Source organism: Alnus glutinosa, chromosome 6, assembly GCF_958979055.1.
Source record: "Alnus glutinosa chromosome 6, dhAlnGlut1.1, whole genome shotgun sequence".
NCBI lineage: Eukaryota > Viridiplantae > Streptophyta > Magnoliopsida > Fagales > Betulaceae > Alnus > Alnus glutinosa.
Window position 1 is genome coordinate 26,504,855 of NC_084891.1, and position 113,783 is coordinate 26,618,637.

General features: G+C 35.9%; 7 protein-coding genes, 1 non-coding gene and 1 pseudogene across 17 annotated transcripts; 6 read left to right on the forward strand and 3 right to left on the reverse strand.

Annotated features, from left to right (window-relative positions):
- The first annotated feature begins 1,557 nt into the window (after positions 1 to 1,557).
- LOC133871730 (protein disulfide-isomerase 5-2) lies at positions 1,558 to 11,325 on the forward strand. The gene is made up of 5 exons (XM_062309143.1): positions 1,558 to 1,912; positions 5,536 to 5,639; positions 5,935 to 6,305; positions 8,182 to 8,489; positions 10,795 to 11,325. The coding sequence occupies exons 1-5, from the start codon at positions 1,694 to 1,696 to the stop codon at positions 11,104 to 11,106; spliced, it is 1,314 nt and encodes a 437-aa protein (XP_062165127.1). The 5' UTR covers positions 1,558 to 1,693; the 3' UTR covers positions 11,107 to 11,325.
- A 1,208-nt stretch (positions 11,326 to 12,533) lies between these two features.
- On the reverse strand, positions 12,534 to 17,507 carry LOC133871729 (receptor homology region, transmembrane domain- and RING domain-containing protein 2-like). Its single transcript, XM_062309142.1, has 4 exons — positions 17,149 to 17,507; positions 16,187 to 16,417; positions 14,321 to 14,725; positions 12,534 to 13,506 (listed from the first exon to the last, which is right to left on the reverse strand). Exons 1-4 carry the CDS (start codon positions 17,270 to 17,272, stop codon positions 12,935 to 12,937), a joined length of 1,332 nt encoding a protein of 443 aa, XP_062165126.1. The 5' UTR covers positions 17,273 to 17,507; the 3' UTR covers positions 12,534 to 12,934.
- Positions 17,508 to 21,995: 4,488 nt separating this feature from the next.
- LOC133871670 (cytochrome P450-like) lies at positions 21,996 to 23,665 on the reverse strand (annotated as a pseudogene).
- A 1,766-nt stretch (positions 23,666 to 25,431) lies between these two features.
- LOC133870278 (uncharacterized) lies at positions 25,432 to 54,749 on the forward strand. 10 transcript variants are annotated; one of them, XR_009900680.1, is made up of 10 exons: positions 25,432 to 25,756; positions 26,011 to 26,262; positions 27,267 to 27,551; positions 28,704 to 28,787; positions 33,494 to 33,610; positions 33,700 to 33,858; positions 36,801 to 36,947; positions 37,103 to 37,219; positions 37,314 to 37,470; positions 40,927 to 41,177. XR_009900680.1 is itself a non-coding variant. In XM_062307367.1 (10 exons), coding segments are annotated over exons 1-10 (1,455 nt in total). In that variant the 5' UTR covers positions 25,432 to 25,546; the 3' UTR covers positions 54,740 to 54,749. The 10 variants fall into 10 exon arrangements, 1 of the variants encoding a protein (XP_062163351.1); XR_009900676.1 differs by having other exon boundaries at positions 40,947 to 41,177; XR_009900682.1 differs by having other exon boundaries at positions 37,314 to 37,466.
- On the reverse strand, positions 48,907 to 49,868 carry LOC133870809 (uncharacterized). The gene has a single exon (XM_062308035.1). The coding sequence runs from the start codon at positions 49,756 to 49,758 to the stop codon at positions 49,111 to 49,113; it is 648 nt and encodes a 215-aa protein (XP_062164019.1). The 5' UTR covers positions 49,759 to 49,868; the 3' UTR covers positions 48,907 to 49,110.
- A 12,183-nt stretch (positions 54,750 to 66,932) lies between the features above and the next one.
- LOC133870751 (ABC transporter G family member 25) lies at positions 66,933 to 76,293 on the forward strand. The gene is made up of 3 exons (XM_062307957.1): positions 66,933 to 67,164; positions 67,306 to 68,143; positions 74,851 to 76,293. The coding sequence occupies exons 1-3, from the start codon at positions 67,033 to 67,035 to the stop codon at positions 75,894 to 75,896; spliced, it is 2,016 nt and encodes a 671-aa protein (XP_062163941.1). The 5' UTR covers positions 66,933 to 67,032; the 3' UTR covers positions 75,897 to 76,293.
- A 142-nt stretch (positions 76,294 to 76,435) lies between these two features.
- Positions 76,436 to 78,999, forward strand: LOC133871671 (uncharacterized). Its single transcript, XM_062309097.1, has 5 exons — positions 76,436 to 76,537; positions 76,579 to 77,351; positions 77,502 to 77,649; positions 77,740 to 77,886; positions 78,055 to 78,999. Exons 1-5 carry the CDS (start codon positions 76,436 to 76,438, stop codon positions 78,997 to 78,999), a joined length of 2,115 nt encoding a protein of 704 aa, XP_062165081.1.
- Positions 79,000 to 82,756: 3,757 nt separating this feature from the next.
- LOC133870354 (exocyst complex component SEC5A-like) lies at positions 82,757 to 109,478 on the forward strand. Its single transcript, XM_062307452.1, has 21 exons — positions 82,757 to 83,390; positions 89,097 to 89,248; positions 89,694 to 89,788; positions 92,386 to 92,580; positions 92,779 to 92,906; positions 93,007 to 93,165; positions 94,065 to 94,169; positions 94,665 to 94,739; positions 95,081 to 95,218; positions 95,324 to 95,515; positions 100,404 to 100,547; positions 100,872 to 100,998; positions 101,077 to 101,287; positions 102,027 to 102,142; positions 102,231 to 102,465; positions 104,326 to 104,419; positions 106,066 to 106,143; positions 106,269 to 106,325; positions 106,456 to 106,605; positions 107,681 to 107,893; positions 109,001 to 109,478. Exons 1-21 carry the CDS (start codon positions 82,992 to 82,994, stop codon positions 109,232 to 109,234), a joined length of 3,297 nt encoding a protein of 1,098 aa, XP_062163436.1. The 5' UTR covers positions 82,757 to 82,991; the 3' UTR covers positions 109,235 to 109,478.
- LOC133872132 (small nucleolar RNA snoR80) lies at positions 94,303 to 94,406 on the forward strand. Its single transcript, XR_009900976.1, has one exon. It is a non-coding gene; the product is annotated as a small nucleolar RNA snoR80 (small nucleolar RNA).
- Positions 109,479 to 113,783: the final 4,305 nt, after the last annotated feature.

The window sequence follows — 113,783 nt, forward strand, 5'->3', positions numbered from 1 at the left end:
TCTTCTTTGTGGAATTTCCAAACGGAAGCCAATATACCACTAGAAGTTGAAGGTTTAGACTTCTCAACTCTTTGGACCTGCACCAACAACATGACCTCGCTGTCAAAATTAAATCACCAAGAATATTGTTAGAGCAAGTGATTCAAACCACCCATTTAGTGTCTTATTTGCTTGTATCTTACTCTTTGCCTAAGCTTGCTTTTCTGGATCTTCACAGTCTTTAGTTCCATAGGTCTGTTATCTAAATATTCCTTTTTCTGCTCATCAGTCAGGGAGTCCATGATTTGAACCTGTAAAAACAAAAGAGTACAGTATCATTTTTTTTTTTGTTTCCTTGGCAAATGACCAAAGAAACAAAAGAAAAAGAAAAAAGAAGAAGAAGAAGAAGAAGAAGAGGAGGACACCCTACAGGGGATTTAGATCATAAACACCACCCGGGTAAGAGGCGAAATGAGAATGCTTCCACTACAACCAGTAGAAACGGCCTATCTAACGAGGTTATGGCAGGCCAAAAGAGTGCAGTATGAATTAGATATCCATACAAATGTGTTTTACTCTTTGATATCAAGAAATTTTGCTTACAAATTTGAAATGGGCAAATCTATAAAACACAATGAGAACTGAAAGACACGCACCCATATTCCAAGATCTTCTACTTCTTTTCGCAGGACTTCTTCTTCCTTGTCTGCAAGGCTTTTCTTCTCCTGCCACGAAACAGCCTTAGGCTCTACTGCCACCTTCTTTTTCTGGCTCCCTTCCCTTATGGTAGACATTATATTCCTCTAAATCTCTAATCCAAGTATAATAGACAGAGTTTGACTGAAGTAAAGTAATGAAGTTAATCAAAATATGCAGAAAACAATGAGATATTTAAAAAGAAGTAGAATATATACTAGAATGTAACGGCTGGTCAAACACAACTCACGATAAACAAAATGGTGTTTCATGATTACAGCACTAGTACAAACGTTAAAGTGCAAACAACATATGCAAACTTACAAAGCAATTACATACATTTTGTAATCATACTCCTTCTGCTCCTTTTTGTTTGCTGAATATAACATGTTTAGTTTGACTACTTGGGTCATGAAACTTTTGATCAACAACAACACTGGATGAATGAGGAAAGCTAGCGCTAATCATATTTACGTATTTTTATGATCGGGAACTCTTTTAAAGAATGGCCACTTCGTGCACTCACCATTAAGGAGGTAGATATAGGCTTTACTTAGGAATGAGGATCCTTTTAAATTATATGTCCGAGTTTAAAAGAATTTAAACAGGTGATTGTGAAAAACTATTTATGGAACCCACTTGATCGAATAAGTGGATCGATAGCTTAATTTTTATTTAGTCAAGTGGGTCTTATAAATAATCTCTCATAATTACTTGACCGAATTCTCTTAAATTTGGACAAATAATTTAAAAGGATGTTAATCCTTTACCCAGAGGCGGCTTAGGCAGTTAGGCGGCACCTTTGACAAATTGTTTTTTATTTTTTACTTTTTCCCTTTAAATGGACAAGATATAGAAGAAATGTAAAGCCCACAGGTCCAACACATAGATTTGTGTAAATGCGGCCTGGCCCACGACAGTGTAACAGAGAAACAAGACTCGCAGCTGAACAGCAAAGCCAGAAAACGAACACAGAAACACCGACGGACTTTTCAGATCATCATCGTCGTAATATAAGATGAAGAATCGCGTTTTGACGATGCTATTGTGTTTGCTGGTGTCAATAGTATCATCATCATCATCATCTTCTGGTGGTGGTGAGCAATCGTTGACGGCGAATGGAAAGGTGTTGGAGCTGGACGAGTCGAACTTCGATTCGGCCATCTCTACCTTTGACTTCATACTCGTAGATTTCTACGCCCCATGGTGCGGCCACTGCAAGCGTCTCTCTCCCCAGGTCTCTCTCGCTCTCTCTACTGACTTCTTTCCCTTTTGAAAATATTGATTGGATTATGATATTTGCCTTCTTCTTTTTTTCTTTTCTTTTTTTCTTTTTCTTTTTTTTCGTTTTTTGTGTTTAATTCATCAATTCTAGATTTGTGGTCTTGTATTCACAATTCAATCTTTAGCATGTTTTGGGTCAAAGGAGAATGCCAGTCACGTACTTAAACTAAGCTTGGATTTTTGAGTTCCCACCCCAACTGATTTCATAAGGAGCCTTTTTTTAACATGGGTTTTCTCAGTTATTATGTAAATCGTCTAAACAAAGCGATCTAAAACTTTGAAAAGGGACATATCATTTGATCATGTCTCAAATTTAAGTTTTTCTTTCTAAAGGATCCAACTGTGATATAGTAGTCTGTGGCTTCTCTTCTTGATAGAGGTGAGTCATAGTTTGTTGTGAAGGGTATCCATTTTAATCTGTCCCTTTTCCAACTCTGTGAAGAATGAATTTGTAGTAGAGTGTGCATCCTGCCCTGTAATGAACACAATTTTTCTGATGTAATTTTATGGTAATTATGAAAATGATGTATGATGATTGGTTGGATTGAATGAGTGGTGAAGGAAATTTTAGGCGCTCGTTTGAAAGTCTATTCTGTTGTATTCATCTTTCGTTTTTAAAATTTTGAAAGCAGAAAAGGAAAAAGCTTTTGAAATTATGTTTGGATAGTTTGAAAAGCATAAAACAGAATTCGCAAAACACGTTTGGAAGATATAGAGAGGGTTATTTCGAGGACAACCTGGCCTCCAAGAAAACAAAACAACAAACTGGATCAAAGTTCTGGACATCCCCCACAATTCAACACGCTGGCCCTTTTATACTAATATGCTACAACCAGTCTAGCAACTAACATGGGTCACAAGCCATTATTCATCTAGGCCCAATTACAAAATGCACACCTACTAAAAGACCCATTACATACCCCACCCCTTCAGAGCACCTCGCCCACAAGATGCTGTTTGAATGTATCTGCTAAATAATCCCTCCAGCTCAACTCACAATTCCTTCTACATTCTTCATCAATAAATGAACTTCCCCATTTGCTTTACAATTGTATTCTACTTCTCACAAGTCACGTGTTACCACCTAGCATATGACTTCATTAAGTTGCTCTTTAGACTTCAGCACTTCCCATATAAAAGACTTCACAGATTCACGTTGGGAAATGGCTGTGGCATGTTGGGGATTATGGCCTAAATCCCAATGTATCATGAATGACATTCTAATTTGTAATGAATAAAGTTATTATTCACTAATCTATTTAATTGAGCATATAACATATGATCATTTTACATGCTTATTATGTTTTTTATATTGTGCATGTGAATGGTCCTTAGATTACATTGAATATGATCTATGGAGTGAGTTATGAGATTATCACACAAGGTCTTAGGCCATAAACCTTGTAGTCTTAAATCTTTTCTTGTTCGCAACGGTAATGGAATTGGGCATTCCATTTGCAAAGACTGTTACAGATCAATCATAATGACTTATCTTGATCGAGTGAAGATGCAGACTTCGGGTTCATGTGTAGGTGTAATGTACTGAACGAACCATGAGAGTTATTTTTTCTCAAAAATATTGTCAATAGGAATTATTGTAATTTCCGAAACTTCTTATAATATTGATTCTAAATTCTAAGAGAATTGTGAGCTCAGTCAAGTGAAGGTCACTTTGTTGCATTTATGAGTGAGACCTTACTGCAGTCAAAATTCTCGGTGCATTGGGTGATCACATGTAGCATTGTGAGAAAGCTTTTCTCAATAAAGAATCTAAGTCTTTTATTCAAAGGGTAAGAAATTTTCCCTTCGGATAAATTTTACGTATTGAATTATTCTCAGTTTCTGCCCAAGGTACCGATGCACATGGTGAAAAGGTTTTTACAAGTACGGAAATAATAAATAAAATCAGTGACTCAAGGATAAAGAGGTAGAGAATTAAAGTGATAGTGTCATTGGCTTTAATTCTGCTACGAAAGATTTCATGAAGGAATCAAAAGTCAATATTAAGAAAGTTTAAGGGATTAATTGATTTAATAAAAAATATAAGGTATAGTGTAATTGCAATTGTTTAGTGGAATCAATTGTAATTAAATAGGGACTTGTGATAGTCCGTCCTACTTGAAGCTAGTTTTTATTTTTCCCTTTGGGTCCCTCACCAAGTTAATGTAAATTAATCAGGTCAGGATTTTTATTTATTGGGTTGCTTGTTTTTATTTATTAAAACATGGACTAGAGAGAAATAGTGCATGAGGTGCATGTATGGGAGATTGGGTTTTTATCCCAAGCTCAGGACCACTGCAGGAGACGCATGGGCCAGGGATTAAATCCTTGGACCCATTCGTCACATCCAAAAGGAGTGGAGGCTAGTGTTTTCCTAGCCGTAGCCATCCACCCCTATGCTAGTCCCACATAGACTAGTTCTCTCATTTCTCTTAGTATTCCAAACCTATAAATAGATAAGTCTGTAGCTTTTGCAAAATACACCATTACTCCAGTTCTTCAGTATTTACTAAGAACTGAATATTCTCGAGTATTCTCAAAAATAAGTTTAAGTTTTGAAGAGCAAGATAAGAGTCCACACTCTTAGTTATTCTTAGTCATTGATGAGAAGATCTGATGGTTTCATAATCCCTGAGATTTCACGTGAGTTTCATTGGAGGAGCAAGAAGAAAAGTTTTACCCAATAGCCAATGAGTGGTTGAAATACGAAGTAAGAGTCCACACTCTTACCCTTTGTGATCTTCAGCTTCCACCTTGTCTTAAAGATCCACCAATCATGTACCCAAAACATATCCCTCATAGGCACCATTTTTTCTTTTCAGCATTTCATCATACATGTTCTCCACATCACGATAAGGCCCGTCACTGTTTTGGAAATTCTTCACGTAATCCACCTCCACTTTATTTATCGCATCCCTTACTTGATTAACGATGCCATAACACCCATCATCAGTTTTTTTTTATAAGTAATAAGTTGGTCTTATTAAAAGCGTAAGGCGCCCCTCAATACCCATCATCAGTATTCATGGATGGTACTGAGATTGCTATTCGGCTTATGTGTCCAAAAATATTCTCCGGAAGAGGTGCATCTGTCCTAGGGCATAGGTTTGTTGAAAGGTGTAGATCTTATCTGGGTCGGATTTCAATTGAGTATCTACATCATTGTAATTTTCCATCTCTTCAAATTGTTGCCTTTGCTCTAATTGTTCCTCAGGCACTTCAACAATTTTTTTGCTCTCAATCTCTAAAATCCCACTAGTATTGTGCAATTGACTCAAAATTTCATCTAATTGACTCTAAATCTTTCATGCTTGTTTCTGTAACATGATTGACTCAGAACAATTCTTTCTGGAGCATGAAACTTGTAAATTGCTTGTTGCATTTACTTTTGTGCCCTCTTTAATTTCATGTTTATTGGAGTGCTTAGTTTCATATCTTATAGCTTATTACAGTGCGAATAATGGGTTTCAAAATTCCTTTCAATACTTTGTTTCATTTAATTTTTTGGACCTTATGTTGGTTACAGTCCATATTTTTGAAGTTAGTACACTAAAAACTTTAATTCTTATATTGCAGTTAGACGAAGCTGCCTCGATACTTGCCAGCTTGAAAGAGCCCATAGTTATAGCGAAAGTAGATGCTGACAAATTTTCCAGTCTTGCTAGTAAATACGATATTGAGTATGCTTCCTGGGCTTTCATCTCCACCCCTATTGATGTTAATCACACTTGTCTATTTGTTTGATATCAGGGATTCATTTTGCGGTTGAATTAAGCTAGAATATTAGGGCATTGCTCCACGACACCATATTGATGCTTTCAGTATGGTAGTAGTCAGAATTCCTGCTCAGAATATGTTTCTCGATGTGTTTTTTTTTTTCAAAAATAAAAAATTGAAACGTTATTTCCAGAAAGCAAACCTTGCTAGTTAATGATACTAATGTAACCATGAACCATTAATTTTTCTGTGATGTAGTGCATTTCCTACCCTCAAGATCTTTTTGCATGGCATCCCTGTAGAATATAACGGACCAAGGAAAGCAGATTTACTTGTTCGTTATCTGAAAAAATTTGTTGCTCCTGATGTTTCGGTTCTTGATTCAGACTCTGCTATCAGCGACTTCATTGAGACAGCTGGCACTTACTTTCCTATATATATAGGCTTTGGCTTGAATGAGTCAATGATATCAAAGTTAGCCATAAAGTACAAGAAAAAGGCATGGTTTTCTGTGGCAAAAGATTTCTCTGAGGACATCATGGTGTTATATGATTTTGACAAGGTTCCTGCTTTGGTATCTCTTCATCCAAGCTACAATGAGCAGAGCATTTTTTATGGCCCCTTTGAAGGTCAGTTTTTACTCAGATTAGCTAGCCCATCTAACTGCTAAAATCATGTTAAATCTGTGTTGAAGTACCGTAAAATGACTGTCTAATTTGTAGAAGCCAAAGATAGTTTAAAAAAATTTTGTTTTCTTCATGCCCATGCATATGGACCCTGGTGCTTCTCAGAACTTTCTCCGCAGAATATGATATTTTAATGTTGTAACATCTGACATCTTATACAGATTTTTTATTTTTTTTATTTTTTTTTTTTTTTCTGTAAGAACTGGCTTTGTGTTTAGGCCCATTTGTTCCTGCTGAGGGTTATATCTGCAAAAAATAGCTGTGACCTGGTTAGGTAAGAATGTGTGATTGTGATTGTGTTGCCGTCTTGACTGTCCATGCTCAGCTAAGGGACATTAGTTCTCTGTATTCTGAGAAATGTCATCCTGAAGTTTAATGGTGAACGAGTACATTTCTGTTGGCCTCCAAAGTTTGTCCTTTGAATGTGAACCAAAATGAAACTCACTATTCTGTTCTCTCTCTCGCTCTGCTGAAGTATTTTGCACTAAGAATGTAAAATCAATATGCTGATTTTGTTCCATGGGAATTAACAAATGGGGGTTGCAAGCTGAGCTAAGTGTAATATAGCTCTTGTCTCCAAGGGGTAGCTCAATTGGCTATGGGCCATGCCTAATGAACCGGATGTCACTAGTTTGAATCCCTCCTCCCCCTCTTGTGTGGACATGTCAAAAAAAAAAAGTGTAATATAGCTCTTCAAAGTCCAATATTATTTAGTAAAGCAAAAACATATCATATGAAATTTTATTGCGATTTCGTAGACAAAAAGTTCGATTAATCGCAGAAAATGAATTGTTTGGGAATTGCGTTTTTAAAAAATTGCGATTTGAAAAATTAAAAAATCAGTTTTTTCAAACTGCAGTTAAGGGTTGCTTTTTTGAAAACGTGGAATTTTAAAGGCTAACTTATGATTTTAAATGTCAAATTGTGATTTTGCCAAACAATTAACTGTGTTTTTAAAAATCACTTTTTCAAATCGCAGTTTTTTAAATCTCAAATTCAAACGGACCCGAAACTAACTATGAACATTAATCTACTCAACCGAGCTACCTTGAACACCCATATGCTTAGCATAAACACTCTTTAGGTTTCTTACTATATATTTTGGAAACACCATATTCGTTCTGTCTTGTATGGAGCTCTTCTTCATTTCATTAAATTATGTCCCTTTCTTTGTATGGACAACAACTTTAGGTAAAATTTTGACACATGACAATCTGCGAAAGATGAATGTCGTGGTGATTGAGTGGTGTTGTATGTGTAAAAAGAGTTGAGAGTCAATTGAACATGTATTACTTCATTGCGAAGTTGCTCGCGATTTATGGAGTTACATTCTTACTTTATTTGGGGTAGAATGGGTTATGCCACGAATGGTACTGGAGTTGTTGACTAGTTGGGGAGCGCCGTGTGGGTATGGTCCAGATAAGGAAGTTTGGTGGTTAGTTCCGTTGTGTTTAATGTGGTTTATTTGGTGAGAACGGAATGCGCGACACTTTGAAGATGTAGAGACATCGATGATGGAGCTAAGGAAACATGTTCGTAACACATTATATATTTGGATAGCCTCTTATTATAGCTTGAATGTTTTTACGTATACAGAATTTTTAAGTTTATTTTATGTTCATTCCTATTAGGGGCACTCTTGTATACTTCATGTGTATTAGGGTTGTGCCCCTTGCGCTTTATTAATGAATTGACAATACTTATAAAAAAAAAAAAAAATTAATCCCTTAAGTGCCTCAACTTTCATTCATCATCAGCAGATTTGTTATTGGCCGTGTGAAGAAAAGGCTGTTTATACCTATCTGTTTTCAATATGCAGAGGAATTCTTGGAGGATTTTGTAAAACAAAGTTTGCTCCCTCTGGCCATGCCAATAAACAGTGACTCACTGAAGACATTGAAAGACGATGATAGGAAAATTGCCCTGACAATTGTGGAGGATGAGACAGATGAGAAATCAAAGAAAATTATCAAGTTATTGAAGGCTGCTGCGTCTGCAAATCGTGACCTAGTATTTGGTTATGTTGGTGTCAAACAATTTGAAGACTTTACTGACACATTTGGGGCTGACAAAAAGACAACACTGCCTAAAATGGTCGTTTGGGATGGAGATGATGAGTACTTTTCAGTAAGTTATATCTTTTCAGGAAAAAAAAAATTATCTTAGATTTTTATGCTAAATTTAGCTTTGCAGATGATATTTGGTTGCAGTTTTTTTAATAATAATTATTATTGCACATTATTTTGGGTGTGAGATGTATAACTTGACATAATTTTGAGAGAATGAATTGCTCATGGTAGGTGCAGCAGGACATTGTTTACTAGTATGCTTAACTCTTGATCCTGTACGTGCTTATATTTCTTGGACATGAGTAATAGGACTATATGTTGGGTTGTGTAGAAGATGACTTCAATTACTACCTAGTAAATTAGAAAGTGGTTCATTCTTCTATCTAGACTAGAGGTTTGGGGGTCCAAAAGCTTAAGACTTTCTTAATATATTGTACTTATTTTACTATTAACGTTAAATATTTCATGCTCATACAGTGAAATAATTTAAGCATGCAGGCCGTCTTAGTATGTATGTTAGTCCAAACATGCCGTGTTATCCATTCCTATGTTTATATCCTCTAATATTAACATTGTATCCGGTACTTATTCAAAACATTGAAGATGTGTAAGGATATCAGCTCCCTCTGAGAAATATTCGTACTACACAGGTTGTGAGGGATTAATCCTCGTTAGTTTCCCTGTTGTTTGGGTTCCATTAGGTGATATGATAAGGCAGAAATTTACCTGTTATTTGGCTTCCACTGGGTTATGAGTAAGACAGAATTAAGTTGTTAATGAAGTGAAATCAGAAGTTTATACAGCATGGCATAGCATACTCTTGGAATGGTATATCACTTTGCTTCATGTTGTGTGTTTGGTGAGAAAAAATAGCTAAACATTTGATGGTGTTGAGCTCCCTTGAAACAAGCTTAAACTTTTTTCTTTGGCTTTCAGATCTCTTAAATTTTAGATTTATTTCTATTTTTTTTCAAGGGTCCTTTGTATGTCTCCCATTTACTTAATTATTGTAAACCCTTTCTTCCTCTTAATAAAATTATTTTGTACCCAACATATCAATTAAATCCTTTCTGGGCTTGCAACCAGCTTATTAGGTTCCTTGTTGTAAGTTTTTGTTTTGCTTACTATGTCTTTTAAGTTATACAGATAGTGGCCCCTTGGTCAAAGGTCAAGAATGTGCAACAACTGAGAAGCCGTTCGATTTTACGAATAAGGTTTATTGCATCAAAACAAATTTAAACTGAATAGAGTGAAGCCTAATATAAATTGTTCAGCTCTTTATTTTTGTTCTTTTAAATTTTTCATTTTGTTCAGTTCTTTTACTTCCCGTCACCTCCTTCTCTTTACATGTAGCACTGTTGTACTCACTATTAAACTCCACCAATTCTTTATTTCCTTAACTATCGACCCTTGGTTTTAGAACCTTAAAACCTCTTCTACCTTGTTATGTTTCTTCAGGCACCCCAAACACTAAACCGGTTGCTTCCTAAAAATTTCCTACATGCTATGTGATAGAAGTTCTGAATATATTCACCAAATAAATCATAGATGAGGTCATCTACTGAGATTTTATTGTACCCTTGGTTTGAACAAATAGTAAGAAGAAACTTTCTCATTGGAAATGCCATTTAAACATGAAGGCTCCAACTTGAATGATATGTGACTTGTAAAAAAAAACAAAAACACCAGTTGAATGATATTTGAAAACATTATGGAGAGATAGAATGTTATATGTCGGATGTTTAATTTATAGGTTATCAGTTGGGCTTGTTGTATGGTATGGTTACTCCTATAGAGTCGGTTGTGTTTAATTCTACATTTTCACCTGCTCTTGTAGGTTGTAACTAAATTTCACTGGACGTATTAGCTTTGTGATGATGATACCATAGCCATAGGCATAGAATCATAGATAATTCTTTGCCTCTTGGGACATCCCTCAAAAAATCAGTAATATTTTTGTAATTTTCATGATACGTCGACAATAGAAGTGAAGTTTTTTGAGAGATCATTAAAACAGCTTATGTAAATATCATATTTCTGGTTCTTTTTTTTTTCTTGTTTTCTTTTTTTATAGATCATATTTCTGGTTCTTGACTCTTGGACAAAGTTTTTCTCTAAACTGGGTTTTTCTCCAACCCAGTCTATTTAACTTACATGTGTCCAAAATCATGCATTTAGATATGCAATGAGCTAAATATTTTCAATTTCCACACCGTATAATTTGTTATAACATCTACATTACATCATTTGGAATATTCTCAGCATCCTTGATAAAACTGTTTCTTACATGTTTCCGCTTGAAGGTTGCTCTATTGTCCTCTCATTGATGCTTTTGACACTAAACTATTCCATTGACTTGTTAGGTTATTGGATCCGACCGTATTGATGAGGAGGATCAGGCAACTCAAATCTCACGATTCCTTGAAGGATATAGGGAAGGAAGAACAACAAAGAATAGACTTGGCGGGCCATCCTTTATTGGCTTTATCAATTCATTAATTGGCATCAGAACTGTATTCATGATTGTTTTTGTGGTTTGTGTCGTGATGCTTATCCAAACCATCAATAAAGATGAGCCTCCGAGGGATGGTACTCAAGACCGGACCGATCGTGCTAGCAGTTCCGATTCTGAGGCTAAAAGTAAAGATTATAAATCTGGAGACAAGGAAGATTAAATTTGGGCATTTGGGGGGCTTCTAACTGAAAATCTAGTCGAGAATGTGCTTATAAACAAGTCAACAATGTGCACAAAGACATTAGAGTTGAGGGAGGTTATCTGTCACTTCCATCTTTTGTAGAGAATCTTATTTATGCTCAAACCTTTTTTAGTTCATTTTCAGACAACTTTTTATTAGCTAATTTATTCTATTAAACTTGCATATGTCATTAGATCAGGTAATTCTCATATGCATTTTTAATAGAGCATGAATCAGTTTAATAGATTGAGTTGGAAAAATTTATTCAACTAAAACGTTAGCCTTTCTCATATACTTCAATGATAGATGTCATTTTAATAAATTGAGCTGGAGAATTTCCTCTGGAAAAACTTTGTTATGTAATAAAAGAGCTCCAAATATAAGGTCTATAGACTAATTTCAAATTATCCTCTTAACATTGGAGTTTTGCAATGGTTGAAAAGAGACAATAGGATGGTTTGCAATACTGTACAATTATTATATTTTTCTATAATATATTGATAGGAGAGAATGCTTGAGCATATATTTTAGGTGACTTTTTCTCTAAAAAAAATAATAATAATAATTAGTTTTTATTTATTTATTTATTTTAGGAAAACTTCACTTACTTTACCCTGAATTAAAGACTCAGTTCACTCATCCAAATGCCACCTACTATGGATTGTAATAAGACAAAATAATGTCTGGATATGAATTTATCTTCAGCTTATCACATCTTTCTAATTTTTATTTTCTACCATTATTGCCTCTAGATCTTAATAAAGTAAGGCAACTTGTTATTTGTCCATTCTGTTTTCATGTTTTACTTGTTTTTCATTGGGAAGCAGGTCAAATTAGTCATCCAGATGTCAATATTACCTTCCATTGTGCATTAGTGCGTATAATCACATCTTATCCTGTCCTTCCAATTACTCAAAAGCCAGATATCTGAAGCCAACAACAAAATAAGCATTTCCCCCACTCTTGCCACATATATATCAGTACAACTTACGGAAATCCTTCGTCCAGATTTCAACCGACAAAAAAAAAAAAAAAAAAAAAAGAGATAATATCACAGTCCCACATCAACCAACTTGAGGAATCAATTCCCAATCAAATCTTAATGAAGATATTTGTGCGAAAGTTTGCTGACACACTTAATTGGACAGAATTCAAATTGGAGTCTTCAACTCAATCATAGATGATAGATCCTTCAATGTTTGGTTCAAAGGACTAAGGCCATGTGTCTCGCTCCTCTTCAAGCCAGTCAATTCAACATGACAGAAATCAGATTTGACAACAGCTCGCCAATGAACTCTTTAACGTTGGAACATCTCAAGAGTTTCAGCCCCATGACAACAAAAAGAGAGGAGAAACTAAATATCCAGAAAAGGGAAAGAAGTTGATTTTTGATAAAGAGCAAGTCATAAAGAAGCTGATTCATTTGCATATACCAAAACGAAAGAGCCTCTGTAACTGCAAGTTTCTGCACAGCCCCAACCATCTGTCTGGTTAGTGTGGTTTACTATACTCACCAACGAAGACAATCAAAACACCAATGTTAATGCAATCCAGTACAGCACAATACACTCAGGACTTAAGATATGACAATCTTATACTACAATGTACATGTGAGGTGGCAACAAGTAACACTCAGACAAGAAAACTGATGACTCGAGCAACCATGTCAAATAGAATCGTAGCATGATGCAGCAACTTTGTGGTGTAAGCCAGAGGTAAAAATCATCTCAGGTATGTTGGTTTGACTCCCTCTGATAAGCTCTTGGCAACATCTACCCAGCTTGTCAGTCACATGCTAAATTTTTACTCAGCAATCTGGAAGTGATTGGGCAGAAGCAAAGGGCGAAAAACTTGCAGCCGACTCGCTGCAATGCAGTGGGTGCTGCTGATGACCAGACGAACTCACAAAGCTAGGTGATGCGTAGCTTGTGCTTGGAATATATGGAGACATGTATCTTGAGTTAAGTGGAGATAAAGATGGGTAACCCAATGAATGGGGTGAAACCAAATGGGAAGCATGAGATCTTTGAGATGATGCATTCCTGAGATCTACTGAGCTTCGGCTTACACTTAGGGGAGGGGATTGGCGGTAGTAACTGAGGGACTGCTGAACATAAGGAGTGCTAGCAAAAGAGTGAATTCGAGAAACTGAAGGAGATCGTGATGATGCTGGTGCTATTTGTACAGCCGGTGATGATGCTAACGACGATCTCACAGATGACAACACAGAAGAAGCCACAGAGGCTGGACTGGATGAAAGCAACGGTGTTGATTCAGAAGCTGGTGGATCACCTGTGTTAGTTCTTGCATCGCGCTTGCAAACTGGACAGAAGGTTCTCCAAGAAGTAAGCCAAGAATCCACACAGAAAGCATGAAATTCTGTCAAATTCCCGCAAACTTCATAAATATATGTGCAAGGCAAATAATGTATGAGAATGTAATGAAATAAGATAAAATAAGCTGTAACAAAATAATCCTAGAAAATTTTATGCAACCAATATGAACTTGCTCCAATGACGGATACTGTACAACACAAAATAAGATACAGTTCCATCTATATGCAAAAATACTCCCACCTATTAATTTCTACCAAAGTACCTTCATCCAATACATAATTTTTGGCTGCGGGGATGAAATCTCTCACAATCAAGCACAGCAAACACTTTCATAAACCATCTACTCAGTAAACAAAAGACGCAAGGGTTATCTGGCCAAAATCATAGCTTATTTTGTCGACAATGAAAATAAAAAGTGCAATGACCCATGAAACATGCAAGTGTTGTAGCCACAGCTAATGATCCTCCTTCATGAAGCCATTAGGACTGAACACAACCTAAGCTTAGATTTCAGGGTCAGACCCAATAAGGAAAGAAATGAGAGGGATTCTAAATGAGACTTGCATGAAAAGAAAATTCTAGATGAAATAATTGATATTGTAGAACAAAAATTTTTTTCATAAAGCTGTATGATGCCATCCAATTTTAAGAGTCAGATTAGTACATTCTCCTCTAGATGTTTTTCTTTGATTACTTTATGTTAATGCTAGGTCACATACTAAAAGCTTGCAACTTTGTAGGTCTTCAAATCATGCTAATTTGAATATCTTCACCATTATCTGAAGTTAAAATCTCGAATACAGTTAATAGAGTAATTTTGCAAACACTACCATCTTTGCTATGGTAAGAATACTTACTATGACGACATGGTAGAATCCTGAGCTTCTCTCCAACACTATAGTCTTCAAGGCATATGGCACATGTTCTTGAAGTACAATTATCCTCTAAAACAGCAGTGAATATCAAACTTGGCATTGCTTTCACTAATCGATTGCTCATCCCATGGAATTCCCGGACACGAGAAGCTCGAGGTCGTTCACGTCTTACACGATGCCTGCGAACGAAGAAACAAGTAGCCAGCACAGCAGACATGGCAAGTAGGGAAATAAAAGAGATTGCCATGATAGACCATGCTGAGTTTTCAAAGCTTGGGATAATCCATAGCTCCATGTCCGATAAGCCTGTGTATTTTGTTAGCATTTCACCTGAAGCTTTAGAAACAAACACGGCATGTATTTTTATACCAGCTGAATTTCCTGCCACTGCATTGTGCCCATGAGTGTGAATTAGGGATTCTCGCAATAACAAAATATCTAGTTACTAATTAAAAGAAGGCATACAAAGAAAATCAATAAAAGAGAGTTCTTCTATTATAGAAACATGGAAGATAGACCATACAAACAAAACAATTAGAATTCCAGATATTACTTGAACACTGAATTTTTAAAAAAAAAATGGGTGTGTTGATATTATTTTTAATGGTGAATTACACTTGCCCCTCCTGTGGTAAATTCCATTTTCACTTTGCCACCTTTAGATCGGGAAAGTGTCACTTTGCCCCCTTGAGATTTGGCCCACTTACCTTTTGTCATCAAGTATCCACTTCACCTCAATATTCACTCTAGATTAAGCAGCGAAACGATATACAACAAACCTTAGGAGGACAAAGTGACACCAGGTAAAACCGTAAAAGAATAATCCCCCCTTTTAATCACCTACAGAAGGTCTTCATCGCTAAATGTAAAAGCATATGATTTAAATAAATTTCCCAACAACGTATTACACACTACAATTCCAATTCAATTCAATTCAATTTGTTCTGCATGCCTTTTATAAGGCAAGTTAAACAGATAAACAGATATTTACAGTAGCTTGCAGTCAATTATCCAATCTTTGTGGAAACGATTTAGCCTCTAGTGAGGTCACTTAGTAAGATATATTATAATTTCATTGTCATTAAGGATAGAGTATTCACTCAAGCAAGCATCCAGAAACTAACACCATATCAACTTTGTCATAGCATTCCTGTTAGTCCCTATTCAATGGCGAAGTGACTCCATAAAGCACTCAGGAATTCATACCATTCTAATTTGTTGCAAACCTACTTATCAAAGAAAAAAAAAGGTTTGTTTTCAAACCCACCAGTTGTTATCGTGGCTCGTGGGACTAAGAAAAATCAATCATCAAACCATATATTGATTTCCGGTGCCCAACACCCATAGGTTTGGATATCGGAAATTACCAACAACCAAGAGGGCCGGTGCCCAGCCCTATGCTATGGTTTTTTTCTTTTTCATTTTTTAATGCACTATGATCTTTAAGCTTCAAAGCTAAAGTCCCAGGGACAATAATATACATACAATTGTATATGCATATATTTGTAGGTAGTGATCATTTCATATATATATGTATGTAGTGAATCTATGAATCTATAAAACACCATCCACTGCAACTAACAACACGCATGACATATATGTGAAAATATGCAAGCACTCGCATACTTTCATATATGTCACACTGGTTAAGCTATAAAAACTCATCTTATATCCCAGAATAAAGTATGTAAGCACTCTCATACTTTCATATTTTTTTTTGATAAGTGCACTCTCATACTTTCATATGTATCATATTATGAGTGAAGATAAATTTAATTAACCAACAAACATGGCTATGACTGACTTAGGAAAATTTTGATTATAATTCATGCAGGAAAAGCTCATTACTTGCAACCAAGACACCATCATCTTCATTGTCATAGACAATTGCAGCTTTGAATCCCGCTTTCTGTGCTCTTCTAACTTTATCCTCAAAGCTACAGCCTCCTCTAATAATCAGAACAAATGGGGAACTAGCATTTGAAGCTTGTTCAGCTTTATTTGTCAATGTCGAGCATGCATCGAGAGGCTTTGCTAGGTATAATACCCCACATTCTCCTGAACCTTTAACCAGTGGAGCTGCAAAACAAGACATAACACGACGAGGAAAATGTATTAACATCACATATCACAGAACTACAGGTCATTACATGCAGCCTTACACATATGCACATGGAGTCACATACACACAACGAACTCCTTCAACAATCTAAACTTAACTTTTGCATATTCTCTTCCTAGAAAATGCTATATCTTCAAACAGAAATCTAAAATACATTAACTTAAATATCATGTAAACACACATGACTCTTTAGAATTAATGAAAAGTTAATGAAGTATAAATTTTGGAAAAGATTAATTCTTCAGAAGAATAGGAACAGAAAACAAACCAAAAAAAAACTAAAATTTATGGGCAATTGGGTAATGTGACATATGTACATGATTAAACACAATTTGCCATTCGACAGCAAAAGTAAATTCAAAATTTTCAGCTTTATTACAAGAACCAATAATCTAATCAAATTTTTCGATCTTTTCCAAAATTTGGGTTACGACTTTAACTGATGAAGTTGCTCTTGTCTGCCAAAAAAAAAAAATGCAGCTCAACTCAACTAAGCCAACAGATGAATCACCCAGCCTGAGTGAAAATTGCAAAATACCCAGGTCCCCATGAATCAGAATTTAAATACCCTTCTAACCAAAAACAATATATAAACACTCAAATACCAATTCCTCCACTTTTTCCCACATTTTCTCAGCATCCAAACATGAAATTTACACCCAAAAAAAAAGGGAGAGAGAAAACTAACCGAAATTAGCTTCGATATCGTCGAAAGAGAGAGTGACGTTTTTCCCCATGAGCACCACATTCGCCGCCGCCATATAACAACCAGCCAACAGAGAGAGCAACGAGAAAACTACAGCCGGACTCATAGCTTCCCCCAAAATAAAATTCTGAGATTTCCCACACAATCAATCAAAAAACCCTAATTCCTCAGAGGTACAAACAATAAAGAGAAGTGGTTAGGGTTTTGCAGAAATCATAATACAGGGAATGGATACATCCGCTTCCATTTGAGATACCGAATAATAAATCTGAATCTTCTCGTTAATTCTCTGATGCACTTAAAAATTGGGGGATTATTATATATTATTAGGTGAAAATATAGATAATATCAAAAAAAAAAATTGTAGTTTCTATTAATATCCTATTTTTGTTATTATCCTCAACGCCGATGGGCCTATATTACTCTATTATGTGAACATAACATGACAAGGTGGGCCTGGTCACTATTGGCTTCCAAGCTCCGTTGCTCACTCGCAAGTGGAAGTTAGCTTTAGGATTGAGATCGGTGCCGTGTATATATATATATATTATGTGCGATAGTTTTAATTTTGAAATAATTTCACTATTGGATATTGAGGTTAATCTAAATTATAAATCATTATATATGGTTCAAAAAATTTATGGAATGTCCTTGTGATAAATGTATTATAATTAAAAGTCAATCCCTGAACACGTTTTTTTATTAACCAAGTTAACAGATTTCGTTAGTCAACCACGTCACACCCAATAAAAAGTCAACACGAGTCCATTACAATAAAAAAATACATATAAAATCTAATAAAAATATAAATAAATAAAACAAAAATATTTAAAAAAATAATAATACTGAAGGGTGGCTGCCCACTGACAGCCACCCCCAGTGGCTAGGGGTGGCCATTTTGGGGTGGCCGCGTGCCACCCCTATTGGCTGGGGGTGGGGTGCCACCCCTTTAGTATTTTTTTTTTTAAAAAAAAATAATAATAATAATAAATTTTTTATTTTTTTTTATTGTAATTGACACGTGTCAGTATCCTATTGAATGTGATGTGGCTGACTAATGAAATATGTTAACTTGGTGGATGAAAAACATGTTCAGTGACTGATTTATAATTATAGTTTACCACGGTGATCATTCATGAACTTTTTGAACCACATGAAGTGATTTGTAATTTAAGCCAATCTTAAGGACCAATGGTGCAATTATCCCTTTAATTTTTGCCATTTATTTTATAAAGATGTTTGGTTTCATTACGTCTCTTGTCCATCTTTCGTATAAGAGACGTATAAATTTACTATTAAATCCATAAGACTATATGTGAGTTTCGCTGATTTAATGATAAATTTACAAAAAAATATATACAAAAAAATGACACTAAACACATCTCTTTATTTTAAATGATTGACACAAATTCTGTTGAGATATGTTAAACATTTATCTATTGCTTGACTTTTATTCATCTATTTTGTAAATTCATCATTAAATCTATCATATTCAATAGTGAATTTGTTCATTTCTTATATCGAGATGGACAAAAAATAGGCCAAACAAAAAAAAACAAAAAAAAAGAAGAAGAAGAAGAAAACTCAATGCTGTTAGTGTCATACTTAATGTTAAACAAAAGCTAAAACTTTATTTATTTTTAGCAACCACTGCCGCCTTCTCCAACTCCTTCGCTACTGTCGTTGTAGTATTGTCACTACTAGTGACACTACCCCTACCACCTTTACCAGCTTCATCGCTATTGTCACTATGACACCATAACACTATCCAACCATTGGTCGTAGTCGGCTACCCATTTGGTTATTTTGAGGTGGTTCAACCACGCTAGTGATCACAAATAGTAATTTGAAGTGGTCAAATTGAGTAGTTCAACTGCATAAAAACCCAAAATTAAAAAGAGGTGGGCGACCACCCCAATCGTGATGGTTGAGAGAGATTAATAGTGACGGTGAGGCTGATGAGAGTGACAATTGAACATAAAGAATAATATGACAAAATATGAGCCTCCCGTTTAAATTGAACGGCTCATATTAAAATTATTGTACAAGGTACTTAATACTCTAAGTATTGCACCCCATATCAATCTAGCCAATTTATTGTCTATGCATCTCCAATTTTCTACGTGCTGAAATTGCCATTCTTTTATTTTTATTTAGTTTTTTAATTCTTAATTTTTTAGCTTTTATTTTAGTTTTTTCTATTTATTTATTTTTAGCTTAGGGATAAATGAGATAAATGAGACATTTGCTCAAGAAAATAGGGGCCAAGGAATCAATTTAGTTATTCCCTAAACTCTTATCCATAACCAATTAATAGCGGGAGATATACTTCATAGAGAGGTAGGAGAATCGCTCGATCGAGAGGTACACATCATTCTTACCCAAACACCCAATAAGTTCCTTAAGCTCATCACATTCTTTAGTTCAATTATGACCTAAGCATAAGAGTGTCATTGTTGAAACACCAGCAATGACATTTTTTTACTTGATCTTCTTCATATTTTGCAGGCTCATTAGATTTGAGGCTCGGCATGCGATCAATTGGTTCTTCAGAGGTGCTTTTTGTTTTTAGTTTGAAAATATATTATAATGTAACATAAATATAAAAATTATTTTTGTAATTTTATTAGTGTTTTGTGTTGTTTAGTAATAATTTTGTTTTAAAAAATGAAAAACAAAAGACAAAAAAACAAATCACAAACATTTGTAATTTGCTTTCCAGTATATGCTAGTCATTGTCATCTTGCAGAAGAAAAATCAATCGAAGATCACTAACAAAAGTGAAGATTATTCTAATCACATCAAGAAGTACTAAAAATACGTAGAGTAAACATCATTGCTACGTGGCCACGCCTATTGAATAAATGGAGCCCCTTTATTGATTATTGGACCACATCTACAAAATTCTGAGTGGTGTCACGTGATACAGAAGAAACATATGTAATGATTTACAGAACTTCCATTATCCTTAAAAAATAATTAAATATAAATATAAATATAAGTATAAAATCTACTTCAAAACATTATACTTTTTATATCACATTAATAATTTGATAACAAATTTGTTTTTTTTTTTTCACATTTTCTATTATTTTTGAGAAAAATCATATTTAACCCTTAAATTTTTATCCGATTTAAATTTACTTATTGGGTTTTTAATTTTAAGAATATGATCATTAGGTTTTGCTTATATTTTAAATAGGCCACTCTATCATTTTTTTCATAAAAAACGAATGGTTTGTCACACGTCACGTGTGTCTCAATTGACACGCTAGTATTCATATCAACACTTAATAGCAATGTCATATCATTAAATGCCAAATAATCCATAAAAAAAAAAAATAAAAAAAAAATAAAAAAAAAAAAGAAGAAGAAGACCCCAACTCCAAAAACAAAAACCATATTATTTGTCATCTTAATCTTCTAGATTTATAATGTTAGAGGAAAAATCACTAACTATGATGCTGAGATAGACCCTGACGTGTCAAATGATACACACGTAACAAATAGACAATTGTTAACTTTGACGGTAAAGTGACAAAATAACTAATTTAAAACTTGAGTAAAACTTAAGAACATTATTCTTAAAATTGAAAACCCAATGACTAATTCAAATAACATGAAAACTTAGGGATTAAATATGATTTTTTTCCATTACTTTTTAACAGTTTTTTTTTTCACTTTTCTTAAAAGAAATAAAAATAAAAATATATTTTATATCACATCAATCATTTTGTATTACTATTTAAAAAAAAAAAAAAAAAAAAACCTTTACTAAAATGTTTATCAAACACAGCCACATCTCCAACACTAAGAAAAAGTTAAATCAAGGATTATGGCAATAACTGGGACGGCCATATTATATCCAATTCTCCATCTTAAAAAAGGTGAAAAAAAGTATCTTTGCCAAAAAAAAAAAAAACACAAAAGAGAAGAAGATAACTTCACAAAAAGTTACTATTATTCGCATTTTTTACTGAAGGATATCGAATTAGTAAAGCTCTCAAATTAGAGTATTAATTTATCAAAAACTATAACTTAGATATTTCGGAATTCGGTGTTAAATCCTGACAGAACCGACTTACGTGACTAGCACGTGATGATTTTAACCAGTTTTACCCGTTTTACCCAACCGAAACGAATAAAGTACACGTTATGCTACACTTCTCACGACCCTTCTTCCCTCCTTTCCCGTTTACTCTCTCTCTCTCTCTCACAGTTACACGAATAAAACGTAAACCACAAATAACCCAGCCACCCAGGTGAAAGGAACGAAACCCTGTGAAAAAAAAAAAAGGAAGCTCAGAAATTGGAAGAACGGCGAGAAAAGCACTGACAGTTGTGGAGGCACTAGATATTGTGGTGGCGTCTCTGAAGAGCTGCATAAAGGACATGCCATGCATGCGGCGAGTTTATCCCTCTCTACTTTCACAATCTGGCTTACCATCATCGTTACCTTCTTATTCCTCCTCGATCTTACACTGACACGCCCACACAAAATAAGCACAAGCGCATGCGCCTCCTTATTGACGTACCCACATGGTGCATGTCATCGATCAATACGTTTCTTCTTCGGACAAGAGGTTCACCATGCTATTTACTGAAGAACCTGTAGAAAACCACAACTCGACCAATGCAACATGAGAGGACCCTCCCTCGTGGGGGATCAAAACACACCTAAATCCATGGGGACAAACCTTGCAAGGACAAGGCATGCATTAATTGATGGGATAGTATGCCAAGAGAAGTGAGTAATTAAGGTCAAGAACCTGCCACTGAATCTTTCCAGTGCACTTGTGGAAGGCAAAGACAGATCGAGAACTTGTAGATTAATTAGTGGCATCCACACATCTTTTCGTCACCTTTAGGGGTAACCCACCCTTCATCCTCAAAGAGTCAAAGTCGAAGACAACAAGTGCTCTGGGCCCTTATCCTTATTCTCCAAGTCAATCTCAAATCTCTCCATCAGTGAAGCTGCAATCGACTTCATCTGAATATACGCCACGTCTTTCCCGATACAAATTCTCGGCCCGGCATGGAAAATCGGGAAACCGAAACGGGCTCTCTTGCCGACACACTCCATTTTACAACCATCTTTCTGGCAAAAACTCACAGCAATTCTTCCCCCAGATGTTCTCCAACCTCCCCGTGGCATACGTGTGGTACGTCACCAGCCAACCCTTCGCCACAAACGTTCCGTCCGGCATTATATCGTCTTCAGGCACGCTTTATTATCCACTGGTACCGGCAGGTACAACCTTAGCGCCTCTGAGATCGCCTCATGCAGATAATGCTTGTCTCGGAGCTCGTCAAAAGTAAACGCATCGCTGATATTTTTCCTATTACGGACTCGGATGTTTTCCAGCTCCTTCAATATGTTTGGCTTCACGTCCGGTTTCGACGATAAGATCCAAAAGAACCAGCTCAAAGCCGAAGAGGTCGTGTCCCGTCCCACAAGAATGAGCTTATATATCACGATATCTCGGAGCAGGGACGGAGGGAGGGGGTCGCTGGCAGTGGCCATGGCCCCCCTCCTCACAATTTTCTAAAAAAAAAAAAATTATTAGGTATAAATTTTATTTTTTTTTTCTAAAAATTTAAAAAATATAAGGTAAAAATAAAAATTTAGTTTATTTGGCTCCTATCAAAAAAAAATTTTGTCATCGACCCCTGCCCATAAGAACTTTCTGGCTCCATCCTGTCTCGTAGAAATTCGGGTGAGCTTTCTTCGTTTGCCATAAACCGGGGCAGCATGCAAGTCTTCTTCTTTTTCTTTTTCTGTCTTTTGTTCCCTTCCGTATAATCTCATCAGCGAATTCGTGGACGGTCTCGATTGCTTCTTTTAGTCTTCGCTCTGATCAACGTTCAGAAACCTTTTAACCTATAACAATATAAATAAAATAATTTTTTTAGTAAAGGGGCATAACGGGTATTGTTGCTTAGGTAAATCACGTGCGAAGATTTACTTATGTCAGGATTTAACACTGAATACTAACAGAATACCGTACCCTTAAGTAGTAGTTTTTAATAGATTGATACCCTGGTTCGAGAGTTTTACTAATTCGTTACCCTTCAGTAAAAAAACGCGAATAATTCGGTACCATTTTGTAAAGTTAAAAAAAAGAAAAAAAAAAAAAGAAAAAAAAAAAAAAGAAAAGAAAAAACCAAAAGAATTGAACCAAGAAAAATGCACCAATTAAAATACTCGGTGGTAGGGGTGTGCAGATTAACCGATTATCGCCTACCGAACCAGCATCGATCACCTACCGACTTAACCGACAAAATTCAATTCGGTAGTCGGAAGAGAATCTTTTTACCGAAAACTGGTCGGTTCGGTAGGCGGTCGGTTAAGCGGTTAACCGAATTACCGAACCAACAATTAGCCGACCAGTTAACCGAACCGCCTAACCGAAACAACGTCGTTTCAATTCTTCTTTTTTTTAAAAAATAATAATAATAAATATATTCATCACTTTCTCATTACCTAACCCCTCTCCATTCCATTTTATTTTTTGCTGAAATGAATTTTTTATGTAATTATGTTGTGTTTTCCACTTTTCCAGTTTTTTTTTTTCCCTGTTTTTATGTATTATTATTATTTTTATAAAAATTATGTAAAAATGACTCAAGGTATAAGAATATTCAATAATTTTCATTTTCATTTGAAATTTTGAATGGGCCATTGGCATTGGTTTGTGGTGGACCATGGACTAGTGGTGTGGTGGTGCTGGGCCTGCTAGACAGCTTGGGCTACTAGCAAATACTGACAAATAAAAGCCTTAAAATTATTTTCAAAATTATTTTGACCCATTAAAAAATGAGACCCAAATTAAGAAGGACCAAAAGGCCCATTTTAAAGCATAATATTGACCTAAACCGATTAACCGACCGCCTTAAAAGAAAACTTCGAAAATATTATTTGTCGGTTAAATGTCGGTGAATTAACCGACTTAGCCGATTTAACCGCCTACTGAACCGCTGCACACCCCTACTCGGTGGGGCTACTAGTAGGGTAACTACTATTATACTTTATTAGGACACTGATGTTGTATTATAAGTTTCTCATGCAAATCTTACTCTAAAAAGGTTAAGGGCATTAATAGATCATATAAAATTGACACTTTATGAAATATGTTACATCATATACTATATGTATAATGTATTTACTTATAAAAAAAAAAAATGTATAATGTATTTACATCCCTTGCTTTAATATTTCACCATCTATGAACACTAGCAGCAATTTCTCTTAAACTGTTATTCAATTTAAGGAACTAAACAACTTTTTATTTTCATATTTAAATGCACTTCACAGTAACTTTTTATATTATTTTCCTATACCATTTAAATATTATTTAAATTAAATGATTGAAAAAAAGGAAAAAAAGAAGAAAGAAATATGAAAGATAAAGTTTTCTATCATAAAATACTGTTAAGAGAATTACTTTTGCTTTCAAATATTTAGCGTACAATTTTTGGTTATCTTAATATTTTGTTAGTTTAAGGAACAACAAGATAATATGATTTCAGAGGTTTTTTAGAAGTTTCCTCTAGATTTAGGAAAGAAAATGAAATTTAGAGCAGTTGATGCTAGCATTTACCACCATCTAAGAGCATTTTCATCAGCATTCTTCATGTTAGCTAGTAAAGTTGGCTAAATTTTGAGAAGCTACTTGCTTTTTAAAATTTATATGAATAATGCTATTTTTTACACCAATTATACATATCAATGATATATTTTAAATAATTTCATATGCTAGCCACTTTAGAAAAAAGGAAAAGCTACTTAACAAGTCCATATGAAATGAGGGCGTTAAATGAATATTTAGAGCATTGCTCAATTTGTATATTAGCTATAAAATTTTTGGTGAATATCAAGTTATTATTCTCTTTTCTGAATTTTAAACAGTTTTTTTTAATTTTTATTTTTTAAAAAAAGTAGTGTAAAATGTTAATTCTGAAAAAAAACCTATAGAAAGAATTGCTTTTATTTTTTATTTTTTTTATACGAAGATAAGATTGTGCTTAATAAAGAATTTTGAGTAAAGAAAAAGAAAATTAATTGATGTAATATAAAAATGAAAATAGTTTTTAATTTTTTTAATAAAAAAGTAAATAAAATTATTTAATAATAATAATAATAAAAAAGTGTTTGACTTCTTTTTTTTTTTAAAAAAAAAAGAAAAAAGAAAAAGGTTAAAAAATTGTCTCCATAGGTCCATATAGCCGATAAATCTAGAATTTGACTTTTTCAGAATATAGCCGATAAATCCGATAAATTATGACAAAGGGTTGTCACCAATTTTTCTGAAAAAAATAGGAATCTGACACCGGTTAAGTGGTAAAGCAGAGACTTGGGAGCTCTGAGTTACGTCCAAATATGGAGGTTCAGGTGCCTGTAATCTTAGTAGATAGCAGCGAAGACGAAGGGGTTGCAACCAACGGGAAGAAGAGAAAGTACGAAGAGTACATACAGATCTCAGACCTGTCTGGTTTTGACAACCTCAGGGCTATGATGGAGGCTGAGGCTTTCATGAGGAGGAACAGAAGGGAGCGAAGGGAGAGAAAGAAAATGAAGAAGAAACAAACTGTATGTGGTTCTATCTCTATTTTTTTCTTTGATTTATTTTTGGTTATGTTTTGCTGTTGGGTTTTTGGGGAAGAGTAAGTGGAAAAAATGGTGAAAATGCTAGATGGTACATGGCGTGAGGATTTAGGTGACTTGCCTATCAGAAATTATAATCCATAGCCTAAAGATGTCTCCGCTAAATTCTTTTTTTCGATTTAAATTTTATCGAAAGGAATGCTCCGATTGTTTGAATTAGATTCTATGTCATTTTACAGGAAAAGAAAACAGAGAAAATAATAATGGTGAATAAAGAGAAACCTGTGATCTTGATAACGGACAGTGAAAGTGAAGATGCAAATAAATTGAAGAAGAGAAAATATGAAGATGAGTACAGAGTGATTGCAGATCTGACTGGTTTTGACAACCTCAGAGGTATGATGGAGGCTGAGGCTTTCAGGAGGAGGAAGACGAGGAAGAAAAAGAAAAAGAATGGAAAGGCTTTATCTTATGCTCAAGAGGAAGTATCTGTACGTGGGTCTCTCGCTGTTATATTTTTCCTTTTCTATTCTTTGTATTTGTTTGTGTGCTTCCTATGAAAGATAATTTTTGTTTCAGTTTTTGCACCTTCATGAGTCATGAGTCTCATGACTAATGTTGATACAATTGACTGCACCGCACTAATTTGGCCTAGGACACTTGCAAAGACAAACAAAATACAGGCACAGGTTACTGGGGTTGCAAGCAGTGGACACTCTGATGCCTAAATTAGTAGGGTAATGTAACACTCTGGTCCGATATTGAGAAGTCTGGTTCAGGGGAACAAAAAATGACAATATTGTGTCGTTGGGGGTAGGTCGTTACAAATGGTATTAGAGCCATTGTCCAGCCTGAAATAGGGAAGTGTGTACAAACTCATGAGTGTTGCCAACGGGCACTCGCTGAGACGTCAAGAATGAGGTGATTCCATGAGGGTCACCAGCGGGGACGCTGGGTCCCAAGAATGAGTGATTATAATGTCTCACATCGCCTGGGTATGAGAATGAAGATGTGCTTATATGTATATTCGCACATTTTTTGACACTACGCGTTTTAAAGTTGTGATGACTATGAACCTATCAGAACTCCGCAGTTAAGTGTCAAGCCTTAATCGGTGGTTCCCTTGGGTCGCCCCACTTGAGGCCTGACATCAATGGGTCCCTTAGCAACGGCCTCAAAATCTTGACCACGGTCCTTGGCTAGCGTTCCTCAGCCGGATGGATATTTTGAATTGACGTAATTTTTTTTTTTTTTTAAAAAAACAAGAAAAAAAGAAAGAAATGTCATACTGATGTTATGTTTCGATTTTAAATTCTGATTCAAGGCTTATAAGCATTGAACCACTAACTCCTTTCCTCCATTTTTTCAGTTGCACCAAAAGAAATATTGGTATTTATGAATCCACTTATACTCATTTGACTAGTATTCTTTGACAGTTTGACTCATTAGCTGCACGCAAGCAATCAGTGGCACTCATTTTCTTAGTCTTTTACAGGAAACCAATATGGCAGAAAGAGCAAAGGAAATAATATCGGGAACCATGGAGCAAGAAATAGAAAATCCTATGATTTTGACGGCAAGTAGTAAAGATGAAGATGCAAATAACATGAAAAAATTGGAAGATGAGCATAGAATCATTTCAGATCTGACTGGTTTTGACAACCTCAGAGCTATGTACGAGGCAGAGGCTCTCATGAGGAGGAAGAAGAGGAAGAGGAAGAGGAAGAGGTTGAGAAAAGGGAAACAAAAGATTGTATATCATGCTCGAAAGGAAGTGTCTGTACGTGGTTCTTTGACCATTTCATTTCATTTCTCTTTTTCATTTGCATCGATTTATTATCTTTTGTTCCTTTCTGCAGTTTGGTTTTTGAGAAACTGTGAGGGAAAAAATAGTAAATTCATTGAAGATAATATGATGGACTCAAATTTTGCATTTGATTTACTACCGTTCCCTGATGAGCACTTTTTCCTTAATTTTGTTTTTGTTTGCAGTTTTATAACCACTGTTTTTAGAATAATGGGAAATTTGAGGGTCCCTATTTGTTGGTGTTAAAATTTATTGTTTTCCAATACCTTTTCTATTAGTACCATAGCTTCAGATGTTGCAAATAAATAAGAGATGACTTGCTTTGTTAAGAGAAAGAAACTATCTGAATTAAAAAGAGTAATGATATGAGAATATGATCTGCCTCAAATAATTGTTTCAATTTGAGCTTGCATGTTTATGTTTGCATATTTATCAAACAAAAAAGTTTGTGGGTGTGCGTTTATCTATTTATGTACATGTGGTATGTTTACGTTTGTATAATGTATTATCGGAAGTTTTTGTTTCTTATAAAGAAACACCAAAATAAAAGCTGCGTTAAAACTAAGAGCAAAATCAGGTCAGCTATAAGAAACAAGAGGACTTGAGTACTGGAAATTATAATGTATAACTGGATGATAACTCTATTCGGCCTTCCTCCCTCTTCCTAAATAATTGATTGAACTCAATGACAACTATTTCTTTGTCCTTTTGTTCTTCTTAATGATCACATATTGATAAACTCTTCTTCTTCTTCTTCTTCCATTTTTTGATTTCATCAAGTGGAATTCATGGATTCTCTTTCAGAACTGTGTCCCGCATGCTGCACAATTCCTGAACATGTAACCCAACTTCAATTCCCAATGATTTATCCACATAACCTTTTTCTTCTTTTCTCTATTTTTTCATTCTTAACACCCCTTGGGAATTCACAGAGGCAGCACAAATTCAATCTAATTGTTGTTACCGGTTCCCTTGCTGTAGGTGAAGAGGAACCTGTGCTTGAACTTGATCAGTCTTACCTTAGAAACTGGTGGTGCATTGTTATTGCAGCGTTATAGTTTGATAATCACAAATCGTGTGCTTACACCCCCCCCCCCCCCCCTCCCCCCCATTCACTTGCTACAGGTTGATGCTACGAAAGATGAGGGGCAGTCAGCTAGAGTTCAAGCAGCAAAAACAACAGAAGGATTGGAAGCCGCGTCAGTTGAGGTAACTGAAAACATTGTGTCTTAAAAACTTTTTAGTTGAATGGATTGTTAAATCTTTAATCAGTATGAAGGGATGTATAATAACAGTTAGCTATTGGATGTATTGACTACTCGTACGTGTTCTTACTTTTTCAATAACATATTGCAGGTACTGGATACGATTTTTCATTCTTTCTATTAGTTTATCAACACCATATAATGGTTCCTGGGTATGGATTTCCATTTTTTTCAACCTTAATGAGGTTGCTGATTTTAATTTTCTGAAGAGGGGAAAGAATACGTGGTGTTGGGGGAGGAGATTGATCATCTCTAAGCACCGTGGATAGTAGAAATTAAAGATCTAAACTTCAACAGCATGGTGAAGAAGGTTAAAATTTCAAATAAAAAGGTAAAAAAACTAAGACTAGTGATAATATTTAGGGTTGGTTTGGTAAAGTTTTAAGAAGGGTTTTGGGTTTTGAAAAGAGTTTTGATAATGATGAAAAATTGGAAAGTGTTTTGGTGTGGGCCACATTTGAAAAGGTGTTGTATGTGGGGTCCTCAAAAGAAAATTCCACCATGGTGGCTACTACACAAATTTGGTGGCGGTCACCCCAGGCTTGCTAGACAATCGGTGGCCACCGTTAGGCTGCTAGACGATTTTGGCAGCTACTGCAAGGCTACCAGATGGTTCAGGCGGCGCCATCCACCATTTTTTTTTTATATGTAATAAACGTAGGCTCCACACATGAAAAAAATGAGTATGTGTTTAGTTATTTAATAAGTGTATTGTGTTTTATTCTTTCAAAAGCCTCTCTTTTTTTTTTTCTTTTTTAATATCAGAGTTTTATGGTTGTTTTGAAAAGTGTGTTAGTGGTGGGGGCTACATCTGAAAATCCACTTGGCTAACTGATTTTTAAGTAGTGTTTTCAGCGTTTGAAAAACCAAGAGTTTTCTAAAAGTTTACCAAACACACCCTTAGTATCTTGTGGGAGTTGATTTTCGTTTTTAATTCTCCTTTGTTAGAGAGATAATGCTATGCTATGTTGTACTCTTATAGAAGATAGCCTTGATGAGGCGCCCCTAGTGAGGTGTCCCTATCAGTTGTCTCTTTCTAGAATATTCTTTGTTATATTGTAATTGCTTCTCATATGTATATGGAATGGATAGAGTGAGGGCCAAGACAAAGAACAACTCTTTCTTTCCGTACATTCTCTTCTTACAGCACTTCCACACCAAAGATCAGAGTTGTGTAGTTTTTACCCTTCTATTTGTATTTTTCAGGATCTCCAGACGAAGTAGGTGATTGGTATGGGGCATGAAGTTGGAGGTCTCTACTATCTGGATTTTGCTCTGATCTTTCCTCCACAGGCACTTCAATCTTCACTATCTCCTTTCCAGTGGCATTGTCGGCTTGGTCACCCGTCTCTGTCCACTTTGAATGTTTAAGTCGGGAGTCGTGGTCATATATCTCCATGGACAAAGATTTCATCCAAACTAGGTTGGAAGAACTTCTTTTAACCTAATATTTTTTTTTTTTTATAAGTAATAAATTTTATAAAAAAAAAGCGTAAAGGCGCCCCTAAGTGCACAGGTAGTATACAAGGGAGCAACCAAACCAGCCTAGAAAGAAAAAGACCTAACAAACCCGCGAGACCCTAAAAACCCATAAACCCCAAAACTTAAAAGATCTAAGACCCATGAGAGGTAGTCAACACTACATCATGTGAGCCTTGTTTTTTTGACGCCGGGATGTTGCATAATCATCGCCATAATTAATGGAGCTTTTCAGATTCAACACTTCCCTCCTACCTTTAGTCTTTTGGCACGCAACCATTGATTCCTGATGAAACTCATCTTCGCTTAAGCTGGCATCCACCTTTAACCTAATCTATAAAAATGACATGTGTTCATTTTTTTAATAGCATGTGAGATGCATATAGTTTTTAATAAAATATTCCAACTTTATCCCTGTTATTAAAAAAACGTGTTTTTCACATGCTCAAGGGACACATGTCAATTTTATAGACTGGGTTAGAGGAAGTTTGGAGGAAAACTTTGTCCTATCTTCGTTGTGTTGTGAAGCATGTTAGTTTAGTAAACATTGTCTTCTGTCTTCTCCGTCTAGCTTTGTTGGTTGGGTTTCTAACCCATTTGAGTTAGTACACTCAAATGTATGAGGTCTTTTTAGTGTTGTGTCAACTAAATTTCAATACTTTGTTATCTTTGTTGATGACTACTACCAGCTGACTTTGTTATTTTTAATGAAAGTCGTCATGAGAAATGTCTATTTTTCAGCTTTTTCTGCAAATAAATCACAACTCAAGTTGGCTAGAAAATTCGAATCTAAAGAGTATGTCTCATTCCTTTGCTTCTTATTTATCTAACAAAGGCATTGTACACAAGACCACTGGTCCTCACCCACCATAACAGAATGGTGTTGTTGAGCGCAAAAATTGATACCTCATACCCATACGTTTTTGGAGTGATGAAGTACTAACTGCACGCTAACTCATCAATAGGATGCAATGTCTCCTCGCTCCATCTTATTTCCTCCTTCTCCAGTCTTCCATTTGCCTCCCAGATTTTTTGGATGGATTTGTTATGTTCATAATCTTGGATCGGGTTTTGACAAAACTTGATCCTCTCTACACTAGTGTCTTTCTTGGTTATTCACGTACTCGTAAAGGATATCTATGTCTCTCCAGTCTTGTAGCGTTATTTTACAAGTGCTGATGTTACTTTTTGTTGAGTCTCAATCATATTTCTCTGTAGCTAGTTCTCCCAAGGCATATCAATTTGAGTCTCCTGCATCTTCCATCCTTTTTCCGACTCTGACTTGCTTACCTTCCTCACTTTTTCCTGTATCTTCCCCCAAGCTGTTGCCTTTGAAGGCTCCAGCACCGTTACAAGTATATACCGGACGTCCACGACCGACAGCTCCAGTGCCCCCTCTGTCATCCTCAGTCTGTTGATCCTCCATCATCTACCAACTCAGATTCATTTTCCATTGCTCTCCGAAAAGGTACACCTTCCTGTCTTACTAAGCATCCCATTAGTAACTTTGTTTCTTGTCAATCGTTGTCACCTTCTCTTTTTTGTTTTATTTTCACACTTTCAAGTGTTTCCATCTCTAAAACTATTCAAGGTGCACTCTCTGACCTGGGTTGGAGGCAAGCCATGGAGTAGCAGATGGTTGCTTTACATCAGAATGGGACTAGGGATCTTGTTCCCTTGCCACCTGAGAAATATACTGTTGGTTGTAAATGGGTGTATATTGTTAAGTTCCATCTTGATGGTTCTGTTGACCACCTCAAGTCTCGATTGGTTGCAAAGGGCTGTACCAGACTTATGGTTTTGACTATGATGAGACATTCTCTCCTATGGCCAATATATCTTTTGTTCGAGTCTTGATATCACTTGCGGCCAATCTTGATTGGCCTCTATATCAATTGAATGTCATTTGTTGCTCAGGGGGAGTATTGGGGCAATGTCTGCAAGTTGAAAAAAGCACTATACGGTCTCAAGCAGTCACCAAGAGCGTGTTTTGGAAAGTTTTATGAAGTTGTCATGGATTTCGATCTCCGTTGCTGTCAAACGGATCATTCTGTTTTCCACTTTACACACTGATGCTGGATACATTCTAGTTGTTGATGTGGATGAGATTGTGATGATTGGAGATGATTCTGGAGGCATCATTAGATTGAAACAATTCTTATAGCAGCACTTCCACCCCAAAGATCTCAGCAAACTTTGATACTTCTTGGAAATTGAAGTTGCAAGATCTAAGCTAGGCATCGATTTATCTCAAAGGAAGTATGTACTTGATATTCTCGAGGAGATTGGATTGTTGGCTTCTCGTCGTGTTGACACTCCTATCCAAATCATAAATTAAGAGATGGAGACCTATTTTCAGATCCTAGCCGATACTGTCGAGTGGTTGGGAAGCTCAATTATCTCATCACATGGCTGGATATCTCATATGCAATTAGTGTGGTGAGTTAGTTCTTAGAACCCCCGAGACACATTGGGATGCTGCTATTTGTATTGTTCGGTACCTGATGAGAGCTTCAGGTCCAGACATATTGTTTAGAAATAATGGTCATCTCAGGGTAGAAGGCTTCATTGATACAGATTGGGTAAGATCACCTTTAGATAGAAGGTTCACCCCGGGGTATTGCACCTTTTTGGGAGGAAATCTCGCAACATGGAAATGTAAGAAGCAAAATGTAGTTGCCCAGTTGAGTACAGAAGCATAATACAAAGCAATGGCTGATACTGCTAGTGAGCTAACTTGGTTACAACACTTTAGGAGTTAGACTTCCCAGCACCTACTCCTATCCCACTATCTTGTGATAACCAAGCCACTTTACACATTCTTCCGATCCTGTGTTCCATAAAGAGCCAAACACATTGAAGTAGACTGTCATATCGTACGAGACCAGATACTAAGCGGGACATAGCTACACCATGTGTGAAATCTGAAGACCAACTTGCTGATGTCTTTACAGAATTACAAAATTTTAATTGCAAGTATTACTAAAACATGTTATCAGAAATCTTACGTGTAAGTTCATGGAATCTTATGTGATGTTTTCCAATAATTGCTAAGCTCTTCTTTTCAAACTTTGATTCAGTTGTGTCAAGTTGATAAATGCCTCTATTTGGAAAAGAAATTACGAAGTTGAGTCTTCTAGAATGATCTGTTTCACAGTTTTCTGATTTTAGGTTGATATGGCAAGGGGAGAGAAGCAACCTTTAACAAATAAAGTTATAGAAAGTGCATTGTTATTGAAAAAAAAAATGGTTGGGAGAAATTACAAGATGGTGTCGCAAAGGCTTCTTGTGAGTTGAAATGTCAATACCTTATTTCCAATTGAAAAATGTTATTTGCAATCATAAACTCATTTTTTCCCGATTATATCATTTTCTAGCAGAGATCCAGATACTTTGATCCTCCAGATGGCAGCTGGGACATTGGTGGCAATTGTGGAGATGAATGTCATACAATAGTAAACTATAAAGTGCAGAAGCAAAAGAGGCCATGCTTCATATGTGCAAGTTTTGATCATACTTGGAAATCTTGCAAACAGGTGACATATACTATTTTGAAAGTTGAAGTTTTACTTTACAAAACCTTCGTAACTGATTAACGTGTTAGAGAACCATCAAGTCCTAAAAGCTTACGCTGTTTGAAAATGGACCTTGAACTGAGTGCATGTCTTTTAACCCTGTGGACAGCGATCCTCGTATACTCTGTTGGCGAGCCATTGGTCCCAATTGTTTTAAACTTTTTGGAAGTTGGCCAACAGTATGGAGTATCTCTATCATGTATATTACAGTCTTCTCATTTTCAAATCATGTATATTACAGTCTTCTCATTTTCTTTCTTTTGTCTGCATCTTTCTAATCAAATGCAGTTCAACATTGAGAAAAAGTATGGCAAAAATGAGTTTTTCTTCGTATGTACTAAATCTGTAATTTGATTCTAGACATTAGGATCTAGTATAAATGTGGTGAATGATAGCACATCTCAAATTGGACATTGTTAAATCACCACTTATACCAAAAGTTTAAGCTAATAGAAAATTGTGAATTAAATTATTAAATTGATATTTAAGACTCCTAACCAGTAAAACCCAATGCATGAAATATTTATTGAATTGGGGGGTAAACTGTAGAGTCAGAATTTGAACTCAGGATTTTTGTTCTCACACCATGTTAAATAGCCACTTAACTCAAGTTTAAGCGGCTTGTAAATGGTGAATTTAATCATTTAATTAATATTCTAACAGACATCAAATGACTATTTTTATTCATCCATTAGCTAATTGTATTGTTTAATAACGACTATATTGTTTGAGTCAATTAGAAAATGAGTAATTCTAATGTGTAGTTTCCAAGAAGCCTCCCCGGCTCTTAGTAAGTTGTTCTCTGCTACTGTCCAAAGGGGCTTCCTATCAGGTTTTTCTGTGGGTTCTGGCAGCAGTGAAGTGATTAACATTTCTCATCTATTGTTCGCAGACGATACTTTAGTCTTTTGCGGGGCTAATTCTGATCATCTTCATTATCTACGTTTGTTACTTCTATCCTTTGAAGCTTTTTCAGGTTTAAAGATTAATTTGGCTAAGTCTGTTATGGTTCCTGTGGGTTATGTGGATAATATGGGCGATTTGGCTTACATCTTAGGCTGTGGAGTTTCCTCTCTTCCTATAAAGTACCTTGGTCTTCCGTTGGGGGCCCCTTTTAAGGCTAAGTCCTGTTGGGATGAGGTAGTAGGTAAGATTGAGAGGCGGTTGGCTAGTTGGAAGCGGTTGTATCTGTCGAAGGGTGGTAGGGTTACTCTTATAAAGAGTACTCTCTCCAATCTTCCTACGTACTTCCTCTCCCTTTTCCTTATTCCCTCCAGTGTCGCTAGTCGTATAGAGAAGTTGCATCGAGATTTCTTGTGGGATGGCATAGGCGAAGAATTCAAATATCACTTGGTTAGTTGGTCCAAGGTTTGTTCTCCTATCTCTGAAGGTGGTTTGGGCATCCGGAACTTGAGGATTTTCAATAAGGCGCTCTTAGGGAAGTGGTTGTGGCGTTATGCTTATGAGAGAGAGGCTTTGTGGAAATCTGTTGTGGATGCAAAGTATGGTTCTACTTGGGCTGGTTAGTGTTCCTTAGACCCCCCTGGGTCTCACGGAGTGGGGATTTGGAAGAACATTAGGAAGGGGTGGAGCTTGTTTTGTAGCTATATCAGATTTATCTTGGGAAATGGGTCTAGGATCCGTTTTTGGGATGATGTGTGGTGTGGGGAGACGTCCCTCAAGGAAGCTTTTCCAGTTTTGTATGACATAGCTTGTGTCAAGGATGCTCTCGTGGCAGACCAGTTGGTAGTGGTTAGCGGGTCCTATCAGTGGGACGTCAGATTTTTTCGAGCAGTCCACGACTGGGAGGTGGACGTCATGGCTTCCTTCTTCTCTTTACTGTACTCCTCCAGAGTTGTTCATGATGGGGGAGACCGGCTCTGGTGGTCTCTTTCTCACAAAGGGTCTTTTGATGTTAGTTCTTTCTATAAGGTTCTTGGTTGCAAAGATGCAATCCTTTTTTCCTGGAAAAGCAATTGGCGGACCAAGGCTCCTTTGAAAGTGGCCTTCTTCGCTTGGACGGCAGCGCTTGGGAAAATCCTTACCTTGGACAATCTTAGAAAGAAGCGTGTCATTGTGATTGATAGATGTTGCATGTGCAAAATGAACGGGGAGACTGTGGATCACCTTCTTCTTCATTGCGAAGTTGCACGCGCTCTTTGGTATGCCATCCTTAGTCGCTTCAGTCTGTCTTGGGTGATGCCTCTTCGGGTGATAGACTTATTCGCCTGCTGGTGGACGGGTGGACGCTCTCGGAGTGCGGTCGTGTGGAAAATGGTTCCTTGTTGCCTTATGTGGTGCTTGTGGAGGGAACGCAACAATAGACAGTTTGAGGACAAAGAAAGAACCATAGAGGAGCTCATTTCCTTTTTTCTTCATTCTTTGTACTCTTGGACGGCTGTGTATCTCGCACCTCTAGTGATTAGCTATAACGATTTCCTTGTTTTGTTTTCTTCTTCTTCTTAATTGCCTTTCTTGTATACCCCATGTGTACTTGATTGCGCTTTGCGTTTTTTAATAAAACCTCTCTTACTTATCAAAAAAAAAAGTTTCCAAGAAGCCTCCCTAAATTTTAGGCTTCATATAGATACAGCTATAACAAGGTAATTGTCTCTTTGATAATCTCAAATTCACTTGCTCTAGGTCTTGATCTCTAAGATTGCCAAAGTTTATTTAAAAAATCCACTAGTTGCTTTCTGAAAAATAGAGATAAGAATCCATCATAGAATATGTCAATTTTTACAAAATTTCAGCAAATTAGTGCCATTTATGCTATTGTTAATATATTTTCGAAACATTCCTTAATGAATGTTGATTATATGGTAGCGTTGGGCTGCAATGTTATAAATATTGCTTGGATTTGGTTTGCTGAATACTAAAGTGCATCCTTGACTTCCCATCAGCGCCTGGATTCCTTTGTTTGGAAAGGAAAAGGCCACTCTGCAAAAGGTTGTCTGGACAATCAAAGTTCTAATATTTGTCTAAGATGCGGGGGTTCAGGGCATAGCATGTTTTCATGTAGGAATGCGTATTCCCCAGATGATCTCAAGGTCTGTAGGGTGATCCAAATGCAACTTTCTGTGTTCTTTTTCTTTCCACTTAACCTTTTCTCCTTTTCCTGTTTATAATGTTGTATACTGGAAAGGTTCTTTTAGACTGATTCTTGAATCATGTTTTCTGGCTATTATTCTTTTTTCGTGGGCAGAACATACAATGTTATGTGTGCAACAGTTTTGGTCATCTCTGCTGTGTGGACTTTCTGGGTATGCATCCAAGACAACTTTCTTGTTACACCTGTGGCCAGTCTGGCCATCCTGGATCTGTAAGTCATAACCGATGATAGAGATTTTATATCTTAAAGCATAATTCTTGTAAATAGAGCAAGTTCAGAATCTTATCAAGGTTCATCAATCAAGGAATGCACAAAGTTCCGTGGAGAAAACAATCACTCAAAATCTGCAGCATTATGCTACCAGGGTGGAGAGGAGGTCATTTTGTAGTAAGGACGCACAAATGATGTTAAAGTCCATTTCAACTGATACCCACTTGTTGAAGTTATTTGAGTTCTTGTAGGTATCTCTCTCTCTCTCTCTCTCACACACACACACACACACACACACACACACACATGAGCAAACATACCCGCACACACACACTCACACTCACACATACTGCCTCGAGCAACGGTAAGTTTGGACACAACAAATCTGAAGTTTTGTTTAAAGATATTTGAAGTTGCATTGAAGTGAATATATATTGAAGTTGTGTGGGGTGTTGTGTAGTCATTTTGATTGGCGAAGTTATGTTGAAAGTTTAAAGAAAAAGGAAGAAAGGTTGAAAGTAGGGTTTTAAATAAAAAAGAGATTTTTGACATGATAAGCCGATGTTTAGGAACATTCATTCAGTTTATTAGGGTTGCATGGGATAGAAACAAAGATTGGTGGTGAGAAAAATGAAATTTGGATGAAGTTTTGATACGTTCAGAATTTTAGGGCTTATGTGGCAGTACCGAATCCCCAAGATTGTAGTGAATAAGGAGTAGAGACTCCAAATATTATTTCCCTAAGTGTTTTAGCTAATAATGAATGTATTTTTTATTAGTTTATTTTTTTCTTAGTTTATTTTCTTGCATTATGTTATGACGGCTAGACCTAATGGTTATGTCTTATGACCTAGTCGTCTTCTATATAAGTGTAACCTTAATCAATAAAATAACATGCTGAATATTATGAAAACCTATAACCTTTGTTGGTATTTTTGAGGTCACGGTTCCCTCGAAGTAGCCATTGGAGATCACGGCTCTCTTAAAGTAGCCCATATCTTTTTTCTTTGTTCTTTTTATTATTTGATTACATCAAGTGGTATCAGAGCGAAGGTTGATTGTTTTTTACAACAATCTCCGATCCACACCATCACCGTGTCTTCCCGATTTTTCCAAAATGAAGAAGAACGAGGAAGGTGGGAAAGCCTGTGGTCAAAATTCCTCGCATGGAAAGATGAACCGAGCAAACGGATGGAGGAGATCAAGAAAAGAATTGAAAGCTTTTCTCCACCACGTACCTCTTCAACAAGCCAATCATTGCCCATAATAGGAGAGTCCAACGTAGGTTCTGCTGGTATGAATTTTATGCCCCATATAATCAATGTCGAGGCTACCGAGGACGTCACGATGCCGCCTGATTTTTCTGGGGATATTTCAAGCCCGGATGGTCGTGTTGTCAAGGAAGGAGTTGCTGGAATTCTTGTTGCAGCTAATCCAATGTAGTTTGGCGTCAACAACAGGGTTCTACCTAGCAACCAGCTTGAGCCGAAACCGAAGAAGCTGAAGAATGGGTCCGGTAGGCCAAGGGAGTTCCTGTCTCTCTATCCAGAAGGAGCTAAAAATATCAAGGGGGTGCTGCAATAGATTGTGAAGAAGAAAGAAGAAGAGAGGAAGCAAGGGTTGGAAGAGCATGGAGTAATTTTTACAAAACCAGAATTCTTCCTTGGGGATAAGGAAGATGTTAGGGGAGAGGGATGATACGTTCAAAATTTTAGGGCTTACATGACAGTACCGAATCCCCAAGACAGAAGTGAATAAGGAGTAGAATCTCCATATATTATTTCCCTAAGTGTTTTAGTTAATAAGGAATGTATTTTCCATTAGTTTATTTCCTCCTTAGTTTATATTCCTGCATTATGTTATGACGGCTAAACCTAATAGTTATGTCTTATGACCTAACTGTCTTCTATATAAGTGTAACCCTAATTAATAAAATAGCATGCTGAATATTATGAAAACCTAGAACCTTTGGTGGTATCTTGGAGGTCACAGTTCCCTCGAAATAACCATTGGAGATCACAACTCTCTCGAAGTAGCCCATATCCTTTTTCTTTGTTCTTTTTATTATTTGATTGCATCAAGTTTTTTTTTTTTATAAGTAAGAATTCATTAAAAAGCGCAGAGGGGCGCAACCCTAGTACACAGAAAGTATACAGAAGTGCCCCTAAACAGAGGAAAGGAAAGAACAAGAAAGTAAAAAGTCAGAGAACAACAAACTACCCGGGCTATGCGCCGACACCCAAAGATATAACAAATTAAGCACCTTTCTACAAATAGCCCCAACTGAAAACTTCACATCCTCAAAAAGCCTAGAATTTCTTTCATGCCACAAGCCCAACAAAACACACAAAAGAACCTGCTTCCAAATACGAAAAACAGGACCACGACCCAGCAAAGTGCCCCAACCCCTCAATAAATCCACGACACTACTAGGCATAACCCACTCTACCCCAAACAAGCTATAAAAAAAACTCCAAACAACCCGTGTCACATCACAATGAAGAAGAAGGTGATAAACGGACTCTCCATACTTTTTACACATAACACACCACTCAACCACCACTTACGACGAAGTAGTTCTGGCAGAGTGATCTCGTTCGAAGAAATCACTATCATTGCAACGAGATCAAGGCAGAACGTAAGATTACGGTTGTCTGGACCTCTTTTGAACAAACTATACCTGGTTCGAATGAGGTGCTCGAGAACAAAATATATGGAGTTTTTCGAAAGGGATAAAAATTATGGGTGTTCCGGGGGACCACCACGGCTATAATGCAAGCAAGCGTGAACATGTGCGGGAAGATTTTACCCGGAATTTAAGTGAAAGTTGTAAGTATAAACTTACTTATTGACTCTTACAAATTGTTTTACATGTCATGATATTATGTACTGATATATGCTTGTTTCATCGTAATAATGAGCCTTGTGAATTAAATTATGTTCGTATATGTCGATATATATTACAGTAAGATTTACATTATTTGAATGAAAATGGATGTTAAAAGGAATAATGAATTTTGAAAGAAAACGGTTTGGAAGGAAAAGTATTAATTTTTTATAAAAATTAAAAGAAAGGTTTTGAGAAGATGTTTTAACATGACCCCAAGGCATTGAGCGGGGGATTAAACAGTCAAGAACCTAATGGTCAAGTGAGGGGATACGCTAGACAAACCCATTGGCTAAGTAAGGGTAATACACTTAACGAACCCAGCAGATAAGTAGTGGTGATATTCTTAACAACCCAGTGCTGGGAGGGGGCAATACGACCAGTAAACTCATTGATTAAGCGGGGGCGATATGCTTAACAAACCCAACAGTTAAGTGGGGGCGATTCGCTTAACGACTCAATAGATAAATCGAGGCAATACACTTAACAAGTCAATGAATGAAATGAGTAAAGGCTTATGTTTTGTGAATATGATATGTACTTTAGCATGTTGTAATTTAACTACTATTTTCCATAATCATATGCTAGCAACTTTATTTATCTATATTACTATATGTATGGAATTCTATAAAATAAAATGTTAAGGAAATTTGTAGTTTAGATTCGATAATGAAAAGTTTCTCCCTAAGTTAAATGATTCCATCCACATTCGAATCTCTTCTCCATGCTATGCTTGCTTGAACTCCCAGACCTAATGTGAATGAATAGGAAGTCAATTATCATTTTTCTCTTCTTTCCGGTTTGGCTGCATTCTCACAAGTGACTTTGGGTATTTTGAAGAATGAAGAATACATAATTTGCACTCCCAAGAAGTGTGTGAAACTGGATCATTCTAGAGGAGCTCGGGATGGAGATCAGTTGGATGTAAGAATAATGTATTTTATTATTACTATTATTATTTTCTTTTAAATACGTGATACTTTCTTATGTACACATTGTAATATGTACTCAATGTTGTGGATTTGTATTTTATTTCTTGTTTAAATGGAGTAATTCTCAGCGTTGCATAAATCTAGTTTATCTCTTAATTATTCTAAATATATGAGAAGCTTATCTAGTTACTTATTAGAGCATTTCCAGCAATACTAGCTATTTTAGCTATATATATATTAGCTACTAAACTCTAAAAGATTATCTATTCTACTCTATACTTTATTTAAATATTATTTTTCAATGTTTTAAGAATAAAGATAAAAGTAAAGATATAGAAAGCACGAAACCCGATAACTCTTTCTCCAACAAAAGAAACAATATTTTAGTGTGGTAACTGTAGCAAAAAATGTATTCTATCTCCTCGGAGCTTAATAAGCTGAAGATGAAAATTGGGTGATTTATTGACTAAAAATACTTATTATGACTCTATGAGGGGATGGGGTTTACCTGATCTGTTGAAGATGCTTTAAAGATGTTTTGGGTCTATTAGTTATTGTTACCTGGCAATGTAGTCATCTCTTATCATTATCGTGGAGTCAGTTCTTTAAGTAGAGGCAACGAATCTATGAGCATTCATTGAGTAATTTGATCAAACAGCTTGTGTGTGGTGAACTCTTACCCACCCAAAATGGAGTATTGTTTCATTCAAATTCATTTTTCAGTTTACAATTCCATTGTTGCAAACTCATTTCTAGTCACAACCCAATCACAGTAGCTTATCAATATAGCTTATGAAAATCTAAAATAATAATAAAAATAAATGCCTCCCCCAGCTCTACGTGACGAGCTATGCTCATAAAGAGGGAGCGATTTATAATTCAGGCCAATTACAGTGACTAATAGTGTAATTTTTCCTTATTAAAATTCAAGTAGCTTTTTTATGAAGTTTGATAATATATTTTTGGTCATGCTTCTTATTTTTACCTAACATATTTTCAACAATAGCTTTTAGGGTGACCTAGTCTGCTGAGTACGATAACTTGTTAGAAGAACAATATTGGTATTATGCTAAAGCAAATAGAATAACAATATTTTTATCCGATAGTCAAAATATGAAACTACCAAGAAAGAAACCATGTTCACTTTAATCTTCTAGCCTCTAGGAACAAGTAAACAACAATTTCACTAGTCAGTCAAAAGATTTTGCATTGGAGGTGGTGTTATTTTTTAAAAATGAATACACTGTCAACGTAGAAAGAGACTTCAATTATAAGGTACAGTAATTTGGTATAAATATAGGGAAAGGACATAAGAGCTGAATCTATGGAAGACCTGCAGAGATGTTAAATATTAAAGTAAATTTGTCCAAGTCAATTTTTTTTTTTTTTTTTTTGGTACAATAAATTAAGCGTACATGAAATTTCAATAACAAATAAGTAAAAATTTCACTACCCAAGGACGGTGGTGAAGTGGCATTCGGGCTGACTCTTAACAGTGTGGTGGGTGGAAGGTCCCTGATTGAATTTCAAAATTAGAAGCGCTTAGGATTATTTTCACACAACCGGCTTGGGTGTCGTTAGTGTTCTCGGTGGGGTTGGGTTAGGCTATGGCTTAACCAGTTTGAGGGAGTGCTTGCGGTTCTCTTTCGCCTAGGCCCCTCCTGTCATTGATTCTCAACCGACAAATACTTTTAGAATGACGCTCTAAAAGAATAAGGAAATTTTTTTAAAACCGAGCCTGCCCCGCCCCGCCCCCTGGTTCTGTCAATGCCTACCTACAGTCAAACGAATTTGAAGAGGTATCATAACAACTAATACTTGAGGTTGAAGGAATTTGTGGCAATAAAAATTCCGGTGCCTACCTGGTTGCTGGCTTCCGAAAGAGACATTTTCGTAGGTGGTGGATCGGCCTTGTCAATTTTGCATTAAATAATTTTCAATAAATCTTTTTGATATAGCCATTTTCAGTAATCAATGTTCGATGGCTTAGAATCCAAGGAAAGACCAAACAAAAATTAATTTGTGTGACACAACTCATAACCAATACATTTATTGTTTTTAGTTATAATAAAAGCGACATAAACGGTGATAATAATTGGCTTGCATGAATTTTTCACGACGATAGAAAATGGGCAACTAGGAAAAGACAGATCTATCATTCCATTTATTGGTTGTTTATTGGACCGTTTATGTTAAATTATCATTTATTCTAAAAGTTTAAGTTGATATAAAAGAATGAATTTTGTTGGTACAGTTTCTGGTATGTTGTGAATTGCACGTGAGACTATCGAAAATGTCTCACTAAGATGCTTAAATTAGCATGCATTAAATAATCAGTCTGTCGTTTATACCTGGGGTATAAGCATATTTATAGGCAAAGAGGTGGAGTCAAACCTGAATTAAGTTTATCTGTTCTGGGAATTCTAAATAGGAGTTGGATTGTTGACCAGATTCTTTAAAAAGTTATTATTGGACTCGGATTATGACTACTAGCCCAATTCAACTTGGAGTAGGATTATTCCCAACAAATTTAATCATTTAATTTATACTCTAACTAACTGTTTATACACTTATAAAACTGTTTACGTTATAATAATTAATGAACAAAATTTTACATTAGATTGGGTATGAAGAAATTCTTCTAATTTAGTCTATTAAACTGATATTTATTTAAAATGTATATAATTATCATATGCATTTTTTAATAGGACTAAAAGAGCATGTCAATTTAATAGGTTGAATTGGATGAATTTTTTTCAACCCAATTTGTTTTGCTGGACAAGCAGGCACTTGATTTTTTACTCTTGAGAGGTGATTTTTCAAGAAGTATGAAAAACAAATAAAAATATTCTTTAGAAAGAGGAGGGGGCACACTGTTATCCATCGGTGAATGGAAGATGAAAAAGAAAGAAAAAAGTAAGAGAGAGAGAGAGAGAGAGAGAGAGAGAGAGAGAGAGAGAGAGAGAGAGAGAGAGAGAGAGAGAGAGAGAGAGAAGAAGAAGAAGAAGAAGAAGATTTTCTGTGTCTATAAAGTCAAGTCACTCTCACAAACAGATTAACATTTTGAATAATCTAACAGCTTCAAGCGTTCAATGGTAAATATATGATTTTAACCATTTAATCTGCTAATTAAGTTTTCTCATGCTAAGATTATCTGTTAAGTCAATAGTCTTGACTTAAAAGACAGTGATTAATCAGTAATCTAAGCATGAGATAACTTTGCAGATTAAGCCAAATCACACACTTATTAACACAAATTACCAAATCTTATCGGCTTAACAAAGTTTGAACGCTACCTCCATAATTAACGTCTCGTTTTAATTAAATATTCAACGAGTTTGACCTTACTTATTAAAAAAAGAATTTGAACCCAGAAATGAATAGAGATCTAACAATTCAAAGCCAAATAACAATAATAGTAATAATTATATTGATGTTTCTTTTGAACCCCGCCGCGAATGCATGCACAAGATCCAACTATTGAACATATGACAGTGAGGAAGTGTGTAAAAGAAGTGTCGAGTCCTGATAACTCTCTCTCTCTCTCTCTCTCTCTCTCTCTCTATATATATATATATATATATATATATATAAAGATGGTCTCTTCCACACTAAGCAACCGGCATGGATGGTACAGGGTTATCATACCATGAGGCCCTATATGTTCTCTCTTTTCCAAGTATATATATTTCTTGTAAGATCTGTCGGCAACGGTGCGTGTTTACAGTCATGATGGAAGTGATGATGGTAATCACATAGAATTAATATTGGAAGTTGCAAGTGGGGGATACACAAATCATAATATTTTCTTTCTATCTGAGATGAAGCATTAATTAGTAATTGAGTAACTAACTAATATATATATATATATTACTATAGTTGATCGAGAGCGTGCTAATTGGCATTGTCACGTTAACGTAATAGAATAGTCTGGAATAGAGATGCAATAAAATTGTAATATATAGCATTTCTCTTTATACGTGTACATATGAGAGAGAAACTATGATAGGATGATGTTTCATTCTTCTTATATAATGGACTTTTACCTTCTTCTTTTTTCTTTTTTTTTCTTTTTATCTATATAGATGAAATTGAATGATAACTTACACTAATCTCCTTCAAACTTACACTTAAATTACAAATGTCACCCCAGGTTTTTTAGAAAGTTACAATTGACCCTCAAAATTACTCGATCCTTTGATCACTTAGCTCCATCTAATAGGATTTTTTGTTAAATCCAATGAATTCTTTTAAAAATGACAATAATACCCTTGCATCATATAAAAAAAAAAAAAAAAAACCGTCGAAGAGATCCATGGCCATATAAGTTTTTTAAGGTATAATGAACATTTTCCATTGGATTTAACATATTTTGCCAAAGAGTGATGCGAGTAACGTTAGAAATTACATGTTTATCTTACAACTATCTCACAAGGTTAATGTGACTGTCTCAATCAATCTTTAAATTACTCTTTATTAAATTGTGTGTTATCTCAAAGGCTTAAATCGATAGAAAAATAACAAATTTAATCATTAAATTAATACTTTAATATAATACTCTCCATCACATGTGTGACCAGACAACACATGAACTATATATTTTAATTAAAAAAATGTGATAAATTATGGAGATAAGATCATTTGACCTGATCATGACCTCGATTATGTTACTATGTTAAATTACAAAGCTTAATTATATATAAGGTCATGAGTTACGTAAGGTGGAGTCATTAAATTAATAGGTTAACATAATTTAGTGTAGAATTAAGTAAATTAAATATTTATTGTTTTGGCCTTACGAAGAAAATAGATGAAGGAGAGGGAAAGTAGCGCGGCTCATAAAAATAATGAACAGCTTACAGCTAGACACTAGCCAGCATATAATTTGAAGGATCGCAGTATGATTTTGCCCACCCTACCCAATTAGCGACACCCCTTGGCTTTTGCACTCCGCCCAACCATTATGATTTATGGACCACTTTTGACCTTTTTTTTTTAATTCACTTTAAATTGTGGGTTATGATACTAAAGAGATGCCACTCAAGCTGATAATGTAGATAAATAAGAAGAAAATAAATAATAAAAAGTGAAAACTTAACATATTCCTCAATTTTATTTTATTTTTTATTTTTTATTATTATTTTTTATTTTTTTATGTAAGTACGAATTTCATTCAACAGGAAGGGTTACAAACATTAAAATAGTGGGGTGGGTTCCCCAACAATAAATCCAAATCTGAAAAAGTAGTGCCAAAATGATAGGTAAAATGGTAACCAATGAGAGAATGGTGAGTTTTCAGTTCTAAAGGAACTAAAAATGTTCCGGTCCTATTTACCTTGAACAAAGCCAAGGCTTGGTCCGCACAAGGCGAATTAGAAACCAAATCAGTGAAGAACAGGGACATGACCCGTGCAGAGGCCTTCAACCCAGTCCAAAACAATCCCTTCGAGAGGGCTGGGGGGGCACTGATCTGGAGATGACATAGAACTGGCACCACAAATATCAGAATAAAATATCCAATGAATGGGTCTCCAAGAGAGACCAGAACCCAGGAAAGAAAAATACAGGGAATGAAAAATACAAAGCAGAAACTAATCACAAAGCATCGGATTAAGTAATTTTTAATTGAGACAATATCTTTCCAAACTATTAAGTAAGCTGTCAAAGTCTACGGGGCAAAAAAAAAAGAAGAGAAGAAGACAAAAATGACTTTATAAATTTTTTAATAAGACAAAAATATCTATAATTTCAAAAAAAGAAAAAAATAATAATTTAATTTTAAAAAAAAACGAATTTTTTTAATAGTTTTTAAAAAACGAAAAAAGAAATTAATTTCTTTGAAAAAAAAACAAAAATTTAAATTTAAATTAAAAGAAGAAGGAAAGAAAAACAAAAAACTTTTAAAATTTTCTTTTAAATTTAAAATTTTTAAATTTGTCCACTGTATTTCTTTTTCATTTTTTTAAGGTTTTATTTTTTTAAAAAAATTATTATTTTATTTTGTTTTATTAAATGTATTTTCGTCATTGGGGAACATTGACAATTTTTGGTACGTAGTTTGGAGGCGATATTATCCAAATTGAAAGTTTGTGCTGACATTATCAATTAGGTGGTAGTTTGAGAAGATGTGTGGACTTCACTAAAAAAAAAAAAAAAAAGCTGAAAATGTCAAAATAATATGAAAAAAAGAACAAAAGAAAAGTAGCTTGGTCAAGCATTGAGTTGTTCTATTTGTGGACCTCTTGTTAATGATAGCACTCCCACTAGCTACCATAAAATTGACGATAACAAAATGCTCACCATAGCTTTCATCATATGATTCATATATATATATATATATATAAACAAAACAAAATGAAAAGAGAAAGAGCAACCCTTTCACAAAGAAAGAGACCTTAAAAACATATATCCATGGGATCTTCAAGAAAATACGCATGGACCGACCGTCCAAAGAGACGCAGAAATTTCGGAATATTAATTTAAGGACGCGACCAACCGACGAACTAATTATTATTTTGGTAACCAGGCAAAAAAAATAAAAATTAATAAATTATAATTGGTGGCCACCATCATTACGACACAACGTTGTCTAATTCAATTATGACGATAGTTGGATGCTTTTTACCACTTAAATTGTGGACATCCTTTTCTCTAGAGAGTACTTTTTAAAAGAATCTTCTCCTGATCAATAACAAGTCAAAATAAAAATTTGATCATCATATCATATCATATATATATATATATATATATATATATATATTAAAGAACTATAAAATTCAATTATATTTATTGGGTATAAATATACATATAGGTAGCTAGCAGCACCATCCCTTCCTCAAAAGCAAGTCACAATCCTCGCATTTAAGGCCAATTGTTGAGTACGAGCCACCCCAAATTAAAATGAAGTGCCCTACGGCACAAGGGTCAACAGTTTAATTTGATAAATAAAAATAGGGACTTTAATTATTCAATTAATATTATAACGTTCCTCCTTATATATGGGTTCCACTTCTTCTTAATAAGTGAGACCCAACACGTGAAATATTTAACTAAAATTGAGAGTAAACTATAAAGTCAGAGCTCGAATTCAAAACTACTATATATGCTCTCATATGATCGATGTTAAATCACAATTTATCTTAAAATTTTAATTTGATAAATACGACTTTAATTATTTAACTAATATCATAAAGCTTCTCCTCCCGTGTTGGGTCAAGTACTTCTCCTTAATAAGTGAGATCCAACACGTAGAATATTTAACTAAAATAAATGATAAACTGTAGAATAAGAGTTCAAACTCAAGACCGCTTAGCTCTTATACCATGTTAATCCACCCTTTCTTAGGATAAAAATGTGTTACAACTACAACTTTAGAACTAACTAGATTTATAGTTCAAGTAAAACAAGTGAGAAAGCAAATGGTAGCTCAACAACCTCTAAGCCCATTTCAATGCACACGGATGCAGTGTGTCATCATTGGATAAAATAACCCTAATATATAAGGGGGGGGGGGGGGGGGGGGGGTGTACTATATATATATATATATATATATATATATATATATATATATATATATATATATATATATATATATATATATATATATATATATATATATATATCATGCAAAAGAAATCGATGCAATAGAAAAAGTCAGATCAATGCTCTAGCTGTCTTGTCCAATGTGGTCCTATAGCAGCTTCTTCTTTACCCCACATGGGTTTGAGTAAATTTCAATCCTGTTATCGCATACCATCACATGAAATACAGCAAACCTCATGTATATTATATAAGATTTGGTAAATCGATGATACATGAATACGAAAATAAGACAAAACAATGCAAAAATCATTCACTAAAAGCGAAGCTGCAGGCAAAGAGGAGTAGTGCTTCCAAGTTATAATAATAACATGATCGAGATATACATTAACTTATGGATTTTAGGGACATGCTTGTCCTCACCTCACTTCCGTGCCATTTGAGGAAGAAAATTAAAAACAGTAACTTTTTTATAACAACAAGAACACAAACCCGGCAGAAGATCATTGAAAAGATAAACAAGTAGTACTACTTCAGCGGGAACGGTGACGGTGAATCAGATCATAGGAAGCTCCGTTTGACTTTGGAAGATAGATTATTGACTCTGAGACTGCGCAAGTTCTCTTGCAAGAAGTATAGAGATTGACAAAACCAAAGCGATCGCTTAAGCTCCTAGACACCTTTGCGCCATTCCAAAGGCTACTGTTTGACATCTCTTCGTGATGATCATCATCCTTGGAGCACTCGACCATTGCGGCAAAGAACGGATCCCTTTGAAAAGTCTGCAGATGAGTAGTGTTGCTCTTTCTCCGATCCCCCATATTTTCCGAGTTGAATTTCTTTGAGGTTGAAGCTGCGCGCGCGGTCAGCGGCGGCAATGGAAGGAGCTTTGATGAGGAATATTCCTTCTTCTTGGGTACTTGTAATTTCTTGGGAATTCCTGGTAATTGCTCCCAAGAAAACGGAACGGCGCTGGAATATCTAAGGGGAGTGGCAGGGCTGAGTGGGGAATCATCAGGACAATAAGACGACCCAAGTGAAGAAGAACACGGTGAAAGTGATGACGACGAGGAAAAGGACGGCGTCCGGCGAGACGACAGGTATTTTGTTGCCGGGACTATGGTGTCCCATTCTTTAGAGACAACCTGCGCACGGCTTCTGAGAGTTGCTGAGGAATCCATTACTTTCTAGCTATAGCTAGGAAGGCAGAGGATTTTCCCTTTGTTTTTTTCCCTCATCTTCTTTGCCTCTATAAATAATAGAGAGATGTTGGTGTTACTCGTGCTCATTGTTTTTGGACATTGGAAGTAAAATAAAAAAGAATATAATTAACTATATACGAAACGACCCCATTATCCATTCAATTGATGATAACTATAAAGGGTAGGAAGAGACAAGGACTGGGGACAGAATGGGAAATGGCACATGTTTAATTAGGGTACGATCGTAATTGAGTGCTCTGGGGACATTACATGGAGCTTGGCCGGGTATGGGAGAGAAAAATTCGGTTCAAAATTTATCAGATATTTATTGATTGAAAGAGAAAAGAGATACTTTTATATATATATATATATATAAAGAAAGAAAGAAAGAAAAAGAAAAAGAAAAAGTCCATGGTTTTTCCCTGGGGACCCAGATGGTGAAATTAGGGCAGAAGCCATGGTCATGGAAAAATCAAACTGAGTTGTAACGTAGATCTTAAAAATTCTTTCAAGCATGTATGTCTTTGAAGTACAGGGTAGGTGTGAATTTATGTTCGTATGGATGCATCATGTTCCCTTTATGATCGGAACTCTAGAAGTGCATCGTCACCGCACCAGTTCGGCCATCCAATTTTGTAGGTTAAAAGTGTGTTTTTAAATAAAATTGTAGAAAATGCCTTATTTAGAGAGTGTATTTTTAAGAAGGGGCAGTCAAATCGCATAAAATAGATGAGTTTATAAAAGTCAAACTAAGATTTTATCAAATATTTTTACTATTTTTTAAAAAAATCGTATTTTCAAATCATCCGTGCGTTTTATAATCGCAAAACCAAATGGATGTGTAGATTATATTGTAAGAATTTTTTGATTCTTTATTTCTACATGTTAGAGTATACATCTATGTACGTGTGAGCGTAAAATGATCGAGTGTCACACTGAGAATACGGCTTGAGATTTTGAGTTAGTGATGCTCTAGCATGTTATATCATGGTCTCATAGAAAGAATCCCCAAAATGTCAATCGCTGTGTACATTTCATCGGCATTATTATTATTATTAATTTTTGAAATTAATCAAATTTTCATTTATTAGTCAAGAAAATATAGCAGATTACTTAAACAAAACAACATTACAAATGCACTTTGAAATTTCTTCCAGCCAAATCTCATATATAACTTATTCAGTACTGCGATCTGATTTAAGCTCCTGAATTTCATTGGCATTAATTATTTGACATGGCAAGAAATTAATACTAATTATCAAGAATCTAATTATCTTGGGTATTAATTAGTTGTTTTCACAAGCAAGTACTTAATTTGTTGTTATTGCATATTAATTTGTTGTTTTCGTAGAAAAAAAGGCTATACTGGCAAAGTCGGTGCAACAAATGTAAGATAAAAATTGTAGACACTTCGTACGGATGAGAGCGGCATGCAAGAAGGGGAAAAGAATTTTGTGTGTCTTTCTACCTTCCAGGAAAGCAATGGGCAAACCTCTTAAAAAATTCTTTTGAAATTAACTTTTTAATCCTTTTTATTTATTTATTTTTATTTTTTAAAAAAAAAAAAAAAAAAATTGTCTCTCTAAAACCTAAATTTCTAGTTCCGTCCCCTCGCTAGTGCAATATTCTCTCACCTGGACCTCTAATGGCTAGCATAGCTTTCCAAGCTAACTATGTGGTACTCGATGTTATAATATTACCAATTTCTTCTTCTTCTCTTTTTTATTTTTTTTAATTTTTTTTAGTTTTATAGATATATTACTAATAATTTCTTTGGGTTGTGAGGCAGGAGGTTGTGGTTGGCAAGATTCCATTTTTAGGATATGAATTATATATGTAACTGCACCAGGTTGAAAATAAGCTTTAATAAAGTTTTCTTCTTAATTTAATTAGAGAAATTAATATATTTTTTAAGCACATAGAAAATATTTTTTTTTTTTTAATAATATCAACAAAAAGTAATATATATATATATATATATATATATATATATATATATATATATTCCCGTTGTTCTTTAATTTATTCATTAGGTTAAGCAGCTGCCAGCTGGCTTGAGTCAGAGAGTCAAAGCTAGTTGACCAATAATTCCTTATTCTACGGGTTTGGTGAAGCCATGAAGGCAAGTTTTAGCATTAACTATTATATTGCTTCAAGTTCGTCAATTAAGCATATGATCAATGGATTCGGATTTGATGGGTTTTTTTATTAATGGAAAAATTATTCTCCTTTTTCTCCCTTTCTCCTTAATTTCCTTTTTTTTTTTTTTTTTTTTTTAATATTGTAAGAAAAGCATAATATTAATGGTTTTGCTGGGAAAGGGAGGCTTCACGTCTCCCTCTCCCGGTGGTAGTGTCTACTAACCTCCTGGTTTTACTAGTGGAGGTTAGTTTTTTGTTTCCCCCGGTTGATCCGGTGGGGGTTGATGTTCACCTAACCCTTTGGGCTATGGTGGTTTTCTTTCTTTCGCTTAGGCAGAAGGTTCAACTCTAGATGCTCAGGTTGGGGGAGTGGCCGGTTTTTTCCGTGTTGTCGTCGGTGTCTTTTTTGGCCCATTTTTCATTGTTTTTGTTTCAGATTTTTGACGCCAAATCTACGCACGTCCGCCGACTTCTGCTAGACACGCGCCGCCGTCTCCGGCGAAACTCGGCTGTGTCTCCTCTGCCAGCACTGTGTTGGATTTTTGCTTGTGCATTCTGTTATGGTTTCCCTTTGTAATTTTTAGATATTATGAGGACTGTTTGTTGGCTTGGATGCTAGATCTGTTTTTTAACAGGGGCTTAAAGTCTGTTCTTTGTAATGTTTATTTATTATTTGGGTAGCTGCTGTTGTTGTATATTCTTGATCTTTGTCACAGTCTACCTTTGGTGGCTGCTTTAAGTCAGGTTTTTCTTGACTTAGTAGGTGGAATTTCTTTATTTCTAGTCACAAATGGCCTACAGGCAGTGATTTTGCCTTCGGGCATGTATGAGTTTCTCTTATATTTATATTGGCCTTTTGGTCAAGTGTAATCCCATGTTGGGCTCATATTCAGTAATGAAGTTTTCTATTTCATTAAAAAAAAACATGTAGTAATTTTTTTGCAAACTTCTTTCGACTCAATTTTCAACAGCTTTTCTGTGCATCGAGTCTTTCAAATTGGATTATTGCAATTGTGCCAAAGCACTCACCAAAAAGAAAGAAAAGTCGTTGGACCTTGCCCTAATGAGAAAACTGAAATGGTGTTGTTCCATCATTGATTAATCTCTTTATATAGCGAGCTCAAAAATGTCTATAATTTTACGATTATGTTTAAATAACGTGATATCATGTATATGGTTAAATGAAATAAAATAAAATTTGAACCGTAAAATTATTTTTTTTCATTTTACTTGAAGTAGAGAGAATTGTATTCCTAGCTACTAGCTTGATTTATGTGAGTTTATTAATTATCTTGTGCTTGATAAACTCCACTTCCACAAAAGGATAGTTGTATATATATGAAAGGATTATGATACATACTATACTTTCATTCCACCTCCATTCTTCTGAGTTGATATGGCAGTGTTCATCGGCCCTTAAATTTTTTTTATATTTTATTTTAACAATGGTTAATTCAAGAACTGATGCCTAATGTTACATCGGCCCAATGAAATAGGCGTACATAATATGTAGCATTAGTTTATATGAAATGATTTTTTATCTCGATCCTTTGAAAATGAGTTAGAAATTACATTTTAATCTCACAATTATCTTAAAATGCTGACATGACAATTTTAATCAATTCCTAAATCAATCATTATTAAAATAAATAAATAAAATTAGTGAACATTGTAAAATAATTATAAAATAAAAATAACATTCCTCAAAACTTCATTTTCAACTCATTAAAAGCTCCCCCTCTCAAATTTTCCTATTTTTGAGGTCAATGGATAAGTCCGCATTGAAATACAGGAAGCTTATGCGCTGGCAAAGATAACCGTGGCAAAAAGCAGCCCTCATACTTCACCGCCACCAACCAACCGTTCCATTCTAAAATAAAATCATCTTCCTTTAAATAAAAATAAAATAAAATCATCTTAATTTTCTGCGAGTTCATGGCGCAACTGCTACGGAGGTTGAAAAAAAATTAAAAAATGTCACTAAATATCTTGCACTTTGACTCTTTGAGTGCCCTAAATAAATAAATAAATAATGCAGTATTAATTCGACCGTATTCCAAACACTTTAATTAAATAATATTGATGATATTTTCTTAACGACAAATTGACTGAGTTGTGTAGTTTTACTGAGTCTTCTATATGTAGAAATTAGTTTTACTGATACTAAATTCAACATTTTTTTTTTATCATATGAGATTGAGCTTTATAAACAATTTTAATAAATTACGTATTGATTAATTATTTTAGAATTACAACAAAAATTAAAGTGATTGATGTTTTTCGTAGATTGTTATAGTGTAAACTTTTTAAAATGTTTTTCCTACAGCCAGCGGAGGAAATCTTCCAAAGATGTGACGATGAGGAGTTTGAATTATTTGCGGTGATAGCCAAGAAGATACGGTTTTAGAGAAACACAGTGGTCAGTGGTCCACGGAGGGGAGTTCCTCCACCCTGCCACTCTCATGAGGGGAGCAATTGAATCTGTCGAGGAATATAAAATGGCTAATTTGACAGAATTGGGTCAGGTAAAAGAGGCGCTCGATGGGTTAATTGAGATTCTGCCATGGACGCAGCCAATGGGCGTATGGGCCTCAAGTGTGCGGGATTATAAGGGGCAAGTGATTGCCACTAGAAATCTGACAAAAATGGAAAATCTAGAAAATCGGCTACAGTAGATGCCTTGACAGCATCCCAAGTAACTGTGTCTAGTAAAGACTTGGGTTTTCAACACATAAGTTTAGAAGAAGCCGCGCTTCAAGTGGTAATTGTTCGGAATTTTACACGATGTAGTGTCTATAGATATGAACATGCAGCTAGTGGAAGACGCACCGACGACGACTAATACTTCATCGTCTAGTTGCCAAATTGTACACTCACCGGGAGGCAAATTCTGCGACACATGGCTTAGCTAAGGCCATAGTTAAACAAGTCATAAATGAAATTTGACTAGAAAAAATTTTAAACTGCATTTACGATATAGTTTTGTTAGAACAGTCTACTCTATTTTCTTGACCAATGAATGAATAAAACTTTAATTTTATAGGTTTAACAATGACTTTAAATTATAATGGTATATTTTTCACATTTTACACAACTACTAATGGTGCACGTGTTTCATACGTGGAGGTTTTTTTTTTTTTTTTTTTTTTTGGTAGTAATTGATCTATATTAATATATATAGGTTATAGATAGTTTAATAATTCAATTAAATATTAATTTATTTTAGTAAACCTTCCAACAACTAGCTAGTTTTTGTTTTAATATTTTTGACACTTTACACAACTAGTAATGCTGCACATGTTTCACATCTGGAGCTTCATATATATATATATATATATATATATATATATATATATATATATAACTTTCCACATTTTAATCCATTTTTCTCAAATGTGAACTCACATTTCTTAATCGACCTCAAGGTATATTTTACGAATATTATGTTTATTAAATTTATTTCATTAAAACCTTACGATAAAGTACTCCTATCTATCTATTTTGGAAATAGATAAATTAAAGACCAATATTTCACAGTGAAGTTTCAATTTTTTTCACTTAAGGTCTAAAACATACCATATTAGTATTAATTACAATTATTTCTCTTCAAACAATGAATTTTATAGAATGAGATTTTAAATTATGTGACGCTTTATGCAGCCAAAGGTTAATTTCTGAAAATTAAATATTCACCTAAATTAGTGATCCATCCATTTCAAAACAGAGATAGTAATTAACATTTATTTATTTTTAATTAAAGGGATCATAAGCGGTTCAAGTAACCTAATCTTGTTGGTTCTTGTCATAAATTATTATAATTTTTAAATTGATTTTCTAGAATGACCTCATTCTCTTTTTAAGTTACAATGAGACACTAATTTAAAGATTTGATGCTTTTGAAGTCATCAATTAAGGATATTTTGATCTATTAATTTTTATATTTTGAGGAGTTCATGCTGGAATATATATATATAATTAAGTCATTGTAATGTCTCTATTTGGTTTTGAAACGCCAGAAAATTAAATCTATTTTTTTATATAAAAGAATAAAAAAATTGAAAACGCGTTTGACATGACATTTTTTAAACAATAAATTGAAAATGATTAATTTTTCGGGTTTCTATAATCAATTAATGCCAAAATTTAATTTTCTGCATTTCCATATATAATTGATTGCTCATTTAATTAGCATGAAAATGACTTGAAAATAGAGGAATTCTCAGCCACGAGAATTGTTTTCAAGATATTAGGATCCCTTAAATTCTCTAATCCTTTCATCGTCAGAACCAATTTTCAGAGATTAATTAATACCCTATATCATTATTCCAAGACCAAACATGCCGTAAGCATGAATTGCTTAAGGTAATGTTGACCTCTATGATAGCAATTGTAATTCATTTCAAACCTCATAATTACCTGAAAACCATTTAATTACCTCATACAAAGCTGAAGTTTTCCTATTTTAATTTTTCGGCCTGATTGCTCGATTTATTAAGAGTATGTTAGAGGGTACAAATTATGGTATTTATAATTTATTTTTTATTTTAATTAAATATTTTATACGTTAAACTTTTTGTTATATAAAAAGAAAAAAAAAGAAGTGATAATTTAACCTTAAGTAAAATTATGGATGGTACCAAAATTTGGTCAAACTCGAAATAAATTCGCAGTGTAGAATGTACGAATCTTGGCATAAAATGTTTATTAAAGAAAAATTGGATTTTAATATATCCAATGAGCAATTGATTTTTTTTTTTTTTATTAGAAACGAGCACATTTTATAAATAAACCCGTTAAGTACAACACTCAACAGAAATAATATCCAAAATACAAGAGAGTTTTCTCTAAAAAACATTGCTCATTGCTAAGATATAATGCTTCCCTAACGAGCTGGTGAGCTGCATTATTTAAATTATAACTAATGTGATTAGGTTATCCAAAATCTTTTGAATGTCCTCAATGAGATGTCCATACGTTCTCAAATTCCGTATATCCTTTTTAAACGCCTGCACTATTTGAAGAGCATCACCTTTTAAGACCACCCAATAAAAACCTAATTCACTGCTAAATTTGGTTGCTCTTAGTGCCGTCGTGGCTTCTGTAACATTAGGAACAATTATGTATTCTTTTGGTTCAGATAACGTAGGCAGTACATGAACAATTGATTTTTAATAGATTGTCTTAATCATCATAATATTTTCACTGCCCAAGTTTTTTTTTTTTTTTTTTTTAAAAAAGTTGGGTCAAAATAAATATTTTTAATTTTGTCTGTTAAATTGATATATATTTAAAATGCATGTAATTCTCATGTAAATTTTTAGTAGAGCATGTAATTTTTACATATATAAGTATTTTAAACACATGTCAAATTAATATGAATGACATTTCTCCACCCAATATTTAAATAAATAAATAAAACTCTATCCTTTCATGGGGGGTGCAAACGTAATTGCCACTGACTAAAATTTGCGATAAGAATAATTAATTTAACCTCCTAATTTTCCCAGAGATATTGTAATTGGTAAGGTCGAAACCCAAGATCCAAACCCTCAAACCCGAAAATAGAATCGGGTTGGAAATTGAATTTATGTTAAAAAAAAAAAAAGATGGATACTTTGAAATTTAACCAAATTACCCTTTGTAACCCTGTATTTTCCGTGAAGAAAATACACGTGCTCGTGATCGAAGGTTGTTTTTTACCCGCATCTCGCATGTGAGGTTGGGTCCCACCGCCTTACGTGTCATGAATCTTGTCTAATATGTCTCGATCTACACATTACATCCTTGGTTTCTGTGTCTGCTAGTTTCCCGTCTGGTTTGAATGATTAATTGACCCAAAGAATCTATCCATGTAATAGAATGTCACATGGACACTTTTTATATTATTTATTTTAAATAAAATTTTACTACAATATTTTTTTAATTTTTTAAACTTTTGGGTCAATTTTATCTTTATATTATACCGATAAATTTTTTTTTAAAATTGAGTTCGAAAAAAATTATTTCAATTCGATCATTTAATCGATATACTCTATTAAAAATATATGTAAGAATTAAGAATTAAGAATTAAAACTACATACAAAAATTATATATCCTAAAGACCCATGTCAGTTTAATATATTAAATTAAGTTTCTGATGAAAAAAAATTAAAAGTAATAATAGTGGATCTTAATTTCTTAATTTATGAAATGATTATTTTTTTGCCGATGACGCTATGGGAGAGTCACCAAAATTGGAGTAAGGGTAACATCTAATGAGTCACGGAGTCACGTGCGAGGTATAACCCAGTGGGCTTTAAATTTAATTGGGTGGAAGATTGATTTGGAGGGGCCTTTTTGCTTTTTAATCTTCTTTTGTGCCCGTGACTTCCATTCTTTGTGCTCGTGATTTTATGTCCTCTGATTCTACTTAGTTGCGTCTGAGATCGTAATTTTATAAAGAGTGCAATTTTAAACTAAATTGCTTAAAATAAGTTGTTTGAAAATTGTGTATTTAAAAAATTATGATTTGAAATAGTAGATATAGGATGGCCACCCCCAAGCCACCCCTTGCCTGCCAGTTTTTTTTTTTTTTAAAATAAATTTATTTATTTATTAATAAATTTATATTTTTTTATGAAAATGGACACGTGTCGCCAATAAGATGATGACACGTGGCACTGACGTGTAGGCTAACAGATTTCGTCAAAATGATGGACAGAAAATCGACCCAGGAAGTAAAACGTAATTATTGCATATCACATGGACCTCCCATGCACTTTTTAAACCATAGGGAGTGAAAAATATTTATGGCATACCACAGGGACCAACGATGCAATTATCCCTAAATTGAATTAATAAGTCAATTTTTTTGCTTAATTATTTCACCAATTATAAATAGTCATGTCAATTTGTCAAAGACTTGTGGTAAAACTTTCTAGAAATCAACAATTTGGACAACAAATAGCTAGAGATCTCAAAACCGAGTTAAGTTGGGCCATGCCTAGCCCCCGAAATTAAAAGAATGTAAGCCCGTAGCTTAACCCAAAAAAAAAGTTACATGTCTGGGCCTGTGGCCCAACAAAACTTATTGTGTTATATGGGGTGTCGCCCAAGTTTGGGTCAGCCCAATTTACTGACTTTATAAATGTACACGTAGCGTTGGTGAAGATGGCACTAGCTTAACCTAAGTCTCCCAACAAAAAAAAAAAGGTTTGAGTGCTTAGAAAATAAAAATAAATTCACATTTGTGATAAACTTAAATATATGATGCATATAAAACATGGGAGGTTTGAGTAATTTTTTTAAAAAAAACAAGGTCCAATATTTTGGATAAATTCTAGAATAGGGAGCAAATTACAAATTTCAAATTATAAAAAAAACCTAATAGACCTAACTCTCCTCAATGACAATCTTTTTCTTTTCTTTTTTTTTTTTTAAAAAAAAAAATCGTTCCCTAAATAATAATCACTACAAAAAATTCACTATTTCTGGACGGTTTGGTAAAAAATCGTCTGGAATAAAGTCCAGACAGTTTATTCTAAACGATTTAAAATTGTCCATAATTTTTCATCGAAAATTCGAATTCTTGACGGTTTGGGTCAAACCGTCCGAAATTCTAGACAATTTTTTACCAAACTGTCCAGAATTATTATTATTATTATTTTTATGATTTATTTCTCTTCTTTTTCTATTTCGATTTATTACTTTTTTTGTATATATATTAATTTTCATTTTCCTTTTGATTTTCCGTATATTATTTTCATTTTTCACCTCATACGGCATCGTTAAATCGTTAAATTTAGGGTTCCCGGAGTTTCAGTTATGGAGTCCACAAGATCGGGCTTGGCTGGGTCGACAACAGAGAGGACGGCGTCAACGGCTAGCAAAGCGAGGAGAGTGGAGTATTGATTGACAACTTTGCACTGCCCACCCCGGAACCACCACGGCACCGCCCACACCGGACCACACCACCACCTCCAGCATGTTCGAATCCAACCACCACCTCTGAAAAACCACACCAAAACTGCCAGGCCGAACCGGTGGTTAAGCAGATCTATAAAATAATAATAAAAATAAAACATGAGCAAATATGGAGGAATGCACCGAACGGACCTCCTCGTCTTCGTCTCTCTTGGTGGTTGTAGTGGACACGCTCTCGCTCAAGCTGTAGACCTCTGAGAGCTCGGAGACGTCGTTGTTGGTGGCAACATTGATGGGCGAGTGAAACTTGTTGGCCTTCAAAACCCCCAAATGTTCTTGTTGGCCTTCAAAACCAACAAATGAACGTCTACTTGCTTTTAAAAAACAAAAAACAAATGAACGTTTACCTCTCATTAGGGGTGTAAACGAGCTGAGCTACTCGTGAGCTTACTCGGGATCGGCTCGAATAAACTCGACTCGTGCTCGAATCGATTATTAAATGAGCTATTCGTGAACACAAAAATCAAACTCGATTATTAAACAATACAAACTCGTATAAACTCAGCTCGACTCGATTAAAGCTCGTAAACCCGCTCGTATAAGGATCGACTCGTATATATATATATATATATATATGTTAAAAATAAGTTTAATTTGTTAATATATAACTTATTTGTACAATATACTATATATAAGCATGAATTAAGTAACAAATAAAAATGGTCAATAAATATTAATTGGTTATAATTATTTGGTTGTATCAATATGTATATAAAATAGTAAAAATGAATAATATTAATACTTAATTGTTAATCATATAATTATATGATATAATGACAATTCAGATACTTAATCATATGATTCATATTATATTATTTATGTAATATAATATCACTATATGATCATAAAATAATATAACATTGTGGCATATAACATGTAATTATTGATTCACTATATTCAATTTTAATAACTTCTAAGTATTATTATTAGATACTTATGAATCATTACATCACCGTTATCACGTGATTCAAAATCTAAGATCATATGAGCATACAAATAAAATGATTAAGTATTTAGATACTTAGATACACTGATTAAGTATGATGTAGGATTTTAAATATCTAATAATTATTAATAATACTTAGAGTTTTAGATACAATGGTTAGGTATATAGATTATATACATAAGTATGAATTCATATTAATTATACGAATTATAATGACATTTTTTAAACTTAATCATATTATTCATATATAATGACAATGTAATTCATATAATCCCAAAAATTAAGTTATTAGGATTGGTCGATTGGTTCAATTGGAATTACTAATGTGTTAATTATGATAATAATTTAGGTGTTATCATTATAATTTAGATTATATGATTTAACATTGTGCATTTGTGCTACATAACCATTAGATATGAATCATATGATCTAAGAATTATCATTAGACTTTAAAAAAAGAAGAAGGTATTATTATCATTAGATATATAGAACCATATGAAAATATAATAATTATAATTATTAATGTTTTAACTTAATATTTATCGACTATTGTTACATTTTTTTTTATTTATAATTAACGAACATAAATTTCATACAAACCAGTAGGTAGGAAATTTAATACAACTCACATATAAGATTGACATGTGTCCCTTAACATGTGAGAATCACATGTTGTTTTAATAACAAGTACTTCTTATAAGAATTCATTGTCCCATATGACCTGACACATAAGACAACTTATTAGACTCGATCTTAATGTGGTTAATAAATCCTCATTTATTAATTGTTGGTTAATGGTTAATTAATACACCTTAATAAAGTGTTGGTTAATTAACTATAAGAAGTTAATGTTTTTTTATTAATTACTTATAACTTTGATGGAAAGTAGAATTAATGGTAATAAAAGAACAAATGTTAAACTCGTATAAACTCGGCTCGACTCGACTTGAGCTTAATGTTACCGCTCGAACTCGACTCGAGCTCGTGATGAATGAGCTCGAGATCGGCTCGGGCTCGTGATGAATGAGCTCGAACTCGTAATGAATGAGCTCGGGCTCGGTTCTGGCTCGCTCGAGCTCGGCTCATTTACACCCCTACCTCTCATATTCCTTTTTATTTATTTTGGCTCTCTTTTTTGGCTATCAAAAGAAACGGATAGTTGTGATTTTGGTTGGGAAAAAAATCGGATGAATGTGGTGAAATATGAGGGCATCATGTGGATTGATGACATGGCGTAGGAAAAAAGAATTTCCAACCAGTTTCTTTTGAAACTGTCTAGAACTGAAATTTTAACCGTTCATAAAATTCTAGACGGTTTTAACTAAACCGTTTGGAAATAACATTTACATACGATTTTGGAAAAAATCGTCTAGAAATGAAAATTTCCAAACGATTTAGTTAAAACCGTCTATAATTTTATTGACAGTTTAATCAAACCGTCCATAATAAATTTTTTACAGACGATTTCGAAAAAACCGTTTGCCAATTTTGTTTTCTAGACTGTTTTATAAACCGTATAGAAAAAAATCGTCCATAAATGCCATTTTTTTTTTGAGTGAATCCAAAAAGTAATACTAGCCCTAGGGCTAACAATTTTTTACACGACCCGTGAACCGAACACGAAGTTAAAGGGTTAGGGTTAAGCTTAAAAGGGTTGACCCTTTAAACCCGTTTAATAAAAGGGTCGTTACAGGGTCAACCTGCTTGACCCGTAGGTCGACCCGTATACTTAAACATTTTTTTTTTAACATTAAAAATTTAATTTAAACAATCATATTACTTCTATCTTTCTCTCACTGTATAAAGAGTAAAGACTAAACTAAAAAAAATCTCATAAAAAACAAAACTAGTCTTTTTCTTTTATTGAGTTAAAACTTTAACAAAAAAGGCAAAGACTAAAAAAAATTAGCGGAGTTTTTCTTTTTCTTTCAAGTTTTCGAACTTTGAAGTTGAACCAAAACAAGTAAATAATAAAACAACTCAATATTTTATACTTCAACTGTGAAATAATATGGTTATTCAAACAATATGATTTTTTTTTTAGTTTAAATTTGTGTTTTTATTTTTATTTTTATAGATTTTATTAATAAACGGGTCAAACGGTTCGGGTCGGGTCAACCCGTTATTTAGCTGGGTCGTGTTAGGGTTTAAGAATTTGATCATTTTATCTAAACGGGTCATGTCAGGATTGACCTTTAACGTGTTCTTGGGTCAAACGGGTCGTGTCAACCCGTTTTGACACCTTAACTAGACCTATAAATAGTCAATAATTTTTTTATAACTTTTTTTTTGAGAAATATTTTTTATAACTTGTTTACATATGCATGTTAGCATGTGATAGGAGACAGAGCAACCCGTCGAAGGTCCCATGTAAGATATTTTGCACCACATAGAGCCCATAAGCCATCCAAAGGTCCACGTAAGCTATTTCTAAGGCATCTAGAACCTCCATGTAACCTTCATACTTTTCCCCATTCAAAGTGACCTTTAGCCAACCCTCCCCAAATTAACCCGAAGGGTCCAAGTTCTATACATACTCATGGGAGATTCTATATGAGTGTTACATGGATAAAAAATTAAGCAATAAAATTTGATAAATAAATTTAATTATTTAGTGATTGATTTGATAAATACTACTTACATTACTACGTCAGTTTATAATAGATTCGTAATAAAAATTGTTGTACGTACCCATAGCAATGTTCTAAAAAATATATGGTCATTTTGGGAAAGCGAGTGGAATTTCCTTGCTGATTGTGTAAGTCTGACAAATTTTTATACGACTAGCTAATCCCGATACGAATTCAACATGAAATTAACTAGGTTAGGTTAAGAGATCTAACCTCTTTAATTAAACGAGTTGGGTTAGAGTTGACCTATATAGTATTATACTAATACCTTGATATGACTCAAACCCAACATTTTGAATTGACATTTTTTTACACAATCTGTAAACTCGACACTAACCGAACACAAAATTAGCAGATTAGATTTAGGGGTTTGGCCCGTTTTACCAAATGGGTAAGTCGGGTTAAAATTGAGTTTTATAGTCTTATATCCATACCTTCATACGATTAAAACTCAGCATGCAATCATGAATTGACACACAGGTGACTCCTGTATTTTTTTGTTTGTTTGTTAAACAAAATGTTGAAATAACCTGATGAAAACTAATTATTACTAAAAGAAAAATGAATAACCACTCATCATTTGACGCAAATTTCTTCATGAGACTCATAATTATCTACCGAAAAAAAATGAAAGACAATTTATCTGTGCTGATCAGAAAAGTTGCACATCATATGTGAACTTTTTGAAAAAAAAAGAAAAAAGTGTCCCCTCGTGATTGATCATTTTCAGACGCAGATTTCAAGTAGTCCGGCCACGGGAAAGAAAACACGTACATCCTTTTGAACAGTGTAGAGATCATGAAGTCACGAAGATAAGGCTTGTATGATAGAATACAGAACAGCATAGTGCTGTTATTGTTTACGCGTTTTTTTTTTTTCAGTTGTTTATATTTTTTTATCATCAATCAATATTAAAACATTCATATTTTTTTATTTTTTATATTATATCAATAATTTTTTATTACTATTCAAATAAAAAATTCACTATAATATAAAATTTTTTCACTTTTTTATACAAATTCTTTTTATTTTATATTACATTATCACTTTTTACTAATTTTAAAATTAATAATTCACTACTCTGTTCTGTACATGTCTTTGCCAAACAAGTCCATAGACTTGCAAAAGGTTGAAGGAAGGATCGGGAGGACAGGAAGGACTAGAATAGAAGATGCCAGCTGAGGAACTTTTCCTTTTTTTAATCATCGATCTTTTTCTACCCTTGTTATGTGTCCTTCTCTAGCTTATTCTTCTTTTCTATATATTTAATTTCTTTCTGTTTCCTTTTTATATATCTATTTTTGAGATTCAAGGCGGGTTTTTCGGCTCTGTTTTCTTTTGTCCTTCATATATTCCTAATCATACAAATTAATCATGCAAATCACAATTAATTTGCATGCACAAGTGAAAATGTAGTGAAAATGGCTTTCATGGGTGACCCACTTCAAAAATCCAAAAGTTGTAGTGGATTACGTGGTCGAATGGGAAGCTGACATGACTCCACTAAAACACCGTCCCAGTACTTCCTGCAGCCACGCGCCCACAAGCGCGAACGTCGAAAACTCTTTCGAATAATTCCGATAAAGAAAGCTAGATACTAGATAGCAAAGCGAAGTGGGAAGAGATTCGATGGAGGTCTAAATTGGGGAAAATGAGTGGGCAGCACGTGCCACTGGCTAAGGTCATTGACACGCGTCTCGGCCTAGCTTGACCACCACAGTAGGCCGGACCCACACCCACTAAAACAGAGCAACTCTAGATTGAGGGAACGCACACTTTCTTTGTCCACGACAGCCCAATCAGTGAAGCGAAAAACAGTAAAAGCTCCCCTTGTTGACAATTAGAGCAGTAGTTGAGCTTAAGTTCTTCGAATTTCAATAGCTTTACGTCACAGTCTGTAAGAAAAGCTTGTCCTGCTACCGGAGCTCGGGGATCATAGACGTAGAAATGCTAAGCGTGAGGTGTCACTTCTGGAGGTAAAGCTGGAAAGGAGAAATCCCACTTAATTGCTGCTGCTCATGAATAGACCATATGCATGATCATCTACGATTCTAACTGTTATCACCAATTCCCTAAGTGCATGAGTTGGAAACGGCTCGAATAACGTACACATAAATTTGAACAATTTAAAAGAGAATTTAAATTGAAAAACTTACCTATCCGGACAATATATAGCTGGTCTCATCCGTTGGGAACAAGCAATTAAACTGCACACAAAAGACAAGCTCAACATTGATTCTTTCTGGTCTCAAACTTCTATGGTGTTCTTCTTTGAATACAAAAGTTTGGAGGACATATATATATATGAGAATATATTAATGGGATTTGTCCTAGCTAGCTAGCTAGTATTTTGTCCCTGGACTCAAAGTAAAAGTGGTTGAGCAAGACTGATGAAATGAATCCGACTAGATAAATAACAGGCCTAGCTAGGACATGCACCTACTTTAGGTCACACATGTTTATTCTATTCCTTGATTCTGATCACTTAAAAAGAGCCTAAGGTCTAAGCAGACATCAATTATACAAATTGAGTTTCAAATTCTATCTTTCTACTGCTCAAATAGAAGAGTACGTAGTACGTACGTACGTGTTACTATAGTATTGTTAATTTGTAACTTTCACCATAAATTTGTTTTTATAAATTGGTCCAACAGCTTGTAATTAGTAGAATGATTAAGAATTTTAACTTATTAATTTAATTAATTAGTAACAAGTTTTTAGTTATTTCACTAATTACAAATTACGATATTAGTTGTATAAAGATTAGAAAAATACTATATATTATATTCATATCTAACTTTTTATCTTATCTTATGGGCTCTTGTAAATTTTTATTTTTTATTTTTTTTGTTGAAAAAACAAGGATCGACTTATTCAAGACTGATATATGCCAATATATATATATATATATGAGGTAAGAGAGTAGTGTAAAGTAAAAGCCGTATTTTTCTTCTGGATATCGATCGTAACATTCTGACATGATTTCTTGCGAATCTAACGCTGTATTTAAGATACTGATCAATGTTAGGCATGAACTGCAGTAATTGCTACACACTTTGCCCACTCTCATCCCAAAGTCATCTCCCTCGATCATCCCGATTAAAGTTTTTCCTCTCTCTCTCTCTCTCTCTCTTCTCTCTTACTTTCTCCTTTGAAATGAGCTTTTTGAGTTATGAAACAGTAATGGCTCTCGGCCTCTGCCCTCTTTCTTTCCTCTCACTCACTCACTCTCTATCTCAGTCAAAAACTTTTTCTCGCTCTTAATCGAGAAAGAGAGAGAATCAGAAGAAAAAAAAAAAAAAAAAGAAGATATTAATTAGAAGCACTTTCTATGACCAACCTTTACTAGTTGCCAAATCGCACACGGAGCTGCCACGTTGCAACTTTGCTGTTGGCGTTTCACTTTGACGTGGCACGCACCGGGACCTTAAACCAAAATAAATAGGGTTCGTGTTCAAGCATCCCGCTCTCTCTTCATCAATCCCTCTTTTCCCCAATAACTCTCTCTCTCTCTCTCTGCCTTTCCCACTTTTTTTCTTTTAGGTAAGAGAAGAAATTAAGCAAAAGAAAATAATGCAAGGGTTTGGCGGTGTACAAACTCCCAATAGAGAGTCATCGGACGGCCCAGGTTTTCCGAAAGATGGACCTCGAGATACACGTGACTTGCCATCTTTATTGTCTTCTTGCTATCCTATTACTCTCAAGGTATGAGAGAGAGTGGGAGTCTTTTTCTAGCGCTTTCATGACGCAGTACTTAAGACATATTATGGTACTTACATAAAAAAAAAAAAAGACATATTATGATAATATTGATGTTTTTAAGATTTCTTTTGACATTTCATGCAGTTCGTGGACGTGAGTTACCGAGTGAAGATTGAGAACAAGCAGAAGCGCGGTATCAGCCGCATGTTTTGTCACGGGCCCACAAAAACCGATCAGAGATCAACGGCCACGATCGAAGAACGAACAATCATGAGTGGGATCACAGGCATGGTTTCCCCAGGCGAAATCATGGCCATCCTAGGCCCGTCAGGGAGCGGGAAATCCACGCTCCTCAATGCTCTTGCGGGGAGACTCCACGGACACGGCTTGACCGGAAAAATCGTCGCCAACGACCGTAAGCTCAGCAAAAGCGTGCTGAGACGCACGGGGTTCGTGACCCAGGACGATATTCTCTACCCCCACCTCACAGTCCGCGAAACCCTAGTTTTCTGCTCCCTCCTTCGCCTGCCCCAAACGATATCCAAAAAGGAGAAAATCTCAGTCGCCGAGTCGGTGATCTCCGAGCTGGGTCTGGTGAAATGCCAGAACACAATCATAGGGAACAGCTTCATACGTGGGATATCTGGCGGGGAGAGAAAGAGAGTGAGCATAGCTAACGAGATGCTGATTAATCCTAGTTTGCTGATACTGGACGAGCCCACGTCGGGATTGGACTCCACCGGGGCGCACCGGTTGGTTGCCACGTTGGGGTCGCTGGCTCAGAAGGGAAAGACCATAGTGACTTCCATGCACCAGCCGTCCAGCCGAGTTTACCAGATGTTCCACTCCGTGTTGGTTCTGTCGGAGGGGAGGTGCTTCTACTTTGGGAAAGGGAGTGAGGCTGTCGGCTACTTTGAGTCGGTTGGGTTCTCGCCGTCTTTCTCCATGAATCCTGCGGACTTCCTGCTTGATCTCGCCAACGGTACGTAAGCTTTTGCTAGCTTTTTGTTTTATTTTTTCGTTTTTTTATTTTTCTGTTCATTTTGTGGGGCTTGTTGAGTAGACTCGGATGACTAGGATTTGCTGTCAATAATTATTTACAGCAGAAAAAGAAGAAGAAGTACGTACACAACTCTTTTGGTCGAAAATGTCTTCCTTTTAGCAACTTTTCTGCTCCGTTTGGTTCTTTAATCTAGAGCATTTTCTAATATCATTGTCCTCTTAAATTTCAAGGGTCTAGTTATAATTCGGCCAGCATGTCAGAGAGTCAGGAGGTTCATGGCCAAGGACCTATTAATTTCAAAAGAAATAGATAGTTTATGCGTCTAACAATACATAATTTTATATTATTTAATACTTTTAAAAATCGTGTCTATATAAATCGCCATCTCATTTTGGAAGGGAGGATCTTATTTTCTACTTCTCCATGTATGCTCATTGTTTTGGTTATTAATATGAAAAATCTTACACGAATGAGTATTCATTTTAATTTTAATTGATGCGACATTTAAAAATACTATAAATTTTTATTTTTTTTCTAACTCGAGAATGGGTTAGATTTCTCCATTAATATTACTGACCAGCTTGGTCCATATAGAAACCAAGTTAGTGTCGAACCGATGACGCATTGATTATCGATCCTCTGTCACAACATTAGCTGTAGGGGTTGGATATTAATGTTGGTGTCTTGTAGAGTGTGTGAGCCAGGCGACATGCATGTTTTTAATCCTCTAATATTAATCCTCCCTTTTTTTTCATTAAAAATAAATAAATTAAATTCTCTCGCACCTTTTCAGTACTACTACAGCATCCCCCCAAAAGAAGCCATGCCACTTAATTATTAGAAAAAAAAAATAAAAAGCCATGCCCAATCGAGTGGTGTTTGGGTGGCAAATGACGATGGCCCCCCTGCAGCTGGTGGTGTTGGTGGCGGTGGTGGAGTGTTCAATAAATTAGTAGTTAATTATTTTATTATATTCTTCCAGTAGGTAGAAAGGCCGATATATAGAATCACGACACGTACTGTGTTCTGCTTTAATTCCCTATTATTGAGAGATCTTTTTGGTGGGAAAATAGTTTTCTGATGCACTCCACCACGTGTCCTTTTTTCCCGAGTTTGACTGTCTCTTCCCCTTCACAACTTCTTTTTTCCTCTTTTAGCTAGCCAACTCGATTTGACTCCTTATGCTCCAATCCTTTTTCCTCGCTCTTTTCAGCTTTTATAAGGGATTAATCCCACAAGATTCGTTAGCGCATAAGTGCTATTCTCATACGGAAATTTCTTCCAATTAAATTTATATATGTCGAGAATATATATGATTTTCATATATCTTTTTAATTTATATGTGGGCAAGTAAGAATTACATATTAATTTAATTAGTAAAAATTCCTCCAAATTAATTAATTTAGAGAAAAATTTTATCCAAGCTAGCCCATGCAGTGCACCGGTGCCTCCTTCAAGAGAGACCAGGTGATTGTGGAAGTTTCCAATTTTGCTCGTGTACGTGATCTCTACTTTCTCGATGTTGATTGGTTGGATGCAGCTTTAAGTTCCGTCAATTGATTCGTTTCGTGGCAGTACTGATCAAACAATTCTATTCTTATTCTTCTTTCTTCTTTCTTTCTTTTTTCTTTCTTTTTTTTTTTCTCTTTTTAATTAATTTATTTATTTATAAAAAAGTTAAACTTTCATTAAAACATAAAGAGAGGGACATAAACCACCATAAAGATATATAAATTTTACCACCATAAAGGTGTGCACCCAATTTGATCCAAACAGAATTCAGGTAAATATAAACAGATTGCTTCACATAAAACATAGCCAACCAAAATGATGCTTCTGGGCTAACTTATAACTTTGCTTAATCTAGGAGTTGGTCACATAGTCTGGGCTAAAAGCACTGATCAGGTTAATAACTACAAAGCAACCTGTCAATTGAAAGACAAACGAAACAAAACAGGAAAACCCACACAGAAACTACCATCCGGAAAAACCACAGCCGGTGACGGCGCGTGTGCCCAAAACAGCCCCACAACAGACTTTCACCAACATCCTTTGATCGCCACTAGCCACAGCCTAAAAGAACGGAGCGTGATCATCCACGTGCAGTCCCAGGTGAAAACCACCCAGGCGTGTGGTCACCACGCGCCAAACACCGCACCTCAATGCCGCCGTAGCAAGCAGATCCCGAACCAGAAGACAGCGGCAAACACAGCTGGAAGTCGCATGTCAAGCAGAAGACAGTGGAAAAGCGCAGATCGGGCCTTCGAAAAATGTGGAAAAAGAAGAACATGACCAAACTCCACCATCGACACGCCGGGATGGCCCTTCTCCTTCAGGCACCTCACTAGTAAGCTTTCCTGCCAAAACAAAGAACAAGAAAACAACATAACCCAAACGGACTATGAGAAACAAACACCCACAACCGGATCTAATCGGAGGGACAAAAACTCCATAACCCTAACGGTTGGGAGCCTCAAACCTCCACAAGAGAAACCTTAGGGAGGAACAAAAACGCCTTAGCCCCAAGAGACTAAGGGAAAAAGCAGAGCCGAGGAAGGGAGGCTTGAAAACCTCCCCTCCTCGACACAGATCAGTCGCTTGGGAGGCTCCCTAGGAAAGAAGAAGAAAGTTCGAGAGAAGAGAATGGGTTATTTCCTCTTGGGCCAAAATGTGAGTATGATAATCTCCTCTTCTTATTCTCTAAGAATAGGTAACAAAATTTGAAAATTGAGTAACAAAAATTGAAAATTAATATTAATTGTTTACTGATTGACTTATAAATATAATACATTGATAATCTTAACTAGCAGCACTCTTATTAAATAACTAGCCTTATGAAAGGTCTGAGTTTTGAATTTATTTTTGTTACACATATTTTCTACACATTTTCATATAATTAAATTTAAAATTGAGAGATATAAATATCATTCCTCAATGGAGAGAAGCTTTGAGAATCGTGACTTTTAGTGCCTATACTGTTTTTATCCTACTAGAGATATTTATCATTTATGGAAGAAGTATGGCCCCCAACATACCCTAATTAAGTAGCGAGATTTATTAGGATATTATATTGGAGATAGTGGACCCTAGATTCATGTTCTCTTTAACTTCTTTCCCGATTAGAATATAAACGATTGTACGAATGGTCTTTGGAGTTTGGACCGTCCAAATAAGGATTTACTTTAATTATGATATTAGATACCCTAGGGAATTAATTGATTCGTTGAACGGAATTAGTTGACTAAAGTTAAATAGGGTTATTGTGGCTGCCACGTCATTTTAACCATTTCTCATAATGGCATCAATATTGCATCCGCTATGAATGTAATTACGAGAATTGCTAGGGTTCTTTTTTGTGTTTTTTTGAAATTTTTTTATAATAACGTAACACCTTATTTTTAATTAAAAAAATTACAATTTGATTTATCTTTTATATTTTTATTAAAAAATAAAAGTGCGATATTGACTTAAAAGAACACTAAAAGGAGTTCTAACAATCTCTACTACCACAACTCCATCTATATATATTTATTGGCCATAGTAATTTACATCATATATATATATATATATATATATATATATATATATATATACCTTATTCTATATTTTCTTTTAAGTTATTTAACAAAATCTTTGAGTCCCTTAGGTAATACATAACAACTTGTGGTACAAGTTTTATTGAGTATTTAAAATGAAATGATTTAATCCATTAGCCCCAGCAACAACCTACCTGGTCTGACAAATGGGGTCACATCATTTGTTAGGTGATAAACCATGGGCTAGCTCGGAACCAAGTCAGTTGGTAGTATAAAATTGCATGAAAACTTTATTAGTTTGGAGAGTTGAATTCTAATTATTTTTTATTTGTTTTTACTTTTTTAAAAAATAAATTATATTTTATTCAATATTTTTTTAAATTTTATTTTATAAAGTTATACTTCAAAATTTATGCAATAAATTAAAATTGAATTCTAATTTTAAAAAATTTAACACCCAAACGGACTACGTGTCAAGTTGAGTCTTGGGCACAAATTAATGTCTCCATACATTTGAAGTTGGTGACATTTTTGAATGTCTCGGTGGGTATGTCACTAACCAGCCTTGGAATTAAATAATGCAATACGACTGTACAAGTGCTCTTTGACTATGAGTTCCTTGAATAATGCATGCACAAACTTTGGGGCTTTGTCTCTTAGCCTTCCCTTTAATCTATTCTTGGACACAATGATTAGTTAAGGAAATGTTGAAGGTGGAGCATTGCTCTGTGTCCCACGATAACCGGTGCCACGACCATGATTCTATGGATTTAAATTCTTAGCAATTTACCGTTCAGATTGCTAGCAATTATCCAGACGTGAGAGATCATTTCTAGAAGGCTTACCTACCCTTACTTACCCAGAAAATGGGCAAAATCTCTATCATAGCTCCACAAGGGTTTTCTTTTCCTTTAATTTAGGGGTTAGATCTAGCTGTTTGGATTAGAATACTGATTCAATCACAATAGATCTAATTTCAATTGAAACTAAACCGTAATAAAAATATTTTATCATTTGGAAAGGAAGTTCTTTGATATATTAATTGAAAGTCATTAGCAGTATCTATAATATCTAGGATTCTAGCTACTATAACCCCATTTATGGTTGGGATCAAATGAGGCCTTAGATTTCTATTTGCAGGGGGGGAGCACTCAACTATATATCACATCCAAGTTATTACTTTTGGTCATGCCATTAGAAAACACTTTCAGCTAGACAAAACATACTAGTGGATTATGAGTATCGTCTCTTAATTTGTCTCATTGATAATCAGCTAATTAATTGACCCCATTATGGTGGATGATGAGGATTGCACTAATGGAAACCCTAGCTAGATCGATCTCTTTCAATTTCTTTTGCTCTTATTGGCTTTGACCACTGATTTTTTTGGCATTTCTTTGATCACTGATATCAGTGACAACTCTATGAAAAGATAAGTGGCCAACACTCTAAAACTACTCTTTGTAAAAAGTGGGAAAAAAGAAAAAGAAAAAATTAGTGATGATCATGTTATGGGGTAGAGTCAAGATTTTCTCCTTGCAATGAAAAAAGAAACCAAGATTGGTCTCATTTTCAAAGCTAAGCCTATATAGCTAGCCTAGGATGTCGGATGTCCCCATCTTCCTTCCCCATTACATACACCTAACACCTGTCAAACGTACACTTGGCAATTCAATTCGTTCTCTTAAAACTTATCTGAGTACTTCAGTGATCTCGCAAGTTCGATCTGATCATTAATTCAACTTTTTCTTTTCTAGCGTCCGCTTTTCATTCCATCAACTTTTTCTAAGTCTTATTAATGTACAGCATGATATGTTGAAGAGCAACACGTGTTGGATGGCTTGATCCCCTCTCCCCTTTCCCCCTGTAAATAAAAAAAAAAAAAAACACGTGTTGGATGGCTTTGAATTTAACTCTGATCTGCCCATTCTTCTTCCCAATTATATATATGAAATCCCAAAAAAGTTTGAATTAAATTGAAAAAGCAAAGTTTTATACAATAAAGATGGGAAGTGGTCGCCCTACCAGCGCACCGGCCACCAACTTTTGAGTGGAATCCCACCTTACCACTCACACTAGGTCCACCTTTATTTGTAACTTTGGTATATACAAATAATTTGCTTGTACGTGTCATTAGGTGGATTAAACTAATCAAATAATATGTCTTTATTTATCATTTACTTTTATTTTTTAATTTTTTTAATTTAGCTTATTAAATTGACATTTGTTTAATTCAACCTATTAAACTGATATATGCTTTAAACGGTTTGTGAAAATCTTATGTTTCAGTGGCCTTCTCGTACATCGATATATTGCTTTTAGCAGCAGAGTAATCCCTCTCAACAAAGTCTTGTCCTATCTAATTATCTTATCTTTATCTAACTTTGAAAACAGCCAGGTTCACTCGAAAAGACAACAACAACAACAAAAAAATAATAACAACACACATACGACCCACAAGAGTAATCTATTATTTTTGCTGATCATTTTTCTAAAGTGCCCTCTTCTTTTAATGTTGCTTTACTTTTAACTTACATATAAGTCAAAATTTCATATATATATTCTATACTCATAAACATTTAACTCTAGTTTGGATGCGTGTCATTCAATTATTTAACGTACATTTTAACACTAGTACTCAAATTATTGATACATGGATATATTCAAATTATTCTTCAGCAAGTGACTCATTAAATATTTAAAAAATAATAATTATTAAATCAATGTATTTTTGTAATTTTATAAACATCTTAGGGGTATAATAAATATTTTACTCGTCAACCGTTTGATTTAACGTTGAATTTGAATGTGAGGATTGACATGCATTGTAAGAAATTTAAAGATAGTACTGATTTTAAATTGACACTTTTTAAAATTTAAGAGTATGATTTCAAGAGTAATGAAAGATTGGTAAGTGAAATTTTCTCTAATTAAAATAATAAGTGAATTATAAAGATTGATTGGAACTCAAGGTCAATTATTCTACAAATTTAACTAAATTTAATCATTTATTAATTAATAATTTAACCTTCCTAATTGTCTATAATTCATAACTATTTGCTCCATACTTGTAAGGCATTTTGAATTTTATCAAAGGGATATTAGTCATCAATCTGTGATTGAAACCTTTTCTCTTCATTTGTGCCGCAGGTGTTTGCCAGGTGGATGGTACTGTAAGTGAAAGAGATAAGCCAAATATCAAGCACATCATGTTTTCCTCGTACAACACCTTGTTGGCTCCGAAGGTAAAAGCTGCCTGCATGGACAGTACTAGTGCAACCATCAATCCAACAAAAGGGACGAATAATATTGTTATTGGAAGCCATTCTTCAAGAGAGCACAGATTTTATTCATGCAGCAATATAATCTCCTTTTCCGCATGGTTCAACCAGTTCAGAATACTCCTCCAAAGAAGCCTCAAGGAACGGAAACACGAATCGTTCAACACGCTTAGGGTCTTCCAGGTGATCACCGCCGCAATATTGGCCGGTTTGATGTGGTGGCACTCGGATTTTCTAGACATTCAAGATCGTCTAGGCCTCCTCTTCTTCATTTCCATCTTCTGGGGAGTCTTCCCGTCGTTTAACTCTGTCTTCGCCTTCCCTCAAGAACGTGCCATCTTTATGAAGGAACGGGCTTCCGGTATGTACACTCTTTCTTCATACTTCATGGCTCGAATCGTCGGAGATTTGCCGATGGAGCTCATTCTCCCCACCATTTTTCTCACTGTCACTTACTGGATGGCCGGACTAAAACCCACGTTGGATGCTTTTCTCCTGACTCTGCTGCTTCTGCTCGGCTATGTCCTCGTGTCTCAGGGTCTCGGCCTTTTTCTAGGCGCCGCTATCATGGATGCCAAACAGGCTTCTACAGTCGTAACCGTCACAATGCTGGCGTTTGTATTAACCGGAGGATTTTACGTTCACAAGGTGCCATCTTGCATGGCTTGGATCAAATATATTTCCACCACCTTTTACAGTTACAGGCTCCTCATCAACGTGCAATATGGAGAAGGGAAGAAACTTTCGTCCTTGTTGGGTTGCGATAGATCATCATCATCATCAGCTGCCTGCAAGTTTATTGAAGAAGACATCGGAAGGCAAATCAGCCCTGTGGTGAGCGTTGGCGTCTTGTTCTTGATGTTTGTGGGGTATAGGTTATTGGCTTACATTGCTTTGAGGCGCATCAAAGCTTGAATTCGATCTAGCTGTCTTACGATATAGGTGTACGTTCGATCTCCTCGTAATTGTAATTCTTCAAATAACTGGAGCGCACAGGAGGATGGATATATATGCACAAGCCAATTATATCTAGATCCTGGCCGCTTATGATCGATCTCTTTCTCTTTTTTCACTAGCTAGGGCGTAGCCACTACTAATTCAATTGACGCCAATTGTAATATTGTACCATTAATGATCAGTTTGCATAAGTAAATTAAGTGTAAAGAATGATGAGCTCAACCAAGACTCGCTAGTTTGTTAAAAGAGCGTGGTTATGTTACTACAATCGCGCCGGTCACTAAAATATGTATTATCATGCACAATTCACATAATATTGTCTCGTTAACAAATTGATTTGGCAGATTGCATGATATTTATCATGTTGATCAACACTTTATCTCATTTACAAATTCACTTGGTAGTTTGCATGGCATTTATTACGTTAATTGCTAGAGTCCTTGTTGAGGTGAATGTAGATGATGAATTTCCTAAATAAATAGATGTTCTTGGGATTGATGGTAATATACTTAAAATTTGTGTGGAATGCCCCTGGCTACCAATTAGATGCAAGACGTGTTGGTTGTTTGGTCATGCTACTCATACATGTACCAAGCCTGGTAAACCTGTGTGGATACATAAGAAAAAAGATTTTGTGCAGCAAGGTACTAAGGTTGAGCCTGACAAGGTTAAAGAAAAAGCTATTGGGGTTGACAAGTCAGATCCTTCGTGTCCTGATCAGTGGACAGTGGTGAAGTTTATAAAGACCCCAAAGCCTCGGTCTATATCGTCAGACAATAGCCGACATTGGTCCAACTCTTTTCATCTTCTAGCTAGGGTGGATGGTCAGGTGTTTGATGATGCTCAAATTAGGAAGTCTAACCTGGCTTTACAGCAGGAATTGGATGCTATGGAGACTCCTGTGCATGAGGACAGAGGAAAGGGTAAATTGGTGGATATGGATGTGGATGTGGATGTGGATGTGGATGCGGATGCGGGGGGGGGGGTTATCTCCACATTCATGAACCTCTTAGTCTGGAATGTGAAGGGTTTGAACCATCTCTCCAAGCAAAAAGAGGTTCAAAGAATTGTAAGGGAGAAGAAGATAAAACTCATCTGCATTATTGAGACTAGAGTAAAGTATAATAAGGCTGATGTGTTCATGGAATCTCTTTTTCCTAATTGGGGTTTTTGTTCCAATTATGAGCAACATTATTTGGGCCGGATTTGGGTTTGTTGGGATAAGCTAGATTTTGATGTCTGTACCTTTGACAAGACCGATCAGTGTATTAGTTGTTGTGTGCACTATCTGAAAGATGGGTCTCGGTGGTTCCAGTCTTTTGTCTATGGGGCTAACAAACCTCTTGATAGAAGGCCTTTATGGAAACACTTGTCTACCATCAAGAATAGGGTGTTTCCTAATCCCTGGACGCTGTGTGGCGACTTCAATGTTGTGAGACATTTGGAAGAGAAATGGGTTTGGATAGCCTTAATTCTTATGATCTGGAATTTGAGGAATGTCTAAATGATTTGGATGTGGTGGATTTAAAATTTAGTGGTTGTTTTTACACCTGGAATACACAGGAGTGAAGGATCTAGTTTTGTGGCAAGGAAGCTAGATCGTGTTATGGTAAATGAGGAATGGATGGGTAGATTTGGGGGTACCATGGTTGATTTTGCATCTGCTGGTATCTCATATCACTCTCATGCCTTTATTACTATGGGTAGTATGGTGAGTTATGGCCCTAAACCTTTCAAATTTTGTAATTTTTGGTTGGAGCATGTTGATTATTCGGATTGGCTAGCCAACTGTTGGGCTTAGGAGATTCATGGAGTGCCTATGTATAGGCTTTGCAGGAAGTTGAAAGCTTTTAAAGCCGTGTTGAAGGCTCAGACTCCCAAATGTTTTGGTAATCTTGGGAACAAAGTTTTACAAGCTCGTGAGTCCCTTGACATGGCTAAAAAGGCTGTGCTTGATTCTAGGGGTAGAGCTAATTGTTTGTAGAAGGAAAGGGAATGCCTTCATGCTTACCTGTCTATCATGAAAGCTGAAGAAGCTCTTTTAAAGCATAAAACTCACAATCAGTGGTTGCAGCTTGGAGACTAAAATAATTAATGCTTTCACTGTCTCCTTAAGGGCAGACAGGCTAGAAATTTCATTTCCTACTTGTATGATGAGGATGGTCAACGGGTGGAAGATATTGCTAAGGTGAAGGCGATAGCTGTGGATTTTTACAAGAAACTGTTAGGTACTAAGAGTACTCATTTTTCTACTGCCTGTGCTGATAGGGCTAAGCAGTTGATTTCTCCTATTGTGCCGGCTGAGAAAGCTTCTACGTTGGGTAGAGATGTCACGGCAGAGGAGATAAAAAATACTATATTTAGCATGAAAGATAATAAGGCCCCAGGCCCGGATGGCTTCATAGTGAAATTTTATAAGTCTTCTTGGCACATTGTGGGTGAAGATGTGGTTGCTGCCATTCAGAATTTTTTTAGTACTGGCCTTCTTCTCAAAGAGGTTAATGCCACAATCTTAACCTTGGTTCCTAAGAAGGTCAATGCTTCGGTAATGGGGGATTTTAGACCTATTGCATGTTGCAATGTCCTTTACAAATGTATAACCAATATTCTCTCTAACAGGATGCTGCCATTTCTGGATCCTTTGATAAGTAGATCTCAATCTGCTTTCATCCCAGGAAGAAGCATATCTGAGAATGTTCTTTTGGCTCAAGAATTGGTTCGAAACTATCATCGACCTGGGGGTAATCCTCGATGCACAATAAAGGTAGACCTCATGAAGGTGTATGACTTTGTGGATTGGGATTTTTTGGTGCATTGTCTTTCCTGTTTTGGGTTCCCTGCTCTTTTCACCAAATGGATCAAGGTGTGCATTACTTCTCCAAGGTTTTCTATTTCTATTAATGGGACTTTGGTGGGGTATTTTAGAGGTGAAAAAGGTTTAAGACAGGGTGACCATTTATCCCCTTATTTGTTTGTCCTAGCCATGGAGGTTTTCTCTAGATTGATGCAAGAGTATACTAGAGAGGGGTGTTTAAATATCATCCTAGATGCTCCAGGATGAATATCACTCACCTCTGCTTTGCAGATGATTTGTTGTTGTTTTCTGAGGCCAGCTTATCTTCCATCTCAGTCATTAAGGCAGCTTTATTGGAATTTGAGGGTTTGTCAGGTTTAAGAGCCAATCCTTCTAAGAGCTCATTTTTCTGCTCTTAAGTCTCAGATAGGCTGAAGGCTTCCTTATGCGGAAGGGGAAGTTGCATGTTCGATGCCTGGGGGTCCCTCTCATTTCTTCAAAATTGTCTGCTGGGGATTGCAGAGTCTTGGTAGAAAAATTGCAGGTCGCAATAATTCTTGGTCCTCCAAAAAGCTGCCTTTTGCAGGAAGGTTACAACTCCTTTCTTCTATACTCTATAGCATCCAGGTTTATTGGTCCAGTATCTTCATTCTTCCTAAGAGCATTCTTAAAGATATTAGTCAGAATTTTAGCCGTTCCCTTTGTAATGGTAGTGATGTAATACTGCCAAGGCAAAAATTTATTGGAATGATATTTGTTTCCCTAAAAAGGAATGGGGTTTGGGGCTAAAAGATGTTGAGATTTGGAATATCTCTTCTATGATGAGGCACATTTGGAGTATATTTAATAAATCTGGATCCATGTGGGTTGCTTGGGTTCATGAGTACCTGCTAAAAGGTAGAAGCTTTTGGAATGTGACCATCCCTAATAACAGCTCTTGGTGTTTGAGGAAGTTACTAAAAATCAGGAGCTTAGCTCGGGGTTTTCTTAGATTTGATGTTATGAATGGTTCCAATATTCACTTATGGGTAGATAATTCGCACCCCTTTGGAGCTCTCTTTGACAGATTTGGCTTTAGAGTTATATATGACTCCAATAGTAGACTGGATGCTAAGCTAGATATTGCCCTTAAACAGGGTAATTGGTGTTAGAGCCCAGCGTGTTATGAAGATCTTGTAGCCATTCAAAGTAGATTGATGGATGTGTCGATTGGTGGAATTGACAAACCTGTTTGGAGTCTTGCCAAGTTTGGTGTGTTCACTTGTGCATAAACTTGGAATCACCTAAGGAAGAAAAAGGAGGCTGTGAGGTGGTGGCCGTTGGTTTGGCATTCTTTTGCTATTCTCAAACAAGCTTTTATCCTATGATTAGCTCTTCTCAATAGGCTAACTACTGGGGACTGGTTGCTTGCTTGGGGTTTTAAAGGGGATGTTAATTGTGGTTTCTGCAAGTCTGGTGTTGAGAGTCGAAACCACATTTTCTTTTCTTGTGGTTTTAGCTCCTGAGTTTGGAAAACTTGTTTACAGCAATGTGACTTGCTGAATTGTTATACAAGTTAGAGTGAAGTGATTGATGAAGGATGTAGAACCTGGAATAGTAAGAGTTTGATGAGGACAATTTGTAGACTTATCTTGAGCTCTGCTGTGTATTGGATATGGCGAGCCCGAAATTAGTTAAAAGTTGGTAGACAACCTCTCACTGAAGAGCAGGTTTTGAAGCAAATTTTTGGGAAGTTCGGTGTCGAGTTTATGGAAAAGGCAAATTTCCAAAAACTATGGAGAATATTATTCTTTGTCACAAATGGAACATTGATACTTTTATTTTGAGTTAGTTGTTCCATTGTGGGTAGGGTTGTTTTTTTGTTTTTTTTTTTGGTGTTTGTGGTTTAGTTCCATGAGTGTAGCATGGATATTCCTATAGGTTTTCTAGTAGTTCTGCTTTCTATTGTTTGGGTTGTACGCCTTTTGTTGTACAGTTGATTTGTTTTGTCAATATATAGTTTTACTCATTCTTTAAAAAAAAAAAAAAAAATATAAACTGCCACACAACGTACAATTTAGGCCGAACACTTATTTTCATGAAGTGTAAAAATGTAAAGTGTGTTTTCACACATTTTTTCTTCTCCAAAGAGCATAGGGGAACCGGATTCTCTCTCCGTTCATTTGAACCGAAGAGGAGCTAGCTCATTAAAAAATGAGACAAAATGTCATTTTATTTTATTTTTTTTACCACTCCTTAAAGAATCGGCTCTTTTTAAAGAATTCAGTTTTCAGAAATGAGTACTAAAGAGTGTTTCTTTAATGGGCTAAATAACAGCAATTAGAAGTAAGGGTATGGGCTCATATGTTATGTGCATGGTCACACATTATATAAGCCCGTCCCAGTGTCCCACTAAGAACTAACCAATAGCCAAAACAAGCCCGTATTAGCACAGTCCACACAATCAATTACGTTTCTACTTATTTTGTAGGTATTCGTTGAATAGTAAGAGATCTAATTAAGCCGAGTTTTAAGATTTTAAGACTGGTTCGTTTATGAGTCAAGTTCAAACTGATTGAATCGAGCTATAAAGTGTGTGTTCAACTTTGACTCGTTTAAAACTTGAGCGAGCTTGAGCTCAAGCTTGAGATTATTGAGAATGCCATTCAAGCCGAGTAGAGTTATTCGACAAGCTTGACTCAACTAGAGCTCGAGTTAGGCTATTAAATTTTTTAATGTGTGATCAAACCGGAGTTCAAGCCCGAGTTTATGAACAACCTCTATACATTTATTAATAACATAAATATATAATATGTAACTATATAAGACATATTATAAAATATAGTACATAATTATAGTATACAAGCAACAAAATAACAATATGTTATTATACATAACCATAGAGTATAAACTATGGTGTATATATATATATATTGTGAGCAAGTAGTAAATCTAATATATTCTATATAACTAAGTAACTATAATATAAATATGATATATAATTATTGTTAATCATGTCAGATGTGATATATAACACATTAACTATTAATAACTTAATATGTTAGTTTAACATACTAAATACTATTATCAAAGTATTATAATTAATGTGTAATACTATATTTATTTAGCTAGTATACTATATGCTTATTTAGTGTGTATGTTATATATATAAAAAAATTACCTATAGACTATAGTTAACTACTCTGTATATATAATATACATATAAATATTGAGTAACATATAGTTAATCATATTTACTTAGTATATGTTAATTAACCAGATAATATATTAGTTTATGAACTAACTAGTCAGTATGTTGTCATCAAGGGATAGCTCAATCAGTTGGGGAGTGGGGACCACGCCTCATAAAGCGGAGGTCACTAGTTCGAATTCCCTTTCCCCCTCTTGTGTGGACATGTAAAAATAAAAATAAGAAATAGTTAGTATGTTAACTAATACACACACATATAAATATTAAGTAACATATATTACTTAATTACTAATATATATATTTAAATTTATTTAACTCATTTTTAGTATAATATATATATATAACGAGTCAGACTAACGAGCTAGGCGAACAATCCAATCGAGCTTTAAATGAGCTGAGTTTGCGAGCCTCTATCGAACTTTGTCAAGTGAGTCGGATATATATTACTTATTGATCAAGCAGGTTTCTATAGTAACGAGCGAATTTATACAATTTTGAACTCGAGTTCAGATCAGGCTAAACTAAGTAAGTATTGAACGAATTGTCGAATAGACTAATTTATTTACATCCCTATTAAATAGTCATGGCCGTTCGATGGGCTGCATTACCATAGTATTTTCAATTTTTCTTAAATCCTGATTAATCGCTAGTCTTATCTTTCTTCGTAGACAAGACATTGGTAAAATTGTTATAAAAAACAAATGAGAATCGATGACATCTATATGCTTATATGCGCGTTATTAATTCAAAAATTTAAAGATCCCGATTAATCACCAGCAATATCTTTCCTTGGGGCCAATGGTAAATTGATATGCGTGTAAGTTGTGTAACCTCAAAACAAAACGTCCTCCCACCACCAAATTTGCTTTCTCACAGAACCGGCGCGTGCCGCTTCCGTGCGACTTTTCTCTCCCGGCCTGTTCACGAACACGTTGTGTGGAAATTGGAATGGTATAATGTGTATTAATTCAAAATTTCAAACGTCATTATCAGATCTATAATCCATGAGAGGCTGAGATAAACCCTTCCAAGAACACAAAAGGAAATCAAATTTAGCAGAGAAAAGAAAATGTCAAGCGACAGCGAGGACCTGGACGAGGACGAGCTTCTCCAAATGGCTCTCAAGGAACAAGCGGATCGAGATCTCAATTACAGGAGGCCTCCTGCGTCCAACAATTCGAGGAAGCCAGTGGCGAACTACGTGCAGCCTCCTGCGCCGCCGAAGAAGTCCACGCCTCCGCCCAATTCTTCGAATCCTAGGGCTGTGGCGGCGGGGAGGAGAGTGGTGGAGGAGGACGATGACTCGGAGGTGGAGTTGCTCAGCATTTCCAGCGGCGACGACGACTCCACCACCAAAGATGATCGTCCGCTTCACCGAGCTGGTGGCTCCAGTGCTCGAGCCAGGGAGGATGATGCCGCTTGGGACGGCGACGAACCTGCTCTCTGGAAACACGTCGACGACGCCGAGGTTGGTCAAGAATGAGATTTCAATTCCGATCTCAGAATTTTCTTTTATTTATGCCTAATTGATTCTGATAATGTTGCTGTTTAAGAATGATGCCTTCTTGCTTAGTTGGAAGATTCTAGTGGTATTCGCTATTGCAATTGTTTACTTGAAGCAGAGAACTTAGATGAACTGATTGTGGTTTAGATTAGTTCATGAAGCTGAAAATTGACTCGGAAAATTATTTTTGTTCTTAACTAGTATGAGCCTCTGTGGATTTCTGTTCCATGCTAAATGAGAATGCATTGTTCCACTGAGTTTCTTTCCTTTCCTTTTACTCTCTCTTTCTGGTACTTGTTTTTACGATTGCGGTATTTTGAACATAAATTTAGACTTGAGTTATAATCACCAGTTGAAGCATTTAGAATTTAAGGTTGAACTGGATTATAAGTTGTCATCTACACTGAAGCATCTGTGTGAATTGGTGCAAAACCTTCAAGGCACTGAGTGATTTTACTATTATTTATCTATTTATTGCGTTCATATGCGTTTTTAACAGTGGAGCCTGTGATCTCATTTCTAGAAGAATGAACTGGTGCTGGAATTGATTGAGTTTGCAGAAAGACCCTGTTCAGTGTCCGCAAATCCAAAGCAACCTCTTATATAGTCTCATTTGAAATAGATTAAATCGTTGATCATTCATAGTTAGATCATTTGGCACTTGACTTACTTTGGACATCTGAGGTGCACTTGAGGCATTCTTATAACCTCATCAAACTTAGGTGATGTGGAATAAACTGACATATTAGGTTTCTTGATAAGTGCTTGAAGGCTACTTGAATGTAAGGAAACGATTGAATCTTATAGAAATTTGATGGCTGTTTGGTGTTCAAACAGTGAATTGAAGGAGAAAAAGAAAAGAAACAGCCTAGGCAATCACTCCAAGGTTTCCTAATCAATCTCACACCCTCAAAGTTTTAAGAAAGCTTCTGTTTTTTTTTTTGTTAATAAGTAATAATTTTATTAGAAGCGCAGATGGCGCATATCAAGTACACATGAAGTATACAAGAAAGACACTTAGCTAGGTAGAAGAAGAAGAACAGAAGTCCACAATAGTTCTTGTTTTTCTAATTTCCTTTATGATATTTATCAAGAAAATTAGAAAAACAAGAACTATTGTGAGTAACCATCCAAACACAAAGAGACTTGAACATGATAGGTTTCAACTCTAACACCATTTTCTCACAATATTTGAAATTTCAAGCATTGCTTTTTCTCCAATACACCACATTTTTTTTATAAGTAATTTACTCTCATTGAAAAGCGCAGAGGGGCACTACCTTGGTACACAAGAAGTATATAAGAAAAACCTCTATTCAGTAGAAAAAGAAGAACAAAGGTCCAAAAAACTAGAAAAACTAGAGAAAAAAGTAAACAATGATGAGTTGCTATCAATATGAAAAGGGAGTTGCAGAAAATGTTTTTCAGCTCTACCAATGAATACTCTATTTTCTAAGTTCCGTGCATTCTGCTCTCTCCAAATACACCACATTAAACATTAAGGAGCCAACCTCCACACTTCTAAAATGTCACGACGTCCCACTTGAACTCCCTAACTCATCAACAACACTCACATTTCTAGGCATAACCCAAACAACACTAAACAAACTAAAAAGAGAGCTTAACTCTCTTGCTACTTCACATTGAAGAAGAAAATGATTAATAAATTCTCCAAATACACCACATTAAGTACAAGGGAACCATCCTCAAACTTCTATATTCCGGTTGTAACCAAACCAACCTCTCCAACTAGCCAACAACTCTACTACCTGCTAGGGCATGACTCTCTATGACACCCCTGTCCCACATTGAAAAGATGAGTAGCCCCATATAAAGTGTGTAGTCTATAAAGATAGTCACGAGTTTTAAGTCCCATATTGCTTAGTTGGTATGTGAAACTGGGCTTTATAAGGGATTTTAAGGAAACTCTAAATTGACTAGTCCTTTTAGGGTGATAGTTGTAACGACCCACCCCAAACGACACAATATTGTCCGCTTTTGGCTCTCCCAAATCATATTTTCCAGGAGGTCACTCATCCTGGTACTACTCTCACAGAAGCACGCTTAACTGCGGAGTTTTGATAGGTTAATAGCCATTACGGCTTTAAAACGCGTTGTGTCAAGAATGGTGCATTTATATATATATAAGCACATTCCCATTCTCATTTCATTCTCATTCTCAGGCGATGTGGGACGTCACAATCACCCCCTCTTGGGATCCAGCGTCCCCGCTGGCGACCCTTATGGGATCACTACATTCTTGGTGTTCCAGTAAGTGCTCGCTGGTGACCCTCATGGGCTTGTGCACGTTCTCCCTATCTCAGGCTGAGCAATGGCTCTGATACTATTTGTAACGACCCACCCCAAACGACACAATATTGTCTGCTTTTGGCTCCCCCAAACCAGACTTCTCAGGAGGTCACCCATCCTGGTACTACTGTCGCAAAAGCAAGCTTAACTGCGGAGTTCTGATAAGTTCATGGTCATTACAACTTTAAAATACGTTGTGTCAAGAAGGGTGCGTTTATACATATAAGCACATCTCCATTCCTAGGCGATGTGGGACGTTACAATAGTGCAGATGTAGCTAGCGCTTTTTCTCGGATTGTTACATTCTACCCTCTTCCCCTCTCTAAAAATAAGGAAAATAAAACCTACAACTATCTAGCAACTTTTGCAACATCCCGGTCTCATATTGAAAAGATGAGTAGCCCACATATAATGAGTAGTTTATAAAGACACTCATGGGTGCTAGGTCCCACATTTTTTACTTGGTGAAACTGAGCTTTATAAGTGATTCTAGGAAAGCTCTATATAGACTACTCATTTTGGGGAGATAACGCAAATATGGCTAGCGCTTTCCCTAGGTCGTTACCAATGGTATCAAAACCACCTAGTAACGTCATGTGATACTGGAGCATATATTACGTGGCCTTGACGAAGACATCAAGGGTTTAATGGGGGAGATTGTAACACCCGAGTCCCATCTTGAGAAGATGAGTAGACCACATGGAGTGAGTAGTTTATAAAAATACTCATGAGTGCTAAGTTTCATATTGCTTGCTTACTTACTAGGTGAAATTGAGCTTTATAAATGATTATAGGGATGCTCCAAATTGACTAGTTCTTTTGGGGCGATAGCGCAGATGTGGCTAACACTTTCCTTGGGTCATTACAACTTTGCAATGGAGTAGAAGATGATCAGTGGATTCCTTGCTTTTCTTCCACATGCAACACCAATCCATTACTATGACGTGCCTTTTTCTCATGTTATCTAAGGTCAAAATCTTCCCTAATGCTACCATCCAAACAATGAACGCCACTCCAGAGAGAGCCTTATATATTAGGTGAAACTGGGCTTTATAAGTGATTCTAGGGAAGTTCCAAATTGACTAGTTCTTTTGGGGTGATAAAGCAGATGTGGCTAGTGCTTTCTTTGATTCGTTACAACTTTGCAATGGGGTAGAAGATGATCGATAGATTACCCGCTCTTCTTGCACATCCAACACCAATCCATCATTATGACACGCCTTTTTCTCATGTTATCCAAGGTCAAAATCTTCCCTAATGCTACTGTCCAAACAAAGAACGCCACTTTAGAGGGAGCCTTATTTATCCATATGCTCTTCCAAGGAATGGGAGAGCCAGCGTGATGGCTAAACGCATGATAAAAAGATTTGACTACAAACGTCCGCCTTTTGGAGGGGATTCAACAAATTTTATCCTTGCCACCTCTTCGCAATCTAAGAGATAACAACAATTTTAAAAAAAGATGAGACCACTTCCACATCTTAATTGTGCAAAAATCTAATAAAGCTAATATTTCACTATAAGGTGTCATTAGAAAACTGCAGAATATCTGCCATCAAGGTCTCTTTAGAGTGAGTAATGTTAAACAACACTGGGAAAGTTGCCTTCAATGTCTGATTACCACACCACACATCATGCCAAAATCTGACTTTATCCCTATCTCCCACCTCAAATCTCACAAATCTAAAGAACATCCCACACCCCCTCCTAATGTGTTTCCACACCCCAACCCCGTAGGACCCAAAAATCTCATTGAAGCACCATCCTACCCACATGCTACCATATTTAACTTTCACCACCGATCTCCACAAAGCTTCCATCTCTGTCGCATAATGTCAAGTCTTTCTTCTATTCCTTGGCTTGCTTTGAAGGTACTCGCTTCCCTTGGAAGATTGCCTGGCGGACTCAAGCTCCTTCAAGGGCGGCCTTTTTTACGTAGTCAGCAGCTCTTAGAAAGATCCTCATCTTGGACAATCTCAGGAAGCGCTACATTATCGTGATAAACAGATGTTGCATGTGTAAGAAGACTGAGGAGTTTGTGGGCCATCTTCTTCTACATTGCGATGTGGCTTCTACTTTGTGGAATAATCTTTTCAGCCGCTTTGGAATGTCTTGGGTTATGCCTTGAGGAGTTTTTGATCTGCTTGCTTGCTGGTGGTCTTCGGGTAGGCTGGGTAGTGCTACGGTGTGGAAAATGACCCCTACTTGTCTCTTTTGATGCTTATGGAGAGAAAGAAATAATCGGAGCTTTGAGGATTTGTAGAAGACCTCGGAGGAGATTTTATCATTCTTTTACCACACTTTGTATATTTGGACTACGGCTTACGTGTCCCCTTTTTCATTTAGCTTTAATGATTTTCTAGCTCGTTTATCTAGTTAGGCGTTTCCTTTTTATATTCACAGTGTATTAAGGGGCGCCTTACACTTTTAATGAGATTGGTTTATTACTTATAAAAAGAAAAACAAAAGCAAGTTTCTAAAGACTAAGACATCTTAGCTGGTTTCTCAGTGGCATAGCACCATCCTTAACTGATGGAATTTTATTAAACTTAATCTCAGAATTTCTACATGAAAACCTTTATATAGGCTATTCCCAATCCTTTTCCTAAGACTCCTAAATAACCAAGAAAGGTAATTTAAAGAAGAACTAAAATCAAGTACGAAACTACTAAAAAAAAAATAGAAAATAAGTTTAAAACATAAAATAAGACTTGTGAGCCTTTGGTACAGCCAATTCCTGCAATTCTGAAAATTACCAGATCACCCATGATGTAATAAAACTTAAGAAAACTTAACTGAGCCAACAGCTTCCTGACACAAACAAACATAAATCTAAGATTAAAACCATAGACTAAGACTTCGTAGCATTCCAACTAGGCCACACAGAAAATAAAGATCAAAATTTCAAATATTTGGTTTTTAAGTTCGCTCTCCTGTGAGCTTCTTGTAGCCTGCATCACCTGTCCAGGAAAAGAGACCAAATCAGAGGGCAAATGTTAGGGTATTTCTCTTTTTGTTTGTTTGTTTGTTAAATATATGGATACTTCTTATCAAAAAATATATGGATACTTTGAACCTTATTGTTAATGTTCCTTCGTCTTTTTATTTCTGTTCCTGTAACAACCCCCCCCCCCCCCCCCCCCCAAAAAAAAAAAATCGATATCCAATAGCCGCTCAGTGGTATATATGGATCCTGAATTGAAGGCCTGAAATTCAGAAGTTTTTGGCATCCTTATATGAATGCCTTCCAAAGTACAACATAGTGTGCATTAGGATGATAGCTTTCTCTTTTAATTTTTTTGGGGGAAAAGTATTTATGAACCATTAATTTGATATCATATTGTCGTGCTTCTCTGGCAGCTTAATCGTAGGATTCGTGAAATGCGGGAGACAAGAACAGCACCTGTGGCTCAAAAATTTGAGCGAAAACCATCAGTAATAGGAAGAAAGGGGCTTAGCAGTTTACAGTCATTCCCTCGTGGCATGGAATGTGTTGATCCACTAGGGTTGGGGTAAAAATCTTCTGTGTAATACTTGTCTTGGATTACACGCATTTTTTCTTCTGGCCATCATGATTAATCTGTTAACTTTTTACTTGCCATTGTTTACCATGTTATCTCTGTTTCTAGTGCTTTCTCCCTTACATATCTTGCACATGACGGTTCTCTCCTTAATATATCAAGGCTCTGCTAGCTGCTTTACGTATGTTCAGCTAGCTGGATTTGCATTGATGTTTAAAGGAATTTGAACATCTTACTTAATTGTTGAAATCGCTTATTGTTGATTTTCCATTTTATGGCAGGACAGCCTACTTCGTACTGTTAGCTATTAACAAATTTGAATCTAATGGAATCACTGGCCCAATATTTTCCTTATAGTAGACTGAATTCAGTAGTTCTAAAGTTGTTCATCTCCTATTACTACTTCCACTAACTTGAGTTTGTTCTGTTCATACAGAATAATAGACAACAAATCATTAAGGCTTATCACTGACACGTCAGAAAGCTCTCCATCCAAGTTGGACAGAGATCCTTTGGATAGTAGCCTTCGTGGTACTACATTTTCCTTCCTTATTCCCATATTTGATGCATAATATGGAACTTTATACTATTTGCAGTCGAGGACGAGTACTGCACTTTTGTTTTCTTTTGCTTTTGGTTTCCTATTATGTTATCGTGGTCTGTAACTGAACTTCTACTCCCAACTAGCATATATGTTATTAAACAGTTTCATAAGCTGGATTTTTTTTAGTCGATTTTCAATATGCTCAAGACTGAAATGTTCATTGGCAGCGTATAGTTTGCATCTTCACATTTTGCTGCGTGATTATGAAAGTTTTGACAGATAGTGTAGTGCCTTCATTTCACATATAATTGCAGTCTAACTATTCAATTTCCTGGCATTTTGTTACCTTGAAAATTTTTGCCTTCTATGGAACTTAATTTTGGAGGCAAATTTTGGAAAAATGTAAAATTACGTGGAAGGGTTGGAAAATTGACAATTTAAGGGCCTAAAATTGTTAGTAAGAGCATATGGCACACATAAAGCTACATATACAAACCACAAGAGAAGCCCAATGAACGAGTACAAAAAGTTTGAGAACTGTGCAGAGTTGGCCAAGTTCATTGGTTGGAGGTACAAAACTACCTTGCATGCTGATTTTCAGCATAATCCTGGCCGAAAAGATTTTCAGCATATTACAGTCTTTCCTCTCTCTCTCTCTCTCTCTCTCTCAAAGTTTCTCTTCTTTTTAGTTTCATTTATTCTCCTATGCACTAATAAATTTGAAAATATTGGAATATGTGTTGTACAAAATTGTCTTATGTGCATATACATAAGTGAAGATCCGTGAAAGAGGTGTTGTGCTATGATATCTAAGAAAAACAATCTCTCTCCCTAGTGGCGGCACATGCAGGCGCGTCCTGCCATTTCTCGTCACTAGTGTTCTGGTTCTCTTGGTTCTTTAGCTTTACTGGATTTGGGCGGTCTCATGGTTATCTGGGATGATGTTCTTGACGTTGTCTGAGGTGCTTGCTGCTAGTTTTGTGTGTAAGAGTGAGTAGTTGTTAGCTTCTCCGGCGAAGGAGTTTGTGTTGCCTTTTCTTTTTTGGTGTGCTGCGATGGGTCTATCCAAATGGTTTTTCGTAGAATCAAAATCTTTCGAGTTTGCATTGGAAGGAGTCCCTGTGTTACATCTTTATGAAGGAACAGGGGTTTTATGTGTTCTGTTTCTATGGGTAAAGCTACGATTCTTTGGTTGTTGGCTGTCATGGAGGAGGTGACTGTTCAGAGATCTGCAAACAGAAGTGGCTGTTTTCTGGTCATTAGTGAATATGGCAGAGGAGGGCGGTGCAGCTCCATCGTTATTCCAGAGGGCCGAGAAAGGAAAGGTTGCTATGGCTGGGTGATCGAACTGCAAAACATTGCAGATTCCTTCGGTGTTTCAGACGGTGATGGACGAAGGGGAGGAACGGGTGGGTCTCCTCAGCCTTTGTTTGGCGATTGCCATGGTATTCCTCGTTCAGGGAGAACTTTTCATGGGTTTGCTTCAACAAAGATGGAGGCTCATTTCCGGTGTCCAGGAAGCCAGAGGCCATGCAATGCTATAAGAAGGCGCTGGTTGGTCGTACAAGAATCCATGCGCCCAACAATGACAAGGCAGGAATTTTGGTTCCTACAACCAGCTGTATGGGGGTATGAGTGAGAACAGTGCCAAATTTTGCACTGATGACGGCTGTCAGGAAGGATGCATGGCAGAAGGGGAGAGAAGGCTCCTTGGTTTTTGTCAAGACTTGAAATGCCAGCTGGAGCGTATGAGAGAGGAACTGGACCGTTTGATTAAAAAGCTGGATGTGGGCCTGTATCACTCTAGGATGGAAGTAGCACGGAGGTGGGCCTGGGCCACACTGGGTCTGGTCCTTTTAGTGAGCCTGTGTCAGAATGTGGCCCAATCCTGTGCACAGTGTCAGTAGATCCAAAACCCGTTATAATGGCGGGCCAATCAAAAGGGTTGAATTTTTTAAACCAGGCCCAACCGAAAGCCAAATCCATCTGGAGGATGAAAACGTGGGCTGGGTCGTTGCCATTCCGATTTTGGTTTCGAGTATAAGTGTGAACTCTCCTTCAAGTTTTCCCTCTATTCGGCTATCTGTTTGTCATGAACTATGATATACGAGTTGAAATGGTCTCAAAACTGCCACCAGTTCTTTACCAAAAGAGTGGGTGGCAGTTTTGAGGATCCACTTTCCATGTTAGCTGACAGAATTGATTACATAAGCATATTCTTTAGATGTGGAAGGATCACAATTCCCTGGAAAGTAGTTGGATATGTTCAAATGGTAGGTTTACTTGGCAGTTGATGGTGAACAGATTAGATTTCTCCCACAGGGATCTTTAGTTACAAATCTTTTATGTTATATTACTCTTTAATAGTTATACATGGTGTAGTGTGATTAATATTCTGTTGTTATAGTATATTGTAATGTACACTTCTATTAAGAGGAAAATGGTGGTTTTTATTTTCCCCTTTTTAGTTTTGGATTGACTTGGGAAGTTTTATATAGATGAATCACATAAATTAGATTAATAAATTTACCCTTCTGTCTATGTTCATTATGGTTGACATCATCTTTCATGTAAATTTTTGCAGAGAAGTTGATTTATTTCTCTGAAAAATTTGACGCAAAGCTGTTTCTATCCCGAATACACCAAGACACAAGTGCAGCAGATATGGAGGCTGGTGCTCTTGCTTTGAAGACTGATCTCAAAGGAAGGACTCAACAGAGAAAACAATTGGTTAAAGACAATTTTGATTGCTTTGTTTCTTGCAAAACCACAATTGATGGTATGCATCCATCACATGTCACATGGTTTTCATGCGTTAATTTTTAAGTTGACAGCAAACTCCTCAGACTCTTGTTGTGTGTGTGTGCACATGCACACCTGCATATATAAATGGGCGTGTAAAGCTTAAAATCCTAATTTTGGTGATAAATTGGATTGTTTCTTGATTTTGATGTGGAAAATTCTTATTCTTTACCAGATATTGAGTCAAAGTTGAAACGGATTGAAGAAGACCCTGAAGGTTCAGGGACTTCTCATTTGTTTAATTGCATCCAAGGAGTAAGTTTGCAGGCTAATCGTGCCTTTCAGCCTCTATTTGAGAGACAGGTTTGTAACATTTAAATTTGATTTGATCCGAAAGTTTAGTCCTGCTGATGCAACAATGATCACATATGTTGCATCTTTTTTTTGAATGGCTCTACTGTAGGCCCAAGCCGAGAAGATCAGGTCTGTCCAAGGAATGCTACAGAGGTTTCGAACATTATTCAACTTGCCAAGTACAATTCGTGGGAGCATTAGTAAGGGTGAATATGACTTGGCAGTTAGGGAATACAAGAAGGCGAAGTCGATTGCTTTACCGTCTCATGTATGCTAAAATTTGTATTTTTCTAGCAAGTTTGTTGTTAAGGCGGAAAAATTTCCGAGCTCTTTTTTTAAGCATTAGTTAATCCGTTGGTTGAAATTCAATCATATGTTTGTAAATTCTACTTTTTGTTTTATCATTTGTTATCCTTTTTCTTTTTTCAAAGTCTTTATCAATGTACACATGTTTCTCAAAATATATTCTCATGAAAAAACTAGATACTTGACTGGTTTTGTACAGCATGATTTCGTGATTCTGACAATTGTATACAAGTTTTAAGTTAGATGTTGTATCCCTTGATATGTGCTAAAATGAAGGCCTGAGTTTCCATTTTCTAGCTAACCAATAAGATGAGTCCATTCAAGTATGGTCATTCGTTTTTTTGGGCCCCCGGTCCACCCAATAGTTTCTCTTTCTATATCATCAATTGAATTATTGTTCGAAGTCAAGAATTCTCATCAATCCAACCATACTTATTTTTCCTATTTGTGATCAACGAATAGATCTCTTTACTTGTATGACTTAGATGGCTCATATTTCTTAGAAAGATTATTCGATTGTTAATCATATTTTGTGTTTCTAATTTTGAATGTTCTGAATGGTAGCATCTATGTTATAAAATGCGAAAATGTTGGCTGTTTCTTTTTTCCTATATTTTTAACTATTATGTAAGGCACCTCGTCTTAGATCATACTTTATAGGTTGTGTTATGGTTCTATTTCATTATTTAGTATCATTGTCTCAATATCTACTTTGGATGTAGCTGATTTCATCTTAGCAATTATTTCGGACAAAACAAACTTCATCAAATATTTGCATTCCCCTAATCTATAAAACCAATTGCTTGACAGTTTTCTTTTCCTACGGAAGTAAATATACTTATGGTTATAAGTCACTTTCAGGTGGGAATACTAAAACGCGTTCTTGAAGAGGTTGAGAAAGTGATGCATGAGTTCAAAAGCATGCTTTACAAGTCTATGGAAGATCCACAAATAGACCTCACAAATGTAAGCTTGTTTGGTCTCTTTTTAGTATTTTTTGACTATGTGCTGGTCATGCTGAACTGGACATGATAAGAATTAGAATTAACCTGAGGCATTCTACTTGTGCTTGGGTTCTTAATTTGTAGTGGTTATCTTTTCCAAGAACTTTTGTAATGGCTTGGGCGCTATACTTATCAGTGTGGCTATCCTGATGAATGGCTATTTCATTGCCATTTGATCCCAGAAACACCACATACATTTTTTACTTATAAAAAAGAAAAACTACCTTTTTTCAAGAATTTTTGGGGGAGGCCATGGCCACCCCATTCTCCTCTTCCACTTATGACTGATGACGTGTGTGCATTAAAGTAAGCAACAACTTGAAGCCAACATCTGGATACCATAATGTTTATATGCTTCCTATTCTTGTATCACCTTTATATGATCTTCATATGCAAAGCCAATTACTTGTGGCATTTTCTTTTTTTGGCAACTAAGAACTTTTGATGCTTCTTGTAGCTTGAAAATACTGTGAGGCTGTTGTTGGAGCTGGAACCCGAGTCAGATCCTGTGTGGCATTATTTAACCATACAGGTCAGTGAAGTCGTAACCTAATCTGTGTTGCTAGATTATGTTTAATGTATGCAAATAATGTTTAGGATTTTCTGCTGTTATTTGCTGTGGTGAAGAAGTCAGTTATACCATCTACATGTGTCGAAGTTTTTTCCTTCTTACAACACTCTATTTAACTTTTTAATACAACTTTACTAACCACTAACAACTAATAGGTTGCCCTGCCCTTTTTCCAACCAAATGGAGAAAAACAAGAAAGAAAATAGCCAACATGAGCCTTAGACTACTGTCTGGTGAAAATTACCCTAATCCGACTGTCGGAAGATTAACTTGCTTAATACTTGGCGTTGTCTCTTTGCCAGAATCACAGGATTCGAGGTTTGCTCGAGAAGTGCACCTTAGATCATGAGGCAAACATGGAAATATTGCAGAATGAGATCCGTGAAAGAGCTGTGTCTGATGCAAAGTGGAGGCAGATTCAACAAGGCTTAAATCATTCTGTAAGTGTACCCTTAAGAATAATCAATCTTATAGTGGTATTGGAGCAACCCAATTTATTAGTACTTAATAATGATGTTAGCTTTGTTTTGGTTTATTAAACTCAGTCAGATGTCGACTATTCTCTTACTCTTGAGAACACCAATCTTCCGGTAGATTCTCAGCCAGTAGACTTTGCCTGCGAAAAAGTTGATGCCCTGAGAGGAAGGTACATCCGCAGATTAACTGCTGTACTCATCCATCACATACCAGGCTTCTGGAAAATAGCACTTTCTGTTTTCAGTGGGAAATTCGCCAAGGTATTCTGAGCGTTTTATTTCTTCTAAAGCTTTGACATAAGATTAGAACCTAGTCGTAATCTCGGGTAAAAATTGTTCTTTAAAATTAGGTTTGAATAAAGGCATGATTATTTCGACTCATTTAAGATGAAATTTGTTGATTCTTTCCTGTTTCTTGGTTTTTTTTGGACTCTTTTTCTTACAATTTGTTTGCCAACACATCAATAAGTAAACAATGCAGCTCCAAATATGAGATTATGGGTTACCATATGATAGTATGCGTATGAATTGCTTCATTATTGTAGGTCATGGTTGCATTGAATCACATTATTATCCTATAACACTAGTAATTGGCTTATGGGCCAATGGTCTTTGGGCCAAATGGCATCTCCACATGTACAAGGAGGTGGAAGGTGAGATCATGAGTGTAATCTCATACAAGTGCAACTGTTCTATCTTCATCTTGGAAATAATGGGAAAAAAAAATCTTTAAAGCAATTGGCCGATATCATGATTCGAAGAAGATGGGGTTGAGAGGGTGAGTTTAAGATAGACAGCAGAAGATGCTGATTTCCTGCTCATAAATTAGAGTGTTTGTAAATAGCTCATCATTGTTGTCTCTAAAATCTTTGTTTTCAGTCATTCTAGTGGCATGGAGATAGATTTTCCAAGTGCATGCACCCTTATTGTTGCTCTCAAGTCTTGAAGCACTCGAAATTCTATTGATACTCTAATTTTGTTTGAGTACATATGGGACATACTGAGAGACTATTTTTGCAAGTAAAAACCTTCCAAAAGTAAGGTAAGTTAATATGAAAACCATATGCGATAAACGTTTCACCAGAAACCCTTGTACAGAATCCTTAAATGTTTTTTTTTTATATAAGTAATAAGTCGATCTCATTAAAAGTGTGAGGCGCCCCTTGGTACACTAGGAGTATACAAAAGGAAACGCCTAACTAGGAAAATGAGTAAGGAAATCAAGAAAGCTAAAAGATAAGGGGAGCACATAAGCTGTAGTCCAAAGATACAGAGTGTGATAGGAGGATAAAAGTTCCTCATGGGTCTTCTCCACGTTCTCAAAGCTCCGGATATTTCTTTTCGCTGAAACACTTAGAAATGTAAATTGGACCTAGAGAAGGCATATGATCACGTGAATTGTGAGTTTCTCTTATATTTGTTGGAGAGATGTGGTTTTGGGGGAGAGATGGTGAGGTTGGATAGCTCATTGCATTTCTACGGTCTGTTTTTCCATTATCATTAATGGGTCACCTTCGGGATTTTTTTAGTAGTACACAAGGACTTCAACAAGGGGGATCCTTTGTCTCCTTTATTGTTTGTGGTGGTGATGGAGGCTTTTAGTAGGATGATGTTTGCAATGGTGGAGAGCGGGCTTCTTTCTGGATTCTCTTTGGGTTCGAGAAATCATGAGGAAATGATAGTGTCGCATTTGTTATTTGCAGATGACAAGCTACTTTTTTGTGAGCCTTGTGTTGAACAATTCCTATGCTTGTTGCTTTGTTTTGAAGTGGTATCAGGGTTGAAAATAGATTTGTCCAAGTTTGAGATTGTTCCAGTAGGCAATGTAGGGGATGTGGAGGGCTTGGCTAGCATTCTTGGGTGTGGTGTGGCTTCGTTGCCAATAAAGTATTTGGGTCTTCCTTTGAGCGCTCATTATAAGGCATCCACTATTTGGAGTAGCATTATTGAGAAGATGGTGAATAAGTTAATGTTGATCAAAAGCACTCTTTCTAATTTACCCACATATTATTTGTCCCTCTTCCCTATTCCAGTGGGAGTGGCTAACCGATTTTAAGGACTTTCTTTGGAGAGATATTGGTGATGAATTTAAGTTTTATCTGGTGAATTGATCAAAGGTATGTACTCCGAAGAATTCAGGGGGTTAGGGGTGAGAAACACGCTTCAATTTAATTGAGTCTTGCTGGGTAAGTGGTTATGGAGGTTTGCTCTGGAAAGGGATGCATTGTGGAGGAAGTTGGTGGACATCAAATATGGTAGTATGAGGGGTGGATGGTTTTCCAAGGAGGTAGGGGGACCCTATGGAGTGGGAGTGTGGAAATGTATAAGGAGGGGGTGGGCTGGTTTTATGCATCATGTGCAATATCAGGTAGATGATGGTTCTAAAGTGTTGGTTTGGCATGATGTGTGGTGTGAGGAACTACCTTTGAAGGTCTTCTTCCAGAGTTGTTCACTATTGCATGTGGTAAGGATACGTGGGTGGAGGAGAATATGCAGATCCAAAATGGTCACATTCATTGGAATATTCTGTTTACTTGACCTGTGCATGATTGGGAGGTTGAAGTGGTATCTCGATTCTATGAGTTGTGCTCTCAAAAAAAAGGTATGTAGACGAGGATACAATTTGTTGGATCCCATCGAAAAGGAAGTCCTCTAAAGTGAAGTCTTACTATCATGTATTGTCTACTCATGTACGGTCCACTTTTCCTTGGAAGAGTATTTAGAAAGTTAAGGTTCCTTTGAGAGTGACATTCTTTGTGTGGACGGTGGCTCTAGGAAAAATCTTAACCTTGGATAATTTACGTAAGAGAAATATGATTGTGATGGAGTGGCGTTGTATGTGTAAGACTTGTGGAGAGTCCATTGATCTCTTATTCCTTCATTGTGAGGTTGCCACAAAGATGTGGAGTGCGCTTCTTCAGCTTTTAGGTGTTGCTTGGGTTATGCCTCGTAGGTTATGCCTCATAGGGTGAGCAAGTTGTTAAGAAGTTGGAGGAGATGGTTGGGCAACCGTAGTGCGTTGCACTTATGGAGGATGGCTCCATTGTGTTTGATGTGGTGTCTTTGGTGAGAGCAATGCACACAGCTTTGATGATTGTGAGAATGGTTTGCTTGATTTGAAGAAATTGGTGCTACAAACCCTGTATACACGGAAAGTGGCTAGGAATACGTAGCCTGTATCTACTTTTTCTGAATTTTTAGCTTTATGTTCTTCTTTCTCTATAGGTTAGGGGTTCTCTTATATTCATCATGTGGGTTATGCCCCTTTGCTCTTTGAATGAATATACATTGTTTATAAAATAAAAAAAAACCCTCTAGACAACTCAAAAATGAAAGTAAGAAAATGCCTTTCAAAGGACGAGATTCTGTTACTGGAATCTCTATAAAATATCAACTATTATAAGCAAGTATAAATAGAAGTGGAAAATGGAGGAAAACATAGAAAGATAAAGCAAATCCTAAAAAATTTAGAGTGAGTTTGGATAAGTTTTCCAATAGTGTTTTTTGCTTTGCATTTTAAAAAATGAGAACTATAAAGGACTCGTTTGGCAACACTTTTTAGGATAGGTAGCATTAACAAACAACTCAAAATATTCAAAACTATTTTTTCCTTTATGTCACATTACAACTAAAAAGCAAAAAGCACATTCTAAAAATCGTTGTCAAACAAACCTTTTGGCACCTATCGCTCGTGCACCGCTCCCTTCGGCGCAGAGGGGTGGAGTTCCATCCTCTCCATCCCCTGTGAGGGTGGAGGGGGTGGATCTCCACCACCACAGGGTGCTGAGGATATAGAGTTCCAACCCTGCCGCTCTCTGCAGGGGTAGACACCGGATCCACCTCCCCCACCTCAGGTGAAGGGGTGGCCTCAACCTTGTGGGGGCCAATCTCCACCTTTTCTTTTTCTCTGGAGGCCAACCCCCACTTGTAATTGTGCATGAAAGACTGAGCTGTGTATTCAAATGTGTTTTACACTTGTTATTATAAAACTAAGCATATATTTTCAAAACATTCTTTTATGAAAGTGGGGAAAGTTTTCTATTTTTATTTTTTATTTATTTTTTGTTTTTTTTAAAGTGTTGTATTTTAAAAAATGTTTTTGAAAACGAAAACTGAAATGTGTTTTATGTGGAGGTCAAATCTGACAATTTGTTCAGATAACTATGTCTGAAAAGTGTTTGCAGCGTTTAAAAAGTGAAAGTACCTTTTGAAAAGCCCAACCAAACACACTTTTAAGTTTGCTGTGCCAACTGCCAACTGAAGGGAAGTTCTTGTTGGAACACCATATATTCATTTGAGTGCCTTACCCTTAATAATTTGCTTAGTTGTTGAATTAGATTTTCTATAACTCATCGTCTGTAAAAGATCTTTGTTTTTATGCCTTTTGACAAGTAGGACTTAGTTGACATGGTTCTGAGACGCTTTGCTGTTCAGGTCAGTATGCTCTGTTGTTGCCTGCAGTCATTGGCTACCAGTATAGGTTATGTGAACTTTGTGTTTTGTGATAAAAAAAAAAAGGGCAATGGGTAGCATAAATTGTTGTGAAACCACATGCTTATCTAGTGTCTTTATCATTTGAAGCATTTGAACTATTCAGTTAAATTAAGGAGTCATTAGAATGCAAGGCAATAGACTGTATAACGGTATAATTGCGAACTCCATGCTTGTCTAGTGTCAATATAATTTGAAGCAAGTGAATAACTCAGTCAAAATTAAAGGAGTCACTGGAATGCTTAGTATCTGCAGAGGGTTCAAACTCAAATTGGCATAGATAAGAAGCTAATCAGAAAATCATTACTGTTATGGTAATTTTCATCCTTGACAGACTAGGATTTTTTTTTCGTAGCATTGGTGCTCACTTATATGTGATAATTCTTTTATACCATCCGCTTGAAATTTGTTTCTGCTTGAGCTACCTGAATTTGTGAATGGATTACACAAATTAGGCCTATTGCTTCGTAGTCTTTAGATCTTTATTGTTGCAGTAACAACTACAATATGTAGTTATGACAGACATTCTCTTGCTTTTGGTTTTATTTTAATGTTCTTCCCCTTCTGTCGTTATTTTTAAATAAAGATCCTCTTATATCTTCATCTCTTCTGTATGATGATTTTGGTCTTCACTGTGATCTGGATCTTATTCTTTCAGTCTTCTCAAGTTTCCGCTGAATCAAATTCTAACACTTCAGCAAATAAAACTGAGGACAAAGTTGGAGACAGGAAGTACTCGAGTCATTCTCTTGATGAAGTTGCTGGAATGATACGAAGTACAATATCTGTGTTTGAAGTCAAAGTGAGTATGGTGGCTGGACCATTTATGGTTGTGGGTTGAGATGTTAGTTTAATGAGCTACTTTAATGGTTGTGGGTTTGCATAAGTACTAGTTTGAGAATAATTTTATGAAGTGTCTGATTGTTGCAATAAAGATTGTTTATTCTCTGGTACTGCTTAGGAGTGCCAACTTTGTATATTTCAGCTGAAGCCAAAATTGGATTTAGATTTCTATTTAGCATTATTCTATGCCCACTCTGAAATTATTGTGGTAGTGCTTTATTATATCTTCCATTCAGCTCATATGTTTGGCAGGTGGTTCAAAACAAGTTTAATGTTGGTGCAGGTTCTTAACACATTTCGTGATCTTGAAGAGTCAAATATTCTGCGATCATACATGAGTGATGCTATAAACAAAATATCTAAAGCATGCCAAAGTTTTGAAGTCAAGGAGTCTGCTCCTCCTGTAGCTGGTATCTAGTCTGCCTGTTAATCTGCAATATGTTGACTTCTCAAAATTATTCTGAGTTTTTGTCTTCTTTATTTTATAGTTATGGCACTACGAACACTTCATTCAGAGATTACAAAGATTTACATTCTAAGGCTTTGCTCATGGATGCGGGCATCAACTGAAGAGATATCAAAAGATGAAACATGGGTCCCAGTATCAATTCTTGAAAGGAATAAATCTCCATATACAATCTCTGTCTTGCCTCTAGCATTCCGCTCAATTATGGCCTCGGCGATGGATCAGATCAACATGTAAGTCTCTGGATCATCTTATTGCTCAAGCTTTCTGAGCTTCCCAATGACCTGTTAGTCTGCATAACTTACTAAGTTACCTTGGAGGAGTTCAATCATATTTTTGTTTAGACGGAATGGGTTATCGGGTTCTATTTATTAATTAAGGCCCCCCCCCCCCCCCTCTCTTCCAAGAGAAACGAAGAGGATGTTGTAGAGCTCAATTGCTTTTTGAAGTATGGTAGGTCAGACTAGGATCGCCAATTACAGCTCAGTAAACATGAAAATAAATTTTGAAAGAGAATATAGAAATGCAAATGTATTAGCACCATTGCCTGCTCCTATCCTCTGGCTATCAGGCACCCGGCTCCTTCCGATACATTGGTAGTTTATTACCTCTGAATGTCCCGAGAAATGGAACATCATAGTTAGAGCAACTATAAATAAATAGGGAGACAATGGCGCTGATGCGCAATTACATGTCAAGTTATTAGTTCTTTTTATTTATTTATTGAAGTGGTGACTGAAATGTGTGATTTCATTTTTGAAGAATGTTAAAATGTCAGAAGAATATCAGTATTATTGGGAGGCAAGGTCCATGTTACTTTATATATCAACTGTATTCTCGATATTTGGTCTAAGCCAAACTATTTTGTTATATTAAACCTTCTTGCTTCTGGATTATGTAAGACATTCCATGGGAAAAATAATTTTCTATTATTGCAATCTTTTGGCTTTGTCACATGATTTCCTATTTCAGAATGATTCAGTCTTTGAGAAGTGAGGCTGCAAAGTCAGAAGATATGTTTGCGCAACTTCAAGAAACTCAAGAATCCGTTAGACTTGCATTTTTGAACTGTTTCCTGGATTTTGCTGGTATGATGGGTTAGCTCAAATTTATGTCCGTAAATTACTATTAAAAGCATGCTCAATAATGTTGCTTCCCTTTGTGCACATTAACCAGGTCATCTGGAGCGCAATGGAAGCGAGGTTGTCCAGAACAAATCAAGCAAAGAAATTCCACATTTACAAGATGGATATTCTCATGATTTAGAAGAAAAACTATCATCTGATCTCCCTGGGGGTGTTTTTGATCCCCATCAACAGTTGTTGGTGGTCTTAAGTAATATTGGATACTGCAAAGAAGAACTTTCTTGTGAGTTGTACAACAAGTACAAACATATCTGGCTGCAGTCTAGGTAGGTACTCAACTATTTTCTCCTTCCTCAGTTGAGAAATGTTAACTTGTCATGGAGGGATGTCCTTTGCATTGATTTTTGGTAGCATGAGCTGGAATAGATGCGAGCCCAGTATATGACTCAGATAAGCTGCTAGCCCAGCCCTACCCAGAAGATAATCATCTTGGGCTAGGATCATTCCAGGCCTAAGTGGTTCAGCCTAATTTATTTGTTTACCTGTTACTCATGTAAAGCTTAGGTTAAAGATTATGACCAGAATTAGAATGTCAGCATGATCATCCCCCATCTGTTGGTGTGTATTGACTCTGTGTATTATAGGATGAAGTAGTCATTTTGTTTAAGCCTTTCTGACCTCCCTCTGCTCTCTTGTAGAATTTTCCCTTGAGACCATCCTCAACATCTGATCCTCTGTGATCCTCCCTTTGCTTCCCCCCCCCCCCCCCCCAAAAAAAAAAAAAAAAAAATCCTTGTTTCTCCCTTTCCTTTCCCCTTTCTCTACTCTCTCTTGGCTTTATGTCAATGTAAAATATAGACAGTGAGTTCGATAATCGGATATCCCAAACAAAGGCTCTAGGCTAGGATGAAATCCAAAGTCAGCTTACTCGAGAGACTGAGGGTGCATTTGTGGTGTCAAATCTCTCCTTGGTGGGGAAAATAATGTAGTCCACTTGGGCCTCATATGGATGCAGAAAAACAATGTAGTCCATGGAATGTCCCCTCCTGATGTGATCCAGCTGGTGCATCATGCTAGAAAGCTTCATGGTGAACATCTGATGGCTTGGAAATCCGTCCCTAGGAAGAAACCAATAATTGAAAAGTGGTCGCCCCCTCCAAAACAGTACCTAAAGACCATTTTTGATGTGGCAATGGTGAGACCTTTTCTATGGGAGCTGCTACTTGTCGGGATTCATCTGGAAATCTTCTTTATGCTTGGACAAAAAAGTTCCTCCCAGGAAATCCATTTGTGGGAGTGGCTTGAGCTGTCCTACTTGCCATCAAACAAGTGGCAATGATAGGATTTAGTAAAAAGTCATTTTTGAGGGAGACTCGCTTGTGGTGGTGTCTGCATTCCTCAACCAGGAGTCACCTCTTGAGTGGTGTCTAGAGCCATTTATCTCTGAAGCTCGATCTCTTTAGTATGCCCCACTTGGTCTGTTTGCAAAGTTCACCACAGTACAAATTGGACTGTGCATAACCTAGAAGGCCCGCTTTCATTGATATTAATGGAAGCATTCCCATTAACTCCCTGCCCCTGTTATTGTCCCCATTAGCGATATTAACCCCCCTTAGTTAGTTTTGTCTACTTTCTTTTTTCTGTTTTTGTTTTGTTTTGTTCTTTTCTTTATTCTGTCATCTGTGTATCCATTTGATCAGGAAAAAAGAAAAGAAAAAAAGTAATCGTGTTGTTTGATTTGGTTGCATGGTATTGTTCTCTGGATTGAAGCACCATTAATTCAAATCTCTCCTTTGTGATGTGAAATGTGGCATTTCACCAATCCTCATATAGAGAGACCAGTTAACCCCAAGGGGTTGGCTGAATGTTCAGCTTGGGTGCTGAAGACATGTCTTTCGGAAAGGTTGGCCCAAGTTCTATCTTACTGCTTCCCCTTTGGTGGCCACCCATGGGGATTTATCTTAGTAATTGCCTGGTGCATGTGGGACAGGGGGACCAGATATACCTGGGTATTATTTGGTGCTCAAAAAGCCCTGGATACCTCTTTTGGAAAAAGAAAAGGATGCATTCCCCAAAGTGATTGATGGTTGGCTGTTGCTGTATCATTTATTCTAGAAAATTTGTGTATCCTTTTATGTTTATCCTAGTGATGCTCAATGACCTGCTTTCTTGCCTCTTCTTTTCAGGGACAAAGATGAAGGGGACAGAGACTTACAAGATCTAGTGATATCTTTCTCTGGGCTTGAAGAGAAGGTGCTTTCTCAGTATACTTTTGCAAAGGTATAGCTGAACATGCTTCTTCAATTCATATGGAAAAGTTGTTACCCACTGCCCCCAACACAATACACACAAGCAGATATGATTGTTCTCTTGTTAGCTTGTAGGCATTTCACTGCACTTGTTACCTGGTGAGGTAGAAAATGTAGTTCAGTTATGAAAGCACTTTACCAGTTGTGTGGAATAAGTACATTCACAGGTCCTTTGTGCAAGACATTTTTAAACCACATAAAAAAAGTAAAGAAGATAAAATCAACTGAGTTTCTGATCAAGACTATTCTGATAATCAGTTTCCAAGTGATCTTTATTGTCATCTATGCATTAAAGGTAAAAAGAAAAATGAATAAATAAATAATGAGAAAGTCAATGAAATCTGAAGCTCTGGGTGTGGGAGCTGTGGGGCTGGTTGTGTATATCGAGAAGTTAACAAGATGGTTGGCTGTGGTTGACTCTATGAATTGTCAATATAGATCATCCAATAGTGTACCGTAAAAGTTGTTTAGCTACTGAAAGAGAAATTTGCAGTGCCCTGGAATTGATTTTTTAGATTCAGTTCTCTCTTTTTTTTTTGATAAGTTATTTAGATTGTTCAGAAGTTATGATAAATGTGTACATCCACAGAGGTTATTTTTCTAATTGAACTAAAAAAGGAAAGAGGAAAACAATGTCTAAAGTAATACATCCAAGACACCATGTCACTGTTCAGCCAACAAAGGTGGAAATCGGCTACTCTTTAGGATCATAAAAATCCGTCTCTTTTTTACTAAACTTGAATATGAATTCAGAGTTACCAAGCATTGATATTTTTTTTATTATTATTTTAATGGGGACATAAATTGGGCTTACCTTGTACTCGGGAGCTGATATTAACAATTATGACTTGCATCTGAGCCTCCTCTGAAACCGTGAACCATCAAACAGCATAAATATCCATTTTAGCTGATTTTATGGTTCCAAGTGAATACGACCTTAACTTGAAAGTTGGTTTTGCACATAATCTGTGTGATGAATTGATTTTCACATTTCCAGTTTGAATTCTATGAGTGGCAACCAATTTTTGTGTGTGTGTGTGTGTGTGTGTTTTTGACACCTGAATTTTATAAATTGCACCAGAAAATGGCTAATTAGATGGTCTAAAATCATTGGTTCTTCATGCTTTTTGATTTTTCTTTTCGATAGAAGATAGCCTGGAATTTTTTTTTTTTTTTGATAAGTAATTTAAAATTCAATAAAAAGCGCAGAGGGGCGCAACCCTAATACACGAGAAGTATACAAGAGAGCCCCTAAACGGGAGGAACAACTAATAAATTAAGAAAGTCTACAAAAGTAGAAACACCTAGGTGGCAAAGATGGGGTGCTATCCATAGATAGCCTGGAATTTTATTTTATTTTAAAATATTGGAGATTAGTTCAAATTCTACTTTTTGTAGAAAATGGTTGCTACTGGAGACCAGTAAAATTGGATCAAATATATGATTTATCTTGGATACATGTATTTTTAGGGTAGAAAACAGGCTCAACTTTTTCTTGCTGGAAATTTTTTGTGCTCAATGTTCAAGCTGATGCAGATTGAATCTAAAAAATAACTTGCCATGGTGCTCTATTAAATATTTCATCATTTCCTGAACAGTTTTATGTCTTCCCATCAGGCAAATTTGATCAGAACAGCTGCCATGAACTATTTATTGGATTCTGGTGTTCAGTGGGGAGCAGCACCTGCAGTCAAAGTAAGAAACTAGTGAATTTTGTAATAATAGTAGTCTCTGTTTGTAATTTTCTTTTTCCTTCAAAACCTTCTTAGGCGAATAATACTGTCCCCTAAAGAGAACAATAAAATTCTGGTTAATTGCAGGGTGTGCGTGACGCAGCTGTGGAGTTGCTGCATACTATGGTAGCTGTTCATGCAGAGGTACATACTCCATGTCTTCTGGGGTACTTATGCTCCTTTCTTATTTTTATACACATTAGCCCTGATTAAATACCAATTCAGTTTGTTTACTCACTTGTACTTCTAAAATGAAATGTTACTTCATTTGCAGGTTTTTGCTGGTGCTAAGCGCCTCTTGGACAAGACACTTGGCATTCTTGTGGAAGGACTGATTGATACTTTTCTTAGCCTTTTCCACGAGTACAAAACCAAAGATCTAAGATCACTTGATGCAAATGGTTTCTGTCAGCTCATGCTTGAGGTAAAATATAGTTGTTCAACTTTCTTAACTGGAGAAGTCCTGAATCACACTGCTGATGTTTCTGAAATTTCATATCGCTGTAATCATGCACTATAACTAACAACAGTTTCTTCAATTTCCTGGGTGCCTGGAAGAATGAGGTTCTTATTATAAATATTCTTTCAAACTTCATGAATTTGACAAGATTTTGATGCTGTAAGCATTTCAAAGAAAAGTCAACTCCTCATCCCCAATAAACATAGAGAAAAGAAGAGAGGTTTGATGTGAATACCTTGCTTAAAGTGAATAAGAAAAAGTGTCACATGCATGGCAGAAATTATACTCCATTTAGTTCACCTGCACACCAGTGGCAGAGTTGGGATTTTTTCCATTTTTTTTTGGGGGGGTTTGGGGGGAGAGGGGCTATGACTTGGATGAGGGACAGTTTAAGTGCTTGGAGTTTACCTATGCATTTGTACAATATAACACTGGTTACCTATGCATACAGAATTTCTCATCATTATTAAGGAAAAAAAGAGAGGGCTGACTATGTCCACAATAAACAGAAAATTAATATAGGAATTATCGATGATCTTTCCCGTTATTTTAACAAAAAAAAAAACTTGCTAGACTTGATAAGTTGAAAATAAAAAACCTTACAATTATATCTATGGAACATAAACAAAACAAACAATTATATTTATCTAAACAATAGTACGTTGTGGGGTCTGAGATTTTGTTTTTAGGTTTTTTGTGGGGTCTGAGGTTTTTTCAGATTTTTGGGAGGTCATAGTATTATGGGGGGGAAGGGCAAAGGTGGAGCGGAGGGTTCTCCAAATTGTTGGGGGAAGGGGGGGGGGGGGGGGGGGTGTGGGGGTGCTGGACTTAGCCCCACACCTCCCTCTGCCCCTATCTGCAGCTGTTACATTCAAATTATCAGTACCTTTAAACTATTAAACTTTTTAAATTCGTTAGGCAACCTGTGGGTTTTGAAACTATGACCCTAACCTTCACCCACCTTTTTGGGGGGAGGAAGTACCGGTAAACTAGAGCTCATTGCTTAAATGATTAATTGTTTCATGTGTATCTTCTTCAGCTGGAGTATTTCGAGACGGTATTGAATCCATATTTTACACCTGATGCAAGGGAGTCACTGAAGTCTTTGCAAGGGGTGCTTTTGGAGAAAGCTACTGAGAGCATGACTGAGACTATGGAGAATCCAGGGCATCACCGCCGGCCTACTCGTGGAAGTGAAGATGCGCTTGCAGATGATAGGCAAGGGATGGCTGTGTCACCAGATGACCTGATTGTAAGAAACTTCTTCCGTATTTTTTTTTGTAACACGAGGACACTCTAAACAAGTTGACTTGTTCGTTATGGTTTTTTGGGCTGCATCAGATCTAGAGTAGCTATATAATCTTAAGATAGGTCTGGTATGTGAAATAGAACCTGCGCACAATCATTTGATTGCACTTAGCCTTGTTGTGGGAAATAGCTATTTCTGTGATTTTGGGAATAGGTATTACTAACGTGAGTTGTGGGAATTGCTATTTGTCATACCATGGAATAACTTAATACTGGTAAGACAACTTTTCTTTTAGATATTATAGAATAATATAAACAATCATCAATATGAATAAAAATATAGATTATAAATTTTATTTATTATTCTCATATACCACACTACTATTTCTTATTTATTTTATTATATGTATATTTGATTACTCTGTTATGTTAGATAAAGTAGTTCTATAAATCTTTATTATACTAAATAATATGTGATATAAAAAAAAATGATATTTTTATTGTGTTATATTTAATTACATACTATCTATTAAATTTAATAAATCATAAAAATATAAAATATAACTTACACATGAAAATATAAAATTTTAGACTATGAGATACAGTCTACTAATTATAAGTTATGTTCCATTGTTGCAACCAAACAAATGAATTCTCATACCTATGTTATTCCAATAATACTTACTTCTTAATAATACTAATTCCTATTTATGCTCTATTTTGACCCAGTGTACCAAATGTGTCCTGATGAATTTGTGGTATTAATGTTTGACTATCCTGTACACATGAACAAGGCCAGAATGCTATTATGGGGATCTCTGGGATTTAAACAACCTGGTTTCTTGTAGCTTATCCTGTGTCCTAATGAATTTATGGTATAATTTTTTGACTATCATGTACACATGAACAAGTCAGAATGTTTACGGGGATCTTTGGAATTCAAATAACCTGCTTTCTTATAGCTTAACAATTGGTTCTTGATATAGCTTAATGGCAGAAGCTGTGATAATGCCTCTGTACTACATCAATTTTTTTTTAATTTTTTTTTAATGTTTCTTGTTTTTTTTGTTGTTGGATATTTGATATTTTTGTGTTTCTTTGTATGCTTTAGGCTCTTGCACAGCAGTGTAGCTCTGAGATACTTCAAGCAGAACTTGAGAGAACTCGTATCAACACGGCATGCTTTGCGGAGTCAATTCCATTAGACTCGGTGCCGGAGCCTGCAAAATCTGCTTATGCTTCTTTCAGGGGGTCAATAGATTCTCCCAGCAAAAATTACAGAGGCACACATGCTACCGGATCACCGAGTTTCTCCAGGCATAGGCGTAGATTAAATAATTTGTAACCTCAAATTCTTGTTTATTTTATGTTCCTCATGTGTATGTGCGAGTGCTGTTTTGTAGTGCATGCGTTTAATTGAATGAATTCCATATTCTTTCCATTTGTATTTCCCGTCCCTATGAGCTTCTTTTCTTTTTCTTTTTCCTTTTTACTCTTGACAGACAATACACCACTGTTTGTATGCTATTTGTGCAGTAAATAAGGCATTTTTCAAGGATATGTTGATTAAAATGAACATTTTTATGGCATTTTTTTTTTATCACATGCATTTAGTTTCTTGGCAGAAACAGATATCTTGTTGATATCTACTGGATATTATCCATGGTGTATGGTTGATTACTTTATTAATCTAATATATTTTCAATATATCAGTCGGTAAAGACTGGTATTTGTTTTTGGTTATGTTTTGGGTGTTTTCGATATCATTTCTCATCTGTAATGCGTTGATAATATAATATGTAATGTGTTGTGTATAAAGAGTTCATAAATTTAATTATCAGTCTCCAACTCATATAAAGATCATCCAATTGGAAATAAACGATCTACCAGTTATGTTTTTCTTTTTCTTTTTTTCTTTTTTTAACTTCTCTACGGGATATTGGTGGAAGGCTTTTAGGCTCGTTAGATTGAATATAAACAAATTAAAACAATCTTTTGGGACCTAATGCATTAGCATGGAGATATATCCTACACTTGTACGTATTTGGTCTTTTCTGTAAGACTAGGGTTAGAAACAATATTTTTTTCTCACAACTATCTCATAATTCAGATATGACATTTTCAATCAACCTTGGGATTAGTTCTTGTTTAATTTTTTTTTTTTTTGTTTTTTTTTTAAAAAACTAATAGTTAATTGAGACTGTTATATCAGCATTGTGGAAAAGTTACGAGATAACAATGTGATTATATATATAACATTTCTCGTTCAACAATATTATCACCTACTCACACTTGATGCCTAAAATTCTAATGTTATTGTAGGGTTACTTGAAAAGACCAACCTATTTGTACTCGATATTCATTCAAACTTGAACTTGTTATAGGCAGCGAAAATTAGATTGAGGTTCAGTGCAACACCTTTACTTGGGATATTGCACCAGGTGCAATAGCTTTTATTTGGGACTATTTATTTGAATGATCCAGATTATGATAGCACATAAAAGAGAGAAAGAATAGGTGGCTTGTACTGCGTGCAAGTAAGCTACATGGGTGTTTTTAGGGTGGTCAAACAACCGCCAATGGTCACCTTGGTGGCTTGCACGCCATCCAATCTTTTCTTTCTCTCTCTTCTGTGCTATCGTGATTTGGACAGTTCATTTTCATGATTACACATAAAAAGAGAGAAAGAATAGGTAAAATGAGCATTTCAAATCACAATTACACATAAAGAGATAGAATTGGCAACTTATTTTGCATATAAGCAAGCTGCATGAATGATTGTTGGGATCATTGAACCACCTCTATTGGCTACTAGGTTGTTCTAGCTACCCCCAATGGCAACTATGGTAGCTTGCACGCCACCCAACCTTTAGTTTCTCTCTTTATATGTTGTCGTGATTTAGACCATTCATTTTAAATGAGCGGCCTAAATTTTTATTTTTATTTTTTATTTTTTTTAAAAAAAAACCTATTGCACTTCGTTCAATATCCTGGGTAAGGGTATTATGTCGGATTACCGTATTTCAATTTGCTTTTCCCTACCAACAAGAAGTACAAGTTTGGATGAATGTCGAACCCGAAGACGTTTCTCTTCCTAAGTAATATGGGTATTGTACCGAATCTTAATACATGAAAGAATAATACTACACACACTTTTACTTTCAAGTGTACACTCCTTAATGTGACAGTAAAAATTAGAAAAAAAGACACTTTGCCCCATGATTCATCCACGACCTGGCAATATACCCCCAATGTACCAAAATTTCGATATGACCCCCCTGAACTTGGCAACGTCTGGCAAAAAATACAATCCATCCATTCGCCCGCCTGTTTGGACAGAAATTTGGTCACGTGCAACTCCCTTGACCATTTAAGCAAAAATCATTCCAAAAATTGCCCCTCTGAAAAACGCACCGTTTCAATATTATACGTATGAACGGGCCAAAATCGACATGCATGTACCAGCTAAAAAAGAATAGAACTGGTCAAAACTCGCTGGTAAACGTCGAAACCATCTAGAATCTCATCGGCAAACAATGAATTTGACTGAAGCATGCCAAAAGATACCAATGCCAGTCGAAATTCGCTAGAAAACATCAACATCAGTCAAAAACTCCCGAAAAATACTAACACTGGTAAAAAAATTGCGGAAAACACCATCATCAGTTGAAAACTCACCAGGAAACACCATCATCGGTCGTAGCTCACCGGAAAACATCAATATTTGTCGAAAACACGTCGGGAAACACCAATACTAGTAAAACACGTCGAAAACTCTCTGATCATGCAAGTCGCTCTCACGGTTCTGGTCATCAACGACCCCTTGCTCCCGACGTTCACGTTCCAAACGTGAATCTTGGCCTGTTCAACATGAATCACGAACTTCGCATAACTCATAACTGTGCATGCGTAACGGTGCACCGTGCACGTTAGAGAAAAGGCAATAGCGAATCAGAGATCCATGGGCATGGTCAGTGTCTTCCTCATCTGTAGGTCCAAGCACTGGTGCTGCAACACTGCCATCACCATGGTCGGTGTCTTCCTCATCTACATCAATCCCCATCGCGATGAAGACGCTGAGCAAGATCACTAGCTTCTCCAGGCAGCACTCGCACTCGAAGTTGGTTTGATGGCTACAAGAGAAACTGAGGGGTGGGCAATGGGCTGACGTGGAACTTCACAGTTGCTCTTTCAAAGAGCTCTAAGATATAACAAAGAGAGCTTTGAAGTATGAAGTTTGTTTGTTGGTGTACATTTGTTGATGGAGGAAGGAGGTTCTTATATAGAGGTGAACAAGTGGGGTTTGAACGGTTTGGTTGCATGGGGGGTTGAGAGGTCAGGGTCCCACGTCGAGTCGAAGTACGTTTGCATGGTTATTTTTCACTACCCATTAACTTACCTCTGTTCAACCCTATTCTACCCAACCGAAACAGAGGACCCTGGTCTACCCAAAGCATCATAATTGTGTGATTTCTTCAATCTTTCCGATAACGCAAGATTCAAAATCACTGGCTTCCATATGCAAGGTAGAGTTGTGGCTTGGTTTCAAGCCTTACAAGATAGTGAACGTCTATCTACGTGGTTTGATTTTCTGCAAGCCATTAAAACACGATTCTCAGCTCCTGCGATGGAAGCAGACCTAGAATACTTCGCTGAAGGAGAAGCCGAGACTCCAGATGATCCTGAAGCACAAGTCTCAGTTCATGAACCGGTGGAAATCCTATAAAACTTCACCGAAGGACTAGAGGAAAATAGAGATAATCTTCAAGAAATAGCTCCGGTTGAAAATACTTGCAAGGTGTTCGACGAAATTCTTTAAAATTTCATGGTGAATCCTTTTACAACTTTGGATGGGCATGTTCAAGTGAAACAACATCGGGAAAAAAAAGCTGTAATTTTGGGATGGAAAGCATAGAAGGCGTTGCTGAGCTCCCTTGTATCTCAGTACTCAACTGAGGACGAGGTGGATGTTGCTGGGTTGAAGCACAAGTGGCGTTGGAAACCTATGGAAGAAGAAGGGAAGCATCGAGAGCTTGACGAAGGACACCATATGATGAAACTTGACATGTATGGGCCTACACAGTCCCATACCGCACGCAGCTCTCCCTTCGCCGGGATTATTCTCGTCGGGCCAGGTAATTCTCAGTATGTCTAGCTATCTTACTTCGTTTGGGTTTTCTAGGATAGCTTGTGATTTTCTTACTATTATTTTTGATTGTCGAGAAAAAACACTTATTAGAATACGAGTGAAGGAGACATGCACAGAGGGAAGAAGACGACTTCTCAAAACAACGTGTTTCCGCCCAAACTATAACTATATGCACTTGAACACTAGTGAAACGCTGCGTTTTTTAGAGGGGCAATTTTGGAATGATTTTTACTTGAATGGTCATGTAAGTTGCACGTGACCAAATTTTTGTCTAAATAGACGGGCGAATGAATGGATTGTATTTTTTGTCACATGTTGGCAAGTTCGAGGGGGTCATATCTAAATTTTGTTACATTGGGGAATATATTGTCAGGCCGTGGATAAATAATGGGAGCAAAGTGTCTTTTTCCTTGTAAATTACTATTAAAATTTTGGATAGATCACTATAAAAATTTTTATTTAATAGTGATTTTCACTATTACGTTAAGGAATGTGAACTTAAAAATGTAAGAACAAGAGTATGTATAACATTTATCATAAGAAAAAAGCAATAACTCTTGTCCAAACATACCCTTGAATTTCTTTTAATTCTACTAGCAATTAAAATTTAGGGTTAAATAAGTTATACTCCCCGTGGTTTAACTCCTTTATTTTGTGTCCCATGTGGTTCATTTCATATCGCATATGGTATATTGGTTTTGACGAAAAACAGAGATAGCACTTCAGTCAAAATTTTTCTCCAATA

Bases quoted from the DNA above. Each gene is read 5' to 3' on its own strand.
- LOC133870354 (XM_062307452.1), top strand. From the start codon at position 82,992: ATGTCAAGCGACAGCGAGGACCTGGACGAGGACGAGCTTCTCCAAATG. The intron at 100,548-100,871 runs GTGAGTATGGTG...ATGTTGGTGCAG, and splicing joins TATCTGTGTTTGAAGTCAAA to GTTCTTAACACATTTCGTGA. The intron at 107,894-109,000 runs GTAAGAAACTTC...TGTATGCTTTAG, and splicing joins TGTCACCAGATGACCTGATT to GCTCTTGCACAGCAGTGTAG.
- LOC133870278 (XM_062307367.1), top strand. From the start codon at position 25,547: ATGGAGGTTCAGGTGCCTGTAATCTTAGTAGATAGCAGCGAAGACGAA. The intron at 26,263-27,266 runs GTACGTGGGTCT...AGTCTTTTACAG, and splicing joins ATGCTCAAGAGGAAGTATCT to GAAACCAATATGGCAGAAAG. The intron at 37,220-37,313 runs GTAAGTCATAAC...TCATCAATCAAG, and splicing joins AGTCTGGCCATCCTGGATCT to GAATGCACAAAGTTCCGTGG.
- LOC133870809 (XM_062308035.1), bottom strand. From the start codon at position 49,758: ATGGATTCCTCAGCAACTCTCAGAAGCCGTGCGCAGGTTGTCTCTAAA.
- LOC133871730 (XM_062309143.1), top strand. From the start codon at position 1,694: ATGAAGAATCGCGTTTTGACGATGCTATTGTGTTTGCTGGTGTCAATA. The intron at 1,913-5,535 runs GTCTCTCTCGCT...CTTATATTGCAG, and splicing joins GCAAGCGTCTCTCTCCCCAG to TTAGACGAAGCTGCCTCGAT. The intron at 5,640-5,934 runs GTATGCTTCCTG...TCTGTGATGTAG, and splicing joins GCTAGTAAATACGATATTGA to TGCATTTCCTACCCTCAAGA.
- LOC133870751 (XM_062307957.1), top strand. From the start codon at position 67,033: ATGCAAGGGTTTGGCGGTGTACAAACTCCCAATAGAGAGTCATCGGAC. The intron at 67,165-67,305 runs GTATGAGAGAGA...CATTTCATGCAG, and splicing joins GCTATCCTATTACTCTCAAG to TTCGTGGACGTGAGTTACCG. The intron at 68,144-74,850 runs GTACGTAAGCTT...TTTGTGCCGCAG, and splicing joins CCTGCTTGATCTCGCCAACG to GTGTTTGCCAGGTGGATGGT.
- LOC133871729 (XM_062309142.1), bottom strand. From the start codon at position 17,272: ATGAGTCCGGCTGTAGTTTTCTCGTTGCTCTCTCTGTTGGCTGGTTGT. The intron at 16,418-17,148 runs GTTAGTTTTCTC...CTTGTTTTGCAG, and splicing joins CGATATCGAAGCTAATTTCG to CTCCACTGGTTAAAGGTTCA. The intron at 14,726-16,186 runs GTAATGAGCTTT...GGCACAATGCAG, and splicing joins TGATGGTGTCTTGGTTGCAA to TGGCAGGAAATTCAGCTGGT.
- LOC133871671 (XM_062309097.1), top strand. From the start codon at position 76,436: ATGGTAATATACTTAAAATTTGTGTGGAATGCCCCTGGCTACCAATTA. The intron at 76,538-76,578 runs GTAAACCTGTGT...GATTTTGTGCAG, and splicing joins TCATACATGTACCAAGCCTG to CAAGGTACTAAGGTTGAGCC. The intron at 77,887-78,054 runs GTGCTTGATTCT...TGTCTCCTTAAG, and splicing joins TTGACATGGCTAAAAAGGCT to GGCAGACAGGCTAGAAATTT.